This window comes from Rhodnius prolixus, unplaced genomic scaffold (assembly GCF_049639745.1).
Source record: "Rhodnius prolixus isolate KJV_2025 unplaced genomic scaffold, Rpr scaffold_9, whole genome shotgun sequence".
Taxonomy (NCBI): Eukaryota; Metazoa; Arthropoda; class Insecta; order Hemiptera; family Reduviidae; genus Rhodnius; species Rhodnius prolixus.
In genome coordinates, this window is record NW_027411604.1 from 23000800 (window position 1) to 23113160 (window position 112361).

The 112361-nt window shown below is 34.6% G+C and overlaps 1 protein-coding gene across 1 annotated transcript; it reads right to left on the reverse strand.

Annotated features, from left to right (window-relative positions):
- Positions 1–2847: 2847 nt before the first annotated feature.
- Positions 2848–87148, reverse strand: LOC141454456 (uncharacterized). Its single transcript, XM_074128693.1, has 5 exons — positions 87086–87148; positions 83406–83468; positions 83247–83266; positions 4352–4447; positions 2848–3067 (listed from the first exon to the last, which is right to left on the reverse strand). The coding sequence occupies exons 1-5, from the start codon at positions 87146–87148 to the stop codon at positions 2848–2850; spliced, it is 462 nt and encodes a 153-aa protein (XP_073984794.1).
- Positions 87149–112361: the final 25213 nt, after the last annotated feature.

A 112361-nucleotide genomic window follows, 5' to 3' on the forward strand; every position in this document is an offset into this window, starting at 1 on the left:
ACCTTCTATAAATTTGTTGGTACTGTAAAAATCATTTATCAAAAAATAATTAGCACAGTGTTCTTAATGGTCACTACATTACATAGGCGCACCCAGAGGTTGTGGTGCACCAGGCGAACTAATAGATAAGTATAGACAACTATTCAAGGTGGCCCTAACATGATAATTGAGAAGTACAATTTATCGCCAAAATATTTTAAATATATCTTATTAACATTGATTAGTTTGTCAAGATTGTGGCTATTTCATATAAAGGGAATATTACGTTACTTGGCACTCCAAGGGCTAAACAAGTGAACCTCGTTGCTAGCGAAAAGGTTAGGCAAAAAAAAAAAATTGTATTTAGATTTTAACGATCATTTTAGCGACCAAATAACTTTAAGAAACTAGAACAGCGCATCCTTAAACTGACATAAACAGCAGCAAAATGTATCTTTTGAAATTTTCTGCCTGTTTGTTTAATAATACTGGTTTTGTCGTATTTCTTCCAGATTTTTATCAGAGTGGGCGAAGTAAAGACTGAAGCGGTACCTACCTTTCTCAGCATACCTTTGTAATGAGTGCGCTTTCATTAATTCCGTCAAACACTCTGTCCCATAAATTGAATGAGAAAGTTAAAATAGGATTAATGGATTATTAAATAAAAAGAACAAAATGGAATTTAAGTGAAAGTAGATTCAATCAACTAGCTGTATTAACATGGCTATTAACGGAGGACCCATCTTCATTTCTTGTACAAGTTGGTTGCTTTTATTATTATTATTCATTTAAAATGCCTATTTATAAAGGTAATAACCGTAATGGTGAGTTTCAATAATAGTTTGTGAGATAATTTTAATAACATTGTAGATAAGAGATAGAGGAATATTCCCGTTCCGTCGTAAACACTCTAGCGGTAACATTTTGGTCGGCATCAACTTTCAAAATAATAAATAATAATAAACTATAAATATTTCTTCAGCAGTAGTAATAATGCGACCATTTTTGTAATCAAAGAAATTAATGAAAATTCAATCATATTCGATTAAACTGCAACACATGCTGCATACAAATAAGCGTAGGTGTGAACCTTACATTGGAAAACTAATGGTACAACTTCTGGCCTAAGTTCATCCATTATTAGGAGACCAAGATTATTGGAAGTCTTGAATTAATTTCTACGAGTTATACAGGGTGTATACGGAGGAGTGGTCGAAACTTCGGGAGGTGATTCAACAGCTCAAATGCAACAAAAAATATTCTATTCACTTTGGCCCGATTCTCAATAGTGTCCAAGATATTTGCATTTTTAACTTTTCCGTCTATGTTCGCGTTTTTCACCATAAAAACGGCCGTAACATTTCTATCCTTTATCCTACAACAAATCTGCTTATTCCAAACGAAAGAGCATTAAATTTCCTATAAATCTGCTTGGTACAGAGCCTCAAAACGATTTTTATAACAATGAAATTTTTACTTAAATATCTAAAAATTTCGTTCTCGATGAATTTTGTTAAATTTTTCAACTGCATTTTTTCAATGGTTAATGAATCAACGAGTCACATAATTTCAGAAAAAGTTGCGCATTTATTGAGCTTCAAGATCATATGGATTTTTTCGGTTTTTAATAAAACCCTACCCCGAACAGAGGGGTGTAAATGCAGAAAACTGGGATTTTGCGTAACCGACTTTTCACTACTAATTTACTCAAATGTCAATTTTGACCATTTTAGTTTAGAACAATTATTATTTTATAAAACAGAAGTAAAAAATAAAGTAGCAATAAAACACAGAAGTGAAAAAGTGCAATAGGCAGGTGCCTAGTTAAAATTGCTACAAAAATCGTTCGAACTATTCAAACAAGGAAGTGGGAAAGAATTGTGGCAAATTTTTAGTTTCTTGTCTACAATTGTTTGAGCAACATATTTTAACGACATAATGGAGGTTTTTTTCCATGAAAGTTAATTAATAATAATTCAAAACTAATCAATTTTTGGAGAAGGAACAAAAAGAATATTACCATTTTATTTTTGAATTATCATTAATTAATTAACTTTGATAAAAAAAACCTCCATTGTCATTAAAATAAGTTGCACGAACAATTGTAGTCAACTTCTGCGTTTTATTGCTACTTTATTTTTTACTTCCGTTTTATTAAATAATAATTGTTAAAAACTAAAATGGTTACTTTTCTTTTTGTTCCTTCTCCGAAAATTGACATTTGAGTAAATTAGTAGTGAAAAGTCAGTTCGCAAAATCCCAGTTTTTTGCATTTACACCCCTCTGTTCGGGGCAGGGTTTTATTAAAAACCAAAAAAATCCATATGATCTTGAAGCTCAATAAATGCGCAACTTTTTCTGAAATTATGTGACTCCTTGATTTCATTAACCATTGAAAAAATGCAGTTGAAAAATTTAACAAAATTCATCGAGAACGAAATTTTTAGATATTTAAGTAAAAATTTCATTGTTATAAAAATCGTTTTGAGGCTCTGTACCCAGCAAAATTATAGAAAATTGAATGCTCTTTCGTTTGGAATAAGCAGATTTGTTGTAGGATAAAGGATAGAAAAGTTACGGCCGTTTTAATGGCGAAAAAAGCGAATATCGACGGAAAAGATAAAAATGCAAATATCTTGGACACTATTGAGAATCGGGCCAAAGTGAATAGAATATTTTTTGTTGCATTTGAGCTGCTGATTCACCTCCCCAAGTTTTGACCACTCCTCCGTATACACCCTATATACCAGGCTTATTAAACTCTACAATTTTCAAATATGATTAAAGAGATCTTGGCAAGTTTAAGTAGTAAGAATTAATTATAATTAGCCTTATGAAAACATAAGTTGGTGTCCCCAAAATAAATTTCTACAATTTTTTCCCTCCCCTCATATAATTAATTATAGCAAGAATACTTACAAGTAATAGGTGGGTCGATATCACAAAAAATGTACCATATTGAAATCCAACGACATCGAACAAATAGCCAGAAACAGAGGGACCTACAAACGCTCCCAAAGCAAATGAAGATGACCACAATCCAGAAATTACTCCGTATGTTGATAAATCGTCAGGAAAACCTGCAGCACTGAGAAAGAATCATTGATAAATTATTTGAATATTTTTATGAATTAAATCAAACGTTTTTTTACAGATCATTTAATAATACTCTATCATGTTTCTAAATTAGATAACATTACTTGAAAGAAGATAAGATTTTTCATAATTTTTTAAGCCTTCTCAAAGTAATTTCATTTCTAACCTTCTTTTTCTTTTTTTTCCCCTTATCCCGTGACAAATCTGGAGAGAACACGAAAAGTACTGGGTGATGCTTCCTGGGGTCAAACACAGCAAGAGGGGGTTATGCCCTTGTTTTGCAAACAAAGAACTAAAGTGACTCTAGGTTTGGGCAGCAATCATATTACTCGGATTACAGGCCTATTCACGGGCCACGGAAGGTTCAGAAAGCACCTGCACAAGATAGGGCTTATTAGCTCGGAACCATTGTGCAGATTGTGCCAGGAAGAGGAGGAAACGGCCTCTCACCTGTTGTTCGATTGCGTTGCAATCGAGAGACTGCGCTACGATATATTTGGGAACTTTGAGGCCAAGGGAGATTGTATCGCAGAAGGAACTGATAGGGAAAGCTCTCGAGCTTCTTAGAAGGGGAGGTTTCACCTATTAGACTTAAGGGGAAGGCACAATAAGCCTCTTGTGGCTGCGGTGCCGTGGGGATACGGTCCCGCCCCGTCATTTTAAAATCTAAAAAAAAATATAATCCCGTGACAAAGGCGTTAAGCCATTTTCTGTCTGGCAGCCCAATATCTTTCATACATAGTGGTCATGCCCTGTAGTGCCGGGCACTCGTTCAAATGGTTAAAAATCATTACGCCGTCATTGTACAATGGGCAAATCGGCGAGTCCCTAATACCTATCTTGTGAAGGTGTGCTTATAGATAGTCGTGCCCTGTAATTCCTCGGAAGAGCACGACAGACTCTTTTCTTGGGAGGCCGGCAGGTATCTTCTTTTCTAGCAATGTTGCCCACTGCTTTCCAGCGGCCAAATTTCGATAGGGAGATTCGGGCTATCCTAATAGGTCTAATATACGTGGTTGAAAGAAAATTGGACCAAGTAGTCTTTCTTAGTGACTCCCAAGCAGCGTTGATAGCCGTAACGGGAGTTCAAAGTGGAGTTTCCGCTGATGTAAGAGCGTGCCAGGAAATGATTGAAAAGATTTCTAACCTTAGCTTCATGAGAAGCAAAATGAAAATTACATCTCTAGCTGAACTAAGACATTCTTAGATCACACTGCAGTATCTATTACATCCATTGTTATTAAACAAAAATTATACAGAACTAAGGTTTACTTACATAGCGGAACAAATAGAATCTATGAAAGTTGGCACCATCAATCCAGCAATACCAAATCCATGAATAACTAAACCAATGATACAAAGTGACAGTGTTCTAAAAAAGAAGATAACCACAAATCAGATCATAAATATTGCAAACAATTATTTAAACTATCTTTTGGGGAGCTAAAGAATAGTATGTACTTCTACACTTCATAAGTCAGCTTCAAGCGCAAAAAAACAGTGTTAAAAGAGGAAGAATTGGAATGCATCTCGTAGGTCTACTAAAACCAAAAAGTATTGCAAGCGGACACTGAAGATCTGGGACGTTACTGAGTCGCTTAATTCAAAATTTAGTTTTACTTTATATGTTTAGATTATTGAGGTTACCTGAATGAATCTTGAAAAAAAAATTGATCGATTACATTAAAATGATGGAATTTCATATAAATATTCTAATATTGGAGAACTTGTTTCATTTTCGATTGTATACTGTAGTTCTACTTGTTACAACTAGAGAGCAATATGTTCTGTGACGTCAGGTATAGAAAAGTAGTACACCTGGACTAATGTAATTTGATTTATGTGATTTGTAACCATTTCTTTCATTATCACCCTACACTTTTTTGTTTTTTCTTTTGACAGACATAATTAAGGAACGAGGGCTGTTTGGAAACTCATACGAGGGTCGTTTGAAAAGTCCGTGCAAAGTCAGAGAGATAGCACTACTGGCGTGCATCGAGGTTATGTTTAGTTAGTAGCATCTCTTAGAAGAACACACACCAAGTTTCAGCCAGATCGGTCTATTTCTTTGTGTTTGGCATTCGTTTAAATCGAGGAAGTCGAGTGATTTTCAAAAAATGGACGAAAAAGAATTTCGTGTGTTGATTAAACACTACTTTATGAAAGGCAAAACGCCTCAGGAGGCTAAAGAGAAGCTTGATAAACATTATGGTGACTCTGCACCTTCGATTAGAACAGTTTATAAGTGGTTTCAAAATTTTCGGAGTGGCCATATGGGCACAAGTGACGCTGAACGTTCTGGACGCCCTGTTGAGGTTACTACTCCAGAAATCATTGATAAAATCCATGATATGGGGATGGATGACAGAAGAGTGAAGGTGCGTGAGGTTGCTAGTGCTGTGGGCATCTCGAATGAACGGGTACATAATATTTTGCATCAACATTTGGACATGACAAAGCTATCCGCAAGATGGGTGCCGCGATTGCTCACGCTTGACCAAAAACGAAATCGTGTGAAGTGTTGCAAGGACGGTTTGCAGCTGTTCCAGAAGAATCCGCAGGACTTTAAGCGTCGTTTCGTCACTTTGGATGAAACATGGATACATCACTACACTCCTGAGACCAAATAACAATCTAAATAATGGGTTACCAAGGGGGAATCTGCGCCAAAAAAGGCGAAGACCGTTCCTTCGGCCGGAAAGATTATGGTGACTGTCTTTTGAGATTCGCAAGGAATAATCCTCATCGACTATCTGGAAAAGGGTAAAACTATTACAGGTGCATATTATTCATCGTTATTGGACCGTTTGAAAACCGAGCTGCAAGAAAAACGCCCACGATTGTCCCACAAAAAAGTCCTTTTCCATCACGACAACGCACCAGCTCACACCTCAGCAGTTGTGGTCGCAAAATTAATGGAAATAGGGTTCCAACTCGTTTCACATCCCCTCTATTCTCCAGACTTGGCTCCCTCGGACTACTATTTGTTCCCCAATATGAAGAAATGACTGGCGGGAAAAAGATTTTATTCAAACGATTGATTCAAGTGATTGCAGAAACGAATGGCTATTTTTCAGACTTGGACAAATCCTATTATTCGGAAGGGATCAACATACTAGAGCAGCGTTGGACGAAGTGTATAAGCCTAAAAGGAGATTATGTTGAAAAATAAAAAAGGTTTACCCCTAAAAATTAAGTAGTTTTTATTTTTGCACGGACTTTTCAAACGACCCTCGTACAGCAAATAGCTAAAAATAAGTTACAACTAAAATATATTACTTAAAATAGGTACGGTTTTTTTATTACATTCTGTTTGAAGCAAAGTGTTAGTTGGGAAGGTTACCTCAAGACTAAGAACAAAATGTAATTTCATCCAGGCAAGGATTTAAAACCGTTCCAAGAGTTGATTGTTTTAAAAAGAGTACAAGAAGGAATGTGCGTTGTGTTTTTTGTACGCATTACACTCCTTCTAAGACCAGACGACTGTATACCTGACTTAGTATAGGAGGCCACACCTTGGCTAAGATAGTAAATTTTTTTTTCCAAGTAGGATGTGCTTGTATACAATAATAACATCTTTAACTAGACTTACTACAACTTTGTGCATTTCTTATCTATCCTTTTGTTAGGTAGAGGCGCCATAGTTTACTGTCGCATAAAGTGCACATTTTTCTATTCTATTCTATTCTTCCAATTTTATTAGTGAAGACCAAACTAGATGGGTGAATGTGACACGCCCAGCTCTCTTTTCCCACAGACTCTAGTAAAATAAAGCAAATGACCAGCTTTGTTTACCAGAGATGACATTAATGCGAAGGATATGTCTTTGTTTTCTTTCCTTATCTTTAACGACTTGTTTTGTAATGAATGGTAGACAATCGTAGTCTAAGAAATAATATTTCGTTTTTCCTGGTTAAGGAATCTGTCTCTGTAGAATAATTACTTATTACTTTATTCTATTACTTTCATTTACACTATTAGTTAAATGTAGCAAATAGTGCCATGAGAAATCCACAATTACAACACGTTATTCCTGTGAATTGAAAATTTTTATTTTTAAATAAAAAACGGATCAATAATCCAATTTACAGAAACAACAATAATAATAACATAATTAATACAAATAGTTTTCAGTCTATAATTAGGCTTTAGCATTTTATTTTACCTTTTAGAGGTTATTATACAGATTTATATACAATACAAATAGTTCAAAGAAATGGTTGGCATCAAGGCGCCACGGTAGCCGAGCGGTTAGAGGCATGACCTGCGAAGCTAATATGTATTGTGGAACTGGGTTCGATTCCCGGTCTTAGGCCTTGCATTTTATTTAATGGTTAATAAGAGAAATTTACAGTAAAGTATGTTTGCTAGTCGCCTTCGTCCACGACACCTAATTGGTAGTTGGACGTTAAGCCCCGCCTGGGTTGACATCTGGCTTTATTCAGAAAATTTTGTATATCAGTGCCAAAGAAATCTAAGTTAAAATGATTGGTTATCCGCATCATACGAAAGAAAATTATGTTTGCAGTACAGTACATTGAATGGAGAAGAATGTCGTGTAGTATGGGATGAGATATTAAAAGAAATTAGAGAAAGAAGGTAAGGACAGTCTATTTGAGAATGGAGAAGTTTGCAGAGGTAAGAGAGGTCGTAATAAATTGTTCTGGTGGCAAGTGGAGGAATATTGAGAGTGAGCTGTAGATCGGAATAGATAAGGGCTTCTTTAGGAATTTTTCGGCAAGGTAACCACCGCAAGATCTTGTTCTGAACAGCCTCAATAGAAGCCATTTTGCTAGTATTCTGAACTTGCAGTAAATCCACAGAATATTTTCACTTACTTTTGTAAGAGTTGAATTAAGAGAAAGTTTCCTGATTAAAACTGTCCGGTAGGAGAGTTGTATAAGGTTTGATCGTCAAAAAGTGCACGAAAAAGTGTAACGTTGAAAAACACCCAACTTTGTCAATTTTTTTTTCTCTTTTTCTATAAATGATAAAATTCCCAAAATTTTCTTTATAATAAAGGGCAAATGCTCCCTTATAACCGCAATTTTTTTTGCAACAACCCAGATCTAATAGATTTCAAAAAAAAGTTGCTGAAAATTTGAAAAAAAAACAGCATTTTCAGAAAATGTTCTTGTTCTTGTTCTTCTTGTTACCTTTTTTGTAAGCTTAAACGCGCGAACAGATTTTCATGATTTAAAGGACTGAATTTATCCCTTCCTTTCTTGAAGGAAGTGTTATATATATTTTTTTAATGTATTTTATTTATATTTTTTAACATGTGTAATTTAGGCTCCACCATTTAATTTTTAATTTTCTTGTAAGTTTTTTAATAACTTAATTTCCTTCTGGCATTTTCCTTTCTATAAATAATACATAATCGTTCATATACAGGGTGACCAGAGTTATATGCTCCACCCACTTTTTTTTTTAAACGGCGGGAAATTTCGAAAAAATAAATATTTTAAGTTACCATAACTTTTGAAAACCTAACTGATTTCAAAAATTTTTTTTTGTTTTTTTTTTTAGGAGCTCAAATACTATAAAAATATGCAACAAAAAATATAACGTTCCATTTGAAAAACAAAAGTTGGATGCTGTATCTCGAGATGCAAGGGTTTAAAAAAATGGGTCAATCACTGAAAATAAACTAGACTAAAAATGATTAAATACGTGTTTTTTATTTTTTCGAAATTTCCCGCCGTTAAAAAAAAAAGTGGGTGGAGCATATAACTTTGGTCACTCTGTTAAATATGTACATAACCTTCATTCACGAATATGGGGTTTATGTTTGTTGTACCATTTTGTACACTCACTTTAGACATATTTGAAGAATCTTCTGTTGAAGGGAATAAGTTAAGAAATTGTCACCTAAAAAAAAAAAAAAATAGTGTCCATTGCCGACAAAAGCTTGTGGAACATTGATTTCTGTAGCTCCTGAGGAATAGAATGTGGGAAACGTAAGATTTAATATAATTTAGCCAAGTAAAATAAAGTTTCTAAGGCGATAAGTTGAAATAAATGACCCAGTGATGTACCCTCAATTTCTTACTTTGCTAAACTAGGGTGAGAAAATTCTGAACTAACAAATAATATCGTACATGTACACCAAATTACTTAAAATTAACAAGTGTAACGGAATCCATTAATTACAATTATTTAAGGGAACAGAATGTTTGATTGTCTCGGATAAAATAATGTAAATGATAACATCTAGAGGAAAGAGAATACAAATTAACCGTTAAGATCTTAGTTAAGTTTACAACAACAAAAAATACATACATAGCTTTAATCAAATATAACGGATAAATTAAAAAAAAGTAAATAAATATTAGAACAATTATGCCATTATGTCTACATTGGCCTTGAGTTATTGTGCTTTCACTGTAATTCGAATCCCATATTATATCTGGTTAGTCAACATACGGCAGCTTTGACTCTCAAACAATCTCTTTGCGTTTAGCAACCTCTTTCTGGTTTCTTGTAAATCTTGTTTGAAATTTCTGTTATAATTTTTTTGGGGGGAAAAATGAAGAAAATAATGCAAAATTTTTAATAAAAAGTAAGAGAAAGACAACAGTCACACAACAGCAATTCTGATAGAACACTTATCTCACCAATGCACAACTTAATGCGGCCAAAGACGCGTCAAATATGCAAATACCTCTTTCAATTAAGGAAGTTGCGTCTTCCTGCTAAGAATCTCTTAGATTATATTACTATAGATTCAAGTAATCCTTCAATTTCCAAGGCCTACTAAGTAAAATCAAGATTGTACAGACTAAGGGTCAAGCCTGCTTTAGAGAGATTGAGGTAGCTGCCTTGGCCAAAGACAATGTCCAACATTAAGCTTTGAAATCAGTGTATTATTTAGCATCAAATATCAAAAGTTTTTTTTCTCTTAAGACCGGAAACACAGTGGAGCGGGAAGCAAAGCGGCGAAAACAAACACAAGTTAACCGTATGGGACCGCGCATAGTGGAGAGCAAAGCGAAGATAGAGTAACGCTACCAAGAGAGAGTAGAGCAACACGTTATGACATGTTTGGTTTCTTTGCTCTCAAGTTTCAAGGTTAAAATGGATATTGCTTCACTTATTGGTGCAGTTTTTTTTTAAAGAAACCTCTGTGGGACCAAAAGGATCTTCCACAGGACAACCGATTTGTGTTGGATAAGGAATGGGACAGGATTAATGGGGTTAACATTGAAATTCCTCCTTTTCTTAATTAACATGCCTTCAACACTGGCTAGTATGTAATCTAATGTTGGAATAGACATTCGAAAATACGAATGAAACTTACCAGAATGCTCCCGAAGTTGTTGGTACAAGTGATGGAATTCACCAAGTTCACATCTAGTCCTATTTATATCATGAACACTGCAGCCTCCTTCTTCTAAGCTGAGGTTTTCAAGGAAGAATTTTCGTGTAGAAATAAGAAATAATTCCTCCATCATGTCTCGTCGAAAGGAGGACGCGACTAAACTCGTCACTACTCATATGTGCATGCAACTCTTTGCTCGCTGCTCGTCGGACTTTTTGATCTGAAGTAACTATCATCGCCGCTTTGTTCGCCGCTCCACTATGTTTCCAGCCTAATAAACCAAAGTCAACTCTCTGTCAAGAGGACATCAATTATAAACTGACTCTACTCACCAATTTTGCCAATCAAAATCTAGTAGGTCAATTTGAAAACGAACATTAAACTTCCTGCACTACCGTAGTCTGATTTCTACAAAAACCACAACTATTCCGACAGTGTGGGAAATCTGAACCGGATTCAATAATTCTATCTTAGTATGCACTAGTACTGCGTTAAACCATTGATATCTTTCTATTACGGGTAAGTTGACCTCTCCAACCAGACCATGTGGTTAAAATGATATACTAAAATTTTCTTTCTGCAAAGAAAGGGGAAAACTTGATAAACTAACAGTGTTGAGTGCTCGTGAACACGTTTTCTTGTAAAACAAACGTAATTTCTCGTACGAAGATAAAAGGAATCCTGGAAAATGATATACCGTTTGAAAGCCCTCTTTAGACAAGTAAATTTTTATAAAAAGTGCCAGCATCTAGGTCTGATAATGATCACGTAAGGGCCTAATGAGTCTTCTTAAAAATTTCGATTACTTTTATTTTCCCAGTTTCCGGAGGAAGATTGAGGCTGTTTCGAGAATAACTTATGCTTCGAAATGGTATCAATTTTTAGTAAATTTATCTGTCTTTCTAACTGTGTCATCAGAATCGAATTCAGACTAAAACGTTTTGTGTAATAACATTTTTATTGGAAAAAAGTAATGATTTTAGAAAAAAAAAAATTAAAATGACGTCACTCAAGAACAGTGGAAAATATGAAGTTGGCCAACACGTCATTGAACTCCACTTAGATGTAGTACACACAGTAGGCCTATAGACGATACTTACTGGTATTTCGAATTTGTTGAAAATTGTTTTTGTCCAGCTTGTTGACTGACCACGATTATTGGAAATCCACAAATTTCCCTAGTTGTCTTTAAAAAAAATAACCAGTTATGAAAATGGATAGCTTAACAGCCAAAACTAGACCTGATAATTGAAGAAAAATGGAGAGTTGAGGCCATGATCTCTGATTAATAAGGAAAATTATGTTCAAAAGAGTTTCTTAAATGAGTGCTTAACCAGTTAAGCGTGTTTGACGTGTATACAAGTCAAACTAAATCTCTATTACGGTGCGTTCGACGTGTATATACTCGTCGTGAAAAATGTAAAATTGCCCTTAACTATAAAAACTAGAAATTTAATAAAATACAATAAGAATATTATTTGGTGGGATGTTTCCTTTATCTTACCAATAGAACTGCGGTGGGAGTCATCAAAATGATAAGTAGTTGGTACATGTTTGGTCTCCGCATTAGAGATTGGGGAATTAGGCACTCAAATTGAAGCTCCTATGTGGGAGCCCCAAATCAGTAGCGTCATCTAGGATCTGTATCGAACATAAGATCGATGGATAACCTAGTAGGGGGGGTTACAAAAAAACCGTGTGCAGATATATATGTATTTTGTTGTGTGAGCGTAGTTAAGTACGCGCCTTTACTTGTTTGCTAAATAGATCAGTTTGGCTTAAATCGTACTGTGTTGTTTTATGTAGATAAATCACCTACATTCTCCCACACTCCCAACCCTTGTGCAATGCTGTTTTTACCTTAGATAGAGGTTCAGTCCTCTCAGTAAGAGCAAAGATTTCATTTTGCACAGAATTCAAAGCTCTTTTCTTCCTTGTAAAAAGCTCTGGCGTCCCCCTAGTTAACTAGAGCAATGCATACGTGAAGCGGTGCAAGATTTTGAATGAGCACAGAATGCTCTGGTAATCTCAAGCCCCAGGAGATTGCAGAAAAAGTCGCTTGCAGTGACTATTACGACTATTGTAAACTTTTGGTTGTTTTTGCCCTGCGTTCGACGTGTATACACATCATTGTCTTGATTTTAATTCCGCACACTGTGGGAGGGTTTTTTAAAAAACTAAATTACCCGCTTAACTGGTTAAAAGTACTATAAGTAAAACTAATGAAAAATTAATACAAAATATTTGTACCGGATCTGGTTGTTCAGTCGTTTTTATCCACAACTCATTTAAGTTTTAATAATGTGCGTATTATTTATTTTTATTTTATAGTAGTCAGCGATTTTATAAAAAATTACTTCCTTTCATGATTTAAAACTAGAATCCATGATTAAATAATTGATTTTCACCTTGAGTTTTACTTAAAAAAAGAAGGAAAAAATTACAAATTTTTATATTATTTATTTATTGTGATTTTTAAGAACATAATTAATGCTTGAAATATTACGTCTCAAATAATTTATCTTAATGGACAAGAATTTATTGTTGTTTGACATCAGTCACTTAGTTACTCAATAATTTTGAAGTCAAAACAGTCGCCATTTTTTTTTTCACTTTTTGCAACTATACTTTTAGAAATATTTCTTACAATATCCGGTTCATATAAATTTGTGACTACGAGGGTCGTTTGAAAAGTCCGTGCAAAGTCAGAGAGATAGCACTACTGGCGCGTATCGAGGTTATGTTTAGTTAGTAGCATCTCTTGGAAGAACACACACAAAGTTTCAGCCAGATCGGTCTATTTCTTTGTGTTTGGCATTCGTTTAAATCGAGGAAGTCGAGTGATTTTTCAAAAAATGGACGAAAACGAATTTCGTGTGTTGATTAAACACTACTTTATGAAAGGCAAAACGCCTCAGGAGACTAAAGAGAAGCTTGATAAACATTATGGTGACTCTGCACCTTCGATTAGAACAGTTTATAAGTGGTTTCAAAATTTTCGGAGTGGCCATATGGGCACAAGTGAGGCTGAACGTTCTGGACGCCTTGTTGAGGTTACTACTCCAGAAATCATTGATAAAATCCATGTATAAGCCTAAAAGGAGACTATGTTGAAAAATAAAAAAGGTTTACCCCCAAAAATTAAGTAGTTTTTATTTTTGCACAGACTTTTCAAACGACCCTCGTAAGCTTGAGTTATTTAAATTAGTTCTTTAGTCTCAAAGATCTGCCACAATTAGAATTACCTTGACTTTTTTTTATATAAATTTTATTATTTATTTATACTTACATTTAAAATGATGTAAAGCAAAACAATAAAAAAAATATTAATCATGCTGTTTCTCACTCAAAATGAAGCTATAGTTTTAAAAGTGGATTAGTTTCAATTCTATTTTAACATCTACTTTAGTTTCTCTTGTCCTTCTAGAAACTTTTTTTCTAGTCCGTCCATAAACGAGAAAGAAGTGACGCTGAACGTTCTGGACGCCCTGTTGAGGTTACTACTCCAGAAATCATTGATAAAATCCATGATATGGTGATGGATGACAGAAGAGTGAAGGTGCGTGAGATTGCTATTGCTATGGGCATCTCGAATGAACGGGTACATAATATTTTGCATCAACATTTGGACATGACAAAGCTATCCGCAAGATGGGTGCCGCTGATGGAAAATATGATCCTTCTGCAGGTTTAGTTCAGAGTGGCATAGCTGGTTTATTGTTTTTCAAAGCTGCTGGCTTTCGTGCGTACTGATCCAACTTCAAACCAAAATTCATGCCAGGTGTATCAGGATCCTTTTTAACTTGCGGGGGTTGCTGTTGCTGCGTTTGTTGTTGTTGCGGTTGAGGTTGCTGTGGCTGAGTTTGAGGCTGAGCTTGCTGTTGAGACGGTGTATCCTGATACTCCTGGCATGAATTTTGGTTTGAAGTTGGATCAGTACGCACGAAAGCCAGCACCAAAAACGAAATCGTGTGAAGTGTTGCAAGGACGGTTTGCAGCTGTTCCAGAAGAATCCGCAGGACTTTAAGCGTCGTTTCGTCACTGTGGATGAAACATGGATACATCACTACACTCCTGAGACCAAAGAACTATCTAAACAATGGGTTACCAAGGGGGAATCTGCGCCAAAAAAAGGCGAAGACCGTTCCTTCGGCCGGAAAGATTATGGCGACTGTCTTTTGGGATTCGCAAGGAATAATCCTCATCGACTATCTGGAAAAGGGTAAAACTATTACAGGTGCATATTATTCATCGTTATTGGACCGTTTGAAAACCGAGCTGCAAGAAAAACGCCCACGATTGGCCCACAAAGAAGTCCTTTTCCATCACGACAACGCACCAGCTTACACCTCAGCAGTTGTGTTCGCAAAATTAATGGAAATAGGGTTCCAACTCGTTTCACCTCCCCCCTATTCTCCAGACTTGGCTCCCTCGGACTACTATTTGTTCCCCAATATGAAGAAATGGCTGGCGTGGAAAAGATTTTATTCAAACGAGGAGGTGATTGCAGAAACGAATGGCTATTTTTCAGACTTGGACAAATCCTATTATTCGGAAGGGATCAACAAACTAGAGCAGCGTTGGACGAAGTGTATAAGCCTAAAAGGAGACTATGTTGAAAAATAAAAAAGGTTTACCCCAAAAAATTAAGTAGTTTTTATTTTTGCACGGACTTTTCAAACGACCCTTGTATTGTGTATCTTTTAAGACACTTAAATTCAATTTGAATGAAAGAAAAATAACCTTGATAGATGGAATGCCGAAGCTTGGATACAACGTCCCTTAAATGTCGCCAGAGATTGAGTACATCTTCCCAGGTCACGAAAAGTGGCGAGGAATAAAAAAGTCTTGTTCAATTCCATACCTGAACAAATGTTCAATAAGTTGGTACTTACTTTTTAAAAAAATAATCACGTCACATCGATTCCAGAGTTCTGGTTTATAAACTATTACCTACTCACGTCTGTTATCAACACAGCAATGAAATAATACGAAACTTTCTGCTATCATTGCCTATTTAACCTTTGGTTATTTATTATTTTATTAATCTGAAGTTAATTTTGAGCTTGACGATACTTTCATTCTTTAGCTATATATTAAGTTTGTCTATTTTGAATCAGGTTTTGAAACTTGGTCTTCTAGAACAGCGGTTCCCAACCTGGGGTACGCGAAAGATTGTTTAGGGGTACGCAAAAAAAAAGTTATTAAGGCGGAAGATATAAAAATTATACAGATATATTATTAATGAGAAAAAAAATTATATAATAAATGATTCCTACAACTTAATTACAAAATTATTATAATAAAACTGAATAACATATAAATTGACAAGAATTAAGTACACATTCGATACTGCAGTATTTTTTTTAAAAGTAAATATATTTGTATATCAAAAGTAATTAAATGATTTCTCGAAAATGTAAAAATTGCGAAAAATTGCTGCTTTAGTTTTGACTAATATTACACATGGCCCGCATGTAATTTACTTCTCCTTTATTAACGCTTTGCTGTTTCAATTTACGACCACTGCAATAGTTATTGGTTTGAAATGTTTACCTATTCATAAATGATTTTTTAAATAGGAACATATCATATGTATATGTTCTTTACAAGACACATTATATTCAGATTGTTTTGCTGTTAATTTAAAGTTACAATCGTAAAATCAAGAATAGATTATTATTTTTTTTTACTTATATATTATATATATATATATATATATATATATATATATAATATACATATTAGGGGTACACACTGAGGAAACAATCAGGTAAAGGGGTTCACTAATGAAAAAAGATCGGGAACCGCTGTGCTAGAACATTGTGCTAGATTATATATAAAAATACTCAGAAATACGTACTACAAACTTCGCTTACAACGTTCCCTTTTAAAGAAGCTATAACTAAGAGTTGTTGACATTAGTATAGTGCTGGAATAAAACTCAGTCTAGCTTACAAATACAAATAAAAAAAGCAGCGTTTGAAATAGAATCTGAACACCCACTGACATTTATTACAAAAACATCTACAGAGGAAACAACATAATATCTGTAAAAACTTCGATATCTCACTGCACTTTTTTTACAAAGCTCAAATGTACAGATGCCACAATGGATTTCTTTTGGACTGTAGATCCTTAAGTCACTCACAATTCCTTGAAATGAAGGAGCCATTTCTAATCTTATCTTCAGTTTTTTTTTGTTTGTTTTCTTTGAACATCGCTATCTGAAAACATATGTTATCTTTCAGTTTTTAAAATAACAACTTGAGTGAGAAATATAAACATATAGAAATCACTGCGGTTTACTTTTTTTACAGAAAGGTCCTAACTAGCTTCCGGACATCTCTCAGATTCTAGCTTTTTGCTTCCCCAACTACTTCAGCTAGTTACCTTTAGATCTCCGTATCATTTACCTTGTATTCTAGATTCTCAGAGTAATCTTTAACCATTCTAAAATAACATCAGAATGTTGCACTAGGTTCTTTAGTTAATAATATGTTACGACGCCATAAAAATCGGTGAAACATTATAATAAAAGTTTGTGAAGTTTAATGTAGAGCTATATCATCATAACTGTTATAACATCCAACAGTTATGATGATACGATATAGCTCTACATTAAACTTCACAAACTTTTTTTATAATACCCTGAAGAAGGTAGTAAAAATTACCGAAACGTTGGTATAAAGCAAAAAAGTTGTATTTATTGGTGACCGCACCTAGATATTCTACAAAAAACATCCATCACAATGGTCGAAATAAACCAAAACCATTACTTATAATAAAAGATTTTTTGTTCCCACCACTGTTTCTTTTCAACATTACTTAGCTTCGTAATCCATTCAGAGAACATAGTTTCAGAAAACCGTACGAGGGTCGTTTGAAAAGTCCGTGCAAAAATAAAAACTACTTAATTTATTGGGGTAAACCTTTTTTATTTTTCAACATAGTCTCCTTTTAGGCTTATACACTTCGTCCAACGCTGCTCTAGTTTGTTGATCCCTTTCGAATAATAGGATTTGTCCAAGTCTGAAAAATAGCCATTCGTTTCTGCAATCACCTCCTCGTTTGAATAAAATCTTTTTCCCGCCAGCCATTTCTTCATATTGGGGAACAAATAGTAGTCCGAGGGAGCCAAGTCTGGAGAATAGGGGGGATGTGAAACGAGTTGGAACCCTATTTCCATTAATTTTGCGACCACAACTGCTGAGGTGTGAGCTGGTGCGTTGTCGTGATGGAAAAGGACTTTTTTGTGGGCCAATCGTGGGCGTTTTTCTTGCAGCTCGGTTTTCAAACGGTCCAATAACGATGAATAATATGCACCTGTAATAGTTTTACCCTTTTCCAGATAGTCGATGAGGATTATTCCTTGCGAATCCCAAAAGGCAGTCGCCATAATCTTTCCGGCCGAAGGAACGGTCTTCGCCTTTTTTGGCGCAGATTCCCCCTTGGTAACCCATTGTTTAGATTGTTCTTTGGTCTCAGGAGTGTAGTGATGTATCCATGTTTCATCCATAGTGACGAAACGACGCTTAAAGTCCTGCGGATTCTTCTGGAACAGCTGCAAACCGTCCTTGCAACACTTCACACGATTTCGTTTTTGGTCAAGCGTGAGAAAATCACTCGACTTCCTCGATTCAAACGAATGCCAAACACAAAGAAATAGACCGATCTGGCTGAAACTTGGTGTGTGTTCTTCCAAGAGATGCTACTAACTAAACATAACCTCGATACGCGCCAGTAGTGCTATCTCTCTGACTTTGCACGGACTTTTCAAACGACCCTCGAATTTTTTCGCATATCGGTTAGTAAAGGGGATAAAATTACACTGTTTTGTGTCATAATCCAGGTCAGTCTAACGCCAAATTGTAAACTAGTGTTTCACCCTCAGCAACTTATATTTTACTTCACTGTTTTCCAAGTTCTATTTTGGTGCATACTGTGGTTAGTAAAAAATTTTGGTCTGCTTCTTGGGAAGATTTAATATCTAATTTCCATTTAAGAAACCCTTACAGCTTTAAAGAGAGAAACAATGACAGAATCTTCTGCGTAAGAAAGCAAGAACAATGGTGTTAAATACTTGGTATCTCGTGTTTTATATACAGTAAATGACTGAGAACTGAGTGCTAAGATATTACAGCTATGATAAAGTTTCTAGGGCTGAGAGTTCTAATTCTAAATGTAAATATTCTGTCTTGTAAAATACGTAACTAAAATAACCGACTCTTCAGTTAAGCAATTTTGCCCCCGAAAATTCTTATACCTACGTAACTTGATAATTTTAGACAAAAAGTTTGAAATCATAATTTGTTAATGATGATTTCATAAATGATTTTGTTCAAGGAAAAACGCAGAAAATATTCCATGATAGTATTGATTGATAGTGCTGTTGATTTTGCTTCATGATTGATGAATCAATTGGATAGTTATGAATCGTAAATTAATTTTTAGTGAATAATATAAGCGGTTTGTTTAAAACAGCTTCTTTAATTAAAAAAAATAAAATCCTATAACATTTTGTTTGAATTTTAAGTTTATTTTGCATCATCAAATCATTAACTTCTCAGTTAGCATAACTTAGAACTGTAGTTACATCTCATAGTTTAAAGACTAGTTCTATTTTAGAGTCTAATAACTTTATACACAATTTCAACGTAGCCGACGAGGCGAATCAGGTGGGCGGAACTGCTATGATGAGTCAGTGAGCAGATTGATTAAGGAAGTAGTTGCCGTTTCCTTGAAGAATGAAAGTATTCGTTGCAGCTGCAAGACCAATTGTGATCGTTCGCTATACGTATATTTATTATCTGCACTTAAGTGTTTGCCAACCATTACCCATACATGAAACACATAATGTAAAGAATGTCAACTTCAAATAAACCTAAGAAATTAAAAAGGAAAACTCGTAGTTCAGGTTATCTTTGAAAGAAAAAGAAAGTAGAATACTGGCTAAGCAATGACAATGAACATCATTTTGGGCTACAAGAATTTGAATAACCGCGGCCGTAACCAAATTTTTTTTCAAAAAACTAAAGAAAGGTGACCCAAAAATATACTAAAAAAAAAAAACTGTGGCTGTGTCATGGACACGGCCGTGTGTTGTACGCGAATACGCTATTGGCTCTTCAGGGAAAGTATTATTAAGCAGCGGTAGTGTTTTTCTTTTGTTAGCTTCAATGAGCGCAGAAACCATAGACGATCACACACATCACACTTATGTCCGAATGGGCTGTTGTCAAACGTCGTAGTGAAACGTGCACTAAACTGCCCAATGTGTCTTCATAAACGACGATCGAACACAATCTATGCCTATACAGTCCGTTGTCGATGTAGAAGCGATTTCATCATGCACTTGCATAATTTCAACCGTCCCAGCTGCAGATGTACTGACACCGTCGTTGATCCGCTCGGCCGCATTCATTCTTTTACGTTCCCGGCACAGCTTGACTCGGTCATATGGTGTTTTATTATTACCATTCGATTGTTCTTGAGAAGCCCTTTCCAACCGTATACCGATCTCTGTATTTGGTTTCAGCTTTTCGACACGTATAGGCCGACATTATATATTTTTGATAATATTTTTTTATTCTAACACCTTATTATATTCACTGTCACTAGTTTACACTAATGTTTTATATACAATCGATAGATTGTGACGACAGCTGACGATTAAAACTTAAACGAACATCGTAGCTTCTCCGAGTCAAAAGTTATACTAATTGCAAATCTCGATACGCAGCAAAATGATTTCAAAAGTTGCGGCGCTTCCGCCTCCACCGCGCGCGATGCGTCACAGTCCTCGCTTATCGTCATGAATTCTTTGATCCTTTAGCTATCCAGTGGTTTAATTTAATTTTGGATGTAGACGATAGATTCGAAACTGTAATGCCAAACTGTATCTCCCGATTTTGTTATCATTAGGTTTTTTGGATTGCCTCCATATGATAGCAAATTTAAAGACGTATTCACGTCAAAACAAATAAGGTTTAAGGGATGAAGAAGTTGAAGGTTTAGCAGTTTATGACGACTAAGGTTGTTCTACGAATATTTAGTGACTTCTATCGCTGGATTCCATCCAACACAGAGGCTTTAAAGAGACATAATCTTCTTGTGTTAAGGCTATTACCCAGATGACTGACATTATGCTCCTCATTTGAGTGAGTTATCTCCCAAAAAGGCAACACCATATTTTGAAGTTAACGTGTAAATATTTCTGAAGTTTTATTATGTATTGAACCAAAATAATACCAGTTTAATGCCACGATAGAAATACGAGGGTCGTTTGAAAAGTCCGTGCAAAGTCAGAGAGATAGCACCACTGGCGCGTATCGAGGTTATGTTTAGTTAGTAGCATCTCTTGGAAGAACACACACCAAGTTTCAGCCAGATCGGTCTATTTCTTTGTGTTTGGCATTCGTTTGAATCGAGGAAGTCGAGTGATTTTCAAAAAATGGACGAAAAAGAATTTCGTGTGTTGATTAAACACTACTTTATGAAAGGCAAAACGCCTCAGGAGACAAAAGAGAAGCTTGATAAACATTATGGTGACTCTGCACCTTCGATTATAAGTGGTTTCAAAATTTTCGGAGTGGCCATATGGGCACAAGAGAAGCTGAACGTTCTGGACGCCCTGTTGAGGTTACTACTCCAGAAATCATTGATAAAATCCATGATATGGTGATGGATGACAGAAGAGTGAAGGTGCGTGAGATTGCTAGTGCTGTGGGCATCTCGAATGAACGGGTACATAATATTTTGCATCAACATTTGGACATGACAAAGCTATCCGTAAGATGGCTGCCGCGATTGCTAGCGCTAGACCAAAAACGAAATCGTGTGAAGTGTTGCAAGGACGGTTTGCAGCTGTTCCAGAAGAATCCGCAGGACTTTAAGCGCCGTTTCGTCACTGTGGATGAAACATGGATACATCACTACACTTCTGAGACCAAATAACAATCTAAACAATAGGTTACCAAGGGGGAATCTGCGCCAAAAAAGGCGAAGACCGTTCCTTCGGCCGGAAAGATTATGGCGATTGTCTTTTGGGATTCGCAAGGAATAATCCTCATCGACTATCTGGAAAGGGGTAAAATTATTACAGGTGCGTATTATTCATCGTTATTGGACCGTTTGAAAACCGAGCTGCAAGAAAAACGCCCACGATTGGCCCACAAAAAAGTCCTTTTCCATCACGACAACGCACCAGCTCACACCTCAGCAGTTGTGGTCGCAAAATTAATGGAAATAGGGTTCCAACTCGTTTCACATACCCCTATTCTCCAGACTTGGCTCCCTCGGACTACTATTTGTTCCCCAATATGAAGAAATGGCTGGCGGGAAAAAGATATTATTCAAACGAGGAGGTGATTGCAGAAACGAATGGCTATATTTCAGACTTGGACAAATCTTATTATTCGGAAGGGATCAACAAACTAGAGCAGCGTTGGACGAAGTGTATAAGCCTAAAAGGAGACTATGTTGAAAAATAAAAAAGGTTTACCCCAAAAAATTAAGTAGTTTTTATTTTTGCACGGACTTTTCAAACGACCCTCGTACAATAAAATATAGAAAGTGTGTTTTACTGTTTAGAAACGAAATCTAGTATTTCGCAAGTGATTGGAATTTCAATTTTAGAAATTATAAAAAAGAATCATTTAATTCTTAAAAAAACGTTGCTGTAATAGTTTATTACATTGGGATGATGCAATATTTCATCCAATCACAATTAGAAACTTCATTTTTTGATTTAATTAGTAGAAAGGACATTTTATCATTGATAAGCTCCCGTAATTTTACATAGTTTTCAGGAACTACGATGGAGTTATTATATTATCAGTTAAAATTCTTCTCTGGATTATTATTACTTTAATGAAAGTTATACTTTGCTAAATAACCTGGTTATAATTATCTTGTTCTTAATAGAATCTGATCTATGCAATATGTACTTACAAAATGGCCACTCCACCAGACGTCCTTGTACTGTCCCCAATATTGTACCAACTGTCTGCGGCTTTCTCCACTTACTGTTACTCCCTGTTTTTTTTTTACTTGTCTTTATTCTGCATAATAAATATCATGTGGTAAGGCTTCTCAACAGCTGGATGGATCGTCAAAGCTAAGGTGTATTTCACGATCATACTCTGGATTTAGTCTATCTTAGTTTTTAAGAAATGAATTTCTATTTTTTTCCTGCGCCTTAATCCAGGTACTTGATTGGAAATTATCTAAAATAAAAAGTAGAACATTGAAACTCTCAAGTGATCATGTCAAATTAAAACAATATTCTGTGAAAAGCTGTTGGTATTACTCAAGATATTATGAAGAAATGACATTTTTTTATGAAGATAAAAAAAGTGTATCAATATGGTAGAGCTCTTAGCGAGTTGTATGAATCAGAGAAGCAATGAAGATTTGTTCTGTAATGGTTTTAGTATTCCTAATTTAGTATTCTCTTCTAAATATGGTTCTTCTTCATAAAAGTTGGGCAAACGATTTGATTTAGATACATAACTGTATTTAGTGTCGTAACAGATTACAGTGGCTCCACACATTTTTATTCGTAAAAATGTATAAATATTTACATTCTATATAATTAGAAAAACAGCTAATAGTAATTCAAATAAAGCTCAATCGTTAATATTGACAGATTTCAGCTGCAGTCATTACGTAGTATACGATACTCTATAATCCTCCTGGTACACGGAGGTCCAACTAACACCTCGATGCCCCTTCGGGTGTAAGAAGTAGAGCTAGAAAAAATGGGTAATATTTGTTTGCGTAAACATGTTCGCCTGCCTTTATCCCTTGAAGGTTTTCTCTCAACTTGGAATACAACAGCTTTAAAATATATTTATTCGTTGTCGGAGAAAAAATATACCATTATTAGTGACAGCCAGAGTGCTTTGTGTAAATTATCACATATACACAACCAATCGCAGAGATTGTAGAAATTATTGCCATTTTTAAAGAGAAGGGGGTCTGCATTAATTTTTCTTGGGTAAGGGGTCATTGTGGTATAAAAGAAAATAAAATTGTTGATACACTTGCAAAGGAAGCCACCAATAGTGGGGAAATGGCTAATTATAAATTACCACACACCGATATCAAGTGTACAAAATGCAAAATCAGCACTACAAAAAAAGGTAGACAGATTACAGTAATGGTATTAAAGGGAGATTCTATAAAACTATGGCAGATCAGTTACCTAGACAACCATGGTTTAAGGGGAACTGTCACTAATAAATGGGTTGTTACTACAATAAGCAGGCTGAGAGCGAACCACGATGCGGATCGTATCTACACAGGATCAACAAAAAGGTCCTCTCTCCTCTTTGCGTAGATTGCAATGAGGAGGAGGATTTCAAACATATAATAATGCGTATGTCCACGTTATGTAGTAGAAAGGAAACGAATGTTTGACGACTTATACAGGTATTTAGATGCACCCTTTCGCCACGAAGACATAATATTCTCCGCCAACAACTATGCTTAAATATGTAGCAGAGCTAGCAAAGAAATATGAGTGTATTTAAAAGTTATAACCGATTAGAATGAATGGGAGAAAATGATTAGAGAAGGATTATGGTGATTTTAATTTCGGTTAAGCTATAAGGATGGCAGGAAAATAGAGTACTGATCCATCCATTAGTTGTAAGTTTGTATGTAAATAGTTGTATATAGTAGAGGGATGAATGTGTGAAGCGACTGTATTTATAAGTAAGAATGGCGAGTGAGTGAAATTCTAGTGATAAGCACCTAGACGATGCTGGCTGTATGGCGAAAGCCAATGCCAAAAAATAAAGGACACCTAGTCAGAAAAAATACTTTAATATTCAACTACTTTAAAGCACAATTCATAAGTATAATTCTATAATGTCTGTTTCAGGCAGTCGTTAGGTTTCCTTTTTAAGAATTCACAATTTCAAAAAAAATAATAAATTGTAATAGTTTACAAGTAGAGTTTTGGAAAATTGTTTTTCTGACAAATCATGTGACCAGAACAAAGCGATCCTTCCGCCTTCGAGTATGTGACCTGTTGTACGTACACACTGTGTGGTCCAAGTTGTCCTTCGTTCCACCATCATCAAACAGTTGGACATTATCTCACCATAGTTATAGTCCTGGGTAAGGGTAATAATTTAGCTTTGTCTTTTTGTTTATTTTTGTTTCGTGAGATTGACATTACCTAGGTTTTACTCCGGCTTAACTAAATGATTATTTATGGTGATCTGAAATAAGCGCTTACAATATTATGGTGCTTCTGATACAATTATAATTTACTTAATACAAATCTTAAGCGCTGGTTCTCAGCTTTATTTTTTTACACCAAATTACTTTAATTTTTCCGAAAATAAAGGTAAGTATTTTGATCATTGTTTCACAGGTTTGAAAAGGCAATGCTTTGTTTTAGACCTTAACCTTTAGAGGAGTTTTGTTATTGCTATTATTTTGCATTAACGCCAATGAATGGAAACTCACAGATAAGCAAAAAAAAAAAAAAAAAACTAACGCTATCTATGCATTCTTTCCGAACTAAATAGACCAACTTACCATATTGGTGGCGGTGAAGTATTTGATACTCGTATTTAGCTTGTCCATTAGTACATTTTTTCACCTTTCGAGCTCACAAACCTACACTTTAAACAGCTCGGTAAGTTCTTCCAGCTCGGTCAGGATATGAGGATAGAAGTAACTATTAGATCATCATAACAAAAAGAGGTTTCCCATTATTTGTAGTAATTACACAGGTCTACAATGATTTTGCTGTTTGGAGTTTTTGAGTCATTTTGAAGTAATATGCATGTCCTGATACCAAGTATGATACCCGTTTACTTGTATCACATGCCATTTTTTTTTTAGTCTTAGTAACGTTATTGCTTACTTCACACTATCTTTTATTTTTAATATTGTAACGAAGTTGACCTGAGGAGCCTGGCAAGCATTTATAGATGTAACCAAGAGGTTTTTAGGAAACACCAAAGATCCTATCTTCGCAAAATTAGTAGCCACAATGCTTGAGAAATTCAGAATTCTCGGATGCAACATGAGTCTTAATTTTCGCATTTGGATGTATTTCCTGAGAATCTAGGGGCGGTGAGCGAGGAACAAGGCGAACGCTTCCATCAGGACATCCGGGAGATGGAACGACGGTACCAAGGACGATGGAGTATATCAATGATAGCGGATTACTGCTGGACACTTCAAAGAGAAGACTCTGCAGCAGGTCATAAGAGAATTTCAAAGAAAAGATCACTGGAAGGCAAACGAAAACGTTATTATTGATTAAATAACATTCTAGTGAATCAATATTGCGCATTTCCAAGTAATGCAACCAGCATTTTAATCAAAACTGTATCAACATTTGAAAAGAAATGTGTATTTTTTGCAATTAACGCTGAATTTATCATTCTTGATTTGTAAAAAAACCTGATGTGATAGGAGAAAAGGGGGGCTATTTTTGAAAATGGCTGTACTCAATTGTATATAATCACTTTTCAGAAGTAAAACAGCTCTCAATAAGTTTCATTTTGTAGACCTGTGTTATTAGAAATGATAAAGCTATTATAAGAAAAAATTGCAGTAATTTCCAGTTTTCTCGGTTTTAAAGAGGTGAAACTTTGTCTAATTACAACTTAGTCGCTACAAAACACAAACAAGTGACAAAAATAAAGTTATAAGTTACTTTACGAGTAAAATTACCCTAACTTTGCACTGAAATTGCTTCACTACTGGCTGTTGGCCACATTTCTGTTTCCATCAAAATTGGAACCACCTACCTTTAAGAGATAATTATATCTATAAGCTAGACATTAACTTAGTTTTACAGAAGAAAAAAAAAGTGACTTGAAAAAGAAAAGAAAAAACGCAAATTGGTCGAAACAAAATTCACAACGACGTTATTGTTTTATTTATCAAAGATGACATTTAAAATTTTACTGAAAATATTTTTATATATATTATTTGACCTTTATGTTTGTCCGAAAGATTAATTTTTGCTTTTTTTTAAGAATTTCATAAAAATAATTCTCTTATTAAGACAACTCTCTATTTTTTTTGCTGCTAAAAATTTGAAATTGGTTAGATTTCTCTAAGCAAATCGTTGAGGACATGTTTTTCTAATTTTTTTTGGGTATTTTGTAGCAAACTATTTTGCTATCTGCTCTAAAATGAAATCTTGGAACATTATAAACTCTAAAAGGCCACTAGGTTATTAGGACAATCAATTCTATGTTTTGTAAGATGAAAAAGAACCAGAAAAGAACGGTGCGCATTCAAATATTGATTGGCCAATCAATCTAGTATGAGTTGTGAAGGAGCAAAGAAGATTTTGATGAGACTACCAAATCCTATTGCACTACTTGCATCCTAATTCTCTGAAGGAGGAAAAAACTGAGAGTGTTACTCCGTCAAAATGCTCACTAAAGAACGGAGGAGTAGTCTGCGATCTAATTCAGAAAGAAATGGAAATTATAAAGCAATAGAATATAAACTTCAACATCTGAAGGATAATCCAAAAGTTCTTTTGGACTGTAAACCTAAGATATCCACGCAAAAATATTCCCAATCCTGATGAAAATTTGCAAACAAATATAAGATCGTACTTAAATAGGGACAGTTTTCGGGACAAATCTGCTACGCGAAAGATATGTAGATGTAGCCATCTTAAATGAAACATGGTTCAAGTCTAACCTAAAATTAGAATTGCCCAGATACCACTTGGTTAGTGAAGACCGAGAGGATGGATATTGAGGAATATTCATTCCTTATTCATCTGCAAATAGTTTTCTTTCAACCAAATAGTGCTGAATATTCCGTTAAGAGGCAGAATACAGATAATAAGGGGCTAAAATTCTATTTAGTGACGTCAATATTACGGTTCATAGCACTTTCTGCCGTCCTGGGCATAAAGCCTTAATGAAGAAATGGAGTAACGTACTAAATCAGGTCCTCTTATTCTTGGAGGTAACTTTAATGCGCTCCACCCAATATGGATGGGTTATCGCGAAAACCTAGAAGGAACAGCCCCAGCAGAGTTAATTAGATTTTGTATAACCTGTGTTATAATACAGTGGACATAACTTTATGTGCTTCCAGTTTGATGTCTGTGCTCAGTTGGTAAGTAATATAAGAGCACTTTGGGTTAGAATCACTTAGGAATTTTGGTGAAGTCATTGAATTGGCTGCAGGCAACCTCTGGTGCTCGTATATTTTTTGGCACCCAAAAAGCAGGAGGTTTAAATCTCAGTAAGGCGGATTTGGAAAGGTACAGGACGGTATTGGATTCCAAATTCAAGTGCATAGGAGTTCACGTATCTACAATGCCTTTATACAAGAAATAAGATGTGCGGCATTGAAATCTTTACCTAGATTCTCACAATGGCTCTATTTAAACTCAAATCGGGCTGCCAGGCGTTGGTGGGTCTTCGATTGTAACAAAGTAAAGCAAGAATCGATTTCAGCCTATCGAAGTAATAAGAGAGCGCCCACTTTGGAAAATTACGTTAATTTAAATTAAAATTAAATCTTAAAAAAGAAAAAACTAGCTATTAGTCGTCGAAAATACAAAGAAAAGGAGCAAAATAAGTGGTCGAATTTTGCAACAATACTCGTAGCTTAGATAGACAAACTTCCTCTAAAGTCTTTTGACAGGACTCGAAGAGAACCACGCACTTACCGGGAGGAATGGTTTCATTTTATGCCAACCAAAGGAGTGCATACAGTCGTGAAGAGGGTAAAATATACCAGCAAAATAGCTTACAGGACATTGACTGCATCATTTATTCTTTTGAATACATAAAAGAATTACCATTCTTAATTATGTGAATATCAGAAGTTATTACTATTATTTGACAACTCCTCTGACAGGCGTTCTTTGTCATGAAGAATCAAGAGTCCCACATTTTGTCAGCCATTGATATAATTATTATTTAAACAAAAAATCCAGAATGATTTCTATTTAAAAAGGAAGGAAGTCAACTATAATTTGCAGTTGAGTTATGTACGTACATGCTAGCATCGTGTTCAACCATCCCAAGTGTCCGTCCGTAAGAAAAAAATAAAAAACAGTAAAATAATTTCAGGTTCAACGAAAAGGATGAACAACCTTTCGATTCAATCATTGTTCCTTTCATCTTTGATGTGATGACCTCGATAATAATTTTTCCTTTCTCTTTAACAATGCTTTGTTTCACTTTCTTATCTGTGCTTTTTTATCCTTTTTAATGAGGATGAAGTCCTAGTTTTGGCTAACGTACGACTTTACTGAAGTTTAGTTGTTCTGTTTTTGTTTTAAAATTGAATATAATTTGTTTTTGAAATTATCGAATCATAATATTTGAAAACAATTTTTTTTTTTTTTTTTTTTAATTTATTTTGTTATTTAGAATCTGCGTACAGTTGTATACAATGAGTAAATATGGAGAGAGTGATGAGCTGGTACGGGAAGAGCAGGAGGAGAGAAACTACCCAGCGGTAGCACTCTCTATAGGAGAGAGGAGAATGTGTGGAGGAGAGTGTGAGGAGGAGAATACGAGGAGGAGAGTGCGAGGAGGAGAATACGAGGAGGAGAGAGGAGAGATAGGAGAATAATGATTTAAGTCTTCAGACCTCAAGGAAGTCGCAGGGCCATTGGCGAGTAGTATTAGGGATGTCAGAGTAAGCGAGAGACTGTACAAGAGGATTAGAGCTGGTCGAGAGAGTAGTGTGGAATTTTTGGTATTTAGTTTTAGCGAGTTGGTCTATGAAGGGAATGTTGAGGTCGGTGTGAAGAGTGAGGTTAGTCACCGTAGAAAGGTGCGTCAGCTATCTGTCGGAGGAGTTTTGACAGAAATGTTTGTACTGTCCGTATGTTTGTAGGTTTGGCTGAACCCCACAGCTCTAGTCCGTTAGTCCACATAGGTTTGAGAATAGTATTGTATGTTAAACGTTTGAGTTCTAACGGCAGTTTGGAGCGTCGTCCAAATAGTCTGTAAAGAAGTTTCGCACGTTTTGTCATTGCTTGTCTTTTAAGTCTAGTGTGTGGGTTCCACGTGAGTCGTTTCTCTATGAAGAGCCCAAGGTAGCGCACCAGATCTGTACAAGGAAGAGGATTGCTGTTGAAGAGAACAGGTGGACAGGAGCCCCGCCGGAGAGTAAACGTGGCTTGCTGGCATTTCTGTGGGTTCATTTTAATCCGCCACTTCTTTGCCCAGGATTCTATTTTATGTAGGTGTGTCTGTAACTTGTATGAAGCTGATGAAGCATGTGTACTTGTGGCTAGTATGGCTGTGTCGTCTGCATATGTACAGAGCAGTGTAGAGGGTTGTACAGGTATGTCTGATGTGTCAAAAAATTAATTGTGAAGAGTAATGTCTATTTTTTTAAACAAGCTTTACGTCCAACTCCTAAATTGGGTGTCGTAATCGAAGGCGGCTACTTACCTCTTTAAAACTTCTAAAAATACTGTAAATTTTCATTAATTTAACTGTTTAATGAAATTAAACTAGACTGGGAGTTGAACACATTCAAGCAGCAATAGTTCCTAACTTTCTGAGCCTCGCCTTTAACCAGTAATAAAAAATATTTTTAATTAAACAATCAACCAGATGGATACATTAAAGCGTAGGACTATAATGATGGAAACAAACAAAAATGTAAGAAATGGTTGACTGGCAAACGGTAATCTTGTAATGAGGTTTAATATGCCCATTTGTATGCGGCTAATCTGGAATACGATATAGTGGGCTGTGGTGGGCTGTTTATTTTTTTGGTGATATGATCATGTTAAACAGATTATGATGGCGCTGTAAATGTATAATCGTGCGCAATCATATGAGTTAAATATTCTTTTCATCTTCTAACACAAATAGCGGGGGAGGATGGGGACATCGATCACCTCCTCTTAAGATATAACAGAAGTAGAGACAAGTTCCTACAGGAATTGGCAACACATGTACGATTTCCCTGTAGCGCTAAAAGTATTTTAGCTATAATGAATCCTGATGCGCTACGAATTATTTACATATTCATTAGAGGGAATAAAATAAAAATATAGGATGCAGCGAGACTCCATAGTTACGATTTTAGTTCTTAATTACTCACACAAGTACTATCATAACTACACTACTAATTACATCACTCCAAGCTCACATCATATAACGAAGTCACATTCAGATACCCACTGAGTTGTTCTAGGAAGGAATAAGTCAGTACGCAGTGCTCAAGATATCCTTATCTCATGGAAGCCATGAAGCAGAATGTAGTAGAAGAGTGGCCAGTCATGATGAAGAAAGAAGTGAAAGAGGCTGCGCTATTCCTCAAATTGTAAATTGGGAAAAGATAGGGCTGGTTTTTAAGCAGCAATATATTGGTAAATTGAGGCATTAGGAGCCAACAGTAACTGTACGTACCAATATGTTTGTTTTAACCAGCCCTCATGTAAAGTAATTGGTTAATGTGCAAACAAGACCACAAAAACAATAAATATCACAAATATCTCTTTAAACCTTGAGACATCGACAATAAATGAGAAAAGAATTGCTGCCCGAATGAACGTTCAATTTATTCGCTTTTCAATAGTAAATTGAATGTTGGAATTGAATAAAGCCGGAAAACTGTTCATTCAGTTTTTTTAATTTTGGGATTGTAAAGTTTTTACGCCATTTTCTGCTATTATTCCTGCAAATAATCCTAATTCACGGCCCTCCTTATTGTAAATACCATCTTCACATTCAGGTTCAATCTCGACGCAGGTTCTTTAATACTGATTGAAAGTCGATGAGTGGAAAGATCCTCCTAAATTCAAATAATAAAATACATCAAACCTTGTCCTCTTCCCACTAATTTTGACAAACAACATAACCTAAGTTGACTTGATTGTTCAACCAACTCCATTTAAAATCTATAAACTAAACTTAATCAAGAAATGAATCTAATTGATGCACTGCTTAAAAGTCTAATCACAATGGTTGAAAACCTATTTTCAAAATGTCCTCGCAATCTCCTGAACCCATGATCAACAACTTTTTCTATAATTTTATTTAATACTAATTAATAATGGGCATACAATGGTATCAAACGGAAAAATCTTCATTCAAATGTATCAATTATACATTATTATATTTCCTACGTTATATTCAATGATTGAATTTTCAGTTGTTGAAAAATGTAAATGCAAATATGATAATCATTAAATATTGTATCTCGTAAATTTGTGTAGAAATGATGAATTCCGGGTCAATGAGGGATCCCCAGTTTGAGCCCAGGGTGTACTTTGCTATTTCTATTTCTATTTCTATTTGTTGCAAAAGTGTTAATAATAAGGTATAAACTAGCTCGTTCGTCATCAACATCTACCAGTTGAACATGTAAGTCTTAGCTGAAAGAAATAGGCGATCAAATTACTTAAGTTTTTACTTTTACTCGACGACCAGAGCTCCCAACAACCTTAGTAAGACCCTAAACCGGTTATCACTCGGGAGTTTTATGGCTAATAAGATTATTTATTATTCGAGAGGATACCTTAACCTGGGTCAATGTACTATTCTTTCAGGCCTGGAAGGGTAACAACATCCAGTTTTTTAAGTTGTCCACCCACTTCATGGGTACAACTGAGCGGAACTAGCCTGAAGGTGTACAGAACAAAGAAGCAGAAGATGAGGGATAGAAACATGGAAGCGATAATGAAGTGTAGGTGGTATTGAAAGGACAAGGGTCGAGGTCAACTTTTAAGGGCTTCAGATACTTGTGGTGACTATATTGACCTTATTTGATTAGATTTGTTTGCCATGAGGCTTACTTGAAAATTACTGCGATTTGAAAGATGTCCACTTTAAAATTGTTACTGATGTTCCACAGACAGTAAACGTCTGTAAAGTGTACAATTAAACATGAGAGATTGAATGTGTGGTGATGAACTAGAGTTTCCCTGTGGGATACCCGCAGTAACGCAAAGATCTCGATAAGAATTGGCTAATCCATTATCTCCTGTTAGGTGTCATATTCTAACCTCGAAACGAAAAAGATAATTAAAAACTAATTTAGAATGGATTGAGAAATTAAATTGAACCTAAAACAACAAAAAATACAAAACGTCAATTTTTAAAAATATTATTTCTGTTTAATTCTTCCCATACTCGAATCCTCTAAAATTATTCCAGACCATCAATTTGGATTTAGGCGACAACACTCTACTGTACAACAGTGCCATCGAGTGGTAGACACGATTTCATCCTCCCTTGAGAAGAAAGAGTGTTGCTCGGGTGTCTTTCTCGATGTGAAGCAAGCCTTCGATCGGGTTTGGCACCCGGGCTTGCTCTGGAAACTCAAGGGCATTCTTCCGTTCACTCACTTCCTCATCTTGAAATCCTATTTGTCTGATCGTCATTTTCAAATTCAAATCGGGACATCGTATTCAGCTAAACATCGCATTGAAGCGGGTGTTCCTCAAGGAAGCATCTTAGGACCTATCCTATATGTTATATACACAGCAGACATACCAATCCATCCTGAAACTGTCCTTCTAACTTATGCAGATGAAACCGCTATACTTTCTCCTCACATTGATCCGGTAACTTCACATAGAAACCTTCAAACACATCTCTTTTCTCTTGAGGAATGGTTTAAAAAATAGAAAATCAAGTTAAATGAAACCAAATCTCAAAATATTACTTTTACTCTCCGCCGCATCACTCTTCCTCCGATCTTCTATGACTCAATTCCAATTCCTCCTGCCATTGTTGTCCGTTATCTTGGGCTTTATTTAGACAAAAGACTGACTTGGAACCCGCACACACGACTTAAACGAACTGAAGTTAACAGGCGTTATCGACTACTTAAAAGACTTCTAGACCAACGTTCAAAACTTTCACTTAATAACAAACGACTGATTTACAATTCCATACTAAAACCCGCCTGGACGTACGGTATTGAACTGTGGGGTTCAACGAAACGCTCCAATCTTCAACGAATTCAATCTCTTCAGTCTAAAATTCTCCGCACTATCGTTAACGCTCCATTTTATGTTTCTAATCTAACCATCCACACAGACCTGGAAATTCCGTTTGTTGGTCAGGTTGCACGAACTCGCTATAAAAGTGTTCATGCAAAATATTATGTACCCGTTCATTCGAGATGCCCACAACACTAGCAATCTCACGCACCTTCACTCTTCTGTCATCCATCACCATATCATGGATTTTATCAATGATTTCTGGAGTAGTAACCTCAACAGGGCGTCCAGAACGTTCAGCGTCACTAGTGCCCATATGGCCACTCTGAAAATTTTGAAACCACTTATAAACTGTTCTAATCGAAGGTGCAGAGTCACCATAATGTTTATCAAGCTTCTCTTTAGTCTACTGAGGCGTTTTGCCTTTCATAAAGTAGTGTTTAATCAACACACGAAATTCTTTTTCGTCCATTTTTTGAAAATCACTCGACTTCCTCGATTCAAACGAATGCCAAACACAAAGAAATAGACCGATCTGGCTGAAACTTGGTGTGTCTTCTTCCAAGAGATGCTACTAACTAAACATAACCTCGATACGCGCCAGTGGTGCTATCTCTCTGACTTTGCACGGACTTTTCAAACGACCCTCGTAGATGACTGTGCTACCAACTGTAATCCAATATGGCGTATATTTTTTTGAAAATTTAATGAACCGTTTATCGGCATAATTTTTAGCAATATCTCTTCCCCTTCTCATCTCCTAATTCTTTTACTTCTATTATTTAAAAAATATAGTGATAATATATAGCGATCAACGAAGAGAAGCGGGCATCAAAATACGAGTATAAGTACTTAATATACTTAAAACCATGTATTCAGTACTCCATTGCATTGCGTTGTCAAACGGAGAGATTTCCCCGATCGGTCGGCAATGTGTTAAAATGCATTAGAATATATGTTATCTTGGTTACTCAGATATCTTTTAACCGTTCCGTCTTCCAAAGATCTTTGCCTAAAGATGGAGGACAATTTTGGACCTTTTCCGTTTACTTTTCACCCCCCATTTTTACAATCAAGGTTCCCTAAAACTTTATTAAAATTTAAAACTGCAGGAGCAATCGCTGTTTACTAGTAAGTGTAGTAACTGATAGAATAACATGGGTGGAGTTACCACCCATTGGTTTTCAATGAATCAACCTTGACTTTTAATACCAAGTAAATCACGACGAGGTCAGCGTCTTTTCAGTCTACGGTTAGGGTTTTCTGGAAGTGTTAAAGTTGATAGCTCGTCAATGAGTGGGTCAGGATGAAGCGGAGATTAGTAGGTCTTGAATAAAAAGGTACTTTTAGATCGGTGTGAATGATTATGTTAAAGAGCTTTCGTAATTCGGAGCGGAATTTCTGATTGTAGTGTTCGGAGTCGGTGGATGTTAGAATGCTTGGCTGAACCCAAAGTTCTAGTCTTTAAGTCCAACTCGTTATACGAGGTCTGTAAATTAAGTAATGAGACTGATTTTTTTTAAAAAAATTTATTCAAAAAGAATTACAATTCTATATTGTCACCTTCAAAATAACTTCCTTCTGAAGCCACACAGCGCTGGAGACGTTTCTTCCACTCCTCATAGCAGTGCTCGAACTCCGATACTGGAATAGCCTTCAGCTGGTCGGTTCAAATTTTCGACTGTCCCAAAATGAGTTCCCTTGAGGTTATTTTTCAACTTCGGGAAGAGAAAAAAGTCCACAAGGACTCAAGTCAGGCGAATAAGGAAGCTGAGGAGCCACAGGAATGTTTTGATTGGCCAAAAACTCGTTTATTGAAATTGCTGTGTGACAAGGAGCATTATCGTGATGCAACACTCACTTGTTCTTGATGTTTGGTCTCACATGGAATGACCCTTTTTCGAAGTTTTTCAAGAACCTCTCGGTAAAAGTGTTGATTGACCGTTTTGACCTTGAGGTAGAAACTCTTTGTGGACGATTCAGTGGATATCGAAAAAACAAATCAGCGTGTATTTGAACTTCGACTTCGCCATCCTTGCTTTTTTGGGCCTTGGAGAGGTTGAAGTGTCGCCACTCCATGCTCTGGTGCTTGGTTTCTGGGTCGTACTCAAACATTCAAGACTCGTCACCAGTAATGACACTTGTGACTTTTTTCTCTTCCCGAAGTTGAAAAATCACCTCAAGGTAACTCATTTTGGGACAGTCGAAAACATTTAAACGGCTGTAACTGACCAGCTGAAGGCTATTCCAGTATCGGTGTTCGAGCACTGCTATGAGGAATGGAAGAAACGTCTCCAGCGCTGTCTGGCTTCAGAAGGAAGTTATTTTGAAGGTGACAATATAGAATTGTAATTCTTTTTGAATAAAAAAATGTTAAAAAATCAGTCTCATTACTTAATTTACAGACCTCGTATACTAGTACTTTGTTAATAAGCCATCAATAGTGATCGTCTGTCAAGGAGGCTTGCCAGTAGATAGTAATAATAGAAATACAAAATGGTTTTGAATGTAAATAATTTCTCCATTTATGCCGGATAAGAGTATAAATAATGAATAGAAAAGTGAATAGAGCTGAGGATATCGGTAAAGCGTAAAACGGAAGTGCGCTAGAACATGGCGATTGTATCGACCATTCACAATTTTTCCCTGATACAATGAAGTTTTCATTCGATTGTAAACAAAACACAAATCCTTCTTACTTAGCAGCATCATTGCATGTAAAATAGATTTATCTGTAACCATTATTTTTTTTCTTTTAATTTTTTGTTTTTTTTTTCATTAGTTTGTAATAATTCACCAGGACTGGGGCCCCAAACTTTCTTTTTCTGACTCACATGTTGAAGGTTGTCCAGCTGTTACATTATGTCAAGGTTTTGTTAAGTACATTGTTATAGTTTGGTTTAATAGCCGATTGCTAAATGGTCTATTTATATTACCTCATAAACCTTGCCTATTGAAAAGTATCAAGGTAATACCTATTGTAATATCTTAATCGAAAGTCTTCTTTCAAATGCAGATTTTGTCACTTTCCCTTATCCCAAACAGATATGGAGAACTTACGTATTTAGATAAGAATAACAATTATTTCAGTTATTTATAAATATTTCAATTGTTTGTTTCAATTATTGCTTATTTCAAAACTTTATCTTCTAAGAGGTTAACATTTACAATAATTGAGTGAAATAGTTTGCTTTAAAAATGCATTCATGCAAGTTAAGTTAATTTCAATGGTAAATCACATTAATTTACATCGATGTACACTTGAAAAACGTCTCAGACCCGCTGGGTCCATCTTCAATATTAAAAACCAAAATTATACTTACTAGAGATGTAATCCAGACATAATAATGTAGGACAAAATAAGGAGAGAAAGAAATATATCTTCATTGTTCTCTTTTAGCAAGTAATGGCTGATTTTACTTCGCAGTTCTGCACTACCAAGTTTTAAGACCAGATTTTGGTACGTTAGAATTCTAAACAAAGGGAATCAAGTGCAACAAAACGGACAAAAATGTGGAATTGTGAAGGTAATAAAGACTGGACAAAGAAGTATTCTTCTAGTGTAAAGTAAAAGTAATAAAAAGTCCAGTAGGAAACCACCCTGAGCTTGCATTGTGCGCCTAATGTGGTAAAAAATGGTTGTAAAAATCAACGATAGCGATAATATTAATAATTGTGATAATACAGAGTATTAAAAAACATCTCCAAGAGCCAACAACCTCAGATGATGGGACTTAATGGACTAAAAGGAAAGAAGATATTTAATAATAATAAATAGTTTTAATATTTCACTAACAATAAGATACGAGGGTCGTTTGAAAAGTCCGTGCAAAGTCAGAAAGATAGCACCACTGGCGCTTATCGAGGTTATGTTTAGTTAGTAGCATCTCTTGGAAGAACACACACCAAGTTTCAGCCTGATCGGTCTATTTCTTTGTGTTTGGCATTCGTTTGAATCGAGGAAGTCGAGTGATTTTCAAAAAATGGACGAAAAAGAATTTCGTGTGTTGATTAAACACTACTTTATGAAAGGCAAAACGCCTCAGGAGACTAAAGAGAAGCTTGATAAACATTATGGTGACTCTGCACCTTCGATTAGAACAGTTTATAAGTGGTTTCAAAATTTTCGGAGTGGCCATATGGGCACAAGTGACGCTGAACGTTCTGGACGCCCTGTTGAGGTTACTACTCCAGAAATCATTGATAAAATCCATGATATGGTGATGGATGACAGAAGAGTGAAGGTGCGTGAGATTGCTAGTGCTGTGGGCATCTCGAATGAACGGGTACATAATATTTTGCATCAACATTTGGACATGACAAAGCTATCCGCAAGATGGGTGCCGCGATTGCTCACGCTTGACCAAAAACGAAATCGTGTGAAGTGTTGCAAGGACGGTTTGCAGCTGTTCCAGAAGAATCCGCAGGACTTTAAGCGTCGTTTCGTCACTGTGGATGAAACATGGATACATCACTACACTCCTGAGACCAAAGAACAATCTAAACAATGGGTTACCAAGGAGGAATCTGCGCCAAAAAAGGCGAAGACCGTTCCTTCGGCCGGAAAGATTATGGCGACTGTCTTTTGGGATTCGCAAGGAATAATCCTCATCGACTATCTGGAAAAGGGTAAAACTATTACAGGTGCATATTATTCATCGTTATTGGACCGTTTGAAAACCGAGCTGCAAGAAAAACGCCCACGATTGGCCCACAAAAAAGTCCTTTTCCATCACGACAACGCACCAGCTCACACCTCAGCAGTTGTGGTCGCAAAATTAATGGAAATAGGGTTCCAACTCGTTTCACATCCCCCCTATTCTCCAGACTTGGCCTCGGACTACTATTTGTTCCCCAATATGAAGAAATGACTGGCGGGAAAAAGATTTTATTCAAACGAGGAGGTGATTGCAGAAACGAATGGCTATTTTTCAGACTTGGACAAATCCTATTATTCGGAAGGGATCAACAAACTAGAGCAGCGTTGGACGAAGTGTATAAGCCTAAAAGGAGACTATGTTGAAAAATAAAAAAGGTTTACCCCAAAAAATTAAGTAGTTTTTATTTTTGCACGGACTTTTCAAACGACCCTCGTAGTGTCATGATTTGATGAAGAAAGTAAATTTAACCCAAGCGATAGAGGCTTCTACTTTTAAATAGTAAAGCAAAAAGAAAGGGATTTGGGCAATGTCCACCGCGTAACTTCGCGATTAAAGTAGATGAAAAACAGCCATTTCTTAAATTTGCTTGATATAAGAGCTGTTGGAAAAGTAGAACGAAACCTGCAACTGGAATCGAACCCGGGATGTTCGCGTGGGAATCCAATACGCTAACTACATAGCTAAATCTTTTCCCTCTGATGTCTTCTTGTATTTATCTGTAAACTTTAATCAAATTATCTTTAACGTTGTTTTAAAAAATAAATTGTTTTAGGGCAGATACTGGATAAGGGCTGGAATAGGAATCCCTGCAATTTTGTATTTCAGTAAAATGTACGATTTTTTAGAAACTGTAAAGTAAAGTAGTAAAGCAATCGCCTATTTATTCAGGCGAGGCTTAACGTCCAACTACCAATTAGGTGTCGCGGAGGAGGCGACTGGCAAACATACTTTACTGTAAATTTCTTTTATTAACCATTAAATAAAATCCAAGGCCTAAGACCGGGAATCAAACCCAGTACCACAAAACATATTAGCTTCGCAGGTCTCGCCTCTAACCGCTCGGCTACCGTGGCGCCTTAGAAACTATATGATGATTTTGGTAATTCATAATTAAATATGTCTCAAATAGTTGACAACGAGACAAATGGACGCTCTAGCGAAAAAAGCCATTCTGTTAGGAGAATAATTTTTCTGCGCTCAGCTTTTGGAACTCTGAGAGTTGCTTTAAGAAAACATTGTTTCGACGCATGGCAAAAGTTTGGTAAAAGTCCGCCTAGGATCCCTAACAAGTCGAAGTTTATAGAACAACTGGAGCAAGAAAAGGCATTTTTACGCAATAGTAATGCGACTTACATAACTTTGTTTCAACTATTGTTGAACAATAAACCTCACGATTCTGCATCTGCATAAAATAAAGTAGATAGTCCTCAGTTGGATTGCGGTAGCGGAGGTGGATGGAGCAATCAGTCATCTCCTCTGCAGCAGATATAGTAGAAGTAGGGTTTTAGTTGTAACCAATCCTTTATATGTTAAATTCATTAGAGGGAATAAAATGAAAATATAGGATGCAGAGAGACTCCATGGTTTCTATTTTACTTCTTATTTACTCACACGTACTAACACTATCATCACTACACAACTAGAAACTACATCCTAAGTGCACAACAATTAACGAAGTCACATTCAGATATCCACTGAGTTGTTCCTGGAAGCAATAAGCCAGTACGCAGGGCTCAAGATATCCTTATCTCATGGAAGCCACGAACAAGAAAGTAGTGGAAGATAGCCACTGTTACCTCGAGGTAGTCTTGGAGAAGAGAGAAGTGAAAGAGGCTGCGCTATTCCTCAAATTGAATTTTGGAAAAGATAATGTAATGCATTTTGAGGTGCTTGAATTTAATTTAGCCTCTTTTGGGTAACTCCAACTTTGAATTAGTTTCTAATAAGCCAATTGGGGTTTTCTCATTTTAAGTTTCCAAGAAATTAGATTTATTACACTGACTTTAAGACAACTTAAAGCAAATGATGAAATGCAATAAGTAAGGAGAAGACAGTACTGACTGCAATTGGACATGGTAGTGAAGATAACGCATTAACTGACCAGCTCAAAATAGTTCCAGTTACTGAGCTGATAGACCAGTTTCTGGGAAATTAGATCCATTGTCAAGAATAAACTAACTGTGCAGAGTGTGGGCCTTCATATTTATAGCAAGACATATCAGCGGCTAGCTAGATCAAAGCCTAAATATTGAAGGAGATTCAAGATTCAAAGCGTAAAGTAATAAAATGTTAGGTTATTTAATTTTTTTAAAAATGATTTAAGGCGCGTCAACATCTAAGATTAATTGGCGCCCGGAGCTTCCCTCAGTGCAATGCCGGCCTCCGGACAGTGTTCTCTCATTACAGACAACACTGCCCATCACCGGACAGTGTTGTCTGTAAGAAGCTCCTAGGAAGAGAAAATCTAAGTGTCAGCAGCTGGATTCGAACCCGGGACCTTCGCGTGGGAGTCTAGTACGTTAACCGCATAGCTAATCCCTTCCCTGTTTATTTAATGTTTGCTAAGATTATTTAAATTTATGGTGGTCGACCATGTTTAGGAGGCTACCGAAGGATTAGGATGAATGGTCACCGTAAGAGATTATAATTTTGTACCAGGAGGATGATTAAAGATGTAATAGAGATTATTATAATTAATTAAAATTGATTACCTAATTAATTAAAAATCCTTTTTATTTTTTGGAGTCTGAAGTTTGATTAATAATTCTTTCAATTTGAATTTCAAATTTAACGGGACGATTAGCTGATAAATTTTCAAGTATTTAATTAATAAAATCCTTTATATATTAATTTTTCCCACAAAAATACTTACCTACTGTCCCGAATAGATGAATATCAGGTAACAAATAACTGAATAAAGACCAATTAAAGGCCGCTGTTAGCGTTTTGTTCTGGGGCCCACAGTCGATGTAGATTTCATTGCTTCATTCTAAATTAAAGTTTTAAAGGAGTAGATATTTATAGACTTGATTCTTTTAGTAATATTTCTTGTGTTTAAATATTACAATTAATAATTACTAACAAGTTTTTAAAAAAGGATCCATTGTATCCTTTGTTTCCATTTAGGTATAACCGTATAACGAGTAAAGATGGACTTAAGTGGACAAGATAACACTAGTCACAATCGTCAAAATGTTGTTGTTCGCTTTCTAACAAAATGGATGTTTAAATAGATATTTTTTTAAAAAAAAAATAATTAAAAGCTTGGTTAAAAAGCATTTTTTGTTCATAAAAGTGAACTCCTGTTTTTTAAAACATCAGTCGTATCAAATCCTTTTACTTTCTTAATTATTCTATTCTTTAAGGAGACGTCTTTTTTCTATTTCTTTTTTTGTCAATAAACATTTAATCAGAAAATAATAGTTCCCATATTCGTTTCTAATTTAGAAAGGTAGGCAAGGTAATGGAAAGGTTATCTTTCGAAAAGGAAAGGAGCGTAGAGAGTAAAAGATATCTAGACGAACAAGAAGTGAGTAGGGGAAGTGTATGTACCGGTGCCTACAGGCGGTGTTCCTTGGCGCTCGTCTCAAGGACATCGGCTTTCTACTTCGAATATTATTTTAACTCAGCGCCGAACTTGCCCACTGGTGAACCAGTACCTTATGTGCTATACTCCTTCGGTAATATTTTTGCTTGCTAATATTTTAATAAAATTGTTCGCATCATTCAGTAGTACAGAGGCAGATGAAAATATTTTGCAAATTAAAATGATTCAAATTGTAGACAGCAAGAAATTTATATTTAAAATCATTAATTAATAGATTTAAATGATCAACTGAACACAATCTAATGAGTGTATATTTGTCAGAAGTTGAATAAATCGTAAAACGTAGCAAGATGTACGATCTAGGTGGCACTGAATTATCAATGGTAATACCCAGAACTTTGATAATATTTTGGTAATTTCGAACAGATTAAATACGAGTTAATAAACATTCACAATTAAATTATTTTAATTTAAAATAAATTATTGTACGAATGGTATTTAATTGGAGAATTACAAGAACACTCAAATGTAACACAGTAAATAAATAAACTTAAACTCAAATAACGTAAAATTATCTATTAAATTGATGTTAATCAAAACTGCATACTTCTAAACGTAACTAAAAAACAAAAATCGTCTAGTAGAAATCAACTTCTCTACAAAAGCTGATGTAAAAATCTCCAAAGAAGAAAGAAGAATAACGACCATGCATTGCTGGATAAAAATGTTGGAAACTTAAGTATTTTTTTAGATTACTGTGTTCATTCTAAAGATACAATTAGTGTCAGTTACAAGTGCTTGAAATGAAAAAAATAACATATTCAATGGTCATGTGAACAACAAGTGTCAAAGAAAACACTTTTGTGTTTATTAGAGAAAAGCAGATTTAAGTGAATAATAATAGACTAAAAGTAATTGTTATCTTGAATTCTACATTTTACAAAGTTATGTTTTGTACAGGGAACTGTACTAATGTATTATCGATCACGTTTATTACAGAACGGCCCCAATTACTAACAGATGGACAGCTACACAACTAACAATTAACTAGGCGTAAGTAACTTATTACTCAATTTATCTGTAGCAAAGAAAGTGGACATTTTAACAAATTAATGCTCAAATAAAACACAAATTCGTTCAAATTTCAAACCTTTCTAACTCTCTCTTTGTATTGTTCAGATTTCAATGAATTCTTTACCGAATAGTAGAGAAAAGTTAGCTCTATAACTGATACAAATAGCAATGTTTTGGTGATCATAGTTAATGAGATGTAGAAGGTTAAAGTTTGGTGGTTTTCAAATGCGTTAAAATTTCAAACCTTTGTATCTCTCTCCGTATTGATCAGATTTCAATGAATTCTTTACCGAATTGTAGAGAAACGTTAGCTCTATAACTGATATAAATAGCAATGTTTTGGTGATCATAGTTAATGAGATATAGAAGGTTAAATTTTGGTGGTTTTCAAATACGTTGAAATTTCAAACCTTTGTATCTCTCTTCGTATTGATCAGATTCCAATGAATTCTTTACCGAATTGTAGAGAAAAGTTAGCTCTATAACTGATACAAATAGCAATGTTTTGGTGATCATAGTTAATGAGATATAGAAGGTTAAAGTTTGGTGGTTTTCAAATGCGTTAAAATTTCAAACCTTTGTATCTCTCTCCGTATTGATCAGATTTCAATGAATTCTTTACCGAATTGTAGAGAAACGTTAGCTCTATAACTGATATAAATAGCAATGTTTTGGTGATAATAGTTAATGAGATATAGAAGGTTAAATTTTGGTGGTTTTCAAATGCGTTAAAATTTCAAACCTTTATAGTTATTTTCGTATTGATCAGATTTCAATGAATTTTTAACCGAATTGTAGCGAAAAGTTGGTTCTGCTAATGTTTTTACAAGTTATTGATTTCCAATGAAAATGGTTGTTTTGCGATCCTTAAAAGAAGTTGTTAATTTGAACTAGTTCGGTACAAGTATTATATTTTTTTAAAAAAATATCTGCAAGTATTTTGACTATCTACATGAAAAATAAAAGATTTGGTAAACTGTGTGAAATGTTATTTCAAATTTAGTAGACCAACATTACTAAATTTGAACAAAAATGAATCTTTACGTCATTTAGCAAGTAAAAAGAAACTTGGATTTTATCAGAAAGTACATCTTGATTCCTTTGCAAGAGTCAAGCTAGAAAATTGTGGAATTATTTCGAAATTCTGTCTACACAAGTTCTAGATGTGAAAGACGGAAAATACAACTTTGGAAGTTTGATATTCGGCATGGACGCTGTTATAAGTTTAACGGATTGCCATTTAGAATATGTTTACCTCTGGCAGAAGTTACACCTTCATTATTCACTACGACAATATTGGAAGATGTCTTGGAGGCAACAGAAGAGTTATGTTATGTTCATCCTTCTAGAAACTGCTTCTATCCTCCAAGGCGAGGATCTATCTGAACTATTTTAAATGGGTAGGAACTGAAGCTTAGTTCAATCTAACGGTTTCCTCATTCATCATTGTGGTTTCATAGATAACTTAAAGAAACTGTAACGTGACAGATTATGTGGCTGTTGTGTCAGTGAAACAAAAAATATCTAGAAAATATATTTAGAACAGTGTCATTCAAGAGGGATTCTTGAAAAATGCGTGTTATATAACCGCGGTATAACCTACTGTTAATTTTTCACTATGTCATGTGAATTATTCAAAAGAAAAGGATGTAAAATTGTTGACTAACAAGTGTGCAATTAGGATTGTAATTAAAAATAATTGAAAATAAACTTAATTTGTTATTAAAGCAGTCGAACACAGTTCTCGCACAATATAGAAAAGGTGAAATTAACCACTTTGATTCTGAGATTTCTTACAATATATTGGGCAACCAGTACTCCATTTTAGAAATACATACGAGGGTCGTTTGAAAAGTCCGTGCAAAAATAAAAACTACTTAATTTTTGGGGTAAACCTTTTTTATTTTTCAACATAGTCTCCTTTTAGGCTTATTCACTTCGTCCAACGCTGCTCTAGTTTGTTGATCCCTTCCGAATAATAGGATTTGTCCAAGTCTGAAAAATAGCCATTCGTTTCTGCAATCACCTCCTCGTTTGAATAAAATCTTTTTCCCGCCAGCCATTTCTTCATATTGGGGAACAAATAGTAGTCCGAGGGAGCCAAGTCTGGAGAATAGGGGGGATGTGAAACGAGTTGGAACCCTATTTCCATTAATTTTGCGACCACAACTGCTGAGGTGTGAGCTGGTGCGTTGTCGTGATGGAAAAGGACTTTTTTGTGGGCCAATCGTGGGCGTTTTTCTTGCAGCTCGGTTTTCAAACGGTCCAATAACGATGAATAATATGCACCTGTAATAGTTTTACCCTTTTCCAGATAGTCGATGAGGATTATTCCTTGCGAATCCCAAAAGACAGTCGCCATAATCTTTCCGGCCGAAGGAACGGTCTTCGCCTTTTTTGGCGCTGATTCCCCCTTGGTAACCCATTGTTTTTGATTGTTCTTTGGTCTTAGGAGTGTAGTGATGTATCCATGTTTCATCCACAGTGACGAAACGACGCTTAAAGTCCTGCGGATTCTTCTGGAACAGCTGCAAACCGTCCTTGCAACACTTCACACGATTTCGTTTTTGGTCAAGCGTGAGCAATCGCGGCACCCATCTTGCGGATAGCTTTGTCATGTCCAAATGTCGAGATGCCCACAGCACTAGCAATCTCACGCACCTTCACTCTTCTGTCATCCATCACCATATCATGGATTTTATCAATGATTTCTGGAGTAGTAACCTCAACAGGGCGTCCAGAACGTTCAGCGTCACTTGTGCCCATATGGCCACTCCGAAAATTTTGAAACCACTTATAAACTGTTCTAATCGAAGGTGCAGAGTCACCATAATGTTTATCAAGCTTCTCTTTAGTCTCCTGAGGCGTTTTGCCTTTCATAAAGTAGTGTTTAATCAACACACGAAATTCTTTTTCGTCCATTTTTTGAAAATCACTCGACTTCCTCTATTCAAACGAATGCCAAACACAAAGAAATAGACCGATTTGGCTGAAACTTGGTGTGTGTTCTTCCAAGAGATGCTACTAACTAAACATAACCTCGATACGCGCCAGTAGTGCTATCTCTCTGACTTTGCACGGACTTTTCAAACGACCCTCGTACATATCTTCAGAAACTAAAGCTGTGGCCGAAATGGTCAATCGAATTTGGGCGAACTGTGCCACCAAATAGATTGTAGTATCCGTGTAGGTCACATCCATCTTTTAGAAAGTTTACTTCTATAATAAATTTTATCGCTCTTTGTACACAACGGCCGACTTGATCAACTATTTGAGCCAACGATTCAAAGGATGACAAAAACTGCCCATCATATACCACCGACTTGATCAGCTGTGATGCGCTGTAGTTTTTAATTTAGCATCTCTAATACTCGTACGTAAGCTATGAAGATTATATCTATCGAATGTATGAGATATTTTCCACGTTATTGAGCCAACAGAATTATAAGTTTTAAAAAGGCAATCGCTTTATTAATTGTTATTGTTATTTAGGTGAAAATATGACGATATTAGTCATTATTGATTGATTTTTCCCGAACTCTACGCATTAGTTTTCATTTCAAATAAATAAATGAGAATAATTAATGAAGGAAAAACTAACTTTGCTAAATAAATATTTTTAATTCATTAATAATATTTAAAAAAAAAGTATGTAAAACATTTTATAAAAAAGATAATCTAACAGAAAACAACTAAATTAAACAACTTCTAATCAGTGAAATTTGATATTGCCTTAAAAATACGGAGCGAAATGTCTTTTATAGGAGTTGGTTGTTAAAACTTTAGTTGCCTTGCGTCACAGTTATACATTGTGCGGAAGCTGTACAATTTGCACCATGCTTTACAGTTCTTACATTGCGCTAGTGACCAAAACTCAGGTTTACGGGTTTTTACACCACGCCAGTGACCCAACATTCAGGTTTACGGGTTTTTTGGACCGCGCCAGTGAACCAACATTCAGGTTTACGGGTTTTTACACCACGCCAGTGACCCAACATTCAGGTTTACGGGTTGTTTTACACCGCGCCAGTGACCCAACATTCAGGTTTACGGGTTTTTACACCACGCCAGTGACCCAACATTCAAGGTTCGCTTATAATTTAATGCTTCCAACTCACATATAAAGGCAAAAAAGATTTCGGTATCTTTCCAACCAAACTTACCGTTGAGTTTTGACGAGAACAGCAGGCTACAACTAGCAGAGACAGGTTCAGACCTGCGCATGAATCTTAATACTTATTTTTACAAATTAAATGTGGGCTAGCTCACTTGGAGTTTTACACAAATTAATTACATGAATCTTAGTGAAGTCAATAAAAAAATACAAAAGGTTTAAGGAGAGGAATTCTTGTAACAGAGAATTTTATTGATAAATAGAAGCAAAAGGGAAAATATGATTATTGTATTAATAAAAACATCTTAATACTTGATAATCGGTGTTTATAATCGATGTAATCGATTTTGATATTTTGCAAATACCCCCTTAATAAATGCAGCGCATGCATATTTGAAACTTATAATTCTATTGGCTAACTTGCAATGGCATCTAGTTTGTAGACTGTACAAAGGAATTATCCATAAAATGCGATGTATATGTGTATAATCAACATTACGTATCGATGGTGCCAACTTAATATTTAATTATTAAAGCATATAGCATTTATACGAAGGTTAATATAGTGCAACCAGCTGTCCATCAAATCTAGATTAGAGAGCTTTTACATACCGTCATAGCCGATCTTTAAGATAAAGACTTAGGGAAGCAACACAGGGCGCTTACGATTAGAACAATGAAAAAGAATCACGAGTTCACACTTCTCAGTTCACGAGTAAAACATTACCAATCTACTTGACGCCACAGTATCATTGCTCATCTAAATTGATATTGACCATTGTTCATTATAGCTCTACTTGAATATATAGTCAATATTCGTCAACAGAAAGTAAATAAAATATACTTGCCACTGCATTGCCAATGCTCGAACTTAATAATAAAATTTGCATTAAAGGATGAGAAAGAATAGGAATTAAGGACTAAAAAACAGAATTTTGTCCACAAATCGACTTTAACATTTCACGCAGAAGGAATTAACTTTAGGATCGCAGTAATTTCAGTATTTTCTAGAACCATGATTGACTGCCTTCTGATCAGGGACTTTTTCATTTTTTTTAATTAAGTTCACTATTTTTTCAATTACTGAGCGCTATTGACACGGATCGGAAATTACCTAATTAGCTGCAAGATTCGGACAGAAAATCAATTCTAGAAAGAGGCTTTTTTTTTTTGGTGCCTTGATACTTTCTATGAAAATTATGTAAATTTATCAAATAAGCATTTAGGCAATAATCTGGAGTCAAGTTAATAACAGAAAATCTACTTATATTACCAATCAGGAGTCGAAATGACTCCGATATTTTTACGTGTAACGCCAATCTGGAGTCAAAATGACTCTTATGATTCAAGTAAACTAATCTGCAAAAAGAAACTAAGAATTCCATGGTCTTCAGCTCGTGTCTATCGAATGGTGAGAGAGTGGGGATGGCCTATCTAAGAGCATTTCGGGATAGCTATGAGATGTGGGGATACAGAGACCATTCCTACTTTTTTGGAGTCAAATTGACTCCAGATTGGCAAGGCGGTGTTAAAATTAAATAAATTTGCAAAAAACAAAATAAATTTTTCATTTTTCATTACATTTTTTGGGGGAAAATTTTATTGATGGTATTTTTGAGGGAGGGGGATGGTTAGGCTTTTCTCTAAATCTGTTTATTATAATAAGAATAATATTATTAATAATAATATAATGCGAGACTCAAGCCTCCATTTTGATTAAAATGGCTAAATGGAAGGTCGCTTTAGCCAATAGAATTTCCTCTTTTCTTAAAGATTTCCTTGCCAACGGCTTCTACAATTTTATTCAAACTATTTTTTAGTGGTGATTACAAACACATAAATCTACCACATTTACTGAAAACTATTTTTGCTCAAATTTGATTAAGAGTACTTACTTTCTGTGAGAGATTACGTGAAGCTATCTTTCCTTCTAAAATGTTAATTAAGAATGAAATATGACGCAAATATTAGGAGTTTCGAAGACATTCTGTGAGTTGAAAACCTTGATTATAGCAGTAAGAGAGAGTTGTTGTGAGTCTTCACACCAAATTTTTATTTTATTTTAAAACGGAAGTGGTTTTATCAGCAGCAAAAGGAAACTAGCTTGCAATTATTTTCAAATTAAGGTCTAATTAAAGTTTTATATTTTTTTGCCAAAAATTACTGAAGAAACTCGCTTTTAGTGAAATCGGCCACCATCAGCCTCATTTCCTTTCAAGTCCAGCTTCTGTCATTAACATAAACTGATCAATCACTTTCAACTTTATTTACATATTAATAACTTCTACAAATTACGGTCTTTATCCTCTTAACAAGTTTTGGGACCTGCTAAGTTGTTGTTATTAGGTTGTAAAGATGTCCTATTGGTGTGGAAAAAGAAATAAATGTGGAATATTATGAATCCACCACAGCTAACTCGATTTTATATTTTTTTAATTATTCCACTTTCATCCATTCTATTTTGTTTTGTTTTTTTGCTATCCGTGCATTTCCGGCTTTAAGGCAGTGTTCTTTCTAGCACATACAAGTCGCTAAATCACTCGATAATAAGCTGCAGAGACTATTAGTTCGAGAAAATTCTGAAACAAACCAAGTCCCATCATCCCAATTTCTATTTCTCCGTGCCATCCCACTTATCTATTTTTAAGTATTTTTTATAGTCATATTTTCATCCTTTTTTTGTCCAATGTTACTTCAATGAACACTCTAATCATTACAAAGCCGTGCTACGTTGCTTATTGTATTTATAATTCTGTTTGTGCTTAAGAAATGTTTACGCCAATCGTAATGAAGTAATAAAAAACCTAATTATTGAAGTTGATTAAGGAAGATCAATTTATGGATTAAAATGAGCTGTAAATTTACCATTAATCTTAATGGCATAATTACTAAATTGCAGATGAACTTGTCTTAATCGAATAATTAAAAAAATTAACAATTTCATTTAAGGAAAAAATCAGTTTCCTTCAGACGTTTCCGTTAATAATTATGAACAAGGTTGTATAATATAGTAATTATATAGAATGGAATTTAGTATTTCTTTTTTCACTTATCTCCGGAGATAATAATGTACAACCCTTCTTTATTTAAATCTAAAATATGTACAATTTAACTTCAAATTTTTTCTTCAAATAACGTTATTTTCAACCATTTTTTTGTTTTATCCACGAATAATGGTTAATAATGATTAATCTTCAATATACTAATGATTGGATACATAAATAAGGATGGATTTTAAGGTTGGATAAAAAAAAGATGGATCAAGAATTTATTGCGCCATTATTTAATTGCAAAAGTTCTCTTGCTTTGCCAGCATGATTGCACAAAATCTTATTGTAGCATTCTCTGTTAATATCTAATATCAAATTTAAACTTTGATTTTAGATATTAACAGAGAATGCTACAATAAGATTTTATGCAAAATTTTGAAAAAGTACCACTTAACCAAATCGTTCAATTTTTTAAACATTCACAAAATCGGCCCTTATTCTTTGCCGTCTTCTGAGGTTTTAAATAGTATCATGCTGGCAAAGCAAGAGAACTTTTGCAATTAAATAATGGCGCAATAAATTAACAAAAGTTAATTTTCAGTGGCGACAGGAAAATTTTGTTGTCTTTCGATGTAACATAATTGTAGGCGCGGCAGCAACTCTTTTATATCGTGATTTTCTTGAAGTATGTATGTAAAAACCCAAAATAGGGTGCAATTAGTACTGAATTTCTTGGGATTTACCCAGTTTGCATGCCTTAGTCCTGAAGAAATCGTCCAGAACATCCGAGAAAACGAACCGGAAGAAGGAAATGAAATCGACGAAGAAGAGAATGATCACCCAGGAATATCCCTGGATGCAGCATCGAATTCAGAGTTGCTGAATTGATTGAATTTTTTCACGATAAGGACATTCCAAACCAGTGACAAAGTTGTGCTTTTTAAATTGCGTACACTCATCAGAGAGTGGTCGTTTGATTAAAAAAAAAAAAAAGTAAACAACACTTGAAAAGTATTTTTCAAAAAGTTGAACGGCAAAAAAATGCAAAATTTAAAAAAACAAATATGTATGTAAAAAAATAAACAAAAGGATTGCCGTCTAAGATAGGAGTTGATCTCTGGGACGAAACAGTAATGTATTACTATGTAATACTGTGTATTCGGTTTAACCGGGATTTCAGTTTTCCGGGGTGGGTATAGCCGGAGGTCAGCCCGGTTAATCGAGGTTCTACTGTAATACGAGGGTCGTTTGAAAAGTCCGTGCAAAAATAAAAACTACTTAATTTTTTGGGGTAAACCTTTTTTATTTTTCAACATAGTCTCCTTTTAGCCTTATACACTTCGTCCAACGCTGCTCTAGTTTGTTGATCCCTTCCGAATAATAGGATTTGTCCAAGTCTGAAAAATAGCCATTCGTTTCTGCAATCACCTCCTCGTTTGAATAAAATCTTTTTCCCGCCAGCCATTTCTTCATATTGGGGAAGAAATAGTAGTCCGAGGGAGCCAAGTCTGGAGAATAGGGGGGATGTGAAACGAGTTGGAACCCTATTTCCATTAATTTTGCGACCACAACTGCTGAAGTGTGAGCTGGTGCGTTGTCGTGATGGAAAAGGACTTTTTTGTGGGCCAATCGTGGGCGTTTTTCTTGCAGCTCGGTTTTCAAACGGTCCAATAACGATGAATAATATGCACCTGTAATAGTTTTACCCTTTTCCAGATAGTCGATGAGGATTATTCCTTGCGAATCCCAAAAGACAGTCGCCATAATCTTTCCGGCCGAAGGAAAGGTCTTCGCCTTTTTTGGCGCAGATTCCCCCTTGGTAACCCATTGTTTAGATTGTTCTTTGGTCTCAGGAGTGTAGTGATGTATCCATGTTTCATCCACAATGACGAAACGACGCTTAAAGTCCTGCGGATTCTTCTGGAACAGCTGCAAACCGTCCTTGCAACACTTCACACGATTTCGTTTTTGGTCAAGCGTGAGCAATCGCGGCACCCATCTTGTGGATAGCTTTGTCATGTCCAAATGTTGATGCAAAATATTATGTACCCGTTCATTCGAGATGCCCACAGCACTAGCAATCTCACGCACCTTCACTCTTCTGTCATCCATCACCATATCATGGATTTTATCAATGATTTCTGGAGTAGTAACCTCAACAGGGCGTCCAGAACGTTCAGCGTCACTTGTGCCCATATGGCCCATATGGCCACTCCGAAAATTTTGAAACCACTTATAAACTGTTCTAATCGAAGGTGCAGAGTCACCATAATGTTTATCAAGCTTCTCTTTAGTCTCCTGAGGCGTTTTGCCTTTCATAAAGTAGTGTTTAATCAAATACTATTTCCGACTCAAGAGACTGTAAACCACAAAATCCAAAATCTGCACTGAAAACAGTAAAAATGCTTTCTAACGAGCAATCAGCGGAAATTAAAAAAAAAAAAAACGTAGTTACCCAAGAACTTGAAATAACAAAAGCTGTCTAATGAACAAACGTTCAGCTTTCAGTCAGTAGATTTAGAATTGACAATCTAACGGGTTCTGCTTACTATTGTTGTCAGCAACAAAAAGAAAGAAAAAGTAACGTTTTAGAAAGAGAGAGAGATCTTTGAAATAGCGATGAATCATCCTCTTTCGTCTATCTCAGCTAGCAGCCACTGGCTTGCATTGTCCGCCTTTAGAGCCGTTTTCCCACAAGTGGAATGCGTTCATCATTTCTTTATGAGACCATTCAGCTGAGGTTTTTGATCTGCGCATGTGTGATACTGTACATTTGTGAAACATATTTAAATTTATTTTTATTTTTTGACTAACTGTGAAAGTATTTAACCAATATTCCAAAATGTGCAGTATTGGTGAAAGTTGTGCAAATAAATTATTAATTTTGCTGAAGGGCGACTTTTTGCGTAAGTATCTTGAAGGTCATGAAGTAAAAGCAAATGCTCATTAAGAAAGCACATAAGTTAGACCACAAGAATACTAACTAAATGGTGGTAGCTGTTTTTGTTAGGCTTAAGCAATGGTGAAAGCCTAACTTGCCTGTCTTGGCCATTAGTTGTCGGAACTTTACTAATAGTTCGATATCGTAAACAGTAGTTTGGTTTGCTACTAGTCATCGGAAGTAGTACTGTACATGAGCGTCGCAGCGCTCTCTCACTGACCACCAATGAAAGAGATGCCCCTTCCGGAAGTGCGACGAGGGCCGGATAAATGTCCTCAGGAGGCCGCATGTGGCCCGCAGGCCGTAGTTTGGGGACCCCTGATTTAGACCTTTTACACTTCTGAAAACTTGTTCCCAATTACAGGAAAAAATACGCGAACCTATTCTTCAGAAAAGAACATTCTATCTTTTTAAAAGATTTCCTTCCTCTTCTAAATCAACATTTGGCTTCCGTGCAAGCCATTCAACAACTCAGACAAGCTATTCTTTGCATTTTTGACACCATTTTATCCTCCGTTGAGCAGAAGCAGTATGTCCGGAAGTCTTGTTGGAGATTGCTTAAGCGTTTAACCAGATATGGCTCCCAGTCTCAAGTATGGCTTCCCGGAAGCACAAAGGAGTTCTTTAATCAACAGATTATTTGATCACATGATGTCTACCAGTAAGATTCTTCTAGACCTGTTCTGGTACTTCGAAGATACCCTATTTTTCCAACATTTTTGGACGCATTCCAGTGTATTGCCCTCGATTCTTTTCTGTGAATGGTTATTTATGGTTTCCAGATCTAAATTATCTACTTATTCAGAAAAATTCGCTTATAACCCCCTACACATTTTTGCTCCAAACTCTGTTCCTGTATTCGCGACACTTGTCCTTTAGGATCACATTAATATTCCTCAAGACTGTCATTAGGTACAGAAAAAAAGTGAATCAAATTAAAAGAAAAAATATTATCCTAATCCTTCGACACACTACACTTCCTTCAAATCTTTCTTTAGAGTATTAACCCACCTCTTCAATGAAACTTTAAAGTAACGCTCAACACTCTTTTGTGCCCCAAAATACCCTTTAATTGGAATTTTCCTCCGAAACTGTTTCAGCAAAAAGGAAATGGGGACCTTTATGATTAGGCTTGTGAAGTTTCTATGGCAACATTACCACTATTTCCTGTAATATAATTTTACCAAATTTGGGAGCCTGGATTAGATTCAGAGGAGTCCCCTTCTGAGCCAACGATCTTTTATTTGTTTTGCCTGCATTAGGATTCACGCTATTGTTGACTGCAGGCGTATTGTTAATATTATTGTTATTATTGAATACTTCTCCAGTTTAATGTTGGGTATCGGTGGTCTTCTGTCGTGTGGCAGCCCATCGCTACTTTCCTCCATGTTTCCTTTTGAAGTTGGTTCTTAGTTTTAGTACTTTGTTATTGTGTAAATTAGAAGCGAAAAAAAAATTATTTTTTACGCGGAAAACGAAAAACGTTTAATGAACAGCCCCTTAACCCCTCAAAATTTCTTATTACGTATGAATTTGAAATTAAAATTCTTTTAGTCATCCAAAAAAAAACGCAAACTTTTGTAGAGCTAAAAAGTTGAATTGTTGCCAAAATATTTACTTAGAAACGAGTCCAAAAATAATTTTATTTATGTAAACAATTCTAATTTTTCTACCGTCCATTTTGTACATTATTACTCCAAATTATCGTCTATAATTGTTGCTTCATTTCAATACTGATTTCACTTCTAACACATAAATGTTATTTCATTAAAAATCCATTAAACTAGATCTGTGTGAAATCTTTTGGTCGAACTTTTACTTGTTTTTAAACCATTAATTTCCCAGTCGGTGCTTTACCATTTGTGGTAAAGTGGTCATTATTTTTATTTTTTAAATTAATTTCTCTCAAAAATATTTTCGAGTATAGTTTTTTTGTCTGGCCTTCAGAGTAACCACCATTTCAGTTGTTGCCACAGTATTCTCAGTTATAATGAGTGAACTTCAATTCTCAAGCTGTTGATTTAAACGGGCAAACAACATCCTACAATAATTTTTGACAAGATCAGCTCTTGAGAAGTTACTGAATACTAGAATTTTGCGCACTTATTTGGCAACAAAATTTGAGTGCTACAGATCAAGTCTAACTCGGGCTTCCTGGGCTACATATATTTATTATATTTTCTAAAATAATTTTTGTAAAATAAACAATCATCAAACTTCTGGTTGAGCGTCTACCTTTCACGTTAGACCAAGCAGCATCATTATCTTTCTTGCTTATCTCTTTTTCTGAGATGGGAAAAGAGATTGTAAAGTTATACTTCTTTGGATCTACCCTTCAACTAACAAGAATAATGTTTTCTAACTGCAGCAAATGCGCAGTTTGCTCATTATTCTTGTATTTCTTTTGAGAGCCTTATCCTTTTATTCTGTTTACAGCTTTGACTTTCCTTTTCAGTCTGGTTTTCCGTATGTATATATTCTTCCACTTATTTACTATTTTAGCTATCTATTGGACACCTTCATGGACTTCTAAACACTGGTCAAAGTTAATATATAGTTTTCGTGACCGTAAATTGTTAAACTTAGGATAGAAGATTTGCGAGGAATCGGTCAAATAAAACAACTCGTCTCTTTGCCAACGTTTCGACAAATATATTGTCCTCTTCAGGGCCAGGATATAAGGGTTATTTGGTTTCTCCTGTGTTTTGTGTTTAACGGTTTTTGTTGTTTAAAGAAATTTCCCAATATTTATTGTATTTACTCTTTTGTTGTAATTAGTCTATTGTATCTTGTCCCATTGTCATTACCGAAATTCCCCTGTAAGTCCCGCTATATCTGTATATATATACCTGCTTCTCCATTTCTGGCTCATAGTTTCTGTAACTCAACCAACCCGCATAGCCATGTAAGTTTCAAACAATTATAAAGAATTTATTGTATTTTACTGTTTATTTTTATATTACAGATTTTTACTGTTTTTTCTATGTTACTGACTCTGTAAATTGTTTTATATTTGTAATATCCAGGCCCTGAAGAGGACAATATATTTGTCGAAACGTTTGTGGCGACCCACTGTTGGCACGAGACTGCCTCGGGCTCCTCCGAGGCGAAAATGTGTTTTAGTTGATTTATTTCTATTTTATTTTATTTTTATTCATTTAAATATTATACACATGTTTTTTGTCAATATGACACATGTGAGTTTTTCATAAAACACCAGGAGCTGTTAGGAAGTAAAAAATAGATTGTATGTACTAAGTTACAAGAAATACAGCGTTAAAGATACATATTTGTGGTTCTTATTTTACGCATAACCCCACGTTGACAAAGAGACGAGTTGTTTTATTTGACCGATTCCTCGCAAATCTTCCATCCTAAGTTTAACTGGTCAAAGTGTTTTCTTCTTGCTCAGATAAAGGCAGTAAACCTTTACAGAGGTTTCCTTTAATAAAGACCAAAAACTGGCCATATCTTTATTTCTTCCTCCCTACCCAGAATAATACTCTGTCCCTTTATTTTGGACTCTTTCTACTTCACTTTTTCGTATGTTCATCCCATGTCAGACATCTTACTGAGAATAATTGTTGACTCTCATTGTTCAAAGTGAAACTTTTGCTAGTTTAGAAGTAGTAGTTAATATCTGGACATGCGTATTCTCGGCTGAGAAATAAGTAAAATAAGTGAGGCTCTAGAATAAATTATTGCCAAAAGCAATATTTAACTGGTTTGCAAAATCCAAGTAACATAACTTTAAATTCAAGAGAAGTATGGAAATGTTACGTAGATCTGTAAGATAATGATGTAGTATCTTAAGTTAGAAGAAATGTTTTTAAAAAAAGAAAAATCTACATATTTAACCATGATGATATCTATAGAAAATACGAAGATAATAAGGAACTTCTAAGAAGAACTAAGTGTGAGAGCTAATTTGATTATGTTGTGAGAAGAAGTAGCCGCGATAGAAGGAAGAGAGTTCAGCGATCTTGAATCACGCCTACACCAATACATGGACCTGATGAAGTCTTGAGTTGCTGGAGGACATTGGCCCCCATTGGCCAGCCAACTGAGCTGCCCCCACCGTCCTTAAACTCGCCACATCATCGCGCTTACATTAATATTACCTCCTTTATTAACTTGGCTTACATTCATATTTTTCTTAAGATTAGTTTAATTAATACTTGCGATATGGATCTTTTTTTACTTTATTCTCAAGTTTATTGCTTACGAAGGAAATTCTCTCGCCAAGGTCAGTTGTTTAATACTTCCTTTTATCAGAAAATTATGCTATTGTGACTGAATTGGGTTTTTCTTTACAGGAAAAATACCTTTTATGGTCCTGTGTTCGTACCTTTATTGCAGGAAACAGTCTACAGATATAATAATGATATGTCCACGTTATGTAGTAGAAAGGAAACGAATGTTTGACGACATATACAGGTATTTAGATGCACCATTTCGCTACGAAGACATAATATTCTCCACCAACATCTATGTGCTTAAGTCTATAGCAGAGCTAGCAATGAAATATGAATGTATTTAAAAGTTATAGAATGAATGCAAGGAAATGATTACAGAAGGATTACGTGATTTTAAGCTATAAGGATGGCAGGAATATAGAGTACTGATCCATCCATTAGTTGTAATTTTGTATGTAAATAGTTGGATATAATAGAGGGATGAATGTGTGAAGCGAATGTATTTATAAGTAAGAATGGAGAGTGAGTAATATTCTAGTGATAAGCACCTAGACGATGCTGGCTGTATGGCGAAAGCCAATGCCAAAAAAAAAGGCAAAAAACAGTCTACAGTTAATGTGTTCACAAAAACAGAATCTTTTGCAGTTGGCTCAAAGAGTCATGCAATGCAAAAAAATGCAATGAGGATCATCCAATGCCAAAAAAAAAAAAAGTTTGAAACATGGGCATTTCCAGAAGCACTGTAAAGAAAGATTCAATCAGGATTCAATGTTTAGAAAAACCTGAAGCTGCTGATTGTAACAATAATACTGAAAAACAACACCTAATTGGTAGTTGGACGTTAAGCCCCGCCTGAAAAAAATAGGCGATTACTTACTGAAAACGAAATATACAAATTGTGGTCATTCAGCCTCGAAACCTTCGCTTCAAATAAAAGAAGAAGAGAAAATTATTAAACAAATAATAGCAGAACATAACCTGCCCTACATGGAAGCAAGAAATTATTTTGAAAACAATGAAAATTTCAAAGGAATTTCCACTTTTAAACAACACACCATTTCCCAAATAAAAAGTTTGCTTCAACTATGAGAAAAACTACCCACAGAATTCACTAGATTTTCTCCAAATTTTGACAAAAAAATAAATAAATAATCACTTATTCAGTCAAGTAATGGGAGATAACGTAGGGGAATACCCCTGTAAATCCACAAAAACTCTACGAGAGTTATGAAAACAATCATTTCTGATAACGATTTAGAAATTTTAATGAAATGGTCAACTTTATTCTAAAGATTGAAAAAGTAAATGCACTAAAAGAAATGCCGGAAGAGAAATTGAAATTAGTAATCAAAGATAGATTAAAAAGTCTAAATGAAACGATGTAATCTAAAAAGAGAAAGATTTGCTTACTCAAATTATTTGATTCATTGTTTTTACTCATTTAAGCAGATGATCACTACCTGAATTCTAATGTATGTGTATATGTAAACATTTAACTATTTTATTTATTCTAATTATTAACTTTGTAATAACCTTTTGACGAAGAAATCTGTATTGGAAGGATTGTTTGGGATTTCTGTACGAAAGTTTAGCGGAGTCGTTCAATTCTGCTCCGTATATCATCCACATAGTTCTGAGTTTTGTTTATTATAGAGTGGACTTTTAAGGTTGATTTAGAATCAAGGAGTCTTCTGAGATGTCCATTACGTTTGCTTAGTAATCTATCTTTTAAGACTTGTGTGTGGATTTGGGTTTAACGTTGGATGACTGTTGTCTGCATAGTAACATGGACACATTCGGTTAGTTTGAGCTTTATCCTCTTAGTTTTTTTTTTAACCAAATTTCAATGAGCTCTATAAGTACACTTGTAAGATGGTAACATGATCAGAGAGAGCTACAAGATTACTGTGTAAACAGCAAACATAGATTGTGCTTACAGTTAGACGATGTAGGCTGTGTAGATTATGTTATGTAGAAGATAGACCCCGAAATGCTTCGGATTACTAAGAGAAGGTAAAAAGCGAAAATTCTGTTATAAACGCCATGGACTTAGAAAATGGAATAGTAAGTAAAGTAAAGTAATCGCCTATTTTTTTCAGGTGGGGCTTAACGTCCAACTACCAATTAGGTGTCGTGGACGGAGGCAACTAGCATACATACTTTACTGTAAATTTCTTTTATCAACCATTAAATAAAATCTAAGGCCTAAGACCGGGAATCGAACCCAGTACCAACAATACATATTAGCTTCGCAGGTCTCGCTTCTAACCGCTCGGCTACCGTGGCGCCCTAAAGAATGGAATATAGTAAAGATATTATTTCAAGAGAAAGAATAAAAATTTGTGGTGATTCATTTAATGCTAACAGCCATTTTTTTTAAGAGTGCTAAAGATACGATCAATGATAGAAATACTTCAATTAAACAATTACTAATTGTTTAATTACAATTACAATTTTTTCTAAAGAAATTATTAAAATAAATAAATAACTCCATTTTACACAAAAAATTAAGGACAAAATAAATCACTTCTGGGACATTTTCATACATTACTGGGATATAATGAAGGTTACATTTTGTTTTTTACTTTTTGCATCCTGTAATTAGTAAATTACAGGAAAATAAATTATTTTAGTTTTTACAGACAAGTCTCTGAAAAAAACGTGGAAGTATGCAATTATGCATAATTATTATTATTATTTGAAATATGAATTAAAATATTTGTGTGATTCGTAATTTTTATGTCATGTGTCATAGAGAGGCGTATGTTTAAATGACAAGTATTTTTTTAGTCTTTATTTAGTACTATATTTGTCTGAACTGAGGTACTTCCGTCCTAACAATACCAAACTATAATCTAATTTAAATAACATAATTTTGTATATAATTATAACTTTTCCCTGAATGTCTCCAAGGGATTTGCAACCAGAAATATATGTTTTGAACCAGTAGAAGTGAATGGCAACTTCCCTTTCCTTTTACTCTTTTAATAGTTGCGTCCAAATGTTTCCTATTAGTATAATCCGTTTTTGAAGAGTCACTTGTCCAATATTATCAACTAGCTGGCTTGGTTTTTTGAGCATACTGAGTTCTGAATTCGCCATGTTAGAAAAAATATTTAGTTTTGCTGAAAAACGCCAACCATATTTTTACATTCACTTTTGCTCCCATTCGTGTAAACGTTAATGTTGCATTTTTTTCGCTTCAGCTTGTTGCATCATTTACACACAATCTCACCAGGGGTAGTTCCGATAGTTGAATCTTAATTTGCCATCAATCTATCTATCTAATGGCGTTACAACCCTTGGTGGGTCCTAGCCTCCCCAATGAGTCCATTCCATAGTTCCCGGTCATTTGTAGCCGCTTTCCAATTTCTCACCTTTAGCAGGTTTCTTGCGTCACTGATGACACCATCCTCCCATCTCAACTTTGGTCTGCCTACTCCTCTCTTTCCGCCTATCTCCATCTCGAGCGATCTTCTGGAAATCGATCCGCCATCCATTCTCGCAACATGCCCCGCCCAGCTCAGTCTTCCCAACCTTAGCCACACGTACCACATCCACCTCTCCGAACAGTTGATATAGCTCCCTGTTTCGTCTCCTTCTCCACACATCTCCCTCCTTCACAGGACCGAAAATCCTTCGAAGGATTTTTCTTTCAAAGAACAGGAGCCTGTCCTCATTGACTCTGGGAATAGTCCATGTCTGAGAGGCGTACGTCAAAACTGGGCGAATCAATGTTTTATATAGCCTCACTTTCGTGTTCCTAGAGATCAGGCTACTCTTCATATATCGGATCAGACCGAAATAGCATCTGTTAGCTATCGTTATTCTTTTGCCGATCTCCTGCGAAATGATATGGGAGGTATTGACTTGGGAGCCAAGGTACACGAACTCTTCAACTTTAGCAAAAAAGAAGGAGTCTATTTGAATACCGTCTCCAGGAGGCCCATTGCCACGTCCAACATACGTACATGTATTTTGTTTTACTTTCGTTGATCGTGAGGCCCAAAATTTGCCATCAATAATGCAGTTTAACAAATTTCCTTAGATTGTGTTAGTCTTCTCCATATTTGCTTCAGCTTTTATTTTATTTTATTTTTTTATTCAAGTTGTTGTCCACATTTTTGGGCCAATCTGGAGCAGGTAGAAATAGTTCTGGATCTCTTTTAGTGGTTTAGTTTCTTGCAGTTTAGTTTTGTGCGCAGTGCTTATATCCTGACTAGTGCTTCAAAAGTTGAACTAAGTAGGGCAAAATGTATTTCAAGTAGTCATTTAAAAATAAATTATTTCAAGTAACGTTTATTTGAACTTAATAGAGTTGATGGAAAATGAAAATGAAGAGTTAAAGTAAAACATATTTCAGAGTCAAAATTTCTTATGCTGTAAACGTTAAAAGTATAGTTCATTATTTTTGGTGACTGAATCATAGTTTCAATAGGAGGAAAAAATTAATGCCAGTTACAGTCATTATAAACTTTATTATACCGAGCTTTCGACCTAGGGACTAGGTCATCTTCAGGGCTAATTTTACAATATACTGTTTTACATCATTAGATAGTTGAATCATCATTAGTTGAATGAATCTTTCATTCCATGAACAGACAAGACAGAAGACACACCAACTCTCTAATGATGTAAAAAACAGTATATTGTAAATTAGCCCTGAAGATGGACCCTAGTCCCTAGGTCGAAAGCTCGACATAATAAAGTTTATCATGACTGAAACTGGCATGAATTTTTTTCATCCTGTTGAAAGCATAGTTTTTCTATTTGTTTTTTGGTTTTTTGTTTACTTTTCTTCTGTTTTCAGCGATGAATTTTCACTTTAAAAACAACTAAACTCTTACCCACCGAGTGTTTTTGTTTTCAAAATTATCAAATAAAAAAAAAGTGGAATTGTCGGTTGAAGATTCAAACAGATTGAAGCCTACATTACTTCCACAGTCACGACGAAGGTATTGAACAGAATGGAATCTTCACTTTTAACTAACTAGAGAAGGAAGGAATATTTTAATCAAAATAGAAAGTTGTGTTACATTATTGGTTAAAATAAATTGAGCCACATATTTGTTGTAATGATATGAAAAAGTAGAACCAGTCATTCTAACCTTACTCAGCAATGCGCTCGCATGTGCATTGAGTACTCCTCGTATAATAATTATATGTAGACAAAGTTATGTAACTGTTAAAGAAATAAATCTATGTAAGGAAAATATCTATTTTATTACGTGATTACAATTTTTATTTATCTTATTTTTTGTTCCATTTGGAGTACCATTAAAACTGTTAGAAATTCTTTAAGTTGTATTATAACATACTAAATCTTGTTCCTAGAGCAACCACGTGATGAACATATTGATGACCTTAACACTTTCAATGGAATGGACAGGTGTGCTAGCCCATATTTAGAAATGCCTGCATGATTATTATTGTGGTTTTAATTTTTTATTGCATTACTTTAGTGCAAGTAACGAATGCAATAAGAATGTGCTCTGTTTTAAAAAGTTAACCTACTAGCTTATTGCTTTAGTTCTTCCTAGTTCACGTTTAATGGGGTTTTAAGTACCAAATCAAGAGTGTTGCTCTAACAATCTCACACCTCTACTGTTTACAAACACAATGTTATTTTATTCTTTAGATTCTTACAGAGTACCAATGGCTCGGCGTCAATAGAAGCAAAGAATTTTTGCTATTTTGTACTCCATTAATGAAATTGCACCAACGAAATCTCCAGTCAAAGGACCAGGATGCACCTTTTTTTTTTTTGTCTCTGCTTATATCATACTTGAGAAGAATTCCACATCTCCACTCAATGACGGCACAAGAACAACGGCTTTGGTAAGCACTTCATAAATTTGTGCCAACTCTAGGTTATTTGGGACATATCGTCGAGCCAACTAAAGGAGAAGTGGTAAATAGGATGAAAAAATAATTGTCATTTCAGAAGTGATACATTTATTCTGCCGAGCTTTCGACCTAGGGACTAGGTCATCTTCAGGGCTGTGGAACATATTTACAGTTTGTTAACAATGGTTCTATTGAAATGAATATGTATAATATAACGAAATTTACAAAAATTATTTACCTAGTTTACAAAGTAATATTTTTACATTTAGGGTTGGTGCGTCTTCTGTCTTGTCTGTTCATGTGATAGGTCTTTGGGTGATATGTGTTGGGTTGTGTGGAAGTCAGTATTGCTAATTGTCAAGTATTTTGTAGTAAGTTTTCGTATTTTGTTTGTGTCTGTTTTGAAATTTAAACTGTTTTCTGTCTTAGATATGTATCTGTAAATATGTTCCACAGCCCTGAAGATGACCTAGTCCCTAAGTCGAAAGCTCAGCAAAATAAATTTAACTCGACTGAAATGGCAATTATTTTTTCATCCTATTGAAACTATGAATCAGTCACCAAAAAGAATGAACAACAAGAGAAGTGGTAAGTTTTTATTGCCTTTTGGATGCCGAAATCTCATTTTAGTGGACAGATTATAAAAATAGATACTAAGCTTTGGATAATTTTTGAATTTTGTAATCAGTACTTCTTCCTTCAATTTACTTATTGATTATTGTTATAACCTAGTTTCTAAACCAATTTTTTATGTAATTGTTAGAACTCCAAAAGTTAGAAAAAGACACAAGAAAATATATAGTAGTAAGTAGTAAGTTAGGTGAGAGACAAATACAAACTATAATGGCAAAAACTAGAAGAGATTCCATTTGCGGTCATCGCCCATCTTCAAGAAAATAAACATGGAAGCAGACGTATAGATCGATAATCTTTTCGAATTACCAATTCAAGCGCAACAGTAATTCAACAATTCAAAGATCTCTTTGCTAGTACCATACCCATTTGTCATAATTTACTATTTCAATACTACTTCTTCCCCAAAACCATCTTTCATTCCTCGCGAATCTGCCTCCATTTCTAAAAACCATAATTTAGGATTCTGTAAATTAGCTTTTAAATTCTATCTTGCAGAATTAATGTTCATATTTCATTCAATCATAATTATTATTCATTTTTAATTATACATTCATAATAAAGACATATTCATGATCTGCAACGAAATTAGTAATTGCCAAATGTAGTTTTTCTGCAACGTTTTATACGATATGGACACCCATAGATTACATGCATGCAGCACTTGATGTTGCCAGCGTGTCCACATTTATCTACAACGCTACGGAAAACTTTGTAACTTCCTGTACCCATAGTCCCTACCCGCATATAAAAAGTATTATGGACTATAACTTAAGTTCTCTTAATTATAGAAAATACAAGCACAAAAGGCTAAAGCATATCTTGCTTTAATTAATCTTATGTAGTAAGGTTTTTTTTTAAATTTTTTACCTAAGCATTAAGTTCGACTTGTACCCAATGTAAATGTTGATATGTTGTGGAGAGGATATAGGCATGCAGCCTGAAACCTCCTTTTAAATATACTTGTATAAAAAATTTTAAATTGTAAATAAACATTTTCAAACTTCAATACGATATTGGACCATAAAACGTTCATCCTGATCACAAATCGTGCATATTTTTCCAGAAATCGAGAACTATGACATCTTTATGATTGTAACGAAAGAATTAAAACTGAAATTCTTTGAAAAGTGAATGGTAAATATAATTTCACTATTATTATATCCACATTTAGGTGATCAACTCGTTAGAAAGTTCAACCTTGGTTTTAATACCTCGTGAGTGCAGTCAGTTTGCCTCTCTATATCTTGGCATTCCTTATTATTATTTAAATAACACAATTTTTTGTATCGTTTTTAGATCATTGTTAATGCTGATAAAGTTCAATTGCTTCAACAGGCTAAAGACAATACTAAAATATTTGTGATATTAATGTACTAATAATTTGGTAATTTTTAACACTTCTTTTTTTGCATAATAATGAGTTTTTTTTGCAAATTTCTTTGCTTTCCCTGCTAGAACATAGCGCCTGCCCTCTGCAAAACTCTTTACTGTACCAAAACAGTTATGCCACTACAATAGATAGATAAAAGGGCCTCTCTCTTGTTATTAACTTCTTTAGTTGTAATATGTTTTTGGGGTCTCCTTTAAAAATTAAAATTACCTGCACCCATTATTCGAAGATTAAAGACTGTGTGGACAATAACTTCACAAAAAAAGCGCTTTTATCCATTATTCAATTATCTTTTTAAAGAATTGTTTAATTATCTTTGAAAAGAAGAAGTAATTGTTATCTGATAAAGGAAAGTTAATGAAGAAGAGGTTTTAAAAAAAGAATCTGGTTTTAAACAAAACCACTATTTTCAAGGTTCTAACTCACAAATATGGTTTTAAGTTCGAAAATTTCAGACATATTTAATCATTACCATCACTATACAGTTTGTAACCTTACATTACACTGATAGATAATGTTACTAATTTCAAATTAGTATATTACTTAAGGGTAAGAAAAATGGCGGAATAGAGGTCCGTGGTTTTGTGACCGTTTTGATAGAGGCTACTGAGGTGTAGGAAATTTTAATTCCATTTCCAAAGATTGTATGTAGTTATTTTTCTTTATTTTGTTATTCAGTGCTTTATTGAAATAAATGGAACCATATGGTAATGAGTGTTTTGAAAATAGTCACCTGGATAAGAAAAAAAGCTCTACTGTGGGCTGTGTCATGGACACGGCCGTGTGTTGTACGTGAATACGTTTACGTAACGGGTTATATTTTTATATAAAATATTTTTATTTATGTATTTAGGATGAAATCAAGGAAACAAATAATTACTGTGTTACAATATAGCTTTATTAATTATAGGTCTATGATACGAAAAGTACGACACAAATGACATACAAGATACATCGAGATTTCTGGTAAACGTTAAATCAATGTAGGTATTACCTATTGAGAAGTTTCAATATTAGACAAATTGAACTCGCTGAGCATGAAGTCGGGCAATGAGCAGTTTTGTGAGACATCTACATTAAAGTCTCCAACTATCATAATTGGTGTAGTAAGATCAGGCTCGTAATCGGGTATAATTTTAGAGATGATTTTGGAATATTTTAACAACGATCGTAACATAAAGAGTTTAATTTCTGCTAACGCTGTGCCCGGATGGATATACACATACCCGAGTACGAATTTGAAGATGCCATTGGCCTTTTTTCGTTTACTAGACAGACATCACCAGCTTTTGCGTCTTTCATTTCCAAATAAATTTCTGAAATGTCAATGTTAACTCTATTACAATCAGTGAAGCTATTGATGTTGCGATATATGGCGACTCCACCGGCTTTGCGACTTTTACCATTCGATTGTTCTTGAGAAGCCCTTTCCAACCGTATACGATCTCTGTATTTGGTTTCGACGCGTAAAGGCCGACATTATATAGTTTTGATAATATTTTCTTATTCTAACACCTTTATTATATTCACTGTCACTATTTTACACTAATGTTTTATATACAATCGATAGATTGTGACGACAGCTGACGATTAAAACTTAAACGAACATCGTAGCTTTTCCGAGTCAAAAGTTATACTAATTGCAAATCTCGATACACAGCAAAATGATCTCAAAATGGCGGCGCTTCCCCCTCCATCGCGCGCGATGTGTCACAGTCCTCGCTTATCGTAATGAATTCTTTGATCTTTTAGCTATCCAGTGGTCTAATTTAATTTTGGATGTAGACGATAGATTCGAAACTATAATGCCAAACTGTATCCCCCGATTTTGTTATCATTAGATTTTTTTGGATTGCCACCATATGATTCAAATTTAAAGACGTATTCACGTCAAAAAAGAAGACAGTTCAGTTTTGGCGACAGGAGAGACGAGTTGAGTGTGGCCACAGCAGAGACAAGTCGAGTTTTGGGCTAGACAAGAGCGAAGTTGTGGTGGAGCAAGCTGAGTACATTGGAGAGAATTGGGTGATCGCTTTACTCCTCAATTCCATCGAGGGACACCACAGGAAATTGCCGAAAGGGGCTTGCGGAGGAGAGGCTGGTCAGCTCGAAGAAAGAATTAGAAGTAATCACTTTTCCATGTATTTATTTGATGTGTATGAACTTTTGGGACATTGTTTATCCAATAACTTATATTATTTTTCTTTGCGTACACCCTTGTAATTATTCAACATAAGTCATAATTTGTATTATACACTTTTGGTTATTTTGTTTTTGTATTTCAGACTTGTAAAGGAGCCAAACGTTATAAGCGATTTCATTACCACGGACACAAAAGGTGGTTGTCAAGGGTTTCCTAAGTTAATTCTTTTTTTTTTTCATTGGTTTTTCTTTACTCCTTATTTATTTTCATTCCCTTTTGATTTTGATTTTTTTGTTTTTGGGTTTCGTCGTATACCCCACCTTCAGGAAAACAAAAACGACGTGGCGCTCACTTTTGGTTTATTTTGTCTTTTTTTTATCTTCACCCACCCCCTTCTCATCTGATCGCTGGCGAGCATACAACTTTATGTTCTCGTCTTAGAGAGCGCGTAACAATAACCTTACGGAAATTCTATCCAAGCTCTTACCTTTGGCTGCTCATAAATAATTCTTTCTACACCAAATTATTAAAGTAAAAATCATAAAATCGATGAATAAGTAATGTACGTATGTCTCGGAGATCACTAACCTGGAAGCCACTTTCGATATGATGAACAAACCAAATGGTAAAAGTGAAAGAAAAAGGAAACGAAAGTAGGAGATCTGCGTATTCCCTTCAAATATTTCTAGAGACAAAGTTGTTTCATTTTGTGTATAGTTAGCAGGAATGTAACATGCTCTTACGCGGTCAATGAGTTGAAATTGGTCTCTGTAGTCGTATTTTCAACAGGGAATGTGAACCAGTAGTAACATTGGAACAGAGAATCATTATAGTCAGTAAGTATAGAGTATAAAGGATTTTAAGGTTACAAAATACGCCTAAATGAGTGAAACTATAGTAAGAGAATCATTATAGTCAGTAAGTATAGAGTATAAAGGATTTTAAGGTTACAAAATACGCCTAAATGAGTGAAACTATAGTAAGAGAATCATTATAGTCAGTAGGTATAGAGTATAAAGGATTTTAAGGTTACAAAATACGCCTAAATGAGTGAAACTATAGTAAGAGAATCATTATAGTCAGTAAGTATAGAGTATAAAGGATTTTAAGGTTACAAAATACGCCTAAATGAGTGAAACTATAGTAAGAGAATCATTATAGTCAGTAGGTATAGAGTATAAAGGATTTTAAGGTTACAAAATACGCCTAAATGAGTGAAACTATAGTAAGAGAATCATTATAGTCAGTAGGTATAGAGTATAAAGGATTTTAAGGTTACAAAATACGCCTAAATGAGTGAAACTATAGTAAGAGAATCATTATAGTCAGTAGGTATAGAGTATAAAGGATTTTAAGGTTACAAAATACGCCTAAATGAGTGAAACTATAGTATTCTGAAAAGTGTATTGTTTGGAGTAATGTACTATGCAGGTTGGGAAACCATACATTTCTTGATTTCAAAGCAGCTAATTATTATTATTTTATTTCTGAAGAATAATACCTTTGCTAATAAACACTGATATGTAATTGTTGTTCATTCTTTTTGGTGACTGATTCATAGTTTCAATAGGATGAAAAAATAAATGCCATTTCAGTCGAGTAAAATTTATTCTGCCGAGCTTTCGACCTAGGGACTAGGTCATCTTCAGGGCTGTGGAACATATTTACAGTTTGTTAACAATTATTCTATTAAAATGATTAAGTATAATAAAACGAAATTTACAAAAATTATTTACCTAGTTTAGAAAGTAATATTTTACATTTCAGGGTTGGCGTGTCTTCTGTCTTTTCTGTACATGGACTGTGTGTGATCGGTCTGTGTGTGATATGTGTTAGGGTGTGTGGAAGTCAGTGTTGCCAATTGTCAAGTATTTTGTAGTAAGTTTGCGTATATGTTGTTTAAATTGTTCGTGTCTGTTTTGAAGTTAAACTGTTTTCTGTCTTAGATATGTATATCATTTCCAGCACTTTCCTTTTTTGTGTGTTGGTTTCTGATTTAAGAATCTTTATGTTTGGAAAATCGAAAGTGTGATGATTTTCTGTGCTGTGTAAGGAAAGTGCTGTGGTGTTCTATTTTAGTTTTGTGTCGTAAGAGTGTTGGTACAGTCTTTTTTTTAAATATTGTGATGTTTCGCCTATATATTTTTTGTGACAGTCTTTTGCATTCAATTTCGTATATAAGGCTTGATTGTTTGTCATTTTGTCCTTATCAAACCTTGTCCATAGATTCACCTTGGGAAATACAAATGTTTAATAATTTTATCGATAATCAAGGCGTTCTTGCACCAATAAAGTCTAATTTGCCCAGCTGGTGACTTATTAATTGTTTTAATCTAAGAAACGTTGAGTTGAAAGTACCTCATTATTGACTTTTAAATTTTTGCTGACATTCTAGATTAGAGAATTTTTCAGGTAGCTGAAAAAAAAAGAAGAAGTATTTTCTGCCTGATCAGCGATTTAAAAATAAACCAGTGCCTATAAAACATGGCTGTTGGGAGGTTGCAAATTGGTAAGAATAAAAATGATGGCCTCGCTTTGAAAATTCATAAAACGTGCTTAATAAAGGTCTGCAAATTGCCCGCTGTTGAAGAGAAAAGAAAAAAAATTAGGCCTTTGCTTCATCTTGAATTTGGTCCCTAAAAAAAAGGGAAAAGAATCGAACTAACTTCGATTCTCTTGGTAATATAACCGCAATACTGATCTACAGAACCGAATTCCCTAGTTTACGGTTAAAATGTTTAAAATAAATATTCTGTCAATTCTCTATTCTTATCTAGTAGCCTTAATTAGTGTCAGTGTTAATTTGATAAGCAATTATCATTATAGAAGTCTTAACGTTCTCATTTCCAGACTGTGATCAATTTGATGTATATAATAAGTTCATCTCCTTTTTTCTGGTTAATTGTCTCCTCCTGAAACTACACAGTTCCAACTTAACTAATGAAGGTCTATAGTTTCTAACTTTGAATCAAACAGAACACAATGGCAAGATGAAGACAGATTTTGTCAAAAAAAAAAAACAAAAAAAACAGATCTCTGTAATATTGAAGATAACAGAGCAACGTTTTGGTATAAATTTATCCTTTACTCTCTGCCAATTCCAGCAATTAACCAATACTGTTATGGTAAGAATACTATTCATGAAAAAACAATTATTAAATCGCTAACTTTTAGTCACTATATTAGCTACATTCTTTCTTTGCCAAAAATTTATCCTCCATGAATTACGATATGCAGAAAAATTTAAATGTAAATTTACACTATAAAAATTATATATTTATTTATACTGTATCCAATACTTTTCGATTGGGCAAGCTGAAACTGTTTTTAATGCAACCAATTGTCGAGCCAAGAGGCCTAGTTCCTAAAATTTGGCACGAGTCATATTGTTTGGTTTTCATTGGTTATTGTTCTCAGTTTGTGCTACCATTAAAGTTCACATTTTAACTGTGTTGTCTATTATATAACCTGGCCATAGACACTCAAGAAATCATGTGTTATTGTTGTAGCAGGTGACTGTTTAGTCAAGGATAACTTCCACCTAACGTTAAACATTTCGTAATCTGCATATAAATGTATAATTTTTTTTTAATCAAATAAAAATAGACACTATTAAATTGAAAGATGTAAAAAATTAGAATTGTTTACTAGTTAAAACTGCGTTGGTTTTGATGAAATCAGTATTGCTTTGTGTAAACTGTATTATCAAAGGACTAACAGGTAGCTTAACAACAAAACACAGCTTTTTAAGTTCATTGTTCAATTTATGTTCAAACTTTGAACGAGTAGGTTCCTGAATAAATCATTAATCCTTTTTCTGTCGACTTCAAACATTAACTTTTCTTCCATGATGAAGAGTTATTAAAAAAAAACGCTGATAACTTATTTTAGGAGTTTCCATGTGTGAATGAAATATTCAAAATGAAACTCCCAAAAAGCTGTAACTCTACAATCCGTTTTGGAAGTTTCAGTGGACAGTCAGGCCAATACGAAGTCCTTTTCCTTCCGAGGGAATAATCGAGGAAAGAATCGAAAAAATGGAGAAAAGCTAGCTAGTTCTCAAGGAGACAAGGTTGGTCTAAAGCAGGGATGGCGAACCTTTTTGAGACGTGGGTCAAATTTTGTTCATTTTTTTTTTTTTTACTACTAGCTCTTGGGTCACTAATGCCCATTTGCACAAGAGTTAAGTTTAAAAATTTTAAACTGAATAATTTCAAAACTAAACATCTTTAAAATTCAGTTGGCTTAACGGGTAAAACGGGACGAAACAAGTGCTGTGGAAGTCTCTTTTTACAAACATAACTGAACAAAACCTTAAAAAAGTGTGTTTTATTTGAAGAAAAATCTAAATATGGTTATTTGCTTTGGGTTGTCGATTTTTTTTAACAAAAAAAATATGAGTAAAATTATACATTTTATTTGATATTTTGTAAACACTTTTGCTTTATTTCAAATACTACAAAAGCATTTGTCGTCATTTGCGTTTTAGTACTGTAATGATCAAACTAAAGGTTATAGATGATAGCATTTAAATTGCTTTTGTGTCAATGCGTGATTGAAAAAAAATACAGATAGAATATAAATTATCACACAATTAGAAAATCTAAATCTACCCGCGTAAACAAACAAATGGTTGCCTAGCAATTGTGGGTCAGTGTCTGACCCGCGGGTCATAGGTTCGCCATCACTGGTCTAAAGCAAGGCAGAGATGAGCAGGAGTAGAAGAATAGGGTGAAGACTTGCACGAATCAATGTTCAATCGTTGCAAACCGTTGCAACGTTTCGCATCAATATGGAAACGAAACATGGATACAAAACATCGAAACAGGTTCACTTGTCAGAACTTTTTTCTTATTTTTCGCCATCAACGCTGGCTTTTGCCATGCGTATTCTTACCGCCAATCCAATTCCATCTTTCTGGAATAGACAATGCGTTTTGTTATGAGCTAATGTCTTGCAGAGTAGGACACTCTACAAAGTGGGCAGTAGAAAACTTCTGTTCAGAGTGCATGAAACGCAATGGTTGTATCACCACACCGATTCAGTCTAGGTCCTCATTGAGGCAGTTAGAATCCTAATGAAAACAACGAATTGTTCTTGAGGTAGATCTTTGGTTCTTGTCTACTGGTTCTCTCTCAAATGCTTATCAAAGCTTTCCTATCGCCTTATTGTTATTGGGCTTCCAATACGAGTTCCAAGAGGGAAGTGCATTCTTCAATATCCTCTTATACATAGTCCTCGGAAGAGGGTACTCTGGAACACTTCCAAATATGATGGCCTCTTTGTTTCCTTCAACTCCACAGTGCACAGTGATACACTGAAGAACTAACTTGTTGTCACTCAAGTAGTTTGCCGATGATTTGCTTACAGCTACATGCATACTTCGAATCAATTCAACTGGACTCATCTTGGAGACGATAAAAATAACTGTTTTAGTCCAAATCACAGTATTAAAACTTTTCTCAAATCTGAAAGTACAGCCATCAACTCTTATCAAAATTAGAGGAAGATTTTCCTCCACTGGACATAGCAATCTAAAATGCTTTAGAAGAGAATACTTTTGTTACAGCCATTTCTTGTGTTCACCTTCCACCGGTCCATCAAGATAACCATGAAACCAGCTTCTCCCAGGTATCGCAAGAGTAGACTGCGTAAAGGTACTTGCATCGTACTGCAGTTTCCCTAAAGACGATCTCTTTTCATATTTTACATTTCCTTATTGTTTTTGTCTTTTTACTCTTTGCCCACATTTGGACTTCGGCCAAAGCTAACCTTACTATGCAAGGTTACGTCAAGAAAGTTTACTTGAGGATGAAATTCATCCTGCAATCAATATATCGTATTCCAAGCAATGCAGCTTGAACTATAGTTTAACAGTGTATTTTCTACGTACAAAAACAGTATGTATATATGCAATACATACACTGTAGTGTACAATTTATGCACAGCATTACGTGCACTTACAACTTTTTTATCTCTGCGTTATATTTTCTAGTTCATTATATTTTCTACCTTAATAAATCAACTTTGAAATAAATGTTAAGTATATAGTCTAGCTATAAAGGTAATAAAAGAAGTAAAATCTGTTTAAAAATCTTTAAATTATATTGTCTGAGTTACGAGTACATTCACCAACTCGACAACTAACTCAGTGACCTGGTAACCTCCTAATTTACCAGAGATCAGCGCAAATTCTGTGCGCTGGTGAATGTTAGAACTTTTACTACTCCCTTCCACTTGAATCCAAAACATTTGTTTTTACTTTCATTCACAATTTCATTAGGTAAATTACCTGAATTTGAGGGAAGGTGGCATTCTTTGTCTGTTCATTTAGAGCTCAATATTAAAAGTGATTGTTATGAAACAAAAATTGAATTTCCTTTTTACCCTTGTAAGAGTTTAGGTGATAGAATTGCGATCGGATTAGATCTTGCAAGTTGATTTTGGAGATGTAACTCCAAAATAAAAGTAGAGCTCCATTTTACAGCCCCACTTTAAGAAACCTCTGTGCTAAACCTCCTACTAGAAGGGCAATTTTATTTTTTATTTTTCAATATTTCGCGATTTCTTTTTGGGAATCGCTAAGTTACAATAAGATATTCGAATTCAGTTACTGTGGTAACACTAGCAACAATAACAAAGCGTTTTTTGGAAATTCAAAAATATTATTAAAAATCACAAATATGCCTACTAAGTCAGTCAAGAAGGTTGTAAACATGACCAGTAGAAGCATGTTGGGCTAACCGGATGTGAAGGTAGCTATGAAACTGACTCAGGTAAGCTCCAACCAAGAAGGAAGCAAGGTAAGTGATGAACAAATTTACACCGATGTGACGAACAAAAGTAGAAATGCGAACCACTGAAATATCGAATACCAAAGTACAGATTTGGGACCGTTTTTACGTTATTGTGGAAAGCACTAATAAGGACAAAAAGGGGAATTTCAAGGGTGCACCCAATGTCAGTTGGGAAATTACTACACGAAAAACACGTAGACATTTCCAAAAACATTGACGGAATTAAAAACCTTGGCATAAACAGGTTGAGAGTAGAGATGAACAATGGTGTGTGTCTGCCAACAGATTATTGACTTTCGTAAGTCTAAAGGAAAAGGGTTTCAAATACACAGATATTTATTGCAGAGAAGGGGTGCAGATACGGATCTGACAGAAGAGGAGATGATAAAGGAAGTTGTGAGGGGTCCATTAGGGGTTGAATACCAGATAATAGAAATCAGACGATTAAAGCGAAAAGTTATGGACAGGGATACGAAAGAGACGAAATTCGTACCCACTCAGTCGCTTTTGTTTTCGGTTAGGGGGCAGCAGTTACCTCAATACATTACGTAAGATGCGAAGTTCACAATTACACTCAAAATGTCATACAATGCAGTGTTTAAGATCTGGTCACTTTAAAGAGCAATGTAAAGGGAATGTAAGATGTGAAAAATGTAGAAATAATCATGAAGCATCTCAATGTAAAGATAACACAGCTAAATGTGTGAATTGCGGCAGTGCTAGGCCATTTGGCAACAATCGTGAATATGTGTCCCCAATATAAGAAAGGGAAAACTTTAAAGCAATTAAAATTTCTATCCAGTAACTCGTTTGCCGCCTTAGCGGAAATACAAGCCCCCACTTTAGATAGTGGGAAAATTAAAGGAATTCCCCTTACTAAATAAACTCGTAGGTAACGATAATAGGCCATTCGCGTCTGCCATCTCTTAAAAAGAGAAAAACCAAAAGAAATAGGTTTGAGTGTCTCCCTAATTTCGATAAAAAATTAATTAACGATCTATTAATTCAACCGAGTACGAGTAGAAGTACACCAGGAGGATTAATTTCTCAAAACCCATACCGCCCCTCAGAGGGACCCAATCTAAAATTTATGTTTCAGCTTCTTGTAGTTTTCATTGTGGTGATATTTCCGAACAAAAACAAAAAGGGAATAAAAATAGGTGAACAACAGTCTACAATAAATTTATTAAGAATACATACTCAAATTCTGATCAGTTAAGAAATATCTAAAGCGAAACTAATACCAGCATTCCACTTTCTCTATGTTGTTGGACTGGTTTAGATTCACTAAACATGACAAGAAGTTCCTGGACAGGCTATGTAACCATCTTGTACAGATCTGTCTGGCTGTTGATCATTGTATGGGGTAATCGTCTATTAAATCTTCCTCTCTCTCATTTATTTTATTTTTTTTAAATGACAAGCCTTGCGTGGCTCCATTAAAGGAAAAAGTGATAATGAGTCTTTACTTTTTTCTGTTATTTATTTTTTTTCCGCCAATGAAAGCAATCATTCAACTGGCGTGAAGAGTTTGATGTTCGTATGATTAACTATCATTTTCGAATAAGATATCTTCGTACATGAGGTGTGTGACGAATAACTATAATTGATCAACTTTAAGCCGCAACAATGTAGGATAGGCTATTAAATCGCTGACAACCAGATAACTGACCAGTCAATCTTTAAACTGATACTAAAAGACTTCAAATTTTTTGACAGCCACTTTTTTCCTTCGAAGATATACAGGGCGAACCAGTAAGTAAGGCCTACTGTGTGTAGTACATCTAAAGTGGAGTTCAATGACGTATTGGCCAACTTCATATTTTCCACTGTTCTTGAGTGGCGTCACTTTAATTTTTTTTTTCTAAAATCATTACTTTTTTCCAATAAAAATGTTATTACTCAGAAAGTTTTAGTCCGAATTCGATTCTGATGACACGGTTAGAAAGACAGATAAATTTACTAAAAATTGATACCATTTTGAAGCATAAATTATTCTCCAATTAGCCTCAATCTTCCTCCGATTGCTGGAAAAATAAAAGTAATCGAAATTTTAAAGAAAACTCATTAGGCCCTTACATGATCATTATCAGACCTAGGTGCTGGCACTTTTTATAAAAGTTTCCTTGTTTAATGGGCTTTCAAACGGTATATCATTTTCCAGGATTCCTTTTATCTTCGTACGAGAAATTACGTTGGTTTTGCAAGAAAACGTGTTCACGAGCACACGTTAGTTATCAAGTTGTTTAATTCATTGAAAACTCTTTTAGATGGACCAGTAGTCAATTTTTAAAGTAGATTGTCTTAAAATAAGATTATATATAATTCTCTGAAGGAGGAAAAAACTGAGAGTACTGTTCCGTCAAAAGAAGCGTAATCAGCGGATAGCGCGAAAATGCTCACCAAAGAACGGAAGAGTAGTCTGCGATCTAATTCAGAAAACAATGAAAATTATAAAGCAATAGAGTATAAACTTCAACATCTGAAGGATAATCCAATAGTTCTTTTGGAATATAAACCTAAGATATCCCCCAAAAATATTCCCAATCCTGATGAAATTTTACAAATAATTATAAGATCGTACTTAGCTAATCGGAACATTCTTGATGTTCTGCTGAAGGAGTGTAGATGTGCCATCTTAAATGGAACATTGTTCAAGACTAACCTAAAATTAGAGTCGTCAAGATACCACGTAGTTAGAGACGATCGTGAGGGATGGATTTGGAGGAATATTCATTCCTTATTCAACTGCAAAAAGTTGTCTTTCGAATCAATAGTGTTGAATATTCCATTAAGGGGCAGAGTACAGATAATAAGGGGCTAAAATTCTATTTAGGGGCGTCCATACTTCAGTTTTTAGCACTTACTGCCGTCCTGGGCATAAAGCCTCAGTGAAGAAATGGAGTATAGTTCTAAAGCTGGGTTCGGGATCTCTTATTTTTGGAGGTGTCTTTGAATAGGAAGTCATTGAATAGGCGGCAGGCCTTAGTGATCTTAGTAAGGCGGATTTGGAAAGGTACAGGACGGTATTGGATTCCAAATTCAGTGCATTGGAGTACACCATCTGTATCTGCGAGAAAGACTTCGAATGCCGGTTTCACCCCGTTCACTACAGGCGGTTTCTAGATCTCATAGAAGTTCCTCCATCTGCTCGCGTTACTGGTGCTGTGTCCCAGTCGTGTAAAAAAATGAGAACCAACTTTTAATTAGAACAGCTCAATAGATCATAGTGCCTTCATTACATGAATCGGCATATTCTTCCAAGAAGTCGATAAGGCGAGATACAGATGGCGGAGTGCCAGATGTTTTACCATTTCCTTGGACCTAGTACATCAGATGATTCTATCTTCCGCATCTACTATGAAATTTTGTGGGTTTTTTATCCTCTCTGTAGTTTGGTCAGACATTTTGGCAGTAGTGCACATTTAGACCCTTCAACATGTACATTTATTCAGATAAAGAATAAGATATTAATAAAGATTTGGTGTTCGGTTTATTGGGGACCAATAAACTGAAAAAAGCGACCCTCAAGTTCAATTTCAGTGTAATGTAAGTCATACGTCTTATTATATGATAAAGAATTATTTAATGAGTGGCTGAAATTCAGAGTTATAAACAAATATTGAAGGCAAATATTGTGGTAGTTCACTTGTTCGTAAAAAATAAACCAAATACTCTCATTAAGTTAGTCCAAATGAAAATATAATTCAACTGAACGAATTATTTCTAGCACTTTCTTATCTAACGTAAAGTCCTAACAATGCGGACACGTTTATCATTATATGTACAGAAAATTTGTACCTCAATCAACTAAACCACCTACGCCAACATTGACTCGCTCCATTTACTGTAAATGCTGAAATAATATTCTACTTCTTGAATAACAATATAAATTATATGGATAACAATAATTGTACAGTAATACATCATTAGGATAGCTTGTGAAAAACCTTGTATACTTTTAAATTTTCTGTTACGCATAACAGAAATTAATCTGTATTAATATTTTTAAAAAATAAAATAAAGCACAGATCTGTCGGCACGCCCATCACAGTTGAAAAACTTAACTGATTGTGACCTGATACACATCTGTGTGACAAGCAAATATAAATCAAAAGCAAACATGTCTACTTAGTTACGTGCTGTTTTACTGAAACACGACTCTTCAAGATTCTGTTAGCTGATAAACATTCTATAGTCTGGGTGAACTGTACTATGAAATTGCCCGCATTTTTATTGCAGTTACACCTGCAGTTTGTTGGGCACGTAAAGTTGAGTGACTCACCCAGCTCTGGTGTATTGCACTGTATGTCTACTTGGAATCAAATAGTGGAAGATAGACAAATTACATATAAAAATTTGTACAAAACTGAACGTCAACGTTATAACACATCCTTGTTTACAATAATTCTCTTTAAAATTGTTTACACGGAACTAAACATTGTTTGGTAGAATGTCAGGTGTGTAATGTAGGTCTATTTGCGCATGGGATGCTAAAATGTTTAGAATTTGACAGAGAGAGAGTGTTCATAATGTGTAAAGTGTTTACAAACAAACTCACTGAGGTGGATTTCCTCTTTTGGTACATTCACCTCAGTAATCATTACATTCCAACGGTTAGCTATTAGTTCTTCCACTATTTGCGCTTTGTTCTCTGCATAAAAAAAAAAGATTTAAAAAATCATGAATTCCCCGTTACCTCAACTGAATAACTTCAAAGCACTAGCAAATCCGTCTAAGTACAAACTCTGTACTCCTAATCATAATAACTGAGACCAAACACCAGACTTTTGCAAGAAGGCATCCAACAAACTAATTAAGATATTCTGAGAGTTAGCTAGATGAATAATGTATGTAGTAGCTTTTTCATTGTCATGTGCACTCCACATTGTACGTTACATGAGAAAAGAATGATTAAAAAAAGTACTTATTGGCTGGTGCATCTTCAAAATGATATTTTAGATTGAATCAAAGATCCTAAACAAAATAAACGACTATACTGACATACTGAATCATTATCAAACGATTCAGTAAAAAGAAATTGAATTAAATCACCAAATGCGAAGATGGCGAGTCATTTTATTGTTCTCATAAGCTTTAAGACTCATTTTACGTTTCAGATGCCTAAATTTAAGTAGAACTGAACAAATTGAGCGATTAAACCACCAAATGCGAAGATGGCAAGTCATTTTATTGTTCTCATAAGCTATGACTCATTTTACGTTTCAGGTGCCTAAATTTAAGTAGAACTAAACAAATTGAGCGATTAAACCACCAAATTTGACGATAGCAAGTCATTTTATTGTTCTCATAAGCTTTAAGACTCATTTTACGTTTCAGATGCCTAAATTTAAGTAGAACTAAACAAATTGAGCGATTAAACCACCAAATTTGACGATAGCAAGTCATTTTATTGTTCTCATAAGCTTTAAGACTCATTTTACGTTTCAGATGCCTAAATTTAAGTAGAACTAAACAAATTGAGCGATTAAACCACCAAATTTGACGATAGCAAGTCATTTTATTGTTCTCATAAGCTTTAAGACTCATTTTACGTTTCAGATGCCTAAATTTAAGTAGAACTAAACAAATTGAGCGATTAAACCACCAAATGCGAAGATGGCAAGTCATTTTATTGTTCTCATAAGCTTTAAGACTCATTTTACGTTTCAGATGCCTAAATTTAAGTAGAACTAAACAAATTGAGCAATTAAATCACCAAATGCGAAGATGGCAAGTCATTTTATTGTTCTCATAAGCTTTAAGACTCATTTTACGTTACAGGTGCCTAAATTTAAGTAGAACTAAACAAATTAGCTCTACTATTAGAGTTGAAAACTAGTTCTTAAAAAAAAGAAGAATAACCTAACATTAGAGTTAACGATAAACTTTCAAAGTAAAAGTGGTCTGTGAAAAGAGAAAGGCCGTATGTTTGCTTTGAAATTAGTGTCAAATTATGTGAAGCAGCAGTTTTTCAAGGTCAACATATCTTTCTTTAATTATAAATATGTTAACATTAATACTAACATCAATTTTATGTGAACGTATGTCATTCATATTTCTTTAGTATACGATTACAATATATTTATTTGAATGCAAATTATTCATATTTATTTGAAATAATGTTTTATTAAGTGATTATGATGAAGTATTGCAATAATAATTAGCAAGACTTCAGTTTCCTGTGACTATGTTGTTGGTCGGCCACCAGATACAGGAAGATGTGGTTTTGGCACGACTTTCATGTTGTATTGTTTGGCTTGTCCTACTTTTCGATATTGTAGAGACTATTAGCAATTAGTTTTCTGTAAATTTACGATAATATATTTATAATAAAGTAAAGTAAACGCCTATTTTTTTAGGAGGGGCTTAACGTCCAACTTATTGGGTGACGTGGACGGAGGCGACTAGCAAACATACTTAACTGTAAATTTCTTTTATTAACCATTATATAAAATCCAAGGCCTGAAGACCGGGAATCGAACCCAGTATCATAATACATATTAACTTCGCAGGTCTTGCCTCTAACCGCTCGGCTATCGTGGCGTCTAACTATGGAGTCTTAGGGCTATAAAGTAGATTTCTTCAGGGTGTCGGACAACAGTAAATGAAGCCCGAAACGTTAAGTAAATAAAGTTAAGTCAAAATCTCTACACTAATCCGATAATTCTACCTCTGATAATGGATGAAAGTCCGAAACAAGTCAGGGATACAAGAAATATGTGGGCTACAACAGATAAAATCAAAGATATTAACCAGCACTGCGAACCTAACTACGTTTTCAATCAAGATCCAGGTTTTAATGATTTAAGGCGCGTCAATATCTAAGGTTATTGGCGCCCGGAGCTTTTTTAGGGCACTGTCGGACTCCGGACAGTGTTCTCTCGTGTAACGAGTGTTCTCTCGTTACAGAAAACACTGTCCATCTCCGGACAGTGAGCTGTAAGAAGCTCCTAGGAAGAGAAAATCTAAGGGTCAGCAGCTGGATTCGAACCCGGGACCTCCGCGTGGGAATCCAATAGGCTAACCGCATAGCTAATCCCTTCCCTTGCCAGTTGCCTTGTTTTTCAAACTAATCTTTTTTTCTTTTCAACGTTCACCGGTGAACTGTGAGGCCCACAACTTCATCAGGAACTAGTAGAGTTAATCTAACTGTATCATGTGTATTTATTTGTGACTACCCTAATACTTCTAATAGAAAGAAACTCCCCCTTTTTTTATATAGGTCACTGGTGTTCCACCAGCTGTTATAGCTTGCTGTCTTTTTCTTGAAACCAAGTACTAATTTAAAGCAAAATTAGCGATCGCAGTGCAATCTAACAGGTTTGCAAGACATTTCCTCAACTTCCAGCAATAACTGGGACTGTGAACCCAAGAAACAATTTCTTTTCCAAGTGTGTGAGATAGGCTGAAGTTGATGGACATCCCATTTAACTGGCCCAGGTCCGAGCCACTAGGCCGAGCCACTTCTTCACGCCAATACAGGAACGAACAGGCCCATTAAACCATTTTTGTTTTATATTACCTCAGGTACTTAGCACAAACTCTCTACAAATTTAGCACTGAATAGAATTAAAAAGCAAATATTTCTAACAAATTTCCAAGTTTACTCTACGAAGAGAAAGTTTTGAACAAAGATGTCTGTCTATTTCTAACAAAACATTTACATTATTTGTACACATTGTTGAATTTGTAAAATCTCTTGTGTATTTTATAATTCATTGATGGGAACTTTTAAGAAAGTTTTATGGTGCACTTTGCAATGCAAGTCAAAAAATTTTTGTTGTTAATTTAGTTTTTTGTTTCTATGAATTCAAAAATAAGACTTTCAATAGTTTGTTTAAATACTTTTCCTATCGAATGTGACAAGTATAAACAGAATTTGTGCCAAATTTTAGCTTTCTAATTCTGCCTAAAACGTGGTTAGAATTAACATATCCATTCTTAATTTATATTCTTCTTTTTAAAATATTATGTTAGATTTAAGAAGGTTTTAATCTGGTTGGGGATTCGCTAAAATAGTGAATTCAAAGAAAAATTGTTCTCCGTGTTTAATAATTAATTTATGTCATTTTAATCGTTTGTTTGTGCTAATTTAGAGGTACATAACATCTATGAACTATATTCCTTAGACTTTGTGTAACAGCGGTTGAGTGCAGCGAACCAAAGTTTTAACTTGGTCTGATACAGACAGTACTCTGTGGTTTTATCTGTGTATGTACACATATTTTAAGAAGTAAGTTTTTCGTAAATACGAACTTGGATTGTGGGGAAGTATAGAGAAGGCCACCCGATGATGTGGAGATGAAGTGGAAAAGGCTGGATAAAATGGTAAGTTCTAACGATGCTATTCCAAAGCAGATACATCATACAGTGCCCGTAAATAAAAGTACAATTACTATGGAGTATAGAAGTACTGATTTCGTATTTGTAAGAGACAGTAGTGGAACATCTTGGAGCAGAGCTAAGCAAACTGTGGGCTCCAAGAATAGGCCTCCGCTCGGGTTAAGGTATTTTTCCTCAAAAATTCAACTCCACGGCGAGTAATTTACCACAGAAAAACGGTCTGACCTGGCTTAGAGGCGGCCAGCGATCTAAGCCACTCCTTTAGCCGCCTCCCAAAGCCCTTACTTTAGTGAAAACCGGCGCAGAGGCAGTTCTCTAGTCAATCGTACCGCCCACAAGCATCGAGTGCACCACTAACAGTGCTGCCAAACAACGCATTTTCAGCAGCCACATCCTGGTGATCGTCTCCGGGCTTGTTGCTGTATCGAATTTTTTTTCCTGATCTGTCCTGAAGGCAGATCTATTTCTCGCTCTTAGGTAGTGAATTAAATTAAGCAATTATAAATTATTATCATTAAAATGTTTACAAATGATATTATTTGGCATTAAAAAGTGAACTAAATTAAATTTTTATATCAGCAAAAGGCAGACGATAAATAACAGAAGAAAGAGCTGGGATATGAATATAATTGAAAGAGAAAGAAGACTAAATAGATGGATCAAGTAGGCAGGTGCAATGTAGACAGTCAGCTGGCTCACTAAGAAAGGCCCCTAATTATTAAATGTTGCTTTAAAACATGTTCACAAGTCACAACAAAAAAAATAAAATAAATATTTTAAATTTACTTTATAATTTTTACGTATTGTCTCATAATCTTTGACAATTATCTGTAAAAATTCGAACCAACATCAAGAATATACGGCAGAAAACACGAAAAATTAGGTCGCTGATTTGTGTGGGCTACGTTTGGGAAAAAGCAAGTTTGGGTAAACGGACCAAATCAAGCAATTTACACAAAAACGTTTTTGTCAAAAGAATCCTTTAAATGAATCTAGTGAGTAAAGAATAAAATAACAACAAATATACAAGATACAGCTATTGAATCGAATATCTGATCCAGCTGTAGACATTAGAGGCAAAGTTGAATACGCATGGAGTAGTGTTTGTAGATACTGTATCATCTTATATATACGTACTAAAACAGCCCTCAGAAATGATAAAATGAAATTCCAACGAAGGTAGGTACACTTGGTAATAATATAAATGCTAAAAAAGAAAACATCAGAATTGGACTTACCGATTCTGCTCCACATTGGACTAGAAGTTCCGAAGAAGAATATTAACAGTCGCCATAAAATGTTTAAATAATTATAATTCAAATTATTTTAATCAAAATACTGGTGTTATTTTGTTCTTGCAAAAAATCCGTATTTAAATAATACAAATTTGTTTTTACCTGTGTGATTATACATATATTAGTGATGCGTGCCCATGTTTCCAAATTAAAATATAAAAAATTCTAAACAAAAGAAGCACTAAATATTGATTTAAAAAGCTATCTAAATTTTCGAATGACAAATGTTAATTTAATCTGTAAAAGCAGCTGTAGAAATAATATTGTATTATGTTAAAAACTAAAATTCTCAGCTACAAATATTGAATTAAACAATAGCCACCATATTGTACAAAAACGTTTTGTCAGAATATCGCAGTTTACAGAACGTGTATGAAGAGAAATCAATGCTAAACACGGATTATGATTTTCAGATCAAATCCTTGTGAGGCTTTGGAATTTGTTCTTTGAGGATGATTGACTATTCGGGCGCATATCGTGTTTTCACGGACAGTTCGAAAAGTAATAATCAATGAGTTCTGCGTTATGCAATTTGCTTTTGCATTTATGCCATATCAACTACTAGATATTAGATAACAGCTCATCTAGTAGAATTAGTTAATTATTATTATTGTTTACCTAAACAACATAGCGCTTAGATGGGTGAACCAATTTTCATGAAAGAGATGTCATTCGATTTGGAATTTCAAGTAGATGTGCTTTTTGGGGGGCATCTCGGAGCTGTCCATTCAATGAGAGAGGAGTTAGCCCCATGGCACCCTCTAAAATTATTATTACTAATAACTCTGTAGATCTTAGCCCGATTTAGATCAAATTTGGCCGGTTGAAGTGGTTAAACATTGTATATGTATATATGATACACAAACGAGCAAGTAGCCAACGTTTAAGGTTAGAACCTTAGTCTAAGTTTAAGCCTAAACTAGATTTTACGTTTTAGGAAGAACTATTTTAAAACATGAGAAGTAAAAACCATTAGAAAAAGAGTAAGTTGTTCTCTAAGTTCACTGTAATACAGCTGTTTCTGTATTAGATAGTTTATTTTAAGGCCTAACTAGAGTATATTGCATATTAATATGGATCTACAGAACATTGGGCCACTGATTACCGGACATGCATAAGTGAATCACCACTTAATTTAAGATAAAGGTAATTCTACTGGCACTGTGTTGACATGAGGAATCGTAGCGTGTACTGAGTCGGTGGAGCATTACCTTGGGGGATTGCCCACGCTTCTTTCTATGCAGTCTAAGGATCTTGGAGAGGAGGTAATTCAGAGAAATAAGTTTGTAGACCTGGTTTGCTTAACTGTAACACACAGTTTGAATGGATTTTATTCAAATTTTATAATAATAATATCATTTAAGTAATTTTACTGCATTAAATTTTTATTAATATTGTTTAGTATTTATTATATTTATTAGAAGATTTGTTCAGTAAAGTGTAGCCCCCTTTCAACTAAGTTCTGATTGTAATAAAATGTATTAAACTGTTAATCATTAAACCTCTAGTCGTTAAAAATAATGGTCCTTTGTAAATAAACGTACAAAATGGCGAGGAAGATTACGTGAACATGAAACATGACCCATTAGTTTCTTTTACACATTTCCCAAGAAAATAACATTATTTCCAATTTTCCGTTTATCCACACATTATTAGTACAGAAAACAAGACATTAAACTAGAGAAAACTTTAATTTTATAACTTTTTATTGCATAATTTGATTCTTCATCAAATACATACGGGGAGAAAATTAGTACAAAAAATTAAACTTTTATTTTTCATAGAAATAATTGCCAATAAAGAATTGGCCAATCATACTGAAGAATGGAGGTGTGAAAAGTAGGTTAGTTAATGAGCCAATCAAAAACAAGTACTGCTTATTAAACCACGCCTACTTCCCTATGTATGTCTCACCACGCCCTCTTTTTGCCCGTAATTAAATGGAAAATCAGTATTTTTAAATTCTCTACTTTCTAGTACTTTTTTTTTAAAAAAAAGAATTAGCCAATTTAATTTATATTACGAATTTTTTGCTACAGAAGAATAGAAAGTCAAATTACACACAGTTAATAACAAAGAAATAATTACTTATAATGATAATTCATTTCTAAATGATAATTTAATATAGTCCCTTTAATTAAGAACTTGTAAAGGAGTTTTGTAATCAAATAAAGTACTTTAACAAAAATTGCCTATCCTAAAAATATGCATATCTTCAACTTTTTGACGACTATACCATTTGGCTGAGGGCAGAATGTTTCTACTTTTCGGAATCCCTTTCAGGGTTTGAACGCAATTAAAGAGCTGATGATGTAGCAAGAAAAGAGGCTATTTTCGTAGACGCTTGGCAATCTCCGAGATATGAAGCTACTTCTTGATATGGTGGAATAAAAGAAAGTAAACAATATATTGCATAATATCGCAAAGGAATGAGCATACAGAATCGCGTTTAATTTTCAATTGTTGAAGGTCACCTTTGGAAATCATTGAATTTATATGGCATTGTTCAAACAGAAAATAAGAGAAGTGAAGGTAATATTGATTGTTATAAGAGCTTATAAATGATACAAAATTAGAGTGATTGTATCAGATAAATATGCTATTTCAATTACCTAGTTGCATTTTTTTTGAATAGATTTAATATATTAATTTAAATCGTCAAATTATTTGTAAGTAGCTGGCACTGAATTGTTTATTGCTTCTAATTAAAAATAAGAAACTCTATAAAGAGTAAAAAAGAATTTAAAAACAAACATAATTTATGCGGAACGTACGGAAAACAGCAAAGTGCATTGCTAAGTGACTTGTGCCTAGCTGAGCACGTGTTTCAAACTTAGATGAAAGGTCGACTGCATTCTTTTTGCTCATTATTTTCTTTTACTTTAGATTCTAAAGATATTGAAAAAGAAATATATATATCTAGAATTGTTTAATTTATTTTATCTTCTTTGCAGATTTTTTTAAATATTTTTTTTGCTTTCTTTTAAAGAAGGTAAGAGCGACGTATCAAATTTTCTATCGACTTTTCAACGGAAAAAATTACTTCTAAGGAACAATTTCTTTAGGGTCTACACTTAGATAGAGGGTAAAACATCTTTTTTATTTTTTAAATCCTACAATTATTCTTCATTATGATTTATCCCTGACAAAAGACTTTTTTTTTCAGATCGTGGCAACGAATATACGAGTAAGAAACCTGAATAGTCCACTTTATTCATGAGCATTAAGATTTTGGGTATTAAATAATGCTTTTTAAATTGAACTCAATTGTCACCATATTTAGCTGCGTTTCTCTGACATATTTAAGCCGATTTACATAGAAATAAAATAAATCTAGTTTTTTTTAACTGTTTCAACGGTAAATTTAAATCTTGTACTGATCTTTTAATAGTAATATATAGTTGTATTTAAGAAAAGTCCTGTGGTTTAGGCTCAATATTCAGAGAATTAAGTGTACCGCAATGGTCAAAAGAGTTCTTAAGATAAATAACTTTTCTACGAAAGCGTTGCAGTCAATAGATTCTATCATTGCATCCAATTGCAGTGATATTTCGTACACTGGTTAGATTTCACGTATATTATGCAATGAGTGTCATGTACACAAAATGCAGGGAAAACTCGATTTCTTTTCAGAAGTGACAACGAGGCCACCTTGTATTTCTTCATATTTCCAGGCGAATATATTCTCTGTCGAAATTTTCTCCATTTTCTTTTTATTTATTTATTTTTTTTTTTCGATCACCCACCCTTCACACAATTAAATCGTGACTCCCCATGTTTACCTTGAATACTCCAAAGAATATACTTTTATTGTTACTAAATTTATGCCGAAATGTTTTGGTCATTGTTGGACGTCACATATATATCTGGCCACGGAATATGAAATGGCCATGAGACAGACCTCTTGGGAAATTATTAGGAATCAATTTTCCTATATCTCTTTTCATAAAATTTTCATCGTTTGAGTCAGTGGAATGCTATCAGGCTTTGCAGATTACTTAGTGCTGAATATTTCGTTTATAAAGGGGAAAAGTATCCTATCGTATGCCGCAGAAACATGGGTGCTGAACAGAAGACAGTGCGAGAGACTCCTGGCTATAGGAAATTGGATTTTTGGAGGAGATCTGCTGGTTGTTCGAGGTGGGACAAAGTTAGAAATGAGGATATCAGGAAAAGGATGGGACTGGAGAGGAACGTCTTGGGAATTAGAAAGAGACTAAGGTACTCACGTTGTTTGCACTTGTAAGGAGGATAGGTTCAGAAAGATTGTCTCCTAAGGTGGTGATTGACAGCTTTGGTGAATGGCCGAAGGAGGAGTGGAAGAACCAGAAGTGGGTGAAGCGAACAGGTGAAGGAGAGATGATGATGGCAGGTTATGTTCTGTTGGAGGAGCAGGCAGAGGATCGTGCTGCTAAAGAAAAAAGCATTGAAGAGAACCACGAGTTGTGGAAAACCCTTCAAAAATAACAAAATGGGAAAAATTTGATTGGTAACAATTAGAAGCAGAATTATCGTTAATGTAGGAATTTCGAAACCGAATACATCATCTCAGCTTTAGTAAAACAGATTTGGACTCCATTACAACGAAAAATAACTATATTAGTATCTACACAAGAATATATCCGCTAATCTAGAACAAAATAAAGATGTTTTGAGCTTCTAGCAACTTTTTTATTTTTTGGTTTCAAGATTCACACACAAACTGCAAACCTTTAATTAACTAGCTTGCAAGATCATGGAATCGAAACCAGTCCGAATTCAGAAATAACTTCACTGTAAAACTAGTATGAGGGGCACTATTTATATTTTGAGCCTAATAATAAAAAAAAACAGTAATTTGTCATTGAAAATGACTTTATTATTGGATGGGGTTTAATCGCCAAAAGTGGAAGTAAGTTGATCGATGCACTCCTGTCTTGATAATCCACGTCGAAAGACATAATAAATCATTGCACGAAAATTTTCACGAGTTCATTCCGAAGCTGAGACACAATTTTCAAGTGACTGTAAACAACACAAATCGCGCTCAAATAACAAAACGTTCTGAAGAAGGTTATGGTCAAAAACTTTCAAGTGGAAACATCAGATAGCACCTGACAACACTCAGTGTTGCCAAGGCTCAAAATATAAGTAGTGCCCCTCGTATTGAACGCATTGTCATGGTTTGGATACTTTCTAATGCTTGAATAGTTTCAATTGATAATAATTAGAAAATTTTACACGATACTAGTACAATTTATTCGATCATTTTGTGGTTAGACCTTGTAAGTACCTGTTCAATCAAATATTAAAAATTGTCAAAGTTGGGTGTTTTTACAAAGTTACGCTTTTTAGAGCACTTTTTGATGATAAAACCTTACACAACTGTCCTACCGGATACTTTTTAATTATATGGAACTCAAAGTTGAGATTTAATTGTTTTAGCGAACAAGAAATAGCGAATATAAGGAACATATTGCAAATATTCTCTTTAAAAATTCCAATTCATTTTAATAATTACCTGAAGAGTTATAATATTGCAATATATGTAATAGAGAGAATAAAAACTATTATTAGAATTCCAGAGAAATTTAAACCGTTTTACAAACTGAGGTCATTGAAAGACATTCTATTTACCTTGGAGCAAGGACGCAGAAAATGTAATACTTGTACGAGTGGATAATTTTATGCTCCTATATGACTCAATATCTAATTTTACTCTATTTTCTTGTCTGCAAAAATTTCCCATTGTTTGATTTGACGAATCTCCTCACCCGTACTTCGCGTCATTAAAGTCTATAACGGATTGCAGTGCCTCGTATCGAAAGTATGTCTCGAAATGCTTGTATAAAGTATTTCTTTTTTTTCTCTCGAGTAGCGAAGGCATTATACTTATTATGTGTTTGAGATCTTCTTCTTCATTGTACTTTGCACATAGCGGCGATGATCTCTTATTGATTCAATACAGATATGTGTCTCACAAACTGAGATCTCAATCAAAAAGACTTTTAGCTCACCTAATAAAAGTACCCCAAAGAGGCAGAAGATAGGAAACCTCCTGAAAGAACATCTAAATCTATTAAAATTTCTTGCTATTTAGGATTCAAAATGAACGAAAAGTCTTCTACAGTAACCTTGCTAATCTGCAATGTCATTAAATTGCAGCCATCTGAAGCCAAGGACAAGAGTTAGTATTTTTGTAGTATTTTAAACTAATCTAGGACACTTCAACGTGATCCTTGAATTGAAGTGGTGAATCCATTAAAAATCTTAGCATATATATTATTATTATTTAATTATAGCACGTTAACATATGCGGATGTTGGCGACCGAAGGTTTTTTTAGTGTTTTGCCAATCTCCACACAGTATTCTCTCGTTACGAAGTCAAACTATTGGTCTGTGGCCGAACATTGAGCATTAAGAGTCCAGTGAGGAGTCCAGTGCACTAGCCACTCAGCTGATCCATTTCTTTGAAATTATTATTAACATAATAATTACTATACGGCACATTTTAGATGATTGCGTTTTTAGCTGTTTCTTTATTGTGCTGCAAAAGTTTGTACACATTTATAATTTTAACTTCAGTTTAAGATTGCATTTCTACTGCATGATAGCAATATGTTTAGCAAGTTTCAACAGATTGCGTGCATTCTGATCTAAATAGTCATACGTTCTTAGTACTTCACCTGGCTGGCCTTCTTTTTAAATTAACTTATTATTAATAAATTTCTTACATTTTGCGGTTTGTCCTTAGATTGGCCATTATTATAAAAGAATGTCTTTAAGATTTTTTTTCATTTAAAACAAAAAAAAAAATCAAATAAAGTGCATGGATTTTTTGTTGTAAAATTTGATTTAGGAAATCTTCGTCGTCTGCAATATTTTAACTCCAAGAACTGTAAGGCCAAAAAATGCTGCTATGTATTACACTGATTTCTTAGTTCCATTTCTCTGTAGACAATGAACTTGAATGAAGCTAGAAACGATAATATAAATGTAGTCACGAATTTGAATCATTGCTGCAAGTCCATCAAACCTCTGATCAAACAGAAGAGTCAAATAATCAATCTAAACAAAAATTTTGCAGGGAATAATTTTGGAAGTAATTTATTTTTCAAAACATTAAAAAATCATGACCTATGAAAAATCTCTACATTTCAATACTCATAAATTATTTTTCCAAGACAATAAATGACCTCCAAAATTACCGTAGCGCAATATCAAATATTTGCTTGCAGGAAGTATACACATGTACAAGGTTATATTGTTATTTATAAGTTACACGTACACATACAATAACAGACACACGCACACTCAACTTATGCGGAAAGAACACCATGGCTATGCGTTCCAGTTCGGTGCAGAGCAAGCAAGATATGCGTATACAGAGATAGGTTATTTACTAAAATCAAACGGATCATTAGTCGGGAAATAGGCAATGCAGGAAATAAAGTTGCATGAAAATTAGTTGCACATTGCTTCTCGTCCGATCACTGAAGTTAAGCGACGAAAGCCGAAGATAATGGACGCAGAGGATAGATAGCCGTACAGTGACTGCTTGGAAACATCCGGTGTTGTTGGCAATGCTCTTACAATTACACGTTAAATAAATTGTGTAACCTCAAAAATCAGTACATTCTGGAATTATGCACAAATTTGTTCATTACATAATGAATTTAGAATTTATTAAATTAGGTTGAATGCATAGAAATTCCAGTCAGCATGTCTCCGCTTATTCTTCGGCAAGGCTTCTGCTCTCCTGACTACTTCAATAGCAATTCTCTTTCTTGCATAGTCCTGGTTGGACTCTTAATCGACGAACGCCTCACTTGGAACCCGCACATTAGACTTAAAAAATACGCAGTGACAGATCGGGCGAGACTTCTTTGCAGACTACTTGGACGACGCCCCAAATCGCCTGTAGAACACAAACGATTAATATCAAACCTACAAACTGTACGGACATCCCAATAATCAAAACTATCCGTCAGATAGTTGACGCTCCTTTCTCCGTGACAATCATTATTCTTCACAACGACCTGAACATCCCATTCGTACGACTAGCAAAGACAAGTCGAAATATCACCAGTTCCATACTGCTCTCTCTACTTGCTCAAATCCTTTCATATCTCCGACATTGCAGACAAACCTTTAGGCCAACTGAATCGTCAATGGCCCCCAAGACTTCCTTGAGGTCTGAAGATTGTCATCATCAAGATTCCATCTGCTCTTCTTCTTCTTCCTTTGGCACTACGGCCCTTGCAGGACCTTGGCCTCCTTAAGCAGATTAGACCAGCCCTCTCGATCTACTGCCTTTCTTCTCCATTGGTAAATCTGCATTTTTTGGAGGTCATCCTCTACATTTTGTAGCCAACGGATTCGCGGTCTCTTCCCCCCAGGATGTCCTTCCAAAGCTTTGCGTGGGCCTCTCCCACGATCCATTCTTTCTAGGTGACCCAACCATCTCAGTCTTCCGATTTTAATAGCGGCCACCAGGTCTGCATCCTTATAAAGCTCCTTCAGCTCGATGTTCCTTCTACATCTGAAAACACCATTGTCAGCTATAGGTCCGTAGATAGTTCTAAGGACCTTCCTTTCCCAGCAATTTAGTCTATTTCATCTGCTCTTCACGCTTCATTTATAACTTCATCAGATTTACTTACTGCATATATTTATATAGACTAAGAAATTAAAAAAATAAATAAATATTTTAAGTGCTTCATTTGGTTATTTAATGCTACAAAATTCAAATATTTCTTTGTGATTTGACTTGATTCTGAGTATAATTATTTAATATAAGATTGTTAATCAAGTTCACTAAAGAACTTTTGTGTTTGAATATTCTGCTTTTATACTTATTTATTTATTTTATACTTATTACTTCCTTCATTATTAATGATGTTATGGAAAGTTGGGAAAATATAAAAAAATGTAGTCAAACCCTCATAACTATTAAACATTAATGTTTAAATTTAAAACTGCTTTAGTGCCTTTTCTTTTGATGGAATATAATTTTATAAAGTTAATCAGAAACATTCTGCCAATTACAATTACGTAATTGTATTTAATTTTAAAGATAACCTTGACAGTCGTTTAAAATAAGTAGAAAAGAAACCAACAGAACGACTACTTACAATGATTCTTTTGTTTCTATCTTGTGTTTAAACCAGCGTGAAAATCCATTGTAGCGTTTCAGCGTTTATCACGGAATTAAGACGCAAAATAGGTTAAAAAACGCCCATGTAGAGATGTCTGTAGAGAAAACATCTTTACTAAGAGATTTATTCTGTTATAAGCGTTATTCTATTAGAATTTTACGTAACCATTCTCCTATTTTCTTTATATTTTTCTTAAAAATATATACAATATATTTTTATGTAAATGTTTAATGCTAAATTATAAATGATCAATTTGCAATCTCCCCTTTTTTATTTAAACAACTCTGAGTTGTTTGGAAGAATGAATCATCATAGATAATGAAAGGGTATGAAATGTTTTTGCATAAAGGCTGTTCAGCATAAAGAGAACTAAGCCTGTCTAACCCTTCGCAGATAAACAATAAAAGAGTATATGTGGAAGGTTACGATCAGCGAAGAAAAAAGATCATTAAGAACACAAAAAAAAAGAAGACGAGTGGACACTTGAATAGAAGGGAAGATGCGGGCTCCTGCAGAGACAATAGCCGCCTCAGCTTGCCTTAATAGCTATTTCTTCAGTTCTTCTTTAAAAGAAAAACATCAATTCAAAATGAAATTAAAAACAAAAACCGCGTAAGATGTGTTCTGAATTAATGTGATTTTGCTATTGGTTTTCATTAAATTCACTTTTTAAACCAGCCGAAGGACTTTTTGTTTGTACAGATGAATATAATTCAGTTTAAGGTCAACAGACATAATGAATCATTACAGTATGATTCTTAGAAGGAGTTTGCTAATCTTGTTGGTCCACTCTTGTTAAATCTGGAAGAAACACGTTAACTCCCTTAATTTTCGAGAGGGTTATCAGTAAGGAACGGATTTTTATGTATTTAAAAATGCCAAATATTTAACTAAAATATGCATTTATTTTCGTCAATTATGTGGAAAATATGTGATTTTCTTAAAATATTTTCTGGAATATTTAAGTAAAATGGACTTTTTTTTTTATGAAAATGGAATTTTTTTTGGGGGGGGGGAGCAAGTTATAATTATTTATACAAGAAAAGAACATTTTTATAATTTATAATAATTTATTAGGAACAAAATAATTTGTTTTTACAAGTTATAATGATTTATACAACAAAGAACATTTTTACTATTTATAAAAAGATGTGTTAAATTTTCGATTTTGAAAACTTCACTCTTCGAAATTGTTTGCAACCACATGAAATTTCAAATGTTAGAACGTGAAGTGACGAAGATCTGGGCGTAAGATGGACTTGTAACGACTAGAATCCTTTGAAATGAGGATTTTTAAGTTTGTGGAAAGGGATATCTGCTTTAACCAAAGCCCGACACAGATCTGTACTCAGAGTAGACTTACTTGATGATGGAGATGTAAGGAAGGCTTGATAGGACGTCCTCTCTTTCTTTCTGTTTTTATTCTCTATGTGCGATCCGGTCGCAATATGTTGGGTGACTTGGGAACGTTGAGAGCAAGAAACGCGCTTGTCACAAGCTGTGCAGTACAAAATGTCTCCATCACTTCGAAAAAGTTCTGCTGAAAACTCGCGAAGATATTTAGCAACAACCAGTTGTTTGTTTGAGGCCGATGTTCGTGGCATTTCACCCAAAAAAAAGAATACACTAAGTGACCGAACGAAATGAATTGGACACTTCAACTGAAAGAACAGACAACGTCAGACAACTTCAAAAAACTATCAAGTGCCCGTCACTGTTTAGCAGCATTCTGTGTAAATTACAATAACCATTGTACCCACTGTGATTCACAGCCCTACAGTCTGTGGTTCACAGTTCCTGTCAACCACCTCCCAATTATGAAAATATGCCCAAAATGAAAAATATGTACATATTTTGATTAAATATGTAGAAATATTTATTTATTTTAATCAAATATGTATAAATATGCGATAACATCCAAATATGTGGAAATATGTGAAATAAAAGTAGACTCAAACGGCTTAAAAAGTGTCAGTATGAATACTTCTAGTTGAAAAACGTCTGTAAATTGCCTAGAAAAAAATATGTAAATACATACGAATCCGTTCCCTAGTTATCAGTCATTCCGACCATTTCTTTGTTTTCTTTTGCGAAGGTTATCTATTTGCTTTCCAAGCTATTACTATCTTTCCCATTAAATATCAATAACGAGAAAAAGTTATTTTATCACATCTAGTGAAATAGTCATGTTAAATAAGACGATTACATTTTGTGAACTACGTAAGTTCACCACGGCGATCAAACAAGGTATAAGTTGTTTCTGATTGTTCTTTAAAATAAAAAATTCATTCTGTTCCTTATTAGTAATTAACCAAATTTCATTAATGAAAGAAAATAATTACAATAGAATTTTACACCAACTTTCCGATGTCAAAATATTATTTGCAGTTTTAGTGCTTTGGCGAAAGTCAATTTATAGTCTAATCATTTTTTATTAATGTAAGGTGCAGCAATAGCTGAGTCATTGGCTTCAACTACCAGCCTCCGGACAGTGTTCTGTCGTTTAGATAGATAAAGTTAGCCAACATTTAGTAGTTTTGTTAGTAGTTGTTGTTTTGATGTAGTTTTGTCTTTTTTAAACACAATTTTATTTAAAGACAGTTTACTAATCGTAAACTTAGATTTATGTTGAACATTTTCCAGCAAAACCTGATTATGGGTTCTTCGGAAGAGCGGATAGATAGATCTTGCTCTAAGGAGGCATTATGGTTATGTTTAATGATTCTCTTATCATTTATATAATAAAAATGTGAATCAAATAAGAATTTAAATTTCAAAAAATATCGGCTGACTGAAAGTGTCCGTATTCTAAAATTTACTCCAAAACGACTCTTAAAACTTTATAGTGATAATTTTTTTTTTTTTAATCTTTTATTGGAATTTACCACTGCAACAGTTGTTGCAACGAGCAAATATGGTAAAAGAAAAAAGAAATAAAAGAAAATCATGAGTGGAGAAGGCACTCCAGTGGTGTCACTCCAGTAACGTGCTCTCATGATGAGAGAAGATCACGAGGCCATCTATAATCTCCTTAGAGGATTACCTAGGAGCTTTGAATACTGTTTCGGTTGCTTGGTCTCCTGGTCATTCTGGGATTCCGGGTAACGAACTTGCTGATGAAACAGCAAAGGAAGGAGCTGCGCTGATAACAATGACTCCTCAGCCCATTATCCCTGTATCCTATCGACGTTGTAGAACAGAGGTGGAACAGTGGATTTTGAAAGAACATCGGAAACGGTGGAGATCCCGAACTGACTGCCGCCAGGCTAAGGAAATCCTTGGCCTGTCAAGAACGGATATGGTTGGTTTTAGCAGGTCCCGGATCCGCCAGTTGGTTCAGGTGTTGAGTGGACATGCGAATTTAGCATATCATCTTTTTAAATGTGGCCTAATCCAGTCGCCAAATTGTGCTGGCTGTGGTGAGTCCGATGAAACTGTGAGGCACTTTGTTGAGGTGTGCCCAGTTTATTCTAAAACTAGATTCCTCGTCTTCGGAAGGTCAAATGTCTCCCTACCGGAGATTGTAGCATCTGGTAATCTTAATGAACTTTCTAGGTTTATTCAGTGCACTGGGCGATTGAGTCGTCAAGCTCCCTAGTGTCCTGTTGCTACTTTGTTAGGTTATTATATTAGCATCTGGTAATTTTTAGCCGGATTTGTTTTTAAACCCCGGTATCTGTCATGAGATGAGGGGTGGGCGGGGAACAATGGGCATCAGGATTGCCTGCGTTCCTTCCCCTTTTTTTTTGGTGGAATCGCCCGTCTTGTACAATCTAATCTAGAGGATTACCTTGGTAATGTGGAGGAAGATAGGTGTTCTATGAGAGGGTTAGGATGAGCTACTGTAGAGGAGTGTTAGCAAGATCTGTAATGAAAGGGATTTTGAGGTCATTATGGATAGTTAGGTTAGATACATAGAACAGAGCGTTAAAAAGTTTTCGAAGTATTTTTGACTGTAATGTCTGGAGGCGTAATGAGTTGTTACGCTTAGTCGATCCCCATACTTCGATGCCGTATGACCAAATAGGTCGCAGTAACAGTAGATATAAGAGTCTTTTGTAGGTTAAGTTTCGAACGTTTGTCAAGTAGTCTGGCGAGAAATTTGTAGCGTTGGTTAGTTTCTTGTCTTTTCTGTCTAGTAGGGTGAATTTAAATCTAAAATTTTTGTTTACCCTTTTTATTTCTAGAAAAAATCTTTTTAAATAAGAAAAGGAGCTAGGATATGCTTCTCTAAAAGGATACTCTTCAATGAAAGTTTCACAAACAGTATAAAGTCGGTGAGAACCAATAAAATCCGAGGTTTATGAGCCATAACCTTGAAAACAGAAGTAAAAACAGAGTGGGCATAACGAGAGCTTTTATTTTGATTAATATTTTGAATAATCATTTCAACCAATACGATCTGAAGAATTATTACATAAATACTTATAAGATTTTAGAAATAACATTCACCGTTACGTAGTAAAAAAAAAAGCAACTATTTGCGGTTAAGAATATTGCAACTTATTGGAGCACAGGTTAGGTGTAAGGAAGTCACCTGTACTTCATTAAATGTGGTTACTTTTATTTAACACAGAAATGTCACCCAGCTTGTCCGAACAAGTTTGGGAGAAAGTCGTTCTTCCCGTTGGTTCCCAAATTTCTTTTTGTTTACATTCTTCACTTTATTTCTTTGGATGTAGAAGGAAATATTCCTATTCTTGCACTTAATAGGATTTTGTTTTTCAAAATTATTAAAAATTACATGGTTCTTTTTTTAGCAAAGAAGGTACAGATAGAAAAAAATGGACTTGCAAAAAACTTGTTTTTAATGTGAGAACAGATCCGATAAACTTGCTAAATTTTAATAAACACTCTGAATTTTATTGTACGTAAACGAAATTACGACACCATTCTAAAAGTGATGGACAATTTGATGGATGAAAATCCAAAAAATTTAAGAGAAAAGAAGCTGTAAAGGGTTGTCCAAAACTTTCTCGACATTAGCAGCTTAAATTAATCAATCAAACATCGACATATTTTCGCACAGTCATAGTTTATTTTAAAGGTTTGAGTCATATAAATATATATTTGCATAACATTAATAATAATATGATGACGTAAGATGAGGACAACTAGGTATTGATCATTATAAAATTGATCACGTCAATGGGGAAGTGGTTATAGAATAAAAGAAAACCACCCCCACAGATTTATATAACCACTGTTTTAAACAATTAGGATTTCAATTTCTAGAAAAATCTTGAGTGAAAACATTGATTTTTCTTTCACTTCAATTCACCAAGCAGTAAACTCCAAGCACACAGAGATCTGTACTGAATGGATTTTTTTTTAAATTAATTTTGTAATTTACAAATAAGTAGATATGGAGAGAGTGATGAACTGGTGCGGGAGGAGAGCAGGAGGATAGAAACTACCCAGCGGTAGCACTCTCTAGAGGAGAAGAAGAGAAGGATGACGTTTAGGCAAGGAAGTCGCGGGGACATTGGCGATTCAGTCGACGAGGAGGATTATTAGGAATGCCAGTGGAGGCGAGAGACTGTACAAGAGGATTTGAGCAAGTAGAGAGAGTAGTATGGAACTTTTGGTATTTAGTCTTGGCGAGTTGGTCTATGAAGGAAATGTTGAGGTCGTTGTGAAGAGTGAGGTTAGTCACCGTAGAAAGGAGCGTCAGCTACCTGTCAGAGTAGTTTTGACTGAAATGTCTCTGTACAGTCCGTATGTTTGTAGGTTTGGCTGAACCCCACAGCTCTAGTCCGTAAGTCCACATAGGTTTGAGAATAGCGTTGTATATTAAGCGTTTGAGTTCAATGGGTAATTTAGAGCGTCGTCCAAGTAGTCTATAAAGCAGTTTCGCACGTTTCGTCATTGCTTGTCTTTTAAGTCTAGTGTGTGGGTTCCAAGTAAGTCGTTTGTCTATAAAGAGCCTAAGGTAGATGCACCAGATCTGTACAAGGAAGAGGATTGCTGATGAAGAGGACCAGGTGGACAGGAGCCCCGCCGGAGAGTAAACGTGGCATGCTGGCATTTCTGTGGGTTCATTTTAATCCGCCATTTCTTGGCCCAGGATTCTATTTCATGTAAGTGTGTCTGTAACTTGTATGAAGCTGATGTAGGATGTGTACTTGTAGCTAATATGGCTGTGTCGTCTGCATATGTACAGAGCAGTGTAGAGGGTGGTACAGGTATGTCTGATGTGTATGTGTTGAAGTTATTTATTTATTTTTTTTTAAATATAAAAAAAGCAAAAAATCCATTTTAATGTTAAGTGGTACTTTCAGTTCAGGATTTTTTTTAACTCGGAATTCAAGCAACAAAGTTAGAAGTGTTTTGACCATACATTCTATCGAAATAGCACTTTGAGGGAAACTTACTCATCCCTCTTTTCCAAAAGTACTTAATAGAATTTCCCTGAGAAAACGTTTTAAATAAAAATTACAGAATTGTGCTCAAAATATATTTAAATTAAAGATAATCGCTGGTGACATTATCGATAAAATTTTTGGCTTAATTAGTTTAATTGAATAAGGTTAAACTTTGATTACAAATTGGATTGTTTTTGTCTTTCAACCACATCTTTGTCTTTCTATTGACATGTGTATAGATATTCAATTACAGAAAAAGCCCTACTTACATTTAAATAAAAAAATTATTTTAAGCATTAATTGAACGTTAGTAGAAACAAAATTACATGAAAGCAAAAGAGAGTAAATAAGAAATTAAACGGGCGAATATGGTTTATTAAGGAGGCGAAAGTGTTGGCAGTACCAATGGCATAGTAAATCTGCAGATATAACTTTCAAAAATATACTAATTGGCATTAAACAAATAAAATAACCATTCCTTTCACTAATGGAGCTGTCATAATCAACTTGCTCGCTAAGAACGCTGTAGTGAAACCGAACTAAACGCTATGGCAAATTGAACTCACCATATTTTCATTCACCGTAAAAACGGTACAATGTGAAAGCGATTAAAGTTCTTAAATTTGTTAAAACATAAATATGTTTTAAGAAAAAAAAAAAAAAAAACTTCTTCAGTACGTTTTTTAGTAAAAGTCGATCATGAAGATTAATATACGGTAAATGGCTGGCCAAATAGTAATAGGGTAATTTAGTAAAAGTAGTTCAAAGATTCTGAGAGCTAAGAAATATTGTAGGTCGAATTTATCCGCTGGTAAATCAGGAGTTGAACTTTTATATGCCACGTACTGAGTTAAAATATGAAAGGTTGTGCCAACAAAAGGAACTTTACGCATCGAGTCGCTACAGAGCCATGGGATAACTTCAGAATCTCTGCGCTTATAATAAAGACTCAGTGGGCACACAGAAAGCGGTCTGTTGCGGCGGGCAACGATCATCGACCGAGGCGGTCAGTCGGTCTAGTTGTGTTACATAATGTTGCATCATCTCTGTCAAACAGAACGCGGTCTAGTCTTTGTCGCGACGACAAGCGATCTGGTAGAAGAGTACAAAATTACAGATTTCAACGTGATCGCCTTGCCATCTAGTAATACGAAATAAAGATTCCAATGTCAAGAAACTTTATTACTCATTTTTAAATTTCATTCTCGCGACATACGAAAATACTAGAAGAACCTATCTTCATGTGACTCCAGTTCGATACATAAGGCGGTGGTATTCCCCTAATTGTTCTCTCTTCTTATTGATTTCATGCATCCAACTTCGTCTTTTCTTCTTTTTGCTTTGCAAAGCTAATAGCAGAAGGAGTTGCTCTTCGTCCGAGCTCATACTCAATGTATAAAAATTAAAACAAATAACAAAAAAAAAACGCACTACTATTTCTCAAGAAGATAGCGACCAAACTGGACTGCTCGAACAAAGACGACCGCTTTCTGTGTGCCCAAGGCCTTAGAGTTGATGTCATTAGCTATCTTGGACAGTACATTGACAAAATGTTGACCAGAAATCCCCTTACACGGCGTAAAAGACAAGAGATTGACTAAAAGTGAATGAAAGACTACTAGATTATGACTAGAAATAAAACGACTAATGCACACTTCTTATAACAAACTCACAGTTTACAGTACACTATTCGGGCTAATAAATGGGACATTCGGAGCAATATTTTGGTGGCTCAAACAAACCTTTTAGTATAATCCCTAAACAATTCTTCCAATCCAAAGTCGTTCGCCACATAGTCCTTATGGCACCCAATTAATCCATTCCCGTTTCCAAAATTTCAATAACAACCTGCAGGATCATATTCTACCACAATCTGCCAGCAAAATCCTTCCCCCCATGAAAATTCAGGTTAATTGTACCGTTAGAGGTGGTCATGGGGCCAACAGCGTCTCAACCGATGTGGGGAATCATCTGGAATCGAAAGGGAGATAACATATTGAATCGGAGGATTTGAGCCAGGAAGAAAAAAGTAGACAAATTTAGTGCATTTAATTTGGTGTTTCTTCTGTTACATTTGAACTTAGACTTTTTTAAGAAGTAATCATTTGAAATTGGAGATATTGAGGTACTTGGAACTCCCACCTGCTTGCCAACTTGCAACTGCTTATTGAATAGGTTAGCGTAAATGTAAAATTCCACTAGAATTACCATGATATTTGGTAAAAATTGCGGCATTTTAAGAGTTTTAGCGGGGTCTAGCGACGCTTGTATATGTCTGTAAACAAGGGCTGCACAAGTAGGTTGAGAAGGATGTCCTCTGCCAGTTAGGAAATATACGTCACCTAAATTAGAAATGTAAGTCAATCAACACGATTTCCTAATTATGAAAATGCAATACGGTTTTTAAAGTAACGGAAATTTTCGCCACCTCATTAAACACGATTTTCCCACTTGCCTACAAAATATTTTTAGAATAAAGAAAGCTCTTTGCAGCATTTTATACCTATCTATATTTTGCTTCCATATTGCAGCTTTAATAATAATAATAATAATAAAAAATCTTTATGAATTAAGTATTCTTCAAAAATCGAAGCCGAAGACTGGTGCATTTCGCAACAACCTGCACTTGCGCAGTTGTTCATTTCAGTTACGAATACTCTTGAACAGTAGAAAGGGTTCAAAAGCTAAACTAACAAACAATACGACAGAAAATCAATTAAGGGTTTCTTAAATCATGATTCAAATTTATTGCTATATTATACTTGAATTCTCTCATTTACTCATTAATTTCTTAGTTTCTGGAATATTTTTAAATTTTACAACGATGGACAGTAGAATCACACAATAAAACAATAGATTTAATTAGAGTTTATACGAAGGAAATAGCCGTTGAACGGAAGTTGAATAAGATAGCAATCCAAGGGCACCATTTGAACGTGGAGGAAGTATATTCTTGAGAGAATATAAATATTTCATTTTAAATGTCGGTGTTTGTTATCATACAAGGAAAACAAGACTATTTTCAGCTGAATTAGGTTATCAGGAATTTGGTAAACTGTTGGTTTTCTCTAAAAAAAAAAAAAGACTGAGATGGTTAAAAGGAAGTACAGAAAAGGATGCAGAGAAAACAATCGGTAGGGACTATGACGTCAACTGTGATATTGTATTACAGTGAACATGTTTAGTATTGAAGTCATCTTATAATATTTAATGTATTTTAAAGACAAACATTTGTCTAATAATCATTTAATTACATAAATTACTGTTGATAAAAGTCGTGTGAGTGATTCGATATTTATTTGGGCGCAACAAAATGCGGTGGTCATAGCGCCGAAATAGTTTTTAAATTATTAAATATTAACTACACATTTCTTGACTTACTCGTATTTAAGTACATAATTGATTCTTTTGCATTTAATAATAATAATAATAATAATAAGAAAACAACCATATTGTACAAAGAAGTCCTGTGATACTAATCTAGAAGAAGTGCCGTTCACTTAGGGAACGTTACACTGTTACTATTGTAGGTAAGTTCGGCGAATAGTTAGAGAACCGGTTTGAGGTGGTCCACGTCATGATCACCGGTATACGTTTCAGTTCTCCGCAAGCAAGTTGACTCACAAGGAAATACCATGCAGATTTATACTTCACTAATAATTACCTCAGTTTGGTTAACCAGAAAAATAAGTAATAATAAAGAAGTATTTTATTTTACGAATTAGCTACATAATTTAAGAACTAGGTTACTAACTCGCTTGGTTTTATGAAGGTTAAAAACTCACAGATTTGTCCCTACTGCAATTGTTAATTCATTCTAATGGGCACATTTCCAAATACGTGTGTTGATTACTGCATTTATAACAGTAAGTTTCAGTTAAATCAGGGAAACGTTAAAGGCATTCAAAAAAACTGGTATCCACTTTTAGGTTATTAAAAAAATATATGGTTATTTATTTTAACATATTTTATTACAACTTCTTTTACAAATGTTTCATTGTTGCTGCAATTACCAACAAAACTGCTAAAATTGTAAAGAATTACCTTATCCCATGTTTTCAGCAAGAGTGGCGGTGTAAGGAGAAAGAATTACCATTTATGGTGGGATTAATACAGGAAAGTTAGCTATCCTCTGTTCTCTTCAATTTGATTGTACAAATGGCTGTGAGAAAGACTTGAAATTGCCAAAGAGGCAACATGGAAGTGCAAGATGTCCTCATTATTTACGAATACAAAAAGGATAGATTTTAGTTTTGCATAATTCCGCTGGAAAGCGCTGTAATGCACGAAGTAAAACTATAATTTATTCACAACGTGATAGACACCAATTGTCGTTAAACAATTCTTATTTTTTATGGATTTAATGGACAGCTAATTGGATTTTTGTATCAAATCCTATAAATAAGGATTTTTTTTTTTCTACATTAAAACAATTATTAGGTTGGCTATTTCTATTGTTCCAATTATTGAAGTATTTTTCCTTTTTTTTAATATTTTACTAACAAAATAATTTGGACCTAACTTATAACGAGAAAATAAAAGTAATTTTTGTGTATGTAGCAACGTTTGTGGAAACGTAGAAAAATTTTGGGCATTCTTAAAAATAAATAAAAATAAATTTAGATCGCAATGCACCACAAGCTGGCCTTAAATTTTAGATAAAGCGTTGTTTAGGTTATCAAATTACAAATAATGTTAAAGAGCTAATCATTTTCAGATTCCAGTTCAGCATAGACTTTCTTTTCTTAGAAGCCTTAATACTTTTATGGATAGTGTAAATAGAAGATCAATGACAGGAGACTGGCATGCACTGGGGTGAATCTCCGGGCGCACATGATTTCAGATTTTGATAAGATTATCCTAAGAAGATGTTTCATCTAAAAAAAATGATATGGAACAATGGGTGTTTAATAATAAAATCTTAGTTGTAGACTTGGGATTTGCAGAATCAAAGAAAATCTTATAACAAAAATGAATTTAGAAACAGTAAGATAAATTTAACATCCTTGGCCGCTTTAAACGGCTCTTGAGAAAAAAAATCAATAACATATTTAATCCTCCAAATTGGTGAAAAGCTCTTAACCGTAAAGAAATGCCAGAAGGAATGTTTTAAATATTGGTTAAAAAAAAAAAAAAAAATCATCCTGGACTATTGCGAGATTTGGCTTCCTGTAAAAAAACGGCGCTGATGAGGAAGTAGCCGATATGGTCGTTAATTAAAGAAAGGCCGTGCATAGTTATTGTGCTGACGACAATAAAAGTAAAATTATGCATGGATATTAAGTGCAGATGTCGGGCCAGTCTTTTAAAGCGGTCTAGAGGCGCAAGCGGGCAATCTGGACGACCCAGAGTACCGCTAGTCCGCTCCGTATTGTGTTCATGTCTACCAACAAACACTCTTTCATCTATCTATGTGTATGTTAGATTATTAATCTAAAATAAATTTCTTTCAATTTTTTTTTTGTCCCGGAAGTTGGTAATCTTGGCAAAAAAAAAATGGTACATAAAGCCAGCCATTGTCATTAGGTTTTGTGATGTGTTCCTTTTAAACTGTAATAATGGTCACTTTTGGATAATGTTTTTAAAAAATATTTCTATCAAATAAAATAGATATTATGAATAGCAAAACCTGCCATCTAACAACCTTCTCATCTATAAATATTGGGGTAAACTTCTTGATTAATCCAATCACCCACCCGCATTCTGAAAGTTCTAACAGAATACTTAAATCACTTAGAGAGCGGTGCTTAGAAATAACAAACTGAAATGCAAAACTTGAAATTCGAATAATTATTAAAGTGAGAATGAGACCAGTGCTAATATTTACCATATTCGATTAAAGTGAAGTATGTAATTGCCTATTTTTTCAGGCAGGGCTTAACGTCCAGCTACCAATTACATGCCTCAGACGGGGACAGAAGCTCGTACTTTACTGTAAACAATTTTTTTCTAACAAATAAAAAGTAGTCATACGCGGGATTCGAACAAGCGACCTCCCACACACAAAGCCACTTTCTTGACCACTAGACCAACACCCAGAGAGGAGATTACAAGAAAAGTTAAACATGCATAAACAAAAAAATAAGCTTACCAAAGGTTTAATTTCAGTATTAAATAATAGCAGCACTGCTACTGAGGAAAAAACACAAAAACAGATTTAGTGAGAAAACGATGACTAAACGATATTTCAGTTAAAATTGAGCGCTGATCCAAAATGTGAAAAACCCCTTCTGTAGCTTTGAGTCACAAAGAACAAAGGTCCACTTCTCGAAGGAGCCACTACGGAGAGTCAATGAGAGCCAATGAAGCAATGCTAGGTTCCTTGATGCAGGTAACAGAACCAATTTAAAATTAAAAATGGAGAACTAATAATGGATTACTTCTATTATCAACAAGAAATAAACAGAAGACTGGGCAGACCTCAGAGTGAAAGAAAGAGTGATTGACTGAGAGCGAGAAATAGAGAACCCTTTAGTGTAAACTACTTTGATAACCCATGGATTCTCAAACGTTTAGGTCATTAGGTTTTAGCTGAATAGATCAGGATTAAGATCATGACAGTAAATCTGTGAGCTCTCCCTTCAAATTAATCAAAATTGGAAAAATGTTCACAAGCTTTTTGTTTAAAAGAATTTTCGTTTGAATAGAAGCTAATTTTGAGTAGAATTGTGATTATATCTTCTAAGCTAACCAATACAAGAGACAAGCAAATATGTACACAAAAGCACGCTTAATAACCTTGGAATGCTTTATTCATCTGTAAGTTATTTTAAATATTTATTCACAATGACTCACCAAGATTGTATTTAAATTTTAATGATTACCTTTCTTTACAAATCTCTTCCTAACCCTTGAAAATTTCAATAATTACTTCAAGGTACGAAGACAAAAGCATCTTCAACAAAAAGGCGAACATAAGTTTACCATTTATATAAAGTATATAAGAACTCATACAGGTTCTTTAAATTAAGCCCTTATGCCCTAATTATTGGCCTTATATGTTATAATTATTACCATAATTAAAAAATCAGGGTAGGGAAAACTTTAACCAAAATTGAGGAATAAAACATTAGTGCAAAAAAAAAAACTTATGATTATATCGATGTGAATAAAAATCCACATTGATCTAATGTTATTTTTCACTAATTCATTTAGTTATTTATATACAAGTAGTTATTTATTTCTTATTACCAGTGTGTAATTTGTGCTCTCGTATTCTTCAGTAGCAAAAAATTCCTAATATAAATTAAATTGACTAATTCATTCGTTTGTCAAAAGTACTAGAAAGTAGAGAAATTAAAAATACTGATTTCCCATTTAATTAGGGGCAAAAAGAGGGCGTGATTAGACATACATAAGAAAGTAGGCGTGGTTTAATTAACAGTACTTGTTTTTGATTGGCTTGTTAACCAACCTACTTTTCACACCTCCATTCTTTAATATGATTGGCCAATTCTTTATTGGCAATTATTTCTATGAAAAATAAAAGTTTAATTTTTTGTATTAATTTTTCCTCCATAGGTATTTGATGAAGAATCAAATTATGCAATAAAAAAAATTCTCAATAAAAAGTTATAAAATTAAAGATTTCGCTAGTTTAATGTCTTGTTTTCTGTACTAATAATATGTGGATAAAAAGAAAATTTAAAATAATGTTATTTTCATGGGAAATGTGTAAAAGAAACTAATGGGTCATGTTTCATGTTCACGCAATGTTCCTCGCCATTTTGTACGTTTATTTACAAAGGACCATTATTTTTAACGACTAAAGGTTTAATGATTAACAGTTTAATACATTTTATTAAATTCTAAACAATAGTGATAAAATTTAATGCAGTAAAATTACTTGAATTAAAATAAAATTTGAATATTACCCATTCAAACTGTGTGTTACTGTTAAGCAAACCAGGTCTACAAACTTATTTCTCTGAATTACCTCCTCTCCAAGATCCTTAGACTGCATAGAAAGAAGCGTGGGCAATCCCCCAAGGTAATGCTCCACCGACTCAGTAAACGCTACGATTCCTCATGTCAACACTGTGCCAGTAGAATTACCTTTATCTTAAATTAAGTGGTGATTCACTTATGCATGTCCGGTAATCAGTGGCCCAATGTTCTGTAGTTCCATTTTAAAAAGTAAAATGTACAATCTAACACTGGCCTTAATATTAACTATTAAATCTGTATTTGAACAGCAGCAATCCAGTGAAATTAGGGAACATCTTCCACTTTTTCCAATGGTTTTTACTTCTTGCTATTCAAAATAGATCGATCCAACATGAACATTCTAACATTGGCCTTAATATTAACTGTCAGGTTCAAAATCAGCTGTATTAAGTGAAATTAGGGAACAACTTCCACTTTTTCCAATGGTTTTTAATTCTTGCTATTCAATATAGATCGATCCAACATGTACAAACTTGCATTGGCCTTGATATTAACTATCAAATGCAGAAACAGCAGCATTCCAGTGAAATTAGGGAACAACTTCCACTTTTTCCAATGGTTTTTACTTCTTGCTATTCAAAATAGATCGACCCAACATGTACAAACTTGCATTGGCCTTGATATTAACTATCAAATGCAGAAACAGCAGCATTCCAGTGAAATTAGGGAACATCTTCCACTTTTTCCAATGGTTTTTAATTCTTGCTATTCAATATAGATCGATCCAACATGTACAAACTTGCATTGGCCTTGATATTAACTATCAAATGCAGAAACAGCAGCATTCCAGTGAAATTAGGGAACATCTTCCACTTTTTCCAATGGTTTTTAATTCTTGCTATTCAATATAGATCGATCCAACATGTACAAACTTGCATTGGCCTTGATATTAACTATCAAATGCAGAAACAGCAGCATTCCAGTGAAATTAGGGAACAACTTCCACTTTTTCCAATGGTTTTTACTTCTTGCTATTCAAAATAGATCGACCCAACATGTACCATTTAGCATTGGCCTTAATATTAATTATCAAGTACAAAATCAGCTGTATTACAGTGAAATTAGGGAATAACTTCCACTTTTTCCAATGGTTTTTAATTCTCGTTTATCAAAATATATCGGCCCAACATGTACATTCTAAAATTGGCCTTAATATTAACTATAAAATACAGAAACGCAGCAATCCAGTGAAATTAGAGAAAACTGCACCCCACAGTTTGGAAATCGTTGTCATCAAATTCTGAACTTTTCCGAGCAAAATTAGAAAACTGTTGTTCAAAATTGAAACATCTGAAATTATTATTTATACGATAATAATAATATTAATTTATTTATTTACAAAACTTTGAGGTTTCAAGCTTTGCGCCTATATACACTTATCAGATAAATATTAGTATAGATTAAGAGAACATATTTACATATTAAGGGGAAAAAATAACAAAAAACCTAGCTAGATACCGGTAGTGACGACAAAATATGCTTAAACCTCTTATGCTTATATTTTTTATGGCCAAGAGAACTTTATTATAATTTACAATGTTTATTTATAAGAGCACATATCGTTAGGATACAGAAATAGTTTATGGAATTCAGTAAATATTTTATTTCAACTAATAATATAAAATATAATATATATTGTATATTATACAAAATTTAATTCATAACTGTTTTAGTTTTTGCCTCTAAATGTATAAAAGTCATGTTTGGTAGCAGTTTTTTTCCTTACCAAAACAGTTTTATGAAGTTTGTGCAGCAGTTCAAAACTTGCAACATTTTAAGGTGAGCGAACCCCGTTCACTTTTAATGGAGCTCTCATTGACTCTTTGTAGCAGCAGGACTCTCTGTTCTTAATTAGTTCTTTGCTACACCATGACTGTCCAAAACTGTTCCGTAGATCTTAACGAGAATTTACCTTTCAGATATAAGAAGTGACAGCTCATTCTTCTTCTTCTTCAGTGGCCAGCATTGTGTGATGGTAAGATGTTTTTTTGTTCTGTTATAATGGTTTCTATCATATTAATCCACTCAATGCACAGAGACGCTCTTTCAACTGACTTTTTTTTTTTTGTAAGTATACTTTTATATATGTAAAGTAAACTACCAATCGCTTTACATGGTTTTGTTTACGGACCAATTGTTTAAAACAAAACAAAATCTTATAATTAGGGTTATCTTAAACATATACAGTACGTAATGTAGTAGTGAAGGAGGATTTGATAAAACAGAGGCTGTTTGTTTGAATTAATTTACAAATAACTGCTTTATTCAACTCAATTCGACTGATTTACTAAACACAAAATGTAAACACCTTTTTAAAAAAAACAACTAAAATCACTGAACTCTCAAAAAGACTGTACTTTCCTATATTATCTTAACGTCAATTCTTCTATTTTCCAATCCACCCCCAAAAAAACATTCGTAACCTAGCACCATTAGAAAAACTAACTCCTTTTATACAACCATGTTCTACTTAAAACAAAAAGAACGTCTTCAACTGGTACAACTTGATAAAAACTGCCCAACTCAAACTGATTTCTCACTCTAACATCCTTTCTTCATCCATTGGTAATCCCTAATCCATTCGTCTCTTTCTCATTTCTCACGTTTATTTCCTGTAAAAATCTTATTTAGAAAAAAGACCCAGTAGTTCTTTGAGCGTAAGCAAACAAAGTTCCATAACTAAATTGCCATATTGTCCATTAAAATATGTGAAAAGTTATAAAGAGGTTCAAAATAATTGTTTTAGCAGGCAGTAATCTGCCTGATTAAGGAAAATACAAATTCCAAATAATGAAGGCTAATAATTTAAAAATTTAATGTTGACAATATTATTGTGATGTAAATCTAAACCTTTTTTTAATGATTATTTAATTCTTTACTGGCGATAAGGTCACACTCGCTAACAATATTAACATTCACTTGGTTCGCGTACCAACTTGTTGCACAGGATAAGTAGCTCAGAGACATATCCTTGAGTTGCAGTTCTCCAACTTTTTCAAACGACAATATTATGTAGTAACACTTTGTATCATTTCCTCGCAGCGTTATTGTCAGTTTAAAAACCACATTTAAATCATTAATTCTTTAAAAAAAAAAAAAAAAAACTAAGGTCATTGGAGGCCCCCAACCATTTTACAGGCCTTTTATTTTATTTTTTGGTGTTCTCTCCGTACAATCTTGTTTTCTTGTTTTACTTAATTACGCCGATTTATAGTAATTTTCCTACGTTTTTGTTTTAGAGAAAGAAGTTTTGTTTCAGTGACTTTTTTTATCCTTCTTTCTTTTGTTTTCTTTTAATGTTGATTACTTCCTGTAACTTCTCATGAAAGGCTTTACTTATTTTCACTAAAACATTACTTTAGAGCAAAGGTCAACTTGATGGCCTTGAACAGCCCTTAAACTAACATTTCCAGCAAAAAGTATCAAATAACAATTCGCTTCAGATTGTCTGGTTTTATTCACAGCATCCTTGGCGTACATGATAAACTCCCAAGATACCAAATTTCTATGTACGAGGGTCATTTGAAAAGTGCGTGCAAAAATAAAAACTACTTAATTTTTGGGGGTAAACCTTTTTTATTTTTCAACATAGTCTCCTTTTAGGCTTATACACTTCGTCCAACGCTGCTCTAGTTTGTTGATCCCTTCCGAATAATAGGATTTGTCCAAGTCTGAAAAATAGCCATTCGTTTCTGCAATCACCTCCTCGATTGAATAAAATCTTTTTCCCGCCAGCCATTTCTTCATATTGGGGAACAAATAGTGGTCCGAGGGAGCCAAGTCTGGAGAATAGGGGGATGTGAAACGAGTTGGAACCCTATTTCCATTAATTTTGCGACCACAACTGCTGAGGTGTGAGCTGGTGCGTTGTCGTGATGGAAAAGGACTTTTTTGTGGGCCAATCGTGGGCGTTTTTCTTGCAGCTCGGTTTTCAAACGGTCCAATAACGATGAATAATATGCACCTGTAATAGTTTTACCCTTTTCCAGATAGTCGATGAGGATTATTCCTTGCGAATCCCAAAAGACAGGCGCCATAATCTTTCCGGCCGAAGGAACGGTCTTCGCCTTTTTTGGCGCAGATTCCCCCTTGGTAACCCATTGTTTAGATTGTTGTTTGGTCTCAGGAGTGTAGTGATGTATCCATGTTTCATCCACAGTGACGAAACAACGCTTAAAGTCCTGCGGATTCTTCTGGAACAGCTGCAAACCGTCCTTGCAACACTTCACACGATTTCGTTTTTAATCGCGGCACCCATCTTGCGGATAGCTTTGTCATGTCCAAATGTTGATGCAAAATATTATGTACCTTCGAGATGCCCACAGCACTAGCAATCCCACACACCTTCACTCTTCTGTCATCCATCACCATATCATGGATTTTATCAATGATTTCTGGAGTAGTAACCTCAACAGGGCGTCCAGAACGTTCAGCGTCACTTGTGCCCATATGGCCACTCCGAAAATTTTGAAACCACTTATAAACCGTTCTAATCGAAGGTGCATCGTCACCATAATGTTTATCAAGCTTCTCTTTAGTCTCCTGAGGCATTTTGCCTTTCATAAAGTAGTGTTTAATCAACACACGAAATTCTTTTTCGTCCATTTTTTGAAAATCACTCGCTTTCCTCGATTCAAACGAATGCCAAACACAAAGAAATAGACCGATCTGGCTGAAACTTGGTGTGTGTTCTTCCAAGAGATGCTACTAACTAAACATAACCTCGATACGCGCCAGTGGTGCTATCTCTCTGACTTTGCACGGACTTTTCAAACGACCCTCGTAGACTTCGTATCGTAAAAATTTGGCACATTCCGAAAAATTACTGGTTTAGTAAGAGAAAATAAAATAAAATATACTGCTAAGTTCTCACTTACAACATAAGCCCTCCACACAGAGGGATTGTTGATAATTTTGTTATATTTTTCAGGCAATATTTAAAAAAAATAGAAATTATCGTGAGAATCGTACTAGTTTCACACCGTCTTAGAATAATTTCTCTCTCTTTTTTATTCTAACAAAAAAACTTTTCCCACAATCTAGTCTTAATCAAGCAGACATTGTCTTCAACACACTGATTTTAAAAATTAATCCCTACCTTTAACATAAATGAAGAGATCTGTTAGACATGCTTTTTATTTATTCATTTATTTTTAATGTTAGCTTGAATAATTAATTAACTATCTCATTTTCTATTTCTAGATCTTTGTGTAATTATAATAATTAATATTAGTATAAATAAGAGTTGGATGCACTAATCCAGGTGCTCATTTCCATAGAAAAAACTCTTTCCTGATATCTTGTAAATGTTTGGCCTCCAATGAATGAATGACGCTGCTGGCAATGCACTGAGAACGGCATACATTATTTTACAACAATACTTCCTCAGATAGCAGCTGTAGAAAGTAATTCGGATGTCCATTCAAGTGAAGTTTCGAAGAAGTGAAGTTTTGTCCTTGTTTTTACCAGTCTTTTCCTAGTGCGATGGCTTTCCCTATACTCACAACTATTTGTAAAAGGTAGTAAAAATTGCAATGAAATTACATATAATCTTTGATTATTGATTACATCACTTATTGTAATCATGAAGATGTACTCGCCGCTTTCC

Excerpts from the sequence above, each read along its gene's own strand:
- LOC141454456 (XM_074128693.1), bottom strand. The coding sequence starts at position 87,148 with ATGACCAAAACATTTCGGCATAAATTTAGTAACAATAAAAGTATATTC. Across the intron at positions 83,267-83,405 it reads ATATATGTATAATCACACAG|TCCAATGTGGAGCAGAATCG; the intron begins GTAAAAACAAAT and ends CGGAACTTCTAG. Across the intron at positions 3,068-4,351 it reads GATTCTATTTGTTCCGCTAT|TGCTGCAGGTTTTCCTGACG; the intron begins GTAAGTAAACCT and ends ATTCTTTCTCAG.